Below are 144,179 nucleotides of genomic sequence, written 5' to 3'. Positions count from 1 at the left end.
AGTTGAATGTTACTCATGAGGATGAGATCTGGTTGCAATCTACCCTTCACCTTCCAGGACATGTAACCTGCTCGGTGTCACTACATCACATAACAGGTATGACTACATGTTATGACAAGATGAAACCTAGACATTCTGAAGCCAATCTGAATTCAACTTAGAAAAAATATAACCATTTAATCTGCTAAACCTACAAGCAACCTTAATCTGATAATCTACAAGCCGTCTTTATCTGATTTATGAATATGTTCTTGAGGCTAAATCTGTGTGGTTTGTAGTATTTTTAATTCTTGCACATCTTTAGGTTCATATAATGGAATGGAAAACAAATGAGAAATAATAAAATAAAAAACTCACCAGAGATCCATTCATTCTGTCTTGCTGCTGACAATGGACAGAAGACTCTGGAAGCATGGCTGGGATATAAGGCAAATGACGTATTCAGAAATGAATCTGTGAGATTTTGGGTCCAGAATTTTCTCTTGCAAACATAATACATGGGCTGCAAAACCATAAAGCTGTCTTAAATGAATCTTTAATATCTCAGACAAAGCATTAAAGTCTACAAGAAACACAAATCCAGTCCATTTCCTGGTAGATAGATATTATTAAACCAACTAATTTCTATGTTTATGTACACATTAAATTTGAAAAAATGAATGTTTCCACAAATATTATTGAATACTTGAAAGCAAAAACATACCACATTTCCATGAAAAGTATTTATTACTGAATATACTTCGGGTTGTAGGAACTGCTTTTTTTAATGCTAAGGTATCCTAGGAATCCAATGGAAATTGTGTTCTACATCAATCATTTACATATTTAAACACCAGGGAAAGCATGTATGATGTAACTCAGTAGTTTTCACCCAAAGTTAGAGAAAAAATGTATACAGAATATATTTCTTGTGTTATAATATTTCAACAACGGTTGTCAAATGGCACATTTCACTGTACCCATTGCACACCTATGCAATGACTTGCAATAACCATTTAACATGCTTTGGCCAAAGGGACATGAGTAAAGATGAGGTAAACTCAGGTTTGAAGAGTCCCTAATGTTCATTTCCCTAAACAGTCTTGGAAAGAACCCTGACCATCCTAAAGATACAACATAAAATACTTCATATAGGAGTGACACACCTGAAGATAAGCATCACCTACAAAGCATACAACCTTGAGTAAGACATATTACCTCAAGTTTTCTTCGGTGATTTTTCTTTTAAGGTCAAATGTCCCTGACCAATATTTTCTGTACTACCAGGCACAACCAACCAATAAGAGCTAGCATTAGCAAATCCTTAGATGGGACATTTAACATGAGTTTGCATGATGACATACTAAAAATCATAGTGGTAACAGGCTGAATAAACTATCAAGAAGAGGATTAGGGATTACTACATGAATAGATACTTTCAGTCATAACAATTACCCCACCATGACAAACCACAGCCTCAGGTGCCCTCTGATAACTATGCACTGGCTTATTCCTCAATCCAGTGCCTCACGATTCCTGGAAATTAGTTTAAATCTTGCAACAACACAAAGTGATTGAGAGTGGTGTAGGAAAGAGTACCAGGTGAATTTGGTGCTCAGGGAAGTAGCAACAATATTTGCATAAGGCAAAGGAAGCTAGCAACATCTTCCTCTTCCTGTGCTTTTCTGCTTCTTCCCTTTAGGGCTTCTCAGAATTGACAAGGTCTGTCCATTTAGGATGGAGATTCCTATTCATAGGGTGCTCTGCTTCAAACATTGCTAGGCTTCATTCCTAAAAATACAGGACCAGCACTCACTACTCCAATACCCCATGCACAACTGTCTCTAGAAACAGGGTCGTGTAAAAACGCTTGTGAACTCAAGCCAAGAGATTAAAAACTCAAGGCAAACAGATTAACTTATCCCTAGGAGAAACAACACAGAAGCCCCAAATACAAGTGCAATGTAAGAGGACTCAAGGCAGGCATATTTGTCACAATTTCAATAGAATTCTTCCTCTACTCCTCTTATACCTGGGGCAAAGCAAATAAAGTCACATGGGTTAATAGAAGAATCCCTTAGTCTTGGAGTACAAATGCATGGCTCTTGGGCTCTCCTGGTCTGGACAATCACCCAGCTTGCTCTCAGACATTTGGGACCAGGTTCTTGATCTGAAGGCCCAGAAGCTAATGACAGCAAAAACTCCTGAACCTCAAGCAAATTATCAAACCCCAGACTGGAGAAAAGGGTAGAGAGGTAAGTAGCAAAGAGTGTCATGGTAGCAATAATGAGGGCAAAAAATATTCTCCAAAATCTGCAGCAATGGCTAAGAGTCCTCTGAACCTCAATAGCAAACAGAGACCCAATCTTATTATACCATGGTTCTACCAACTGAACATGCAATGTAAGTTATGGGGATTGCATAGTAAGCTAGGATTACTCATGAAGTTAGTGAGAACACAATTGTTCCTGCAAGAGGCAGGAAACACCACCCCACCCTTGAAAACCATGCCCAACCCAACTACTAGCATGTATGGATATATAACCCAAGCTTGCACAGTAAATGAAACTAAACCATGTAACAGGACAGGTCTCTGAAACAGAGGTATGGGATGATGAGAGGCATTAGTTCAAATAGGCCTCATGGCAGCAGCCAGGCTCAAGATGTCAGGGTGAGCTTGTCCACACAAACTGACAAACATCAGAGCCAGCAAGCTACCACTGATCACATCACTCCTCTGAGACCAGTCCTGCCTTACATACTGGGAGACTCCTACCACCAGAATTGTGGATAAGGTGTGAAATACACAGGCCATCCAGGGCTATGAATTATCACAACCATGGGAATCACTGGGCATAGTGGAACCCAAGAGGGATGCACCACATCTCCTGCCAAAGGAATTCTACAAGTGTTATGCATAAGCTCCATCTTTTTCCATTGGTTCACCTTTTTTTCCAAAGGAAGTCACACCCATTATCTATCCCTGAATACCTTACCACACTTGTACCTCCTACCTCAGGATCTGCAATAGTCAATAACTGTGATCAATGAAATAAGAGGATATAATATTTGTATAATAAAGAGACTTACATCTGTGAGAAATGAACAATTCAAAAATAATGTAGGAAGTAAATTCTATTTAAACTAGTATAATAAACATAACACTTAGAAATAAATGTTTGAAAAATGTAACCAAGAACAATGACAACTATGGGACACAGCTAGTCCAGGAAGCACCAATTTTTACTTGATCCTTATGTCTTGCTTCTCAGTAACTTACTTTTAACTTTTACAGAAATAAAGAATTATTTTTCCTTCATATTTTATAGGTGCTCCAATGTTGCCGTCTATACATGCAAAAGTGCCTCACGATCTCCATTTTCATAAGGAAAAGCTCAGATCCACTAAAAGAGGGATGGAAAACCCTTACACTGGAGGAATGAATACCAAGCATGAAAATTTCCAACACAATCCTTCCAAATCATGATGTGGGGAAAGGATCATCAACAATCACAACAAACCCTTAAGAGACAAGCTTAGAATGTCTGATATGAGGAAGGAAGGCAAAAGATTTATTCCATAGTGTAATGGATACAGTCTGGGAAGACAAGTCTGAAGGCCCCTGGATATGTGGCCTAGAGTTGCTGACAGGAGCTTCTAGGTTTCGAGAAGAGGTAGAAAATCAAAACAAAATAGGATATGCAAAACAGAATAGTACAAACAGACTGGTTTGGAGCAAGTAATCAAACTTCACATGAACATGGACCTGCCTTGAACTCTACCTCCTCCCACATTCATCCTGATCTATCTAGACAACCATTTTTTTTTGAAGAGTCTTGGAGGAGGAGTACCATTTTCTAAGAAAGCCTTGGGAGGAAAGTTTTCACTAGTCCCTGAAGCAATTAATAAAAGAAAGGCAAGTACATCACAGCAAATGCTCACAGACAGTGCCTAAGCTCTGAGTTCAAGCCACAGGACCAACAACAAAAGGGGGGAAAAACTTTTTAAGGAAAGACAAATTTCAGACACAAATAACCAAAAACTCCTTAAAATTTCATAGATGTAATTTGGGAGTTTTGGGGAAAGTAATGAGTAGAATTTGACAAATCAATTTAATTCAAAGATTATAAAGTATATCTGTCTTTAAATTCTGTTATTTTATTCCAGTATATATATTAGAGCAGGGGAAGATGGTGCCAGAATCAATCAGTTTACTGTCTGCAAGTACCTTATTTTTTTTTTTTTTTGGTCTATCTTCTGGCTTGAACCCAGCCTGAGCGCTGTCCCTGCATTTTTAGCTCAAAGTGAGCTCTCTACCACTTGAGCCACAAGGCCACTTCCTTTTTTTTTTTTTTGGTAGTTAGTTGGAGATAGGGTTATGAACTTTCCATTCTGGCTTTGAACTGGGATCCTCATATCTCAGGTTCCTGAGACCTAAAATTACAGGCATGAGCCATTGGCACCCAGCTGCAAATACCTTTGTAAAATAAGAGGGGAGATATTCAAAACTTTAAGGAAAAACAGAGACATAATTTACATTCAGCAGAACGTACTTTTTGAACAAAAACAAAAATAAAAACTATGTAGTTTCATAACTTCAATTATATTAAAAGAACTAAGAATTACAAAGCCAAATTATGCAGTGCTCCTTATACATTTGTGTTTTTAATTGGTCTAACAATATTTATGTTGGTAAATTGAATTTTCAAGAAGAAACTCACCTAAGATTCCACAGCTGGGAGAGAAAGGTCCCCATGCATCCTTGCACACTTAGGACCAAGTGCCTTGTGCCAATCAAAACCCTGTAACAAGCCCACTTCCTCTAAGTGAATTGTGCATCGCATTATGGGAATTGTAGTTTCTATGTGGGGGGGGAAGTGTGGGGGGGATGGAGGATTGGGGGGTGGGGGGAGCAGAGGTGCCAATGCCTTCTTGTCCACTGTTTGTGTTTTTAGTTTACAAATTCGGGTTACTTTGCTTTTGTCTTGCTGCTGGAAGTGCTCTGAAGTACAGGTTTGCACACCATAGTCAGAGCCAAGAGGTAGAAGCCCAGATTCTAGAAGGAATCATGTTGAGTGAGGTAAGCCAAGAACGAAGAGACAAACGGTACATGGTCTCCCTGATAAGTGGATGCTAAATCCAAAATGTTAGGTGATACGACAAAACTAACAGGACTTAAGAAACAAAGAACTCCCGCTCATCTGGTTGAACCACTACTAAATATCCCCATGCTGCTGATCACAAATATGGTATATAACATGTGAACACTGTTATATATTACAGACTGTGATAGACAATTTGCTCCAGGAAAGTTAGAATGAACTTGTGACTTTGAAATTATGTAATCACTTAATCACAATCAAAAAAAAAAGAACCTCAGGGAAGGGAGGGAGGGAGGGGATGGTAGAGGGGAAAAAAAAGAAAAAAAAAAAAAAAACTACGTAGTTTCATAACCTCAATTATATTAAAAGAACTAAGAGTTAAAAAGCCAAATTATGCAGTGCTCCTTATACATTTGTGTTTTTAAATTGGTCTCACAATATTTATGTTGGTAAACTGAATTTTCAAGAAGAAACTCACCTAAGATTCCGCAGCTGGGAGAGAAAGGTCCCCATGCATCCTTGCACACTTAGGACCAAGTGCCTTGTGCCAATCAAAACCCTGTAACAACCCCACTTCCTCTAGGTGAATTGTGCATGCATTCTGGGAATTGTAGTTTCTATGGGGGTATAGAGCCTTTGAAAGTGTGTGTGGGAGGGAGGGGATGTCGGGGAGGGGGAAATCAGGGAGGCAGGGGTGGGGGGGAAGAGGCACCAGTCCCTCCTTGCCCACTGTTGGTGTTTTTAGTTTGCATATTTGGGTTACTTTGCTTTTCCCTTGCTGCAGGAAGTGCTCTGATGTAGAGCTTTGCACTCCATAGTCAGAGCCAAGAGGTAGAAGCCCAGCTTCTCTTTTTCAGGGGATCTTGGGAGCTGTAACATGAAGTGATCTGAGGCTCCTAGCCAGAGTCTGCCCTTCACATTTTTCTCCAGTCTGGGGTGGATGATATTTTAGGGCTCATAGGTTTGTGCTGCCATTAGCACTTGTTCCTCCAGGTGCCAGAAAGTGGCTCACAAACCTCTGATTTTCGAGACAAGGAGAGTCAGGAGTTGTGCGTTTATACTCCTGAACCTAGAGACTCTGGCATGCACACATGTGACTTAATGAACTTGCTTTTTTGAATTGAAGCCAATGAATGGTAAACATTCCTTGAAAATGTCTTATATAAACATATTGATCCTCTATTCATCCTATGCACTTTCTAGGGCTTTTGAAACTTTCAAAATGCTGCTGGCACCAATATACTCCAATTAATGTGTCTGTTCTTGACAAATTACAATTTCTCCACTAATTTAATTAGCCTGTATTACATCACTTAAAATGAGAGAGCCTGGCTGGGCAGGTGGTTCAGTGGTAGAGTGCTTGCCTTGCGTGAATGAAGTCCTGGGTTTGATTCCTCAGAACCACATAAGCAGAAAAAGCCAGCAGTGTACTGTGGCTCAAGTAGTAGAGTGCTAGCTTTGAGCTGAAGGTCAGAGGGACAGTGCCCAGGCTCAGAGTTCAGACCCTATACCGACAAAAAAAAAAAATAAGAGAGATTTCCTATACATGTACACCAAAAACAATTGTTAAAACATAATTTGAATACAATACAATGCCCTTGATATGTGTGTGCCTGTCCTGATTCTTGAACTCAGGGTCTGAAAATGACCTTGAAATTATTTGGTTCCATGATAATGTTCTACCACTTAAGCCACATTTGCACTTCCCACTACTTTGGTAGTTTATTGGAGATAAGTCTCTCAGACTTTCATATCCCCCTGGCTTCAATCTGTGATCCTTGTAGGGTTCCTTCATGTCCATCCCAGGGAACCACAAGCAGGCACAGGAGAAAAATTATTATAAGGTTTATTAGAAGGACCATATTTCCCAGGACAGGGAGCACAAGCATTTGTCCCTCTTCTGGTTGCAACAGGATCTGGGGGGCAGGAAGTGAGTTAAGTACATGCTCGCCGGGCGCTGGTGGCTCACGCCTGTAATCCTAGCTACTCAGGAGGCTGAGATCTGAGGATCGCGGTTCAAAGCCAGCCCGAGCAGGAGAGACCGTGAGACTCCTATCTCCAATAAACCACCAGAAAACCGGAAGTGGCGCTGTAGCTCAAGTGGTAGAGCGCTCGCCTTGAGCTGAAGAGCTGAGGGACAGCGCCCAGGCCCAGAGTTCAAGCCCCACGACCGACAAAAAAAAAAAAAAAGTACATGCTCAACTGAGTCTGAGATGAGAGAGGGAGTGGCCAGCTGTGTGGAGGGAACTCTGGGTCTGGGAGGAGCTCAGGTCTTGGTGGAGCTGAGGACTAAAGGTGAGGATAATACTAACTTTCCTCAGATCTCAGCCTTCTGAATAATTAAGATTATAGCTATTAGACATGATAGCCCAGTTACAGTGCTCTTTTTTAAATTCAGATTATATTCTAATGAAATAATATGAAATAGAAAACTTGACATTTTCAAGGCAGGATGATCAGTCACTAAGGTGTATGACGACAGTCCAAATCTCAAAACACACAGAAAATGCCCCCACCTTGAAATCTGTAACACTCCTGATCTTAAGAATTGTGAATGTGAACACTTAGTCTATAATAAATTCTTTTAAACCTTTCACAGTAAGAAAACATTCTTGTGACAGAAAAACCCAGTAGTAATGTGCAAATATTGCTTTTAAAGGATTCATAGTGTCTTTCTGAGCAAAAACAACCTCAATGATGTATACAGAATAGATTTTCACTTTTTGTATATGTCACTGTAAAGGTCATGTATTTTATATTAACAATTACCATTCTATGTAATTATAGAAACTACATCACTACTCGATAACAGAATATCCTGTGTAATCAACCAATAAGTACAAGCAAAAGCACATTGTGATATAATTTGTTGGTTTTAATTTTGATGGATGTACATTTTGGGGTGTATTTTCTGTTAAGATTGTTTAGTAACACATAAGACTTCAATCTACTGGTGCCTTGGCTGGGGATGGTTGACTGGGATTTTATCACTCCTCTGACCAGCATTTTATCTTGCATCTTTATTAGGCACTGTATCTCCAGCAGAATGGACATGATTCTTAATATGACTGCTTAGGAAAGTGAGGGACTTCTCAATCTCTGTTTATATCATCAGTACTGATATACCTTTGGCCAAAGCAGGTTCAAACTCAAATTGCAAGTCATTGTACCAAGGTATGCTAATTATTTGCATAAAGGGTAATGTGCCATATGACAACCATTACTGAAATATTATAAAACAAAAATATGGGTTGTATACATTTTATCTCTATAAATTTGTGTGAAAATACTGTTCATAATATACATGTATTTGAATATGTAAATGAGGTAGAGTACAAATAATCAATGGAGTCCTAAGATATCTTTACATTAATAGAAAAATAGTTTATATATCCCTAGGTGTATTTCAGTGATAATTACTTTTAGTGAACAAGTGACATGTTTTCCTTTTTTGGGTTCAATTTTTCAACAATCTTTTGTAGGAGCTTTAGTTTTTTTTTCTGTTCTTTTTTTGGGGGAGGGTCTGGTCTTGGGGCCTGAACTCTGGGCCTGGGCACTGTCCCTCAGCTCTTCAGCTCAAGGCTAGCGCTCTACTACTTAAGCCACAGCGCCACTTGCAGCTTTTTTCTTTTTTCTTATGTGGTGCTGAGGAATCAAACCCAGGGCCTCAGGCATGCAAGGCAAGTGCTCTACCACTGAGCCACCTTCCCAGCCCCCATGCATATGTCTTCAGTGGACACTTTAATGCTCTTCTTAAGACAGGAATGATTCTTCTCCCATAGGAAGGCTCTTCCAGCCCACATATCATGTTTTGAACAGGAACATCTAGGGGAAAATCACACAGGTTCTTTTCTGACTCCCTTATTTGCCTTCGTTCATAGACATGGTTCCAGAATCTTTATTCATTGTCAACAGCAAGAAAGCATGAAAGGATCTCTAGTGAGATTCTTTTATTTTTCACTTTGTTTGACATTCCATTATGAACCTAAGGGTGTCCAAGATGGATGAAGAGAAAAAAAAAAAAAGATTCAGCTTCAGGAACATGTTTCTAAAAATGCTAAAGATGTAGCCAGGCGTGGGTAGCTCACACCTGTAATCCAAGCTACGCAGGAGGTGAGAACTGAAGACCAGGGTTCGGAGCCAGCCCGAGCAGGAAAGTCTGTGAGACTCTTTTATCCAATAAACCACTAGAAAAAGGGAAGTGGCGCTGTGGCTCAAGCTGTAGAGCGCTCACCTTGAGCTGAAGAGCACAGGGACAGCACCCAAACCCAGAGTTCAAGCCCCACAATGGACAAAAAAAAAAAACAACAACTAAAGATGGCTTGGAGATTTAGCAGATTATAAAATCTGACATTCCAAGTTAAGTGCAGATATGCTTGTTTGTTTCTACATTTTCTAGTGTGAGAGAAAGTTGTCCCACTAGTTATGTGATTCAGTGACACCCAGGAGATGACTTCTCATAGAAGGTGAAGGATGGCTAGCAACTGCTCAGACATCACATCCTCATATGGAATAGTAAACTATCCTAATGAAATTTTACTGGATTTGCTGAAATAGTGTGGTCAAACATAACTTCAAATATTCTACAGGACTGAGTGAGCTTTAAGTACTTCAATTAATCTCTGTAAATACTGTTGGACTGCTTTGTGGTCTTTGTTTTACTTGAAACTTAGGCTGAGTTTGATGGTATTTATAGAAATCTCTGTTTTTCTCTATGGTGCTCTCATAGGAGTTCTCTTACCTATTTTCCCAATTCATTCTATTTTTCATGTTTAGCTTTCTTTCTTTTGCATTACATTTATTTATTGTGAAAATACCATACAGAGAGGTTACAATTACATGGTCAAGATAGTGAGTACATTTCTTATCACACATTGTTGCCTCCTCCTTTGTTTCCCTTTACCATCCCTTCTTTCTTTTTTTTTTTTTTCAGTCGTGGTTCTGGAACTCTGGGCCTAGGTGCTATACTTAAACTCTGCAGCTCAAGGCTGGTACTCTACCACTGGTGCCACATCACCACTTCCAATTTTCTAGTGGTTAATTGGAGATAAGAGTCTCACAGATGGTCCTGCCTGGGCTGGCTTTGAACTTCTATGCTCAGATCTCAGCCTCCTGACTAGCTAGGATTGTAGGCATGAGCCACCACCATGTGGCTTCACTAGTTTTATCTCTCTCTTTCTTCTCTCATTGTCTATTTCTCTCTGTGTCTCTTTTTCTCTTTCATTCTCTCTGCTTCTCTTTCCTCCATTTTTCTCTTAATTTTACTTTTCTTCAAATGGTTTATCTGGGAAGTAGATTTTCTTACTGATCAGTTTTCTTTTGGTGACATGGCTCTTAAAATTGACATTTTTCTCACTCATTATACAGGAAAATTGTTGCTAAACATAAAATAATTTGAGTTTCCCAGATTCTATTATCTTTCTCTGGTTTAACCTCATTTGATGTGGTTCCTGCAGTTTTCCTTTTTCTTCTTGTTCTGCTTGCATATTTGTGTTCACTGACATTATAAGATAGAAGCTGGTTGTGAAAATAAACAATACAGTGACTATGGTTTTCATATTTGAAATATCACTAATGGCAAAATCTGACATACATTTGCTAAGTAGTAAACTTTAATCTTTGGAACGTCAATGCTAAATAGCATGTGTGACGATGTATCCTTGGGAATCTAGTGGGAGAAATGGTTCAGGAATATGTGACACATTTGAGCAATAGTCAGTGAAATCATCTGCAAAACCTACACAGATTATAATAATTTGTATTTTTGTCCATGTGTGTTTGTTATTAGTGCTATTTGTAGTGTGTATTTCCAACTAAACACTGTTTTAGAATGTGCTCAAACACTTTCAGTTTGTTTGTTATTTTAGTAGGTAAAATAGATATGTCTGTCACCCATATGTCCTCACACAATCCAAAATTTGATTTTTCTATGTTCCTTTTGATGACAGGTCTTGCTATGTAGTGCAGCAAGCTCTTTTTTGTTAAATAAGTTTATTTATTGTGAAAATACCATACAGAGGGGTTACACTTACATGAGCAAGGTAATGAGTACATTTCTTACTAAACATTGTTGCCTCCTCCTTCTTTGATTTTCCCCTACCATCCCAGCCCTTGAGTTGTATACTTCACTTTCATCACCCTCTTTCCCTCACATTCTATGGCTCTGCCACACCTGCCAGAAGATATACATGTGAAAACACCATACATAATTGAAAGCAATTGTTTTTATTTCACAAGTGAAGAAAATGGCTCCCTTTAATATTGAATAAATCACAATGATAACATGCATTTTATACAGATCTATTTTAGTTTCCTTCTGTTTGTTTTACTGTTAGATTATTAGAAACATATTGTTGGATTTTATTGTATTTACAACATAGATTTATTTGTCATACTGATTTCTAGACAATTTGTCTTCATATCTATTCTCAGTGTGTCTGTCTTGGTTAATATGACAGCATAGTGCTTTATAAACAGCATTTAGTAAAGATAATGCCATCCATGTGTGTGTTTCTACTGACCGTTTGTCTAGTTATTCAGTCATTAAGAGGAGTATTAGTTCTCCAATCATAATGATAGATTAAAGAAATTATCATTCTTTGGCCTTTTAATCATGTCTTTGTAGACTTTACTTTTCAGCATAGAACTTTTGTTATACAGATTTATAATTTGCTTGCTATTGTCAATACTCTGTATCTGTGTTAACACAATTCGTGCTGATGTTCTTTTCCTTTCATATTATAACTATTTGTATTTTTCAGTATTCATTGTTGCTTATGATATATTTATATTGATTTATTTTTATTTCTTGATAATTAATGTATGTCTTTTTGGCTTATTTTCTTGAGTATGTTTTCTTCTGTTCAAATCAGACAGTACTATTTTTATATTACAATATTAATATGGATTCATTTTAGTGATTACTTTACTATTTATTATATTTGTCTCATCTGATGTGTATTTCTTAGTTTGCTTTCATGTGACCTGCACACATCTTTCTATACAGTGCAAATCACCTGTTATATAACCTCCAGGGAATCTTCTATACACTCTAAATCACCTCTGATACCTATTACAATTTAAATCCTACTAAATAGTTGTTACAATGCATTGTTCATAGGATAATGCCAGTTTTTTCAAAGACTGCATGTTTACTATGGGTGCCATACTTTTTCAAGTATTTTGGTTCTATGGTTTGTTGAACTTCTGCAACAAACAAATATGTAAGGCCTAATATATTCCTTTGAAAATGCTACTGAAGGGGCTGGAAAGGTGGCTCAGTGGTAGAGTGCTTGCCTTGCATGCATGAGGCTCTGGGTTAGGTTGCTCAGCACCAGATACACAGAAAAAGCTGGAAGTGGTGCTGTGACTCCAGTAGTAGAGCAGTAGCCTTGAGCTGAAGACAGAGCCCAGGCCCCGAAATCAAGCTGTGTGAATGATGAAAAGAAAAACACATACCACAAATAAAATAGTGCATATAATAATATTTAAAGGTGCTGGACACAAGTGTCTCATGGTGGTAAACCTGAGATCTGAGGATTGAGCTTTCATCCAGCCCTTTCAGAAAAGTCAATGAAACTCTTATCTACAATTAATCACCTAAAAATCCAGAAGTAGAAATTGATAGATGGCTCAAGTGATAGAGTCTTAAGATAAAATGGTCAGGGACAGCACCCAGACAATGAGATCAATACCTAATATTGGTATACTTTACTGTTATATATGGGGGAAAAGGCTACGTTTAATAAGTAGGTGGAATTGTGCAAAAATGCATACTGTTCAATAAGTAATGAAATCCATACCTGGCTTATGTAACTTTGACCTATATATATGTGTGTGTGTGTGTGTGTGTGTGTGTGTGTGTGTGTGTGACCTTCACAATAACTTTTTTAAGAATGCAAAAACAACAGAATTATAGACTAAGTCTCCGGTGGATGTAGGTAGCATTTACAGCAGGGAGGGTGAGCAGACATGGTAAAGGAGGTGAATACGGTTTAAAAAAGGGTGTGTGTGTGTGTGTGTGTGTGTGTGTGTGTGTGTGCGTGTGTGTGTGTGTGTGTGTGTGTGTGTATGTGTGTGTGTGTTTATCAATGAAACTTGCTGACACTGGTCTTTTTGTTTTCATTTGCTCATTTGTTGTTGTTGTTGTTGTTGTTGTTTGACATTCCTGGGGCTTGAACTCAGGGCATGAGAACTATTCCTGAATTTCATTATGCAGAAGGCTACCACTCTACCACTTGAGCTACAACACCAGTGCTTCTAGGGGTGTTTGGTAGTTTTTGTTGTTTGTTAGGTACTGAGAAATCAAACCCAGTGCTCTATGCATGCTAGGCAAACACTTTATCACTAGCCCACATTGCCAGCCCCAACCACACTGTTTTAAGAAAGGAGGCAGGCTGGAAGTGTGGCTCAGTGGTAGAGTGCTTGCCTTACTCATATGAGACACTGGATTCCATTCCTCAGCACCACATCAGCAGAAAATTCATTGTGACTTATCACCAATTAAACGCCAGAAAACTAGAAGTGACATTCTGGCTGAAAGTGGTAGCATGGTAGCCTTTAGTGAAAAGCTTAGGGAATATGCCAGGCCCTGCCTGAGTTTCAACCCCACAGCCAACAATTAAAAGAAAAAAGAAACAATCATGAACAAACAAAAACCTAAATGCTTGCTCATTGCCTTTGTTCTTCTATTTTTCTTTGTTCTTGTAACTGTATACTTCATATCATTCCATTTTCTACTTTCTTCCTTTCACCTTGGGGGATTGAACCTTGGGACTTGCACATGGAAGGTGGATACTACATACCAACCTATTCTTTCTTCTTTTAAAATAAAAAGTCTGCTTATAGGACAGGCAAGGTAGGGAAGTGGTACAGTGCTTGCATTGCATGAATGAGGAGCTGGGTTCTATTCCTCAGGTCCACATGCACAGACAAACCTGGTTTGCTGTGGCTCAAGTGGTAGAATGATACACTTCAGCAAAAGCAGCACAGGCACAGCACCTGGGCCCTGAGTTCATGCATGAGGACCAGGAAAACAAAATGTCTGCTCATTTAAATTAGTCAAGGCTACCCCTGCAATTTAAAAGATACATACTTTTGAGCAACTAAGAGTCCCAATGTGAAGCACCAGTGCCATTAAATCAGAAGATCTTTTTTTTCTTTTTTTTGGGAGGGTCTAGTCGTGGGGCCTGAATTCTGGGCCTAGGTGCTGTCCCTCAGCTCTTCAGCTCAAGGCTAGCGCTCTACCAATTGAGCCACAGTGCCACTTCTGGCTTTTTTCTTTTTGTTCATATGGTGCTGAGGAATGGAACCCAGGGCCTCAGGCATGCAAGGCACACGCTCTACCACTGAGGCACCCTCCCAGCCCCTAGATCATGAGATTTTAACTACTTGTTCTAACCAGGACTCATGGTTTCCACAGAATAGGATATAAAATTCACAACATCATATAGACATATGCAAAGGTGCTTTTGCAATCACTTGGTAAAGGACTGTTTACCTATCATTCTGTAAACCACATTCAAATTCTTCTGCTAAATATTTGGAAGAAAGTATGGTTGCACAGATAATATTAGTGGTCCACAGGTTGAATTCAGGGGCAAAAATTTGTGAGGCTTCCTTTCCCTTCTATACCAGATGCCCTTTTGTATCACTGATTTTGCACCTTAGGGTTTTGCTTCCTTGTCTGGGCCTTTCTACACACTAATTTTTATAATTACATATCACAAGTAGCAAACAAGATAGGCACATATGAGCAGATCCATCTTTTATTGGCTAAGATACCATTTTCATGAAGCTTTTGCTTGGGATGGCCTACAAATACTACCTTTCTAATTTCAGCTTCCTGAGTAGCTAAGATTCCACACATCAGGGAGTTTAATTGCTCATTTTTAATTGCTGTTTTTAAATTAAAAGGAGGAAAGGGTGCTTTACCAATTCAGTGAGCAGTAAGTCCCTTAAAGTTTGAGCTCAAGCAATAGTGTTGGCCAAATTATAATAACAAAAATAATAAAATCAATAATAAAATGGTATCATCAGGGATACTTCGAATGAATGTGGTATGTTGGTTCATGCCTTTTAATTACAGCTATATGACAGGCCTAGCTAGAAGGACTCCAGTCCATGAACCATCCTTTATCAGAAAGCATCCAATTTGGAAAAATAGAATGAGCTATATCCAAATGGCCAGGGTGTGTGTGTGTGTGTATGTGTGTGTGTGTGTGTGTGTGTGTGATAAGTAGGAAGGCCAAGGGCCTCCCAATCCCTCTATTTTTTTTTTACTAGGCCTCTGTAGATAAGGAGAAGGGTGAACAGTGTGAGGGAAGGGGTTAAGCTTGGAACCTAGCTAAATCTGGCAATGTGAAGTCCACTGTCCTTATCTCGTAAATGGAATCATAGGAAGGATCTAAGGATTCTCTTTGAACAATTAAAATAAATACTGAAATTGTTGAAGGGACAGGAAGCCGGAGGTGAAGCACTGAATGAAACCTCTTGTTCCCAGACAGAGATTTCTTCAGAACAGCCCACAGGGATCATGCTTTGATTCCTAGCTTTTATGGAGGCCAAGATGAGAGAATCCCCTTTGAAGCCAGTTCTGACTGGCTTCAACTCAGTTCCTGAGTTCAACACCTCATATTGGCACAAATACATTCCTTCATGAAAGTGTGAAAGTAGAGCTTTTCTTGTGGGTCCAGTTGTGGGGCCTGAACTCTGGGCCTGGGCACTGTCCCTCAGCTCTTCAGCTCAAGGCTAGTGCTCTACCACTTGAGCCACAGCGCCACTTCTGGCTTTTTTTTTCTTTGTTTATGTGGTGCTGAGGAATCGAACCCAGGGCCTCATGCATGCAAGGCAAGCGCTCTACCACTGAGCCACCTTCCCAGCCCCAGTAGAGCTTTTCTTGTAACCAAACAGCTCTGGACATATCTAGATAACTGGCTTATATAGGTTCTGGACTCTTGGTCTTGATTTACTTATTAAGCACTTTCTGATGCAACAGACATTTTTTCAAAATGCCGCCAGGATATCTTTTATTACATAACTATACAGGGGCATCTATCTTGGCTCTAGAAATTCTAATGTTAGGTCAACCTTTGTGTTGACAGTATATTTGTTGGAAGCCACATTTTGGAAGATGGAATACTGGAGTCTACGACACAGTTAGCAGTCTGCAAGCAGCCTGTTGTAACAAAGACTTGCAGTCCACAAATACACTTAGACAGCTTGGAAACAGGACAGAAAGGAAAAAAAGAATAAAAGCAACACCAAGAAACCAATGAGCATCAAGAGAGTGCTGAATTGGGACACTGATGACCAGAGACAAGCCAGGAGACAGGACACAGGACATGATCACAGAGACATGTGGCATGGCATCTGGTGCCACTGTTGCTGCAGCCTAAATAGGGTTTAAGCAGGAGGCAGGGCTACAGGAAATTCCCAGTTCCACAAACTGAACTAACAGATTGAGTAACATATCAGCCAAATGTCCATGCCTGCTTCCAGGGATCCAGCCACACCCATCATTTGGGAGGCAAGTAATGGATGGGGCATTTCCTTCCCCCTGAATGAAAACAGACCCCACCATCCACCATGTGGCCAAAAGGGCACCAGCCACACCTGACCTCCTTACTTAATATTACTGTATTATTAAATCAATTTATAAAATGTTACATCCTCTTTATCATTTTGTAAACAGTTCAAGAATTTGCTTTTTGTAAAAGCCATTTTTCTTGAGCCCCACCTCTGAAAGAATAATTCTCACATTCACCAAATACTAAACATTCTTCTTTTGAAGTTTGTTTCTTCCTTCTTCTTCCTTCCTCCCCTTCCTCTTTCCCTCTCTCACTTCCCTCCTTCTTTCCTTCCTTCCTTCCTCTCGGCCTAGAAGTGATGCTATAGCTCAAGTGGCAGATAGTTTTACTTTTTGTTAACTTAAATTTTTGTGAGTGATTGCAAAATGTCTTATTTTTCCGAATGTCTTATCTATCTTGGTCCTATATGAGATAGCAAATGAAAGCCTTCTTCTCATAACAAAGAAATATGTGTTCGGGGCTGGGTAGATGGCTCAGTGGTAGAGCACTTGCCTTGCATGCATGAGACCCTGGGTTCGATTCCTCAGCACCACATAAACAACAACAACAAAAAAAAGCCGGAAGTGGCACTGTTGCTCAAGTGGTAGAGGGCTAGCCTTGAGCTGAAGAGCTGAGGGACAGTGCCTAGGCCCAGAGTTCAGGCCCCACAACCAGACCAAAAAAAAAAAAAATGATACCCACTTCAGATGTATATGTGTTCTGGGTTTTGGATATATACTCATGGCATGGATATATACTCATTGCACGAACAAAATATGGAACATCATATTGTATTTCAAAGTAAGGCCAAGAAAATTTGTAATCAGCCTCTAGAACATTGAGAAAATGCAGGCTCATCACATCGTCCACACTGGTGTTTTATCATAGCTCACTCAGCAGAACAACTAAATGGACTAAGAGTGAATCAATCACAAGTTGTTCATCACCAGTAATTAATTAAAGAAAAAAGCAAGCACTGAAGACATTTTGGGGTTCTCCCCCACAAAATGCAGAGACTCTTGTCTTTATCAACCACATTTTTGAAAAAATATATTTTTATTATAAAGATACTGTATAGATTGATTATACAATTATGAGGAAGGTCATGAATACATTTCCAATCAAGCATTGTTACCCGCTCTGAGAAAGATTTTACTACTATGGATGTACTGCAATAAGGACTAATATCTTCCATCAGATCTTCCATTCAAAACTGAACTGGAATAAGTAAGTCATTTGTACTATAAGACATGGATCACACATTCAGAGGGAGACTTAAGGGAGCAATAGAAAACTGGTTGTTCTCATGTTCTTGCCTCCTATCATAACAGTCTTTACCCATCTATTGTTCCCCTAACCATGTTGAAAATGATCTGAATCCAGTCCCAAATGCCCAGAGCACATTTTTCTAAGAGTTTATCAAATTACCCTAACAAACTATTCCTTGTATAAAAGACACAAATTAATAACTTCAATCTCTGAATTACTTGTCAAGACTGATTGTTTCTACATGCTTTGAATAATATTGAAAGACATCATCCACACTCAACACAATGAAAGGATGAGAAATGTCGGCTTAGAAAGCTGAAGAGTGAAGAATGGTTTCCCATCACACCTAGCTTAACTCTGCCATGAAGGATTTCTCTGTATAATTTACAGAGGTTTTCTGACAAAGATTTTCCTAGGTTGGGCTTCTTTCTTGGGTGAATGTTCTAATACTTGCTGAAGGTTGGCTTCTGGTTGAAAGACTTCCTCTCATGTTTATATTTACAGAGATTCTGTCATGTGTCCAGGTCTCTGATACCTGTACAGATGTGACTTCTGGCAAAATGTTTTCGATACTCATAACTTCTGTCCTGTGTATGCTCTCACATATACTGAGGATTCAATTCTGATTGAAAATCATTTGTTCTGTGCACTACTTTCTTTTCTCCTATGTGAGTCAGTTCTCTGATGAACACTGAGCGATTCCTTTCAGATCAAAGGCTTTCCACATTTGTAATATTTTTAAGATTACTCCGCTGTGTGTGTCCTATGAACTTGGATCCATGACTACTTGGTAAAGGACTTTCCACAATTGTTACATTTTTATTTTCTCGCCTGTCTGTTCTCTGATGCAAACTGAGTTAGGACTTTTTCTTGAAAACCTTCCCATTTATTTTTCCTACATACGATTTCTCTCCTCTTTGTGTTTGTGTGTGTGTGTGTGTGTGTGTGTGTGTGTGTGTGTGTGTGTGTGTGTGTGTGTGATGAACCCTGAGCTGTGTCTTCTAGTTGGAGGACTCAACATCTGTTATACCATAAGGTTTCTATGCCGTGTGGGTTCTGTGTTGCAATTTCAATTTTATTACCGTGAAAGACTTTTCCCATTTGGAACAATCCTAAGTTATTTCATTTGTGTGAATCAACTTATGTGTGTTAAGCTGTGACCTCCAGGTCTTTCCACACTGGTTGCATTCATAAGGTTTCTCTCCTTGTGTTCTGTGATGGATGTGAAGTTGTGCCTTCCAGGTGAAAGAATTTCCATGCCTGCTACATACATAGCATTTCTCTCTGGTGGTTTTTTTCTGATGGACAGAAAGGTGTACGTTCTGGATGAAAGACGTTCCACATAGGTTACATTCACAAAATTTCTCTCCTGTGTGTGCTCTCTGGTGGATAGTAAGGTCTGGCTTCTGGCTGAAATACTTTCCACACATATGACATTCATAAGGTTTTTTTCCTGTGTGTTTTCTGATGGACAGTAAGGTATGACTTCCAGGTGAAACACTTTCCACACATGTTACATTCATAAGGTTTCTCTCTTGTGTGTGTTCTCTGATGGGCAGTGAGCGATGACTTCCAGGTAAAAGACTTTCCACACAAGTTACATTCATGAAGTTTCTCTCCTGTGTGTGTTCTTTGATGGGCAGTAAAGTATCGTTTCTGGGTGAAAGACTTTCCACACAAGTTACATTCATAAGGTTTCTCTCCTGTGTGTGTTCTCTGGTGGACAATAAGGTATGCCTTCTGGGTAAAAGACTTTCCACACGTGTTACATTGATAAGGTTTGTCTTCTGTGTGTGTTCTCTGGTGGACATTGAAGTTTGACTTCCAGGTGAAAGACTTTCCACACATGTTACACTCATAAGGTTTATGTCCTATGTGTGCTCTCTGGTGGCCAGTAAGGGCTGCCTTCCAAGAGTAAGACTTTCCACATATGTTACATTCATAAGGTTTCTCTCTTGTGTGTGTTCTCTGGTGGACAGTAAGGTGTATCTTCCAGGTGAAAGACTTTCCACACACGTTACATTCATAAGGTCTCTCTCCTGTGTGTGTTCTCTGGTGGCCAGTAAGGTGTAGCTTTTGGGTGAAAGACTTTCCACAAACGTTACATTCATAAGGTTTCTCTCCTGTGTGTGTCCTCTGGTGGATAGTAAGGTTTGACTTCGTGGTGAAAGACATTTCACACATGTTACATTTGAAAGGTTTATCTCCTGTGTGTCTTCTCTGGTGGATAGTAAGGTTTGACTTCGTGGTGAAAGACATTTCACACATGTTACATTCAAAAGGTTTATCTCCTGTGTGTCTTCTCTGGTGGACAGTAAGGTGTGAATTCTGAGTGAAAGACTTTCCACACACGTTACATTCATATGGCTTATCTCCTGTGTGGATTCTCTGGTGGACAGTAAGATATGCCTTACAGGTGAAAATCTTTTCACACATGTTACATTCATAAGGTTTCTCTCCTGTTTGTGTTCTCTGAGGGAGAATAAGGTGTGTCTTCTTGGTGAAAGACCTTTCACATTGTTTATATTCTTCAACTACAGAAGAAACATGAGGACTATATGCAGCACATATCTTACCAGGCTCACTGAAATCACCCATATTCTGACACCCATGGAGCTTTTCTGTCCTCATCCCTAAGGAGTTCCCATTATTCTTAATCAGTTCTGACTTCTGTTTTGAGCTCAAATTAAAACTTCTTATAAGTCTCACTTTTTCCTCCCCTGGGTTACTATTCATGATTGCTACTTCAGATCGATATTCATTGTGATTTTCCTGACAGGTGCTAATCACATCCTCCATTTCTGGGACATCTAAAATGAATAATAGAAAAATAGACAAAAACATAAATGAGATCCATAAATTCCTTACTGTAAAGGTATTTCCTCACATTCTGTTACTAGATTTTCAAATATCAAAGCATTGTTTTATGCAGAATATATACTTTTCTACACAATGTAGTAATTAAGAAAGTAGTACTGATATTTTACAATAGAAAACAATGTTTTTGGTTTTTCAGATTTTTCTATTTTTCTCCAGGAAATATGTACTTACATTATTCATCACATCCTCTTAATGCTTCAATTCTGAATCTCCCTCTATGCCCAGCACCACTGATAAGAAATTGTCCTGATCACAGGATAGCAGCCCTAGCATACTCCTCTTTTCCTCCTACCTGCATCATACAGGTTTAAAGGAAAATGAGATCACCTTTTCTACATTTCTCATTGTGTTTTTCTCTTTCAGAATGACTTCTCTACAGACAAAGAGAATTGCTAACATTAACTACACTGGTACACCAAATTCAGTTTGTCTCCACGTGAATTCTGGATTGACAATTCCTTGAGACAAAGGATCACCTAGTTCTCTGCCACACATGACTCAGGGGCACTAGGAATACTATTGCTCTGTACAGCTCAAGATAAACAGACCAACTGGGCTCTGGACCCATCATTACCATTCAAGATGCTTTAACCCACCTGTGAAATTCTCTTCTGAGCCTTCTCTTATCCATGGTTCTGCACCTTGCTCCAGCTTGACAATCAATTTAGGTTTAGGAACACAGAGCCCTGTGATTAAGAAATAGTGGAGAACTATTGCTCTTGCTGGGTCATCATTAATGTAAGGTCGCAGACATCCTGTTCCCAAGGTTGCTACTAAATCTTATTTCTCAATTGTTATTTCTTTTGGGGGGGGGGGGACGGTTGTACGGCCTGAACTCTGGGCCTGGGTACTGTCCCTCAGATCTTCAGCTCAAGGCTAGCACTCTACCACTTGAGCCACACCGTCACTTCCTGTTTTTTTTTTTCTGCTTATGTGCTGCTGAGAAATCGAACATAGGGCCTCAAGCATGCAAGGGAAGCACTCTACCACGGAGCCACCTTCCCAGCCCATGGTTTCTCAATTCTTAACAGCTCAATTGTGGAGTTTCCCCAGTTTTGGGTTTATTGTGCCAATTGTGTGGCTTGAACTCAGCTCTTTTTCTCAAAGCTAGCATTCTACTAGTTTGAATGTTAGCTACATTTCTAGTATTTGAATGGTTAATTGAAGATAAGAGTCTCATGGTCATTTTTCTATAGTTGCTGGCTTCAAACCACAATCTTCAGATTTCAGCCTCCAGAGTATCTAGAATTCGAAGCTTGAAGCACTAAACCCTATAACAGGTTTGGCTTACAAACTTTCAACAACTGATTTCCACATCATAATCAGTAGTAACGTATATCCTATCTAGACTGTAGATCCACCAAAATAATCATTCCAAGTCTGGGAAGTCAGTTTTGTATTAGTGGAACACAGTTGACTTTTGTCCAACTACTGATTTGCTTTCTTAAAGAGTGAGAATAAAATTAGCTCTTGAGTTACATATAATCAAGTTGAAGTTTCCCTTAGAAAGAAATGACACTTCCCATGGACTGGAATCTTATCCCTAAATAACATAAACAGTCTAATGTCTAGTAATAATAATGTCTAGTAAAATAAAAAGCACTTGATCTTCCAAGTAAAAATGACCTTTGCTCACCCAAGGACATGAGGTTGCTATAGGTCTCCAGCATTACATCTCTATGAAGGGTCCTCTGACCAGGATCCAGATCCTGCCACTCCTTCCAGGTGAAGTCCACAGCCACATCATCAAATGATATCAAATTCTGTAATGGCACATATCCATCAATAAATCAGACCTGGGTTATGAGAACTCCAATCTGGTATTTCATTATGCTGCAGGTATGCTTTTTTTTTGGGGGGGGGGTGTCCGGTCATGGGGCCTGAACTCTGGGCCTGGGCACTGTCCCTTAGCTCTTCAGCTCAAGGCTAGCACTCTACCACTTGAGCCACAGCACCACTTCAGGCTTTTTTCTTTTTGCTTATGTGGTGCTGAGGAATCGAACCCAGGGCCTCATGCATGCAAGGCTAGAGATCTACCACTAAGCCACCTTCCCAACCCCTACAGGTATGCTTTTGTCTTACATAAAATGTTCACAGCTTGCTGTGTTATCTATTCACTGAGAGAATTAAATAGCAAATTAGAAATATTTGACAATATATAAACCTGGTCATTAAAATACACAGATTTGTAGGGCACTGGTGGCTTATGTGTTCAATCCAACCTACTCAGGAGGCTGAGGTCTGAGGATCATGGTTCAAGGCCAGTCCAGGCAGGAAAGTCCATGAGACACTTATCTCCAATAAACTACCAGAAAACTGAAAGTTGCACTGTAACTCAAGTGGTAGAGCACTCACCTTGACCTGAAGAGCTGATTGACAACAGCCAGGCCCAGAATTGAAGCCCAAAGACCAATAAAAATTACAGTTTCCCAAATGCATGCAAACACATTTCTGCTGCTAGCAACAGAGACAAGGTAAAAATTCTACGGACGGCTGGTAAGGTGGCTCAGTGTTAGAGCACTTGCCTTGCATGCATGAGACCCTGGGTTCTACTCCTCAGTACCACATAAGCAAAAAGAAAAGAGCCAGAAGTGGCACTATGGCACAGGTGGTAGATCAATAGCCTTGAGCTGAAGAGCTGAGGGACAGCGCCCAGGCCCAGAGTTCAGCCCCAGGACCAGACCCCCCAAAAAAAAAATTCTAAGGAGACAATAATCTGGCATGACAACAATAAGTCTAAAGAGGTATGTTAAAAATTATATTATCATTTTTTGATAAAATTTTAGTACATATCAGGGTAACAATGAATTACACAAATATTTTTCCTGCATTTACATATACTGCATCATCATAAATCCTATTTAGATCTACTATTAACAAGTACTATAATAAGGAAGCAGCACACATTCAGGATATCACATGGAATACAGAACATAGAACATGACCAGATCTATGAAAAGCAGTGTCCACATGAATGTTAAAAAACAGTAGCAGTACTTCAGAAAGAAGCTAATGATTTTTTGGGCCCTTATAGGATTTGACTTAGTTCCCACATAAAACTATCCTAGGTTGGGCTGCATGCATGAGGCCCTGGGTTCGATTCCTCAGCACCACATAAGCAAAGAGAAAAAGCCGGAAGTGGCGCTGTGGCTCAAGTGGTAGAGTACTAGTCTTGAGCTGAAGAGCTGAGGGCCAGTGCCCAGGCCCAGAGTTCAGACCCCACGACTGGACCCCCCCCCCAAAAAAAAGAAAAAAAATATCCTAGGTTAACCATGTTTGGTTTAAATACTAAATATTGAAATGTGGTCATAGATACCCTGGTATTTCCTTCCTACATAAAAAAGAACTGCTACCATGAAGTTTTGTAAAGTTTCCCTACATTCTACAATACAAAATATAGGTAGGAGGGGAATAAAATGTTCCTTGACACGATTTTCATTTTAATAGGCCTTCATGGAAGGTGGAGGCAAATTTATGCAGGCTCAAGGAACACTCAAGATGACAAAAATGATAAATATGACCAAATGCTCAAATGTGGCACATATTCCTGAGTCATTTCAACAGTAGATCGCTAAGGATATATTTCCACTTGTGTTAGTTAATAGTGAAATTCCTCAGAGATCAAAATCAATTCCTGAGCAAACATCTGTGAGATTTTGCAACAAGTGATATTTCTAATAGAGAAAACCTCAGCACTGCATTGTTTTTTTTTATCAAAAGTAGTTCAAATCTTATACTGGCAGTGAATTAAAATATTCAAAAGTAGTGGGAAGGAAAAACAAAACTGAATACCACATCAAATGAAGTTACCAAAGATAACAGAAGCAGGAGAAATCAGGTTTTCTTGTAGTGTATCAATTGGGGGAAGGAAGTACTTTTCTGTATGGAACTCTGAAGTTGAGCTGCAGGGGGTAAAGGATTGAGAGGTTGGAATTCCAGCCTGACTGCACTGAGAGCACTGAGAGCTGGATGCAGAAGGCTTAAAAGAGAATTCTGGAGAGGGTTAAGAAACTGGAGTGCAGGCTTTTTCCTTAGTTTTAGAAAGATAGCAGCTGAAACTGAGGTGCTGTTTAACTTGAGGGCTAGGAAAGGTGAACTTAATGTTTGCATTTTCTCTGGGCGCCAGTCTTCTGTCTCAGGAGAATAAGGAAATATGTTTCCCCCACAACCTGTTGTGGCTCTGATTGTACTATTAATATAGATAGTTCATTTTTACATGTTATCAATAGTAATCTTCCCTGTGTGCACTCAAGGAACTATGCTAGCTTGCTGATACCCAGGAACCAAGTGCCAGAGAGCCTTCAAAACCCTAATTTCCCCTAAGTCTATCTGTTTATGTTTTTGTGTTTCTCTAATTGTCTTTGGTTCTGGAATCCTGTAGAACTCTCTAGGAAACAATTTTCCTATATAATGAGTAAGAAAAATGTTAATCATAAGAGCCACATCAGCAAAGTAAAACTGATCACTAAGAAAAACTAGCTCCCAGATAGACCATTTGAAGAAAAGAAACAACTGAGACACATATGGAGGAAAGATGGAATGAAAAAAGTAAAAAAAAAAAAAAAAAAAAAGATTAAAAGATAGATACAAAGAGTGAGGAACAGAAAAATAACCAACACTAGTGAGTAGAAAATCAAGATTTGAGAGAGAATATAGAGGAAAGGAATCTTGTGAGGATACTTTAGAAAACAAACAGGGTTTTGTAGAAAGACCATAAAGTTTAGCAACAAATATAGTTTCAAGTAAGACCAAGACCATGAAGTGGCCCAAGAAGTATATATGGAGATTAATTTAAGTACATGTAGGTTAATTATTTCTTAAGAACACATGAAGTTGAGCTGGGAAGGTGGCTCAGTGGTAGAGTGCTTGCCTTGCATGCCTGAGGCCCTGGGTTTGATTCCTCAGCACCACATAAGCAAAAAGAAAAAAGCCGGAAGTGGCGCTGTGGCTCAAGTGGTAGAGCGCTAGTCTTGAGCTGAAGAGCTGAGGGACAGCGCCCAGGCCCAGAGTTCAGGCCCCACGACCGGACCCAAAAAAAAAAAGAACACATGAAGTTGTGTGTGACCAGACTATTTCAGCAATTCCAGGAAAATGTCATTGAGATAGTTTAATGTTACTCATGAGGATGTGATCTGGTTGCAATCTATCCTTCACCTTTCATGAGATATAACCTCCTTGGTGTCATTACATCACATAATAAGTGTGAATCAATTTTATGACAACACAAAACATAGACGTTCTGAAGCAAATCTGCATTCAACTTAGAAAGAATATAACCATTTAATCTGCTAAATCTACAAGCAATCTTTATCTGCTAAATCTACAAGCCATCTTTATCTGATTTAAGAATATGTTCCTGAGGCTGAATCTGTGTGGCTGGTATTCTTTTTAATTCTTGTTTGTTTGTTTTGTTTTTTTTGGGGGGGGGGTCCAGTCGTGGGGCCTGAACTCTGGGCCTGGGCGCTGTCCCTCAGCTCTTCAGCTCAACGCCTGCGCTCCACCACTTTAGCCACAACTTCTGGCTTTTTTCTTTTTGCTTATGTGGTGCTGAGGAATCCAACCTAGGTTCTCAAGCATGCAAGGCAAGTGCTCTACCACTGAGCTACCTTCCCAGACCATTGTTTTTAATTCTTGAACATCTTAGGTTCATATAATGGTGGAAAACAAATGAGAAATAAAAATAACAAATAAAAAACTCACCAGAGATCCTTTCATTCTTTCTTGCTGCTGACAATGAACAGAAGATTCTGGAAGCATGGCTGAGATATAAGGCAAATGACATATTCAGAAAAGAATCTGTGAGTATTTTGCCCCAGAATTTCCTCTTGCAAACATGATACATGGTTTGGAAAAGCATAAAGCTTTCTTAAAGAGAAGAATCTTTAATGTCTCAAGAAGAGCATTAATGTCTCCTATAAACACAAATCCAGCCCATTTCCTGGTACATAGATATCATTAAAGCAACTAATTTCTATGTTTATGTACATACTAAATTTGTAAAAATGAAAGTTTCCGGGGCTGGGAAGGTGGCTCAGTGGTAGAGTGCTTGCCTTGCATGCATGAGGCCCTGGGTTCGATTCCTCAGCACCACATAAGCAAAAAGAAAAGAAGCCGGAAATGGCACTGTGACTCAAGTGATAGAGCGCTAGCCTTGAGCAGAAGAGCTGAGGGACAGCGCCCAGGCCCAGAGTTCAGGCCCCACGAATGGACCCCCAAAAAAATGAAAGTTTCTCCCCCAAAAAAATGAATAATTGAAAGCAAAAACATATCACATTTCCACTAAAAGTAGTTATTACTGAATGTACTTCAGGATGTATGAACTGCTTTCTTTTAATGCAAAGGTATCCTAGGTATCCATTGGAATTTATGTTCTACCTCATTGATGTACATATTTAAAGTCCATGGAATGCATGTCTGATGTAACTCAGTAGTTTTTATCAAATGTTATAGAGGAAAATATATACAGAATATATTTCTGGTGTGATATTATTTCAATAATGATTGTCAAACGGCAAATTTCACTGTACCCATTGCACACCTATGCAATGACTTGTAATTGGACATTTAGCATGCTTTGGCCACAGAACATGAGTAAAGATGATGTAAACCCTGGTTTGAGAAGTTCCTAATGGTCACTTTCCTAAACAGTCATGGGAAGAACCTTGGCCATCCTACTGGAGATACAGGGCTAAAAAAATGTACAACATAAAATACACAATATAGGAGTGACACACCTGATGATAGGCAACATCTACAAAGCATACAACCTTGAGAAGACATATTACCTCAAGGTTTCTTCTGTGATTTTTCTTGTAAGACCAAAGATCCCTGACCAACACTTTCTGAACTACCAGGCACAACCAACTGATTAGAGCTAGCATTAGCAAATCCACAGATGGCACCTTTAAGATAAGTTTCAATGATTACATACTAAAAGTCTTAGTGGAAACAGGCTGCATACATTAGCGAGAAGATTAGGGATTAGTACATAAATAAATACTTTCAGTCAAAATAATTGCCCAACCATCACAAATCACTGCCTCAGGTACCCTGTGATAACTACGCTCTGGTTTATTCCTTAATTCAGCACATCACAACTCCCAGAAATTAGTTTAAACGTTGCAACAGCAAAAAGTGATTGAGAGTGGTGTAGGAAAGAGTACCACGTGAATCTGGTGCTCAGAGAAGTGGCAACAATTTTTGCATAAGGCAAAGGAAGCTAGCAACATCTTCCCCTTCCTGTGCTTTTCTGCTTCTGCTCTATAGGGCTTCCCAGAATTGACCAGGTCTGTTCATTTAGGATGGAGATTCCTATTCATAGGGTGCTCTGCTTCAAACATTGCTAGGCTTCATTCCTAAAAATAGAGGCCCAGTACTCACTACTCCAATATCCCATGTACAACTGTCTCTAGAAACAGGATCGTGGGGGCTGGGAAGATGGCTCAGTGGTAGAGCACTTGCCTTGCATGCTCGAGGCCCTGGATTCGATTCCTCAGCACCACATAAGAAAAAAGGCGGAAGTGGCACTGTGGCTCAAGTGGTAGAGTGCTAGCCTTGAGCTGAAGAGCTGAGGGACAGCGCCCAGGCCCAGAGTTCAGGCCCCACGACCGGACCCAAAAAAAAGAAACAGGATCGTGTACAAACACTTGGGAACTCAAGCCAGGAAAATAAAAACTCAGGCCAAATAGATTAAAACATCTCTAAGAGAAACAACACAGAAGCCCCAAATACAACTGCAGTGTAAGAGGACTCAGGCAGGCACACACCTCACAATTTCACTAGAATTCTTCCTGTACTCCTCTTACATCTGGGCAAAGCAAATAAAGTCATGTGGGTTAATAGAAGAATCCCTTGGTCTTGGAATACAAATGCACAGCTCTTGGGTTCTCCTCGTCTGGAGATTAATCCAGCTTGCTCTCAGACATTTGGGAATCAGGTTCTTGCATCTGAAGGGCCAGAGGCTAATGGCAGCACAAACTCCTGAACCTCAAGCAAATTACCAACCCCAGACTGGAGAAAAGCATGGAGAGGGAAGTAGGAGCTTTGGCTCAAGTATAAAGCTCTCCCTCTGAGCTGAGGAGCTCAGGAATGCTGCTTGCAGGCCCAAAGTTTAAGCCCCACCAACGACCAAAAAAACAGGAACAGAAAAAGAAAAAGAAACCCTTGGAGGGAACACTCCAGCAGCAATCGCACAGTTCCTACCTGACATCAGTTCCAAAGCCTGAGATTCCTTCAAGTTACAGCTCCCAAGCTCCACTGCACAGAGCTGGGCGCCGGCCTCCTGGCTCCCACCTATGGAAGTCCACACTGTACTTCAGGGCACTTCCAGCAGCAAAGCAAAGGAAAGAATCCGGAAGAGGCAGACTTAAAATGCCCATGGTGGGCAGGGAGACTCATGGGTAAAACGATCTTCTGCCCCGCACCCACACTCCAAAAAACAAAAACAGCCCATGACTTTCAAAGAAAATGTCCTCCATGGAGACTACAATTCCCACAATGCTCGGTGCCACCCTGCTACATACCTGGGAACAAGTTTGCTTGTGTGCATTAGTACTTTTCTCTCTCTGCTATGGGAACTAAGCTAAGTTTCTTCTTGAAAACCACTGTTTTTCTCCCGAAATACTTTAAGACCAATCAGAACATGGAAATATATGTGGAGAATTGGATACATTGGCTTTTTGGGTCTTAGTTCTAATAATGAAATTGAGGTTATGAGACTGCATTGCTTATACCTTTCTTTTTGCTCAATGCCTGCCTTCTGCTGAATGTAAATTATATCTCAGTTTGGCCTTAATTTGTTTAATACATCCCCTCTCACTTTACAAAGGTACTCACAGACACTAAACTTATACCTGTGTCATTTCCCATTGCTGCAATATATACACTGGCATAAAATAGGAAGATTGTTAGGTATATATGCAGCAAAATCCTTGTGTTGATTTGGATTTCGCAAAATCTAACAATTTTCCAAGAACTCCCTAATTCTATCTATTCAATCAAAAGGAGTTTTTGGTTGTTTCTGAATTTTGCTTTTCATTGAAGAGTTTTTTTGTTTTTTTTTCCCTTTTGCTGTTGGTCCTGTGGCTTGAACTCACAGCTTGGGTACTGTCTGTGAGCTTTTGCTATGCTCTACTTGCATTTCCTTTAATAATTTCTTTTTTTTGTAGGTCGTGGGGCTTGAACTCTGGGCCTGGGCACTATCCTCAGCTCTTCAGCTCAAGGCGAGCGCTCTACCACTTGAGCTACAGTGCCACTTCCGGTTTTCTGGTGGTTTATTGGAGATAGGAGTCTCAAGGTCTCTCCTGCCCGGGCTGGCATTGAACCGCGATCCTCAGATCTCAGCCTCCTGAGTAGCTAGGATTACAGGCATGAGCCTCCAGCGCCCCCTCCTTTAATAATTTCTTAAGGTAACAAGTGAAATGATTCCTCATAGGATTCTTAAGAACATAGCAAATCACCTCCATTTCTCTACAAAGAGAGTAGTTTGGGGGTTGGGTGGGTCAGGATGAATGCAGGTGGGATAAAAGAGTGAAGTTTAGGATAGATCAATGTTGATGTGAAGCTTAATCACTTGCAAACCAGTCTGCTTTTGTCTTTCATTTTGCATGTGAAAAACTCTTTAGAATTCTTACCTCTTCACGGATCCTAAAAGTTCCTTTCAGTAGCTTTAGGCTACATATCTAGGGAACCTCTAAACTGTGGAATAAATCTTTTGTCTCCTGCCACAATCCCAGCAAAGCACAAGCAAGGCTCTGAGAGCCAATGGGATGATAATTAAGGAGACAGAGAGATGGCTGATGGCACAATTCTGATATATTTCTCAAATGCTTGTGTAATATTGGTCTAGACCCACTGTGCCCAAAAGTGCAAACAGCACACATCTTTCCTCATTCTATTTCAATCCATCTTTTCCACCAAAGCCTCCCTTCACTTAAGCCCCAGGCCAAAAAGCTAGAACACACACTTCCTCAAACCATAAAAAAGGTCAAGGACTTGCAGTCCTGAGGCTGGGAGTCAATGGCCCTGAAGCCTTTGCTCACATTTTGCCTACTCCTGGCAGGCACCCCAGGGTCTGCAACAGTCTCCCTCTCTCTTATTCAAGATACTATACTAGTCTTAAAGGCTTATGGTGATATTTGGTGATCCTTTAATTACAACATAATTGGGAAGGATTCGATTGGAAACTTTCATGCCTAATTTTTGTTCTCCAGTGTATGGGCTTTCTATGTCTCTATAATGGAACTGAAAATGGGAAACAAAGGGCATATTTGGATGTATATACATCAACTTAAAGCACTTCTAACAATATAAAGAAAAACTAATTTAGTTCTGTAAAAGTAAATTCCTGAGAGGCAAGGAGAAAAGGATCAGGAAAAACTGGGGTGATTCCAAGACTACTTGTGAAGTGTAGTTTTCATTGTTGAGGCCTACATTTATGATGCAAGTATTTATTCTTTTATCCTTTTTTTTTGGGGGGGGGGGTTGGTTGCGGCACTTGTACTCTGAGCCTGGGAACCATCTCTGAGCTCTTCAGCTCAAGGCAAGTAAGTACTCTACCAGGTGAGCCACAGCACCACTTCTGGATTTCTGGTGGTCACTGGGGTGTCACACATGTTGCTGCCCAGGCTAACTCTGAACCGGGATCCTCAGGTTTCAGCCTTTTGAATAGCTAGGATTACAGACATGAGGCACCAGCTCCCAGCTTGCATTTCTTTTGTTTTATGTCCCAACTCTAAGGCTTGAACTCAGTGCCTGGACACTGTCCCTGAACTTATTTTGCTCAAGACTAGCCCCCTACTACTTGAGCCACAATTCCACATTCTGCATTTTCTGTGTATGTGGTACTGAGGACTTCAACCCAGGGCTTCATGCATGTTAGGTAACCACTGTACCACTGCTGGGGCTACCCAAAATACCAGCAGTGCCCCGGAAGGGCAAGGGGGTTATACTTGAAGAGACAGAGAAGGCCAATGGTAAATCTCTCTTTATTCCAGCAACAACCTTAGCTATAGACACTTTCTATATCCGTCCAATGGTTGCATCACATTGTTCTAGGACTCAACGTGGGAGCATGTGCAGACCCTATGCATCCTTCCGCATTCTAGTTCAATCTTTGTCCACCAAACAACTATAGGTAAGCCCCAGGCCCAGAAGCTAAAAGGAACACTCCCTCCTAGGAAAAGGGCAAGTACTTATAGCCCTGAAGGTTGGAGTCAGTGGTTGTGGGGCTTTTGCTCACACCTTGCCAGTTCCTGGTACCTCTGGGTCTGCAGCATCTCCCCCTTTTTTATTTTGTAAATTGAGCAAGTGTCTATCAGCCTGAACCTGGAAAAAGCAGCAGATCTTACATCTCAGGAAGAAAGGAAGAAAAAGGAATACCAAAACAAGAAACAGGAAAATGCCTAAGAAATGGTAAAAGGGGTGCTATTTCCCAGGTTGAATCCCTGCAGGTAATGGAGAACTGATGCAGTTAAGTCTGCATGATGGAGTGACCAATATCAGATATCTGACCCTGAAGCTACATAATGTCTAAGCTTAAATGATCAGAGGACTAGATTCTTCAAATATGTTACTGGATATTGGCCCAAATCATATTTCCATCATATTTAAGAGGAATAACACAGGTGTACTGACCATTAGCATGACACCTCATTTTTAACTGGATCTTTAGCAGTTCTACCTGATTATCAACATATATCATTGCTGTTTCCAAATCATAAAACATATCACAATCGTCTTATCTTTGCCCACCTGCATCCCAGTGCACCAGAAATATATCAAGCTAAAGTATTAACATGTTGTACTGTATATATGGTTTGGGTAAGGGTCACAGAAGGTCACAGAAGAAGCACTAGCAAGAAGAGTTAGTGTAGCAGTAATGCTAGCAACCAAATTCCCCAAAAATCTGCAGCAATGGCTAAGAGCCCTCTGAACCTCAATAGGAAACATACCCAAACTTACAATACCATCATGGTTCTATCACCTGAACAGGCAACATAAGTTAAGGTGATTGCATAGTAGTCTCGAAGGATTTATGCAGTTAATAAGAACACAATTGTTCCTGCAAGTGGCATGAAACACCACCCCACTCTTGAAAGCCATACCCAGCTCAACTACCACCATGTATGGATATATAACATAAGCTTGCACAGTAAATGATACAAAACCATTAAACAGAACAGGTCTCTGAAACAGAGGTATGGGATGTAGAGAGGCATTCATCCAAATAGGCCTCAAGGCAGCAGCCAGTACCAGATGTCAGGGTGAGTTTGTCCACACAGGCTGACAAACATGGGGGCCAGCAAGGTACTACTGATCGCGTCACTCCTCTGAGACCAGTCCTGCAGTGCACACTGGGAGACTCCCACCACCAGAACAGTGGACAAATCCACAGGCTCTCCATAATCCACAAGCCCCCCCATAGTGGTGGATCATCACGACCACAGGAATCTATAGGCATAATGGAACCCAAGGGGGATGCACCACCACATCTCCTGCCAAAGGAATTCTAATATTGTTATGCATAAGCTCCATCTTTTTCCATTGTTCACCTTTTCCTCCAGAGGAAGTCAGAGCCTCTATCCCTGAATACTTTACCATACTTGTACCTTCTACATCAGGATCTGCAACAGTTAATAATTGAGATCAATGAAGGAAGAGGATATAATATTTGTCTCCCAAATAATGAGACTTACGTCTGTGAGCAATGAACAATTGAAAAATAATGTAGGAAGTAAATTCTATTTATACTAGTACAATAAACATAATACTTAGAAATGAATGTTTGAAAAATGTAACCTTGAACAATGACAACTATGGGACACAGCTAGTCTAGGAAGCACCCATTTATACCTGATCCTTATGTCCTTGCCTCTCAGGAACTTACTTTTAACTTTTACAGAAAGAAAGAATTATTTTTCCTTCATATTTTATAGGTGCTCCAAAGTTGACATCTATACATCCAAAAGTGCCTCACGATCTCCATTTTCATTAGGAATGGGTCATGTCCACGAAAAGAGGCATGGAGAACCCATGCACCAGAGGACTGAATATCAGGCATGAATATTTCCTACACAATCCTTCCCAATCATGATGTAGGAAAGGATCATCAACAATCACAATGAACCCTTAGGAAACAAGCTTAGGATCTCTGATAGGAGGGAGGGAGGCAAAAGATTTATTCCACAATGTAATGGACACAGTCTGGGAAGGCAAGTCTGATGTCCCCTAGATATGTAGCCTAGAGTTGCTGGCAGAAACTTCTAGTATCAGAGAAGAAGTAGAAAATCAAAACAAAATAGGATATGCAAAACAGAAAAGTAAAAACAAACTGGTTTGGAGGAAGTGATCAAGCTTCACATGAGTATAGACCTACCCCAAACCCTATCCCTACCCACATTCACCCTGATCTCCCTAGACAACCATTTTTTGAACAGTCTTGGAGGAGGAGTACCATTTTCTAAGAAACCCCTGAGAGGAAACTTTTCACTAGTTCCCTGAAGCAATTAATAAAAGAAAGGCAAGTAGAGCACAGCAACTGCTCACAGACAGTGCCCAAGCTCTGAGTTCAAACCACAGGAAAACAAAAGGAGTGAAAAAAACTTTTAAAGGAAAGTCAAATTTCAGACACAAATAACCAAAAACCCCTTAAAATTTCATAGATGGAATTTGGGAGTTTCTGGGAAAGTAATGAGTAGATTTTGTCAAATCCATTTAATTCAAAGATTATAAAGTATATATATATACATCTTAAAATTTTGCTATTTTATCCAAATATATATATATATATCCCTGAGCTCTGCAGCTCAAGGTGAGCCCTTCCATAAGGCAACTTCCATTTTTCTGATGGTTAATTGGAGATAAAACTCATGAACTTTCCTGCCCAAGCTGGCTTTGTACCACCATCCTCAGATCTCAGCCTCCTGAGTACCTAGGATTACAGGCATGAGCCACTGGCACACAGCTGCAAATACCTTTTTAAAGTGAGAGGGGAGATATTCAAAATTTTAAGGCAAAACAGAGACATAATTTACATTCAGCAAAACGTACTTTTTGAACAAAAACAAAAACAATGTATTCTCATAACCTCAATTACATTAATAGAACTAAGAATTAAAAAGCCAAATTATGTAATGAGCCCAATATATTTCTGTTTTTTGGTTTGTTTCACAATGTTTCAGGAGGTAAACTGATTTTTCAAGAAGAAACTCACCTTAGTTCCCGCAGCTGAGAGAGAAAGGTCCCCATGCATCCATGCACACTTAGGACCAAGGGTCTGGTGCCAGTCAAAAACCTGTAACAGGCCCACTTCCTCTAGGTGAGTTGTGCATCGCATTATGGGAATTGTAGTTTCTATCGCGGCATAGATCCTTTGAAAGTGTGTGGGGGCAGGGGAGGGGAAGAGGGGCCAGAGCCTCCTTGGCCACTGTTGGTGATTTTAGTGGCAAATTCGGTTTCTTTCCTTTTGCCTTGTTGCTGGAAGTGCTCTGAAGTGCAGCTTTGTACTCCATAGTCAGAGCCAAGAGGTAGAAGCCCAGATTCTCTTTTTCAGGGGAACTTGGGAGCTGTAACTGGAAGCGATCTGAGGCTCCTAGCCAGAGTCTGCCCTGCCCATCTTTCCTGTCTGGGGTGGATGATATTTTACGGGCTCATGGGTTTGTGCTACCATTAGCACTTGTTCCTTCAAGTGCCAGAAAGTGGCTCACAAACCTCTGATTTTCGAGACAAGGAGAGTCAGGAGTTATGCGTTTATTCTCCTGAACCTAGAGATTCTGGTACTCACCCATGTGACTTTATAAACTTGCTTTTTGTGAATTGAAGCCAATGAATGGTAAACATTCCTTGAAAATATCTCATATAAACATAGTGATCTTCTTTTCATCCTCTGCACTTCCTATGGCTTTTGAAACTTTAAAAATATTGCTGGCAGCTGGGCACTCATGGCTCAAGGCTGTAATCCTAGCTACTCAGGATGCTGAGATTTGAGGATGGCTGTTCAAAGCCAGCCTGTGCAGGAAAGTCGGTGAAACTCTTATCTCCAATAAACCACCAGAAAACCGGAAGTGGTGCTGTAGCTCAAGTGGCAGAGCGCTATATCCATCTTTGAGCTGAAGAGCTGAGGGACAGCACTCAGGCACAGAGTTCAAGCTCCATTAAAAAGCTCCGATTAAAAAGAAAAATGTTGCTGGCACAGATATAGTCCACTTTATGTGTTTGTTCTTCACAAATTACAATTTCTCCACTAATATAAGTAGCCTATTTTACATCACTTAAAATGAGAGAGACTGGCTAGGCAGGTGGTTCAGTGGTAGAGTGCTTGTCTTTCATGAATAAGGTCCTGGGTTTGATTCCTCAGAACCACAAAAGCAGAAAAAAGCCAGCAGTGCACTGTGGCTCAATTGGCAGAGTGTTAGCTTTGAGCTTAGGAGCTGAAAGAGTGCCCAGGCTCAGAGTTCAGGCTCCCCGACTGACAAAAATAAAATTGAGAGAGACTTCCTATACAAGTATTCCAAAAACAATTGTTAAAACCTAATTTGAATACAATACAATGCCCTTTTTCTATGTATGCTTGTCCTGATTCTTGAACTCAATGTCTGGAAACTGACCATGAAATTATTTGGTTCAAAGATAATGTTCTACCACTGAAGCCACATCTCCACTTCCAATGACTATGGGTACTTTATTGGAGATAAGACTCAGACTTTCATATCTTCCTGGCTTCAGTCTGTGATCCTTGTAGGGTTCCTTCATGTCCATCCCAGGGGACCACAAGCAGGCACAGGAGAAAGATTATTATAAGGTTTATTAGAGGGACCATATTTCCCAGTCTTGGAGGGAGCACATGAATCTGTCCCTATTCAGGAAGCAATAGGATCTGGGGGGCAGGAAGTGACTTAGTTGCATGCTTAGGTGGGTCTGAGTGGAGACAGGGAGCGGCCAGCTGTATGGGGGGGAAAACTAGGGCTGGGAGGAGCTCAGGTCTGGGTGGAGCTGAGGAGTAAAGGTGGGGATAATACTAACATTCCTCAGATCTCAGCCTCCTGATTGCAGGCATGAGCCACCACCATGTAGCTTCACTAGCTTTATTTCTCTCTTTCTCTCTCATTGTCTATTTTTCTCTGTCTCTTTTTCTCCTTCATTCTCTCAGTTTCACTTTCCTCCATTTGTCTCTTAATTTTTATTTTCTTCAAATGGTTTATCTGGGAAGTAGTTTTTCTTACTGATCAGTTTTCTTTTGGTGACATGGCTCTTAGAATTGATATTTTTCTTACTCAATATACAGGAAAATTGTTGCTAAACATAAAATAATTTGAGTTTCCCAGATTCTATTATCTTTCTCTGATTTAACCTCATTTGATGTGGTTCCTGCAGTTTTACTTTTTCTTCTGGCTCTGTTTGAATATTTTCATTCACTGACAGTATAAGATAGAAGCTGGTTGTGAAAATAAACAATATAGTGACTATGGTTTTCATATCTAAAATATCATTAATAGCAAAATCTGATATACATTTTCTATTGAAAGACTCCAGACTCACTGGTGAAAGACCCCCGGCGGCGTGGGGTGTCCTTCAATCTGAAGAGACCCTTCCCCAAGGAACAACGAGACCACTTGTGCGGATGCAAACAGCAAGAGGTTTATTCGGGCAAGCCCTCGGCTCCCAGGTGCACTCAACCTCGAGATCCACAAGGTTCGGGTTGAGTGTCTGAGAACCGGTTACACGGGTACCCGGGGCGACAAAGTCTATCGGGAGACTTGCGCGCCGAGTGCTTGAAAGCACCCTCTTTTTATGGGCAGCAGAAGCGAAGTTACAGAAGCGAGATGCGTGGTTACAGGGGGATGATTGGTTAATTTTAAATTACGCTCAGAGTGAGGATTGGTCAAGTTAAACTGGCCAGATGGGGTAGGTGGGGTTGGGGGGAAAGCTGACGTGTCGGTACTTGCCCTGGCATGCCTGTGCTGGTTGTTATGCACCGAAACTGTTTGTTCCCTGGTTTTGACAAGTGATTTATCACATCCTGCCTCACCCTAGCATTAGGGCTAAGTTTTACAGGAAGGAATGCTTTGGTCTGCTATGTTACCGGAATGCCTGGTTTTAGGGCATGTTCTGGGGTCATGCTAGGGTCTGCAGGCAGTGACTCAGAGACCCGTGGTTTCGTTTCCTGGTTAGCGGCCTGCACGTATCCTGCCCCACTCTCTCAGGTATGTAGGGAGAGGGGCAGCAGTCTTTCTTGGGGTACCTAATGGGCAAGCATGAGCTGGGGTCTTTCATTCCCCCATTTTCTTTCTGCCTGAATGGAATCCTTCATTCAGCTGGAGATTTCTCCGCCAATTTAAGTTGATGATATTGTTGGGTTAATACCAGAGCTTGCACGACCGATAGGCGGTCTTTTACAAATTGTATTAGGCGATTTATGATGCAGGGGCCCACAGTAAGGATTAACATGAGGAGTATTAATGGTCCCATTAATGAGGATATTAGGGTAGTAAACCACGGAGACATGTTCCACAACCCTTCATACCAAGTTTGTTGAGACTCAAATTCTCGCTGTCTATTGTTTAGTCTTTCCTTAAGTTTATCTAGGGACTTGATTATTATTCCTGTCTTATTGACATAAAAACAACATTCTTCCCTTAAGGCTACGCATAAGCCCCCTTCCTTTAAAAACAGTAAATCCAGCCCCCTTCGATTTTGAAGGACTACTTCGGCTAAGGAGTTTACAGAGTCCGTTAGTGTTTGTACGGAGTTTGCCAGGGTCTTTAAGTCATTATTCATGGCTTGTTGGAGAGACGAATAGTGATCCACTCTTGTTAGGGCGGTGGCTCCTGTAGCAATCCCAGCCGATATTCCTCCTATACCTAGGAGGACAGCCAATGTAATAGACACGAGTTCCCTTTTGCCTTTATGAGTTGGCCGGTCAAAGTATTGGAGGACAAAGCTGTCAGGATGGTACGTAATGCGAGGCCAGATCTGCACTAATACACAATAATCCTTACTCTGATTAAAAATAGCTGCCGATACACAGGGGGTTAGGCCCGTATTGCAAGCCCAATAGAGCCCAGTCTGGGGGACCAAATAATGGGATCCAGCGGGTACGGCTTGAATGTTATTGCACAGGACTTGGTGGGAGGTGGGAACTTTACCCAAACACGTTCCGCTTTCGGACACTTCTGGGAGAGTCAGCTGGTGAGTAGGCAGGGAGCTGCAGATGGAAGGGGGATTGGAGTGAATGGAAAAATTAGCTTTTACAGCAATGCCCTCATAGTAGGGAGGGTTGGAGGCCAGGCAAAGCCAACAGCTCTCGGTGCGACTGGGATCAGAATAGTTTAAAGCAGTATATGCTCCCTTTACAAGGTCAATAAGCCTTTCCTCTGTCCCTGATAAGGTCGAGACCGTCGTTGAGGCGGGTTGGTAGGGGGAATTGGTCAAAAAAGGAGGAGACACTGGGCCACCGCGCAAAGGGGTTTGTGGAAGATCTTTAGCAGCAGGGACCCTGGGTTTTGTTAAAACTGGATTGGGCCCAATTGGCAAGATAGGGGTTATCGGTTGTCTGCGTAGTCTGATTTGGAATATTGTCCCATACGGTCCAGATCCAAATGTATGCCATCTAATTCCCCACTGTCTGCCTGCCATCCATAGGGCAGGAAGTAAAGCTCTTCCTCTGTCTGTAAAAGAAATTTTTAAAGGCAGACACGTACTTTTAAAGTAGCATGAAGTGCCCCAGGGCCGTCCCTTTTTTACATTAATCAGGTCCCAAGTGGAACTTGGGTTCCAATATGCGTCTCCCGTAGTCTCACAACCCCAAGAGGCACAAAAGTAGTCACTCTCCTGTCCACACTGGTTAGATGCTGCTCGGGTTCTACCTTCTCGAGGGCAAACATAAAAATCAACCTTGGCTAAACTCGTCCTTTTGTCGGGGGAACAGCATCCTCCATTAAAGCCCCCCATACTGGGTGTGCCCGAGCAGTCTTTTACCGGGAGTTTATCAAAGGTGAAACCGGGCAGGTCCCAGGGGCGGGGCAATCCGGCTACTAATTGGCAAACATCTGGGGTTAGATCTGGCCACCAAGCTCCCCACGGATGGCGGTCGGAGCTGATCTGCCAAACTACATCCGCTGTGCCGGACAGAATCTGCCAGGTCTGTCGCACGGGCTGGTGGGGATTGGGAGAAGCAAAACTCAATAGGGATAGGAATAGCAAGTAAGCAAAGGAAATCATATTCGCGTAAGTCTTATCTTTAAAGGATTTTGAGTACGCTGCACTTTCCAGTCCGGGTTTGTTGAGGTCCCTTCCGGGGTCCGGGCGGCCTTGACGTGGGACGCGTGGATCCAGGCGGCGATTCCGTCCACTTTCACGGCTGTAGGAGTGGTGAGGAGAACGATGTATGGTCCTTTCCACCGTGGTTCCAAGTTTTTGGTCTGATGGCAGCGGACCCACACAGAATCTCCTATCTGGAAACGATGAGGCACGACAGGGTCGCTCTGTTGGTCCCGGTAGACTGCCGCAAGAGGCTTCCAGACTTCACGCTGGACAATCTGAAGTGCCTGCAAGTGAGCTTGTAAAGAAGGGCTATTAGCATAGTCAGATATATGAGGGTCAAGAAAATTGACAGCCGGCGGGGGAGCTCCATACAAGATTTCAAAAGGGGTGAGGCCATGGGGGCCAGGGGTATTGCGAGCGCGGTAGAGGGCAAGGGGCAGGAGGAACACCCAGTCCTTTGAGCCAGTTGCAAGTGTTAATTTGGTTAAAGTCTCCTTAATCGTTCTATTCATTCTTTCTACCTGCCCTGAGCTCTGGGGTCTGTAAGCACAGTGCAATTTCCAATCAATCCCCAACAGTTTGGCCACCAACTGACTTACCTGGGAGACGAACGCAGGCCCATTATCAGTCCCTAATACCTGTGGCATACCATATCGGGGAAAAATCTCCTCCATCAGCTTCTTTGTTACCACCCTGGAGGTTTCTTGTTTGGTGGGGAAAGCTTCTACCCAGCCTGAGAAGGTGTCCACGAACACTAGGAGATATCTATAACCATACTGCCCAGGCTTAATTTCCGTGAAGTCAATCTCCCAGTGAATCCCAGGTCGTTGTCCTCGTACCCGCACTCCCGGCCCTATTTTGGTCTTTCCAGCGTTGACACGGGCACATATTGTGCATTGATCTGTCACTGCTTGTAGGCTGTCCTCTTTTCCCAGGAGATACATTAGCTCTTCCTCACGCTCAAGGAGGGTCTTCATTTTCCGGTTGCTAAGATGGGTTAGTTTGTGGAGGCGGTCTATCATTTGACGAGTCCACCTCCTTGGCCAAACAGTTTTCCCATTGTTAGTCCAAGCCCCTCTCTCAGGGTCAAAGGTGGCCCCCATTTTCTTTAGATCGTCCATGTCCTCTGGACTGTAGGGGAGCGGACTGAGTCTTTTTGTCTGAGGCTTAGTTGTCATGGGGAGGAGGACCGGGGTGGTTGGAGTCCCGGCTAGCGCTGCCTCCCGGGCCGCCCTATCAGCCAGTCGATTGCCTCTTGCTTCCGGGGTCTGTCCTTTTTGATGACCCGGACAGTGTATAATGCTCAGTTTTTGGGGCAAGAACAAGGCCTCGAGCAGGGCCAGGATTTCAGGTTTGTTCTTGATTTCTTTGCCCTCTGAAGTCAGCAAGCCCCGTCGGCAGTAGATTTCGCCATGCACATGAGCTGTAGCAAAGGCATAGCGACTATCCGTGTAGACGTTAAGTTTCTTGCCTTTTGCCATTTTGAGGGCATGAGTCAGGGCAACCAGCTCAGCACGCTGTGCCGATGTCCCAGGCGGAAGTCCCTTAGCCCATATTACCTCAGTCTCGGTGGTGACGGCGGCTCCGGCCTTCCGCTCCCCATTGTCTAAGAAGCTGCTCCCTTCCGTATACCAAGTGAAGTCTGCGTCTCGGAGGGGCTGGTCAGTCAAGTCAGGTCGGGTTCCGTGCACTTCGGCCAGGATCTGCAGGCAGTCATGGGGCTCCGCCTCCCCCGGTTGTGGGAGTAGAGTGGCTGGATTTAAGGTTACAACGGGCCCGAACTGTATTCTGTCTTTATCTAGGAGCATGGCTTGGTAGTGTATCATGCGGGCGTTAGAGAGCCATCGGTCTGGTGGTTGTTTGACCAAGGCCTCCACGGCATGTGGGGCCAGGATGACAAGTGGCTGGCCTAGGGTCAGCTTACCCAAGTCTTTTACTAGGACTGCAATCGCCGCGACCATCCGCAGGCACGGGGGCCATCCAGAAGCAACCGGATCCAGCTTCTTGGAGAGATAGGCCACAGGACGTCTCCAAGGCCCCAGCTTCTGGGTCAGGACTCCTTTTGCATATCCTTGTTTTTCATCTACAAATAGCTCAAAGGGTTTGGTTAGATCTGGCAACCCCAAAGCCGGGGAGTGTAAGAGAGCCTCCTTAATGTTTTGGAAGGCTTTTTGTTGGATCTCTTCCCAGACAAACAGCGTCCCTGGTTTTGTCAACGGGTACAGAGGGGCGGCTATCTCCGCGAAGCCGGGAATCCACAGTCGGCAGAATCCAGCTGTTCCCAGAAACTCCCGCAACTGTCTTGGACTCTGGGGTGGGGCAATATCCATAATTGTCCGTTTGCGAGACTCTGTCAGCCACCTCTGCCCGTCCTTGATCTGATATCCTAGATATGTGACCTGCTTCTGGCAAATTTGTGCCTTTTTGGCGGAGGCCCTGTATCCTATGGCACCCAGGGCCTGCAAGAGATCTTCAGTGCCTGATTTGCAGTCCTCCTGTGTCTGGGCTGCCAATAAGAGATCATCTACGTACTGGAGCAATATTAACGTGGGGTGTTGGATTCTAAAGTCGGCTAGGTCCCGATGTAACGCCTCATCAAACAGTGTGGGGCTGTTCTTAAACCCCTGGGGCAGTCTAGTCCAAGTCAATTGTCCCGACACTCCCAGCTCAGGATCCTTCCATTCGAAGGCAAAAATAGGCTGGCTACTGGGTTGGATTCGTAAGCAGAAAAATGCGTCCTTTAAGTCCAGAACAGTATACCAGACGTGGGTGGGGGGCAGACTGCTCAGTAGGTTGTATGGATTAGGGACCGTTGGGTGAATGTCCTCAACCCGTTTATTAACTTCTCTTAAGTCCTGTACCGGCCTATAGTCCTGAGTTCCTGGCTTTTTGACTGGGAGGAGCGGAGTATTCCAGGGAGATTGACAGGGGGCTAGTATTCCTTGATCCAACAGTCTCTTTATATGAGGGCGAATTCCCCGACGGGCCTCCTGGGACAGCGGGTATTGTTTTATAGACACAGGAGAGGCAGCGGCCTTTAGTTGGATAACTAAAGGAGCCTGGTGGACGGCTAAGCCTATGCCTCCCGTCTCAGCCCACGCTTGCGGGAACTTTTGCACCCAACGCCGTATATGGGGGTCCTCTTTGTTCTGTTCTTGTTCATACAACCTGTACTCATCCTCTATTCCGAGGGTCAGTACATGTAATGGCTGTCCCTTGGGCCCAGTAATGCGTGCCCCTGTCTCCTCAAAATGAATTTGTGCCTTTAATTTGGTTAACAAGTCTCTTCCCAGTAGAGGGTAAGGGCAGTCGGGAACATGCAAGAAGGAATGCGTTACCTTACCGGTGGCCAGTTGCACTCTTCGATCGGTGGTCCACCGATACCGCTTCCCTCCAGTGGCTCCTTGCACCCAGGCTGATCGGTCACTCAGGGGTCCGGGGGCTGTGGTTAATACCGAGTGTTGGGCCCCCGTATCCACCAGGAAGGTGACGGGTTGCCCCCCAACTTCCAGAGTTATCCTAGGCTCGGGGGGGGCTCCTGGCCTGGACCCCCCTAGTCGTCTAAGGTTAGCAAGGATGTCTGGGGCCTAGGTCTCCGAGGTCCCCTGAGTCTTTTTGGACAGTCTCTCACCCAGTGTCCCTTTTCTTTACAGTATGCACACTGGTCCTTTTCCAATTGGGTGCCTGGTTTGTCTCCCTTCTGTCTTCCCTGCTCCTGCTGCTGTCCTGATACTATGGTGGCCAACAACTTACTCATTTCCTTTGTTCTTTTACGATCACGTGCACTTTCTCTCTCTTCAGCTTCTTTCCTCAGCCTTTCCTCCCTTTCTTCTGGAGTCTCTCTTTTATTATAAATGCGTTCGGCTTCCTTGAGCAAGTCCTGGAGGGATAATGTCTGAAGATCCTCCTGCCTCTCTAGCTTCTTTCTGATATCAGGAGCCGATTGCCAAATAAAAGACATAGCAACATTCGTAGCCTGCCCTGGATCCTCCGGGTCATAAGGAGTGTAAATACGATATGCCTCCTTAAGACGTTCAAGGAAAGCTGAAGGCGACTCCTCTACCTTCTGAACTACTTGCTTTACCTGCGCCAAATTGGTGGGCCGCCGGGCGGCCCCTTGGAGACCCACTATTAGCAACTGGCGGTAAAGGCGTAGGTGGTTCCTACCTGCATCCGTGTTGAAGTCCCAATTGGGCCGTTCCAAGGGAAAAGCAGCGTCTATCTCATTGGGCAGTTGAGTGGGACGCCCGTGGTCCCCAGGGACGTTCTTCCTAGCTTCGAGGAAAACATGCTGTTTTTCCTCGGTAGTCAACAGCACCTGCAATAGTTGCTGGCAATCGTCCCAAGTTGGTTGATGAGTCACTAAGATAGATTCAATTAAAGAAGTTAGCTTTGTGGGGTCCTTACTAAAGGGGGGGTTGTTAGTTTTCCAATTATACAAGTCAGAGGCTGAAAAAGGCCAATATTGTAGTTGGCCGCCCGTTCCTGTACACAAGGGGAGCGCCTGAGAGGTGGTGGTGGTAGAGTCCGGGGCCTGCTCCCGGCGTCCGCGGAGTCGACCGGCCACCGGGGAAGGCGCGGGGTCGGCAGGCGGTGGAGGAGCGGCAGCAACTGCTTCCTGAGGCTGCTGAGCGTGCCCCTGGTAGGGAGGCGGCTCTTCAGTCAGTAAATCCAAGAGAGTATCCTCCCCTGGTGGCAGAACCTTTGGGGTGGTGGACCTGCCTTTCTCTGGAGGCACCTGTTTTTCACTTTCTAGGGGAACAAGGGCTGGGTAAAGTGAGGAATGTGAGGGAGGTTGAGGAGCTGGAGAGGGGAGGAGAGGAGGAGGGAGTTGGGGTTGGGGAGTCAAGGAAGGAAGGAGTGGGGACGGGAGTTGAGGTGCAGATGGAAGGGTTAAGGGGGTAGGGAGTTTGGGCGTCGGGGCGGGTAGGAAGGGTCTTATCCACGGGGGAGGATCAGAAATAAGAGCCTCCCAAGTGACAATATAGGGGACCTGGTCTGGGTGTCCGTGTGGTCCCGGATCCATGACTTTGGCCTTCACCTGTAAGGCAATGGTTAGGTTAAAGGTTCCTTCTCGTGGCCAACCACAGTTGAAAGTGGGCCATTTGGATGAACAAAAAGTTATCCATTTTCTTTTTTTGACTTTTACTGAAAGATTGTGGGCTGATGTCTGCACATCTTTCCAGTTCTGTAAAGTAAGGTTAAGAGGGGTCGCGACAGTTTGTCCCATTTTAAAACTTTTAACGAACACAGACACAAGACAAACAACACTTAGCTTCGCTGCGCATTTTTGCTCACAAACTGGAAGCAAAACCTGATGGAGACTTTATGGAGAGTCCGGATCTCTCGTCTCCCCTGATGAACCACGCGTCCAAAAGGACCGGGTTCCAGATGGGCCACTTTTTCAGGCCCTCGGATGAGTCACTGTTTCAGGCTCCGGATGAGCCACTGTTTCAGGCTCCGGATGAGCCACTTTTTCAGGCTCCGGACACCCCCAAGACGTCTCCTGGGGGTTGCGGTCGGGAGTACGAGCTCGTCAGCTCCTCCACGGGCCCGCCAGATACGGACGAGTACGGCCGAACTCACCAGATTCGCAAGCACACACACAGATTGACTTAAACAGTACACAAACAATACCTGGACAACACATAGACGCTGGCCAGCTTACCTCCCGAAAATGGGTCGGTGGTCCCTGGGTGGGGGGGTCTCTATCCCGGACGAGCCCCCAGATGAAAGACCCCCGGCAGCGTGGGGTGTCCTTCAATCTGAAGAGACCCTTCCCCAAGGAACAACGAGACCACTTGTGCGGATGCAAACAGCAAGAGGTTTATTCGGGCAAGCCCTCGGCTCCCAGGTGCACTCAACTTCGAGATCCACAAGGTTCGGGTTGAGTGTCTGAGAACCGGTTACACGGGTACCCGGGGCGACAAAGTCTATCGGGAGACTTGCGCGCCGAGTGCTTGAAAGCACCCTCTTTTTATGGGCAGCAGAAGCGAAGTTACAGAAGCGAGATGCGTGGTTACAGGGGGATGATTGGTTAATTTTAAATTATGCTCAGAGTGAGGATTGGTCAAGTTAAGCTGGCCAGATGGGGTAGGTGGGGTTGGGGGGAAAGCTGACGTGTCGGTACTTGCCCTGGCATGCCTGTGCTGGTTGTTATGCACCGAAACTGTTTGTTCCCTGGTTTTGACAAGTGATTTATCACATCCTGCTTCACCTTAGCATTAGGGCTAAGTTTTACAGGAAGGAATGCTTTGGTCTGCTATGTTACCGGAATGCCTGGTTTTAGGGCATGTTCTGGGGTCATGCTAGGGTCTGCAGGGAGTGACTCAGAGACCCGTGGTTTCGTTTCCTGGTTAGCGGCCTGCACGTATCCTGCCCCACTCTCTCAGGTATGTAGGGAGAGGGGCAGCAGTCTTTCTTGGGGTACCTAATGGGCAAGCATGAGCTGGGGTCTTTCACTGGGATACTTTCTTCAACGGGAGGGCACCCCAGGAACCAAGACTCCAAACCAGCAGATGCAATAAGCAAGAGGAGTTTATTTGACGTTTGCACAAACGGACTCTCTGTCCCAAGCAGACAGGGAGTCCCGAGCAGAGGTTACAGACATTTTTAAAGGCAAAAATCATAGAATCAGCATAAAATACTCTTTGTGATATAATTGGCTTATGGTTGGTCTATAATTGGTTGACATTTGACCCGGTTTATGGTCTGGCCAGGTGGTCATTGTCAAGGTTTGTCCCAGGGATGGCTTAATTAATTTGGAACTGAAGAACATGCACTTATCTATAACCGCTATTCTTGTTCTGGGTGGGCTGATATCTGGGCCAGCCAATACTTGAGTTATTGCCAATTATCTCCCAGGCCAAAGGGGGTCTAAATGCAAGCATATTTACAGAGGCAAAGTCAGCAATTAGCAAGTTAATAATGGTTGTGGTGAAGTGAGGTTCCTAATTTTTAACTCTTCACTATGTAGTAAACTTTAATCTCAGGTACTTTTCTACTAAATAACATGTGTGGCAATGTATCATTAGGAATCTAGTGGGAGAAATGATTCAGAAATATGTGACACATTTGAGCAATAGTCAGTGAAAACATCTGCAAAACCTACAAGCAAGATGCACAGATTATAATAATTTGTATCTTTTGTCTATTTGTGTTTGTTATTAATGCTATTTTTAGTGTGGTTCCAGCTAAACAGTTTGAGCATATTTGAAGCACTTTCACTTTGTTATTTCAGTAGGTAAAATAGATACATATGTCACTCATATCTCTTCGTAGAATCCCAAATTTGATTTTTCCATATTCTTTTCAATGACAGGTCTTGTTTTGGAGTCCAGCAAGCTCTTGAACTTGTTTTGTAGCATAGGCTGGCACCTAATCCTTCCTGAGTTTCCTATGTTCAGGGAGTATATGTTTGTTCAAGGCTGTGTGTGGCTCCATTAGCTATTCTTATGCGTACAGTTCACTGATAAAACACATGGCCATATTGCTGTGTGGCCATTTCTTCCATCCATCTACACCAGTTTTCATCTTCCATCTGTGAAGCTGTATGATCATTAAATAGGCAGCTCCTGTTCCTCTCTATCTCAGCCTCTGGAATCATCCTACATTTGGCCTCTACAAGTTTGTTGATCCTTGGAAGCTCAGTAAGGGAAAACATACCGTGGCTGTTCCTTTATGTCTGGTGTTTTATTTTGTTTTTGTTTTTTGCCAGTGATGAGGCCTGAACTCTGGGTCTGGGTGCTGTCCCTCAGCTCTTCTGCTCAAGGCTAGCTCTTGACCACTGGAGCCACAGGGCCACTTCCGGCTTTTTCTGTTTATGTGGTGCTGAGGAATCGAACCCAGGGCCTCATGCTTGCAAGGCATGCACTCTACCGCTGAGCTACCTTCCCAGCCCCATGTCTGGTGTGTTTTATTTAGCTTATTTTATTTAACGTTCATCCCTGCCATAAAATGTAGTAAAATTTTCCTCCTTTTCCACACATTTATTGTTTCACATGCTTCGATGTTTTGCTTATTATGAGTAGATTTTGTGAAGAGATTCTCCAAGTATCTGTTCTACTCCCTGCTTTATCTTCTGTTGCACACAAGTATAGAAGTGCTTAACCATGTTCCTATGTAGTTCTATATTTAGTTCTTTTCAGGACTCTTGGTATCATCTTTGATAGTTTTACATACATGAGAGAAATGCACCAAGACTCACATTGTTTTCACATCTTTCCTAGCTTTTGTAAGACTTCGGATGGATTTTTGTTGTTTTTATTTAAAACTATGTCCTTATTAGCATGTGTAAAAGTTATTTTATTGTAATCCATTTAGAGATATATGCAAATATTTTCTCTCATACCATTCTTTTGCTTCTTTGTTGATAGTGCTGTTCAGTATACAAGGTTTTCATTGTAGGCACTTAATCTTGTGTGGTTTTGTATTTATTTTTTAAATTTTTATTTATTTATTTACTTACTGTCAGTCATTGGTCTTGAACTCTGGGCCTGAGCGCTGTCCCTGAGCTCTTCAGTTCAAGGCTAGCACTCTACCACAGCATCACTTCCAGTTTTCTAGTGGTTTATTGGAGTTTCACAGGTTTTCCTGCGCGGGCTGGCTTTGACCCATAATCTTCAGATCTCATCTTGCATCACAGGAGAGAAACCCGATGATGTGATAAATGTGGAAAGTCTTTCAGACATAAGTCATCTCTCATTTTGAATCAGAGAACACAAACAGGAGAGAAACCTTATGAATGTAACAAATAGGGAAAGTCTTTCAGACAGAAATCAGACCTCACTTTGCATGTAAGAATACACACAGAGAGAAGCATTCTGAATGTAATGAATGTGGAAAGGCTTTCAGACAGCAGTCAGACCTCACTTTGCATCAGAGAACACATATAGGAGAGAAGCCTTATGAATGTAACAAATGTGGAAAATCTTTCAAGTGGAAGTCCCACCTCAACAAATATATGAGAATTCACAGGAGAGAAATCCTATGAATGTAACAGGCATAAGTAAATTCACACATGTCAGAAACCTTAGGAATGTAATAAAGCGTGGAAAGCACTCTCCTGGAAGAAAGCTCGGTTTGCATCAGAGCACACACATCAAAGAGAAGCCTTCTGAATGTAGCAAATGTTCAATCTTTCCTCCAGAAGGCACAGCTCAGGATTTATCTTTGAACAGACACAGGAGAAAAATCTTATGAATGAAACAAATGTGGAAAGTTTTTCAATAAAAAGTCATACCTCAGTTTGCATCAGCAAACAAACACAGGAGAGAAGTGTTACGAATGTAAGAAATGTGAAAAATCCTTCACCAAGAAGGCACAGCTCAGTGCTTATAGCACATACACGAGAGAAACCTTATAAATATTACAAATGTGAAAATTCTTTGACCTGGAAGGCATACCTCAGTGTTCATCGGAGAACTGTCTCAAGTAAGAGGAAAGAAAATTAACAAATACAACAGATGCGCAATGACTTTTAATCAGAAGTCAGTCCTCAGTGCACCTGAGATCTGACACAGTAGGAATTAATGTATAATAAATGCATAAAAACAAATCCAGAAGTCACATCTCTACAGGTAAAAGAGAGCTGAACACATGACAGAATCTCTTTATATGTAAACATTAGAGGAAGGATTTCAAACAGAACTCTATCTTCAGCAAGCATGAAAGCACTCACTCATACAGAAACCCAATGTAGGAAGCTGTCAGAAACTTCTGAGAGAAATCCTTCATGGCAGAGGTAAGCTAGGTGTAATGGGAACCATTCATTGCTCTTGGCACTCACTGACTCATTTATAAGGAATGGTTTGTCAAGGTAATTTTATAATCTCTTCTCAGAAATAAGAACTTTGGCCCTTTGAGACTGAAGTCAGATCATCTGCAAGGTGGTTTGTGTAGTGACAGATGGGAAAAGACTGCCATGATATGAGCCAAGGATATGAAAGCATCGATTTCTCCACCACTCCACCGAAGTCTGCCACTGTATGTGTGGTCTATGCACTATAACACAAATGACTTACTACTTCCAGTACAGTTTTTGAATGGAAAATCTGATGGAAGATACCATTCCTTGTTTATTACAAAATGTGCACATTTCTCATCACCTTTTTTTCCCAAATTAGTTCATAAAACATTCAGTTAACATGGAAGGACACATTTGGGGGTATACACATTTGTGTGTGTGGAGGGGGGGGTACAAGCTCTGAAACTTGAACTCAGAGCCTAAGCACTGTCTTCAAGCATTTTTGCTGAAGGCTAATCTACCATTTGAGCCACAACTGCACTTCTGGTTTCTTTGGTGGGCAAATAAAGACAAGAGTCTTAAGCATTTGGTTTTCAATGAGTAATCCCCAAATGACTTCAGTACTTACTTTAGATTTAATTAACATCTGGTGATGACTCACTTCTGATTGATTGACAGTAAGCCCATTCTAACTGTGGATAATGTGAAGAGCCTGTGTTTTCTCATTATTCTGGAGGCTGAATGTAAAGTTAGAAGGATGAATATCTCTCTACCCCCACTACTATCCCTTTCTCCAACTCCCTTCAGATAATTTTACCAACCCATTATTAAGACATTGTTAGGGGCTGGGAAGGTGGCTCAGTGGTAGAGTGCTTGCCTTGCATGCATGAGGCCTTGGGTTCGATTCCTCAGCACCACATAAGCAGAAAAGGCCAGAAGTGGTGCAGTGGCTCAAGTGATAGAGCGCTAGCCTTGAGCTGAAGAGCTGAGGGACAGTGCCCAGGCCCTGAGTTCAGGCATCACAACTGACAAAAAAAAAAAAAAAAGACATTGTTAAACTTAATTCTGGGAGTAATGTAAAAATTATAAACATGGAAAAATGAACAGAAGATGGTTTTTAGGGAGATGAGAGAGAGAAGTAGATAGAGGAAGGACTGTGTTAGGCATTTTGTAGGGTAAAATTCAGGTGAATATTGATCCTTGTCACTTTCTATAGGTACATACAGAAATTTGAAGTACAATATTATGTTACAAGTTTTCATTGTGTAGTGATTGCATATCTGATACCCAGAATACATATTGTTCTTTTTGACAAGGGGCATGTACAATGTCATGGAGGGATATGGAGGATATTATATTAAGTTAAATAACTAGATAACTAGATATTAAGTTAAATAACTAGTTCAATAACTAGAAAGATATTTAGTAATCTCACACAAAAGTGGAAGCTAAGAAAAGTACAAGCAACAACTCACAGAGATTGAGAACAGAATGCTGACCATGAGACATTAATAATAATTTCACAATCATTTCATTTGATTACAAATTATATTGCACTCATTTTGAAGTACAATGTAATATTCAATGATTTCATTGTGCAGTGATTGCATATCCAATAGCCAGAACACATATTTCTTTGTGATGAGAAGAAATTGTCACTTGCAATCTCATGAAGGACCATGGAAGATAGTACATTAAGTGAAATAACCTGACACAGAAAGACACTGAGCAATCACACACAAAAATGGGAGCTTACAAAAACCAATTTCTCAAGAATTTGTATAATAGCTGTTACCAGAGATATGGAGAAATTGGTCACTGTCTTCAGGATTTTCTGTTCAAGATTTTGGTCTTCTTAGGAGTCCAATTAAACTATTACCAATCAACTAAAGGATTTAAGAGTGAACACTGAAAACCAAATTAAGGAGGTAAAGAACTCCATACAAGATCTAAAAGTTCCACCAACGAATTTGAAGGCCTCATATCTAACCAATTGGAAGGAAAGGAAATAAAAAAACCAAGTAGAAAGACTTGAGAGGTTAGTCCATGCAGAAGAGCGAATCTCTGGGACTGAAGACAGCCTAGAGATTATAGAGAACCAACAGATAAGTATTCAAGACAAATCCAAGAAATATGATTCATCTGTTCAACATTTAGAAGACACAATCAGAAGGCCTAATATAAGCATAATGGATGTAAAGGAGGGCCTAGAGAAAGAAGTCAAAGACCTCCAAAGTAGAACTCACACTGATACTCCTCCAATTCTTCAATGAAATTGAAAGGAAAAGTTCACTACCAAGCTTTTTCTATGAAGCCATCATAACCCTCATTCCAAAACTAGGCAGGGACTCATTAAAGAAAGAGAATTATAGACCTCTTTCTTTGATGAACATTGATGCAAAACTTCTCAATAAAATTTTGGCCAATTGACTTCAATAATTCTTCCAAAAAATTATAAACCATGATCAAAAAGGATTCATTTCAGGGATGCATAGCTGGTTCATATACACGAATCAATATAATCCATCACACCAACAAGAGCAAGAATAAGAACCACATTATTATCTCAATAGATGCAGAAAAAGCATTTGATAAGATCCAACACCACTTTATGATGAAAGCTCTGGAAAAAGTAGGAATCCATGGAACATTCCTCTATATAATAAAGGCTGTATATGGCAGAACAACAGCCAGCATTATACTTAGTGATGAAAAGCCTAATTTTCTCTAAATTCAGGTATGAAACAAAGTTGTCTACTCTCTCCACTTCTCTTCAATTTAGTATTAGAATGCCTAGCTTCAGCAATAAGACAAGATGCAAACATAAAGGAGATCCAAATAGGGAAAGAGTAAGTAAAGTTCTCCCTCTCTGCAGATGACATGATCTTGTATTTAAAGAACCCCATGGATTCCCTTGAGCTGATCCAAAATTTTGGCGAAGTAGCAGGGTATAAAATTAATCCTCCAGTAGATGAGTGGATCAAGAAAATGTGGTATATATACACAATGGAATTCTATGTCTCCATCAGAAAGAATGACATTGCCCCATTTGTTAGGAAATGGAAAGACTTGGAAAAAATTATATTAAGTGAAGTAAGCCAGGCCCAAAGAAACATAGGTCCCATGGTTTCCCTTGTTTGCAATAACTAGTATATGTCTGAGTCAAACAGAAAAGGTCAGATAAGTTGATGTTAGGGAAATGAACCCTAAGATATGTATTCAAATGTTTTTTTTTTTCTTTCATGGGATTGTTTCTAACACATTTATAAGATTATTTCTTTGTTGCTTTGTATGTCCCTCCCCCACAGTATAACCCCTGTTTTCACTGTATTTGATGTTGTTATAATTTGTGGAGGGGAAGGGAAAAAACAAATCGTTTAAATAGGGATACAGGTGGACCCATTGCAACAATGAGATGTACAAGTTGTTATGTCAAAAACGAACTTTATAACTTTGGTGGGGGGGAGGAGGGTTAGGTGGGAGGTAGGGGGAGGATGGGATGGGAAGGGGAAACAAAGGAGGAGGCTACAATGCTTGATAAGAAATATACTTATTGGGCTGGGAAGTTGGCTCAGTGGTAGAGCACTTGCCTTGCATGCCTGAGGCCCTGGGTTCGATTCCTCAGCACCGCATAAGCAAAAAGAAAAAAGCCGGAAGTGGCGCTATGGCTCAAGTGGTAGAGCGCTAGCCTTGAGCTGAAGAGCTGAGGGACAGCGCCCAGGCCCAGAGTTCAGGCCCCATGACTGGACCCAAAAAAAAAAAAAAAAAATCTCAAGAAATATACTTATTATCTTGCCCATGTAATTGTAACCCCTCTGTAAAGTATTTTCACAATAAAAAAATTAAAAAAAAATTGATCCTCAAAAATCAATGGCTTTTCTGGATGCCAATAATGAGAAGAGCATGGCTGAAATCAGGAAAGCAACTCCTTTTGTAATAGCCCCACACAAAAAATAAAATACCTAGGAGTAAACTAAAGAAGTAAAGGGCCTCTATAATGAAAACTGTAAAACCTCAAAAAAGAAAATTAAAGCAGAACTAAGGAAGTAGAAAAACCTCCTATGCTCCTGGATTGGGAGGATTAACATCATGAAAATGGCAATACTGCCAAAGACTATCTACAAATTCAATGTGATGCCTATCAATATCCCAACCTCATTCTTCAATGAAATAGAAGCAACTGAAAAATTTATATAGAATAAAAGACTCCAAATAGCAAAACAATCCTTAGCAGAAAGAAAAGTGCTGGAGGAATATCAATACTCCAGTGGTAGAGCGCTAGCCTTGAGCTGAAGAGCTGAGGGACAGCGCCCAGGGCCAGAATTCAAGCCCCATGAACGCCAAAAAAAAAAAAGACTCCACAGAGCTCCCCTATGACCCAGCAATCCCACTTTTGGGATCACAAACAACACCATCCTAAAGCTACCAGCACAACAATGTTTGTTGCAGCATTATTTACCATAGCTAAGATATGGAATCAACCCAGAGGCCCTGCCACGCCTACTCCAGTGGAGTCTGCTTAGCATGGGAAACCAGCTTTCAGACCTGAGAACAGGAAAGATCTTATGGGACAGTTAAGGCCTCTATAAAAATAGGTAATGGTTAATTGGTGACAAACATCGAAACCCATTGTATTTCTTAGAGATAAGCCGGAAACAAGTGCCTATCAGGCGACCAGCTGGTGACCACCCATGAAGCCCTGCAGCAAGACTGTGTAACCTTTTGCCCTTTCTCATGGAGACTTTTGCTATAAAAATTTGTTATCCTCTGCATTAAATCGCACTCAGCATCCACTCCTCTTGTGTGTGAGTTGTCTGTTTGCCATCTCCCCACCTATTCCAGTTCCTCCACTAGGTGTCCTCCGTCGTCCTGACAGAGCCGGTCCGCGGCAAGGCCCCTCAGTAGATGAATGGATCAAGAAAATATGGGACATATACACAATGGAATTCTATGCCTCCATCAGAAAGAATGACATTGCCCCATTTGTTAGGGGCAGACTTGGAAAAATGTGTATTAAGTGAAGTAAGCCAGGCCCAAAGAAACATAGGTCCCATGGTTTTCCTTATTGGCAATATCTAGTATATGTCTAGAACAAGCAGAAAAGGTCAAAAGGTAAGTATATAGGAGCATATGAGATGTTAAGCAAAATGAACCCCAAGATAGTGACACAAGATGTTTTATCTTTGTTGCTGTTGTTCTTAATGCATTTACAATGTACTAAGTGATTTTTTTTTTGGTATGTTCTTCCCCCATGGTATTACCCATTTTTTTCAATGTATTTGATTCTGGTGCCCTGCATCTTATATATACATTTTTCTAATTTGGGAAGGGAAATAACAAAATGCTGAAAGAATACAAGTTGACCCATTGTACCAATGAGATATACAAGACACTATGTTGAAAATGAGCTTTACAATTTTGGGCCAGGGGAGAGGAGAGTTGGGGCCAGAAGAGTGGGCAGGGAAAAACAAAGCAGGGGGTAACAATACTTGATACAAAATGTACTCATTACCTTACTCATGTAACTGTAACCCCTCTGTACAGTATCTTTACAATAAAAAATATATTATATATATATATATATATACATAGATATATATAAGATTTTTCTTTTTGGAGCTAAGAAGGTGGCTCAGTGGTAGAGCTCTTGCCTTGCATGCCTGAGGCCCTGGGTTCGATTCCTCAGCACCACATAAGCAAAAAGAAAAAAGCTGGAAGTGGCACTGTGGCTCAAGTGGTAGAGTGCTAGCCTTGAGCTGAAGAGCTGAGGGACAGCGCCCAGGCCCAGAGTTCAGGACCCACAACCAGACCCCCTCCCAAAACAAAAGATTTTTCTTTTTAATCCTTTGGCCAAATTGGTGTGAATGAGAATATGCTTTTGTATTTTTACCAGTGTGGCATGGGCTTGACCATCACAGAATGGTTATGGGCCAAAGTCTTCACTGTGGGGAATTCACACGAAACAGATCAGACATAGGCAGTGGTGACAGAAATCACAGGGTTGCAGCCTGATGCCCTGGATTTAAAAGAACAGTGGAATCTATACCATGTATAGATGATTCTGTGTCAAGGTTCCATGTTTGATGTTGTGGAAATGTTACCTGTGCCTGTTAATCAAATTGACTAACCTTGGGGAAAAAAAGGTAAGCCTTCACTTGCTTCCTTTATGTGGTTAAATAATTTGCAGCTCATATGAATATCTGTTTCCTGTGATCTCAACCATGCTCTCAGGGAAGGGCAGAGCAAGAATTGAGAGATTTTTGAACACTTCCTCAGATTCCCAACACTCCTGAGTGATGGTAATGAGAAAAAAGTCTCATTAGGTGCTGAAGTTAGAGTTCCCTCAATGCTTGATTCCTTGCATGGTGTCATGGAATCTAGAGCCAAAAGCAAGTCTTAATCCCTTTCTTAAACCCTTCTGCAACAAAGGGATCCTGGAAAGACTGATGCTCTAGATTGCTTGAACCATGGGAAGGTTCAAATCATTTCCATTCCTGAACAAAATTAGATCAGCTTCTGCATGATGAAGAGACTACTTGTGAAAATCCTCTCTAAACATATACTTGTTGTCAAAGGCTTCTAGGGGCCTTCATTATCAGTAAGTAGGTGACCCCATCTATGACCAGTGTTCTACTTGGCCCCCAAGACTGCCCAGAGCTCAGAACATCCTGAACCAATTGCCACTTGATGTTTGTGCCAATAATTTTTCTTTGACCAGCCCCAATGAGCACTTAAGCTAATTAATGGAGGCCTTGTGCCCTAGTAAACTGATGTTTAGAGAATGATGACTTTCTGTTGATTACTGAGTTGAGTTAAAGAACAAGCCAGGGGGCCAGGACACCTGAGAACAGGTATCTTCCTTCTCAAGTCCTCCTCACCAATGAAGGACTCAGTCAGTCTTATCATCTTTAGGACAGGGGAACAGCAATTGATCTCCCGTATAAAGTTAGTGCCACAGTCCCTAACAGCACCAATCACTCAGAGGAACACCCAAGTTGTTTTCCCTCCACCACCCAGTGTCTACTACTGTCCTGATGGCGCTACTCCCTCTGATCACTCCCCCAGTAGGGCCCGATTAACAGGGACTAAGATAGCAGTACAATCTCAGTACTATGCTCTGAAAACACACCTAAGTATCTGGATTTCCATGTCTAACATTCTCTATTTGGTTATCTACAGGAAGAAGATGATGTATAATTACTGTCTGATGAAATTCTATTACTATATCCATTTTTCTTTTGTTTGCTTTTACTGGTTATTAGCCTTAAATTCATGGCACTCTAGTCTTCTTTGGCTTCTATGGTAAAGCTTGGCACTCTATTCCACGTGCCACACCTCAAATTCTGACATTGTTCTATTTAGTATCACAAGTTCATTCATCTAATAAAGGCAGTGTATGTGTGATCCCTGTTATCTGTTCTCTTACAAGATGTTTACCAGGGCTGGGAAGTTGGCTCAGCGGTAGAGCACTTGCCTTGCATGCCTGAGGCCTTGGGTTCAATTCCTCAGCACCACATAAGCAAAAAGAAAAAAGCCAGAAGTGGTGCTGTGGCTCAAGTGGTAGAGCGCTAGCCTTGATCTGAAGAGCTGAGGGACAGCACTCAGGCCCAGAGTTCAGGCCCCACGACCGGACCCAAAAAACATTAAAAAAAAAAAAAAAAAGATGTTTACCAAAACTAAATTAGAAAAACTACAATACTTGAAATTGGGAAAAATATTTTCATAGCATGATCTAAAATAAAAATTGAGTAATTTAATGGAATTTTGTAACAAATTTAAAAAGTAAAAAATTGCAGAGGAATATAGATTAACATTGAACAGTCATGTGTAAAAACAGCATTCAGATGCTCTGTATGAACATACTTTCCACAGCAATTCAGATTTCCCATTTCTCATGACTAGACACGGGAACATGAGAATGTTCCAACCATTTAAATGTGAACCTCTTGACTGAGTAGAAGGCAAGACTGTATCATCTCATAATCATGACGAGAGGTCATCATGGAATGTTCACAATGAGCACCTGCCACTAGAGTTTGCCATGAACAGTTTTGTTTCAAAAAAATAAATCCTTCAACCACACATTATAATGTGTAACCAATGTAGAGTGCCATCATGACAAACAATGAGCAGCATTTAAAATGTATTTTCATTGTGAAAATTTGTTTGAATTAAGAATAAATGTGACATGTAAAATAAAAAGCTTTCTTGGCTGGGCGCTGATGGCTCACGCCTGTAATCCTAGCTACTCAGGAGGCTGAGATCTGAAGATCACGGTTCAAAGCCAGCCCAGGCAGGAAAGTCCGTGAGACTCTTATCTCCAATAAACCACTAGAAACCCAGAAGTGGCACTGTGGCTCAAGCGGTAGAGCGCTCACCTTGAGCTGAAGAGCCCAAGGACAGTGCCCAAGCCCAGAGTTCAAGCCCCAAGACTGACCAAAAAAATTTTTTTCTTGATTTGAAATATCAATCTCACTAATTGGTAATTTATTTGATATACTCTTTCAAATACAGGCAAATAGATCAATAGATAGCGATATATATTTATGTCGCTTTGGAGTAAGCAGTAAGATTACGGTTCATTCATTGAATGCGGTGCTTTGTATAAGTGAGCACAAACTCACCCAGTCATTTGAAACCACGTAGACTCCTCTGTAACACCTGTCAATTTATCAGACCTTTGGCACAATCATTGGCTCCTTACATTCCTAAGATTTCTAACTAGTGTGAATTCTCTTATGCTTGATGAGGTGTGAATTCTGGGTAAAGGGCTTTCCACACCTGTTACATTCATAAGGTTTCTCTCCTGTGTGTATTCTCTGATGGATGTTAAGCTCTGTCTTCCGGGTGAAAGACTTTCCACACCTGTTACATTCATAAAGTTTTTCCCCAGTGTGTTTTTGCTGATGGACATTAAGATCTGCCCTCCTCATGAAACACTTTCCACACTTGACACATTCATAAGGCTTCTCTCCTGTGTGTGTTCTCTGATGGACAGTAAGGTTTGCCTTCTTGATGAAAGACTTTCCACACATGTTACATTCATAAGGTTTTTCTCCTGTGTGTGTTCTCTGATGATCAGTAAGGTGTGTCTTCCGGGTGAAAGACTTTCCACACACATTACATTCATAAGGTTTCTCTCCTGTGTGTGTTCTCTGATGATCATTAAGGTGTGTCTTCCGGGTGAAATGCTTTCCACACCTTTTACATTCGTAAGGTTTCTCTCCTGTGTGTGTTCTCTGATGGGCAGTAAGTTGTGTCTTCCGGGTGAAATGCTTTCCACACCTGTTACATTCATAAGGTTTCTCTCCTGTGTGTGTCTTCCGATGGATAGTAAGTTGTGACGTCCAGGTGAAAGACATTCCACACCTGTTACATTCATAAGGTTTCTCTCCTGTGTGTCTTCTCTGATGTGAAGTGAGGTATGACTTCAGTCTGAAAAACATTCCACATTTGTCGCATTCATAAGTTCTCTCTTCTGTGTGACTTCTCTGATACTGATTGAGAGCTGACTTCTGGGTAGAATTTGTCCTACATCCTTCATATTGATAGGGTTTCTCTTCTGTGGGTGTTTGAGGTGGGAAAGTCAGATCTGACTTCAGAGACATAGATTTTTCACACTGGATATAATCATTGGACTTCTCTGCATATTTGCTATGGGGTTTTGCAAGGACAATTTCCCTACTGAAAGGTTTTTTACATACATTATATGTACAAGGATTCTCTCTTGTGCACATTTTCTGATGTGTAGTGACTGTATGTCTTAAATAGAAGGTTTTTCCACATCCAGTGCATTCAGGTGTTTTCCTCTGGCCCTGAAGTATTTCTTCGGCAAGGAGAGTAGACTTACATTGCTGCTCATCACTCAAATCAAAAGTTCTCATACTTTCTTCTACTGTGTTACTATTTTTGACAGCTACTTCACACAGACATTCACGTGGACTTTCCTGGAAGTTCTTAATCACATCCTCCATTTCTTGGACATCTAAAATGAGTCAGAGAAAAAAAAGACAAAAACATAAGACCAAAAATTCCTTAATGAGGGGGCTGGGAAGGTGGGCTCAGTGGTAGAGTGCTTGCCTTGCATGCATGAGGCCCTGGGTTCGATTCCTCAGCACCACACAAGCAAAAAGAAAAAAGCCGAAAGTGGCGCTGTGGCTCAAGTGGTAGAGCACTAGCCTTGAGCTGAAAAGCTGAGGGACAATGCCCAGGCCCAGAGTTCAGGCCCCACGACCGGACCCAAAAAAAAAAAAAATTCCTTAATGTAAAGGTAAAGACATTTTCTCCCATCCTATCTGTTAGAGACTTAAAATACCAAAGTATGGGGCTGGGAATATGTCTTAGTGTTAGAGTGCTTGCCTAGCATTCAAGAAGCCCTGGGTTTGATTCCTCAGTACCACATAAACAGAAAAAACCAGAAGTGGCATTGTGACTCAAGCAATAGAGTGCTAGTATTGAGCAAAAGAAGCTCAGACACTGCCCAGGCCTTGAGTTCAAGCCTCAGGACTGACAAAAAATGTATCAAAGTAGGAATAGCTTTATGAAAAATATACTCTTCTGCCTAATACATTAATTAAGAAAGTAATAATGATATTTTACAATGGAAAATGTTTTTCTGTATTTCAGTTTTTTCTTCTTTTTATATCAGGAAAAATATTTACTCAACTACATACTGCTAGAGTTTTAAGCTGAGTATTTGCCATCTGCCTTTAGTATTTTTGTGGTTGTGTTTTTCAAATATTGTTTTGTTTGACCATAGGGGAATGCTGCTTTGTTTCCTTTTCTTTTCTTGAAAAATGTATTTTTCTACTTTGCTTTTCATCTATTAGGTGAGACATACGAATAATTACTAGACTCAGAGACCATTAAGAGTATTTTATACATCCCCTTGCCTTTCATCTAAGCAGGAATGGTTTGTTTTAATTGTGAAGATGATGTACAGAGGGGTTACAGTTACATACTGTAGATAGTGAGTACATTTTTATGTCGGTTGTGGGGCCTGAACTTTGGGCCTGAGTGCTGTCTCTCAGCTCTTCAGCTCAAGGCTAGCATTCTACTACTTGAGCCACAGCGCCACTTCCAGCTTTTTCTGCTAATGTGGTGCTGAGGAATCGAATCCAGAGCCTCATGCATGCAAGGCAAGCGCTCTACCACTGAGCCACCTTCCCAGCCCCCTTAATGAGCCTTTTTAGACTAAATGCTTTGCTTCTGAATCCCAGTATCTGCCCACCACTGATAAGCTATTTTCCTTATTAAAGGACAGCAACCCTGGCATACTACTTATTTCCTCATACCAGCACACTCCGAATTTCAAAGAAAATGAAATCTCATATTCTAAATTTCTCATTTTAGTTTTTTGTTTCAGAGTAATTTCTACAAGGAGAAAGAGAATTGCTAACTTTAATTCTACTGCCACACAGAGTTCAGTGTTTCCGTATGAATTCTGGATTCACAAGTCTTTGAGACAAAGGATCACCTAGTTCTCTACCACACTCAGGACTCAGGGGAAGTAGGAACATTATTGCTCAGTACAATGCAAGATGAACTTACCAACCAAGCTCTCAATCCAACATCACTATGCAAGGTGTATTAACTCACTTGTGTAATTCTTGTCTGAGGCTTCTCCTATCCATGGTTCTGCACCTTCCTCCAGCTTGACAATCAAGTTAGGTTTAGGAACACAGGGCCCTGCTAATAAGAACCAGTGAAGAACTGTTGCTCATGCTGGGTCATCACTGCTATAAAAGTTCAGACATCCTATTCACAAGGTTGCTACTAAATCTTGTTTCTCATTCCTCACTGGATCCATAGTTAACTTGCCCCTAGCTTTGGATTTATTTTGCCAGTTATGTAGCTTGAACTCAGCTCTTTTGCTGAAGGCTAGCATTCTACCAATTTGAGTCCCAGCTCCACTTCCAGTTTTTAAGTGGTTAATTGGAGATAAGTCTTGTGGTGTCTTTGCTGCCATTACTGGCTTCAAACTGAAATCCTGGATTTTAGCCACCAGATTAGCTAGGATTAAAGGGATGAACCACCGCACCCAATACCACACTTGAATAATAAATACCCACTTTCATCTAGTGATTCCCAGATCATGCTTCCAATAGTCATATACATTCTACTCTACATTGTATATCCACCTACAACAAATCGTCTCAAGTGGGAAGACTGTCTCGTGTTAGTGGAACACAGTTTAGAACTTTTGTCTCACTTCTTACTTGGCAACTTGAAAAAAGAATACAAATGCCTCACGAGTTATATAATCAAGTTGAAGTTTTCCTGAAAAAGGAATGATACTTCGCATGGACTGGAATCTTCTACTCAAATACCAATGCAAGTTTGATAAATGTTCACATATCTACTAAAAACACTTGACCTAACAAATGAATGTGACTTTTGCTCACCCAAGGACACCAGGTTGCCGTAGGTCTCCAGCATTACATCTCTATACAGGGTCCTCTGAACAAGATCCAAGTCCTGCCACTCCTCCCAGCTGAAGTCCACAGCCACATCATCAAATGACACCAGTTTCTGTAATGGCACATTTCCATCAAGTAAAAATATGTGTATGTGTGTATGTATGTGTGTATATACGTGTGTGTGCGCGCGTGCGCCTTTAGTCATGAGAATATCAAGTCTGGAATTTCATTCTTTTACATGCATGTTTTTGTCTTAAATAGAGTATTTGGGGCTTGATGTATTATCTATACAATGCGAGAAAGAAAAATGAAAGTAGAAATGTTTGCTTAAAGAAATTAGCTAATTATTCATTTGGCCTTTATAAGATTTGACACTGTGGCTCAAGTGGTAGAACCCTAGCCTTGAGCTGAAGAGCTGGGGACAGTGCGCAGGCCCAGAGTTCAAGCCCCACGACCATCCAAAAAAAAAAAAAGTTAAGTAAAGGAGGCATGTGATCTAAAAAATATACAAGAAATTTTTTAAAGTTCAAATGAAATATAGTACTAATTTGTTCTGTAGAGACTAAAAGGAGAGATTTTTTTACTCCCATATCAAACCCATTACAAATGAAGACTGTACAGCAATTTTTCCAATCTAGCCATTCTTGAAAATACTAGAGGTGTAGAGGCTGACTAACACCAAAAATGGAAATATATCTGTAAGAAAGAAAATATCCTTCAATTCACAATTGGGCTGAGGCACTCTCCTAAAATGTAGATTGAAGACATTTTCAGGAAATGATACTTCATTAAAAAAACATTGTATTTAAGAGTATTACAAGAAATTATTCTCCCCCAAGAGAACACCAAAAGGAGTCAACTTAGATATAAAACAGTAAATGTGCCATGTGCTGGTGGCTCACACCTGTAATCCTAGCGATTGAGGAGGCTGAGATCTGAAGATTGCAGTTCAAAACCAGCCCAGGCAGGCTCTTAACTCCAATAAACTACAAGAAAACCAAAAGTGGTGCTGTGGCTCAAGTGGTAGAGCGCTGGCCTTGAGCTGAAGAGCTCAGGGACAGTGCCCAGGCCTAGAGTTCAAGCTGCATTATCAACAAACAACAACAACAACAAAACCCAACAGTAAATGTTTAGGTAAGGATAAAGGAATGTATGAATGTATAGAACATACATTTTATGTAATTTTTCTAAAATGACGAAATGATGAAAATGATTTGTGCAAGGAAAACATAGCACCATATCATTATTCATAGAGCATGAAAATTCAATATACAAACACATAAGGGTATTAAAAATAAAGTACATGGGTTACGTAAATGGATCAGCTGATATTGTACTTCCTGGGCAAATATGAGGGCCTGAGTTCAAAGAATTAATTCCACCAAAAAAGAAACTAAAAGGCCAATAGTGTTAGGTTATTAATGGAATTATCTCACTGAAAAGTAACTATATTATATGATGTCATATGCTGGTACTGTGAGAATATTGTAAACTCTTAGAGTACTTGGTAATAATAGAGTGAACTACACTGAGCATGTTAGTGTCCTTTGTCTACCATACAAATTAATCAGACTGGACAAGAAATTTATTTTCTTGCAGTTCCTGTATACAATTTTTGTGCATGGTTTACTTCTGCCAAAGCTCTATGCTTCAGTCCTAGGATGGCCTTTGTTCTGTACAAAAAAAATCTCTAATTACTTCTTTATGAAGAACACAGTGTAACTATCAGACAAGATTACAGGTACTACATAACAGCCCTTTAAAAGGGATATACGGGCCTTGCATATTTATAAGTTGCACAGATGCAGTAAACCATAGAGCCAAAATATTTGAAAAAGTATGGCAACTGTATTAAACATTCAGTCTTTGGTGTTCGCTTCGGCAGCACATATACTAAAATTGGAACGATACAGAGAAGATTAGCATGGCCCCTGCATAAGGATGACACGCAAATTCGTGAAGCGTTCCATATTTTTAAACAAAGGAGGAGGCTACAATGCTTGATAAGAAATGTACTCATTATCTTGCCCATGTAATTGTAGTCCTTCTGTACAGTATTTTCACAATAAAAAAAAATTCAGTCTTTGAACAAACCATCATTATCCTATGAACAATTCAGTATAATAGCTATTTACATAGGATTTAAATTGTAATGGGTATGACAGGTGATTTACAGAGTAGAGAGGAATGCCTACAGGTTATACTAGAGGTGCTTTACAGTATATGGAAGGACGTATGCAGGTTATATGGAAACAAAATAGGAAATGAGTATCATATGAGACAAACAAATAACAAATAGCAAAGTGGCCATCAAAATTAAACTGCATTAACACTGTAATATATAGTTAATATAGAAGGCACTGTCTGGCTTGAACAGAAAGAAAAAACTCATATACTTTGAAAAAGACATATACGAAATATATAGAAAGAAAGAAATGAATACAAAGATATCAGAAGTAAAAATCAATAATGGAAAACACAAATACTAATATGAAATGAAGCAAATATCAGCCCAAATTGTATGACCACCTATATAAACTATTCATAATAATATATAGAGCTGACATCTAGATAATAAAAGCTGTATGTTGAAACTCAAAGTCTCCAAAGCCATGTTTAAAAGGCCATAGAATTACAATTTCTTAAATCTACCATTCTGTGTAGCTACATTAACCATTCTTTGAACCACAATCTATGATTCTGCTTTCTGAGTAGCTATAATTACAAGTGTGAGCCACTCGTGCCCAGCTCAATGGTCTATTTTTTACAAGTATCCATGGTAACTTTCCCTTTGTAAATTCAAGCAAATATGCTTGCCTGTGGAGACTCAGGGCCCAAGTGCTAGTGAGCCTTGGGATGCCCCGTTTCACCCTCTCTCTCTCAGTTTATGTCTGTGTTTGTGTGATTTTCTTTGGCTCCAGAATCCTGTAGAACTACCTCAGGTAGCAACAATTTCCCTCTATAATAGGTAAGAGAAATGTCAATTATAAGAGCCACATCAGCAAAGATAAATTGATCAGTAAGAAAACTAGTTCCCAGATAAAGCATGTGAAGAAAAAAAATGAGAAATATATGGAGGTACAAGAACTGAGAAAGAGGCTGGGAAGGTGGCTCAGTGGTAGAGTGCTTGCCTTGCATGCATGAGGCCCTGGGTTCAATTCCTCAGCACCACATAAGCAGAAAAAGCCAGATGTGGCTCTGTGGCTCAGGTGATAGAGCGCTAGCCTTGAGCTGAAGAGCTGAAGGACAGTGCCCAGGCCGAGTTCAGGCCCCACAACCGACAAAAAAAAAAAAGAAAAAAAAGAACTGAGAAAGAGACAGAGAAAAACAAATACAAAGAAAGAATGAAATAAAGAAACCTAGTAAGCAAGAAACAGAATGAATAGAGAAAATTTTAGAAAGAGTCTTGTGAAGACACCTTAGAATAAAACAGAGGGATTTCTAGAAGGCCATAGACTATATCATCAAATATAGCCTAAGTATCAAGTAAGATAAAGACCATGAAACAGTCCAAGAACTATGTATGGAGAGTAATTTATGTACATATAGCTACTCAGTCCCACAGAATATCAAAAGTTGTGTGGGACCACACTGTTTAAGCAACTGTAGTAAAACTTTATTAAGAGCTTAATGTTACTCATGAGGATGGGATCTCTGACAAGTTGCTAGTGAACCTTCACCTTCCATGCGAAGTCACCTACTTTCAATCTCATAACAAATGTGACTCCTTTTTCTCACATCAGAAAAAACTAAACAAACTGAAGCCAATCTGCACTCAACTTAGAATGTAAGATTTCATAATCTGCAAAGTCTACAAGCCATTTTTAACTGATTTAGAAACATTTTTCTGAAGCTGAATCTGTTTTTCTGTTTTTCCATCTTGGACACTCTTACGTTCATAAAATGGAATGTAAAACAAAGTGAGAAATGAAAAGCAACTCACCACAGATCCTTTCATTCTTTCTTGCTGTTGATAATGAACAGGAGATTCTGAAACCATGGCTGGAAGAGAAGGCAAGTGAGGTAGTCAGGAAAGAACCTGTGTGATTGTGCTCCAGATTTTCCTTCTCAAAACATTATACATGGGGCTGGGAAGGTGGCTCAGTGGTAGAGGGCTTGCATGCATGAGGCCCTGGGTTCGATTCCTCAGCACCACATAAGCAAAAAGAAAAAAGCCGGAAGTGGCGCTGTGGCTCAAGTGGTAGAGCGCTAGCCTTGAGCTGAAGAGCTGAGGGACAGCGCCCAGGCCCAGAGTTCAGGCCCCACGACTGGACCCCCCCCCCAAAAAAAAAAACATTATACATGAACTGGATAAGCATAAAGCCTTCTTGGGAAAGAATCTTGACTGTGTCAAGTAGACCATTAAACTCTTTACTAAAGAGGAATCCACAGTCCATTAGTATACTATACTAGATAGTATAAACTCATTTCATTTCTTAGTTAATATACATATAGAACTGGTAAAAAGTAATGTTCTCACAAAAATAATTGAATAATTGAAACCAAAAGAACACATCACATCTTCACTAAAACTAGTTATTAGTGAAATACACTTAAGAGACATATAAAATATTTTTTTAATTACTGAAAAGCTATCCTAGGACTCCATTGAGCATTTATGCTCTACCTCATTCATTTACAAGTTTAAGCACCATGGACAGCGTGTGTTATAATTTAGTATTTTTTACCCAAAAAATGTATACAGACCTGTTTCTTATGTTATAATGTTTCACTAATTTTTATCAAATGGCATATTTCCCTGTACCCAAATACTCAGTGCACCCTGGTGCAATGACTTACAATTTGCCATTTAATCTGCTTTGGCCAAAGGGATATCAGTAAAAACCATATAGACACCAGTTTGACAAGTCGTTCACTGTCCTAAACATTCATATGAAGAGCCTTGGCCATCCTACTAGATATATAAGATGTAATAAAGACACAACATGAAATACTGGTCATAGGAGTAACAGAATCCCAACCAGCAACCCTCAACCAAGGAACCAGAAGATTGAAGTCTTATATGTTATTTAAACAGTATTAATACAAAATAACAAGCTGAGAATACCCCAAAATGTAGACCATAAAACTTAAAACAAATAATTTAAGTACTTCTTGGTTCACTTATTACACAGGAAAAGCTATTATCCACAATTCTGGTTTTTTTATTTTTGGGGTTTTTTTGGTCAGTCCTGGGGTCTGAACTCTGGGCCCTGGGCACTGTCCCTCAGCTCTTCAGACCAAGGCTAGTGCTCTACCACTTGAGCAACAGTGCCACTTCGGATTTTTCTGCATATATGGTGCTAAGGAATCGAACCCAAGGCCTCATGAATGCAAGGCAAGCACTCTACCACTAAGCCACCTTCCCAGCCCATTCTGTTTTGCTTTATTTTTTTAATACAATAAACTAGACTGGAAACTCTTAATATAAGATAAACTTCATGTGTGTGCAGGTGCATGCTCATGCACACACTAGTGTTAGTGTTTGTACTCAGGTCATGGGCACTATCCCAGCACTGGTAAAAAAAAAAAGATAACGTTTCTTAAAAGGAATTGGCTTTATCCAATGATTTAATGAACTTCAGAGAGAAGACTGAGGTTACTCAAATTCTGCCACTGTGCTGCAATATAGAAATTCTACTTGTCTCCATCTATAGGCTCCATGATGCAACATGAGCTCTTGCTTGAGCTGTCAGGCCTGACATCTCTCAATCTACATAAACGTGTGTGTGTGTGTGTGTATATATATATATATATATATATATATATATATATACACACACACACACACTGAATGTGTACACACACAGACACAGGTATGTTTCAGTTCCATGTTTTTGCTGGTGTGTGGGAGATAAGGCTTTCTATTGCCTTTGAACCTTGATCCTTAGATCTCAGCCTCCTGAATAGCTAGGACTGTAGGCATGAGCCACTGTCATATGACACATACATGTCATCTTGGTTCTGTACATCTGGCTGTACTTCCATCATGTGGAACTTAAACCCAGTTCTTCCAGGAGCTAGAGTTACCCAGCAGCAAATCCCAGGAAACTCCATGGATTTGGGTCAAGCCTAGGGTCTCACACAAGATGCCAGGATCATACACTGGCTGCTGGCAATGGAGATTGTCTCGGGTGATAGTTAGCAGTCTGCCATTTTTTCTTTGTTGCCAGTACCAGAACTTGAACTCAAGATCTGATCACAGTCCCTTAGCTCTTTTACTCAAGACTAAGAATGTCTACCACTTGAGCTACAGCTCCATTTCAGGCATTTTAGTGGTTAAGTGGAGATAAGAGTCTCACACTTTCTTCACACCACCACCCTCAGATCTCAACCTCCCAAGTAGCTAAGATTACAAGCTTGAGCTACCAGCACCTGGCTCAAATAGTATTACCGGTCATACTACTTTCAATTTTGAGCTGTGTGGTTCTAGTCAAGTGGCTTAATCTCTTTAGTCCCATTTCCTGACGTGTGAAGTGAGGATTTTAAAAAAGCATAGTAATAATAATACTCTATGGGGGGCTGGGAAGGTGGCTCAGTGGTAGAGCGCTTGCCTTGCATGCTCCAGGCCCTGGGTTCGGTTCCTCAGCACCACATAAGCAAAAAGAAAAAATGCCGGAAGTGGCGCTGTGGCTCAAGTGGTAGAGCGCTAGCCTTGAGCTGAAGAGCTGAGGGACAGCGCCCAGGCCCAGAGTTCAGGCCCCATGACCGGACCCCCCCCCCAAAAAAATAATACACTCTATGGGGGTGGCTATGCACATCTGATGGGGTAAAAATAAGATAAATGAAACATTCATCTCAATACAGCAGTTATTAGTAATCAATATTTATTATTTGTCACTGCTATTATTTGGGCTGGCCTTGATCTGAGACGCCTTCTAAGGTGCAGGGTAGATGAGAAAGGTCCCGCTGCAGCCTCTTCTCTGCCCCCCACCTCACTGGCTCCCTTTGAAGTCACCAGAGGCCCTGGGGTAATAAATGTCCCAACCCTGTTGGTTATGACTTGCTGCCAGATTTGACTTGAACCACTGCTGCTCTGGCTGTGTATTTGAGGAAAGGGGCTAAATGCAGCTGGGGGCCAATGGGGAGATAGCAGCCCATTCTAGCTCTGGTCTTTGAAGGTTCCCCCAGCCACTAGGGAGAAAGAGAGAGAGAAGAGAGGGAGAAATAGAGAGAGGAGGTTGCTCCACAAAGCTGTGTAGCTTACTAATCACGGTGCTGACAAGAGTCTGTGCTGGCTCAGGGCTGCCAACTGGGCTGGAGGGACCCACTCTGCAGCCATTGAGCAGGCTCGCTTTCTTTTCCTGGGGTGCTGGTGTTGTGGGTCTTTCTCACATCTTTCCAGGCTACCAGAAGATGAGGTAGGAGAAAGATCACATTGGAAGATTTTAGGAATGTCATGGAAAGGCTGAGATTCCAGGGAGTGGACATCCATCTCTGCTTCTTCTGGTCAGAAGAGGTCCTTGATGGCCTCAGTTTCCTAGTTTTTTCAAGAGAAGCAAAGGCTAGCACTTCTTTTCCAGGGCTCAGGAATGCACAGCAGGGGCTCTGTAGGGGGGAATCTGACCTTCAGCACCAGCCAAGGACACATGGTTATAAAACTCAAGTTTGTTTCCTGGCTCTCTAGAGGTTCCCAGATACACAGCACTTTCTATTTCACTCAACTCTTGAAAAGAACTACTTCTTTCCTTCCCTTCCCTCTCTTTCCTTCTCTGGCATCCTTCCTCTCATTCTTTGCACTTGAACTTAGGGCCTGTCCCTGAGCTTTTTCTCTCAAGGCTAGCTCTCTACCATTTTCAGACACAGTTCCATTTCTGGCTTTCTGGCTAGGATTACAGGTCTGAGCCACTAATGCCATCTTTGTTCCTGCCCTCACTCATTCCTTCCTTCTCCTCTTTCCTGCTATCCCTCTTTCTTTTTTCTTTCTTTTTCTTTCATTTTGTGCTGGTCCTACAGCCTGAACTCAGGGTCTGGGCACTGTTCCTTAGCTTTTTAGTTCAAGGCTAGAATTCTACCACTTGAGCCACAGCTCCACTTCCAGATTTTGGTAGCTAATTGGAGATAGGAGTCTCACAGTCTTTCCTGCCCAGGCTGGCTTTGAACCACAATCCTCAGATCTTAGTCTCCTGACTAGCTAGGATTACAGGTGAACCACCAACACCTGGCCAATTAATTGTTGTTTCAAGGATTTTAATGGCAGACAGAGTAGTTAGTGCTGTACTGAAACACAAGCCAGGCACTGTGAAAAGGGCATACATGTCTCAACTGGCTAGGATCAAACATTATTAAAACCAATTCACACTGGGGAAACTTAAAGCTCACTTTAACATATTTACCTAGACGATTCAGGAATCTATGTCTGATGCCAATGGTTCAAATCTATAATCCTAGCTACAGAGGAAGCTGAGATCTGAAGACTGTGGTTCAAAGCCAGCCTGCACAGAAAGGTCTGTGATACTCTTATCACAAATGAAGAAATAAAGAGCAAGAAGTGGAGCTGTGGCACAAGTGGTATAGTTTGCCAACCTTGAGAATAAAAGCTCAGGCTCAGCTCCCAGACTCAAAGTTCAAGCCTTAGGTGTGGTATATGTGCACATACATGGACTCACATAAACACACACACACACAAATGACTCTAGCCCGTTTGTCTCTTGGGTCACATACGTTGCTCCAAAGAAAGGTTCTGGGGCAATGGCAGATACTTGTCTAAGGCATTGATTCACCAGAAATTTTCCTCCCCTGTCATATGGAAATGAGGATACCTGACTTGTTGGAAGCATTAGATGAGCTAACAACAATGGGTGTACGTGTGAGTATGTGTGTGTGCCAGTCCTAAAGCTATCCCTGAGCTTTTTTGCTCAAGGCTGGCACTCTACCACTTGTGCCACTGGCCCACTTCCAGCATTTTTTGATGTTTAATTGGAGATAAAAGTGTCATGGACTTCCCTACCCAGGGCTGGCACTGAACCACCATCATCAGATTGCTAGCCTCCTGAGTAGCTAGGATTATAGATGTGAGCCAGCTTCTGGCTGTAATAATGTTTTAATGAAGGGGAGCTGGTGAGATTCCTCAGTACCTATTCCATACTGACCTCCTCTGAGATTCCCTAAAGTGCAATCATAGCAGGGCTCTGTCTTCAAGGAGCCAGCATGAGTCAAAACCAGCCAAGTAATACTGTGATGACAAACATCCTGACCTTATTTCTACTCACAATATGAGTTCAAGGTGAGTCAGTAGGAGCTTCTGTTCTTCCTGTAGAGGACAAAGGTCACCAAGCAGTCTCTGCTCTGACACACTTCCAAGATCACTGGCAAAGAGAAATGAACTCAGACTTCATACTGACACATAGATTCTACAGCTAATATGTGGCAATCACATGATTGTGCCTAACCTTGAAAAGAACAGAAAATATAAATCTACCATGTTCCAAGAAACAACAGCTGTGTGTCCCATGGTCTGGGAAAGCAGGCATGTATGTCAACTACTTATAAGTGTTGTGGGCCCATGGATGAGAAGTTGCTTTGTCATTTTTTAAAATTTCTGAGCTGGTGGTAGAGAGTACAACTTGAACTGAGGGCCTAGGCACTGTCCCTTAGTTATGCTTTACCACTTGAGCCACAGCTCCACTTCTGGCATTTTTGATGGTTAATTGGACGTAACAGTCTCACAGACCTACCTGCTCAGACAATCTTAGAACCATACTCTTCAGCTCTTAGCCTCCCGAGTAGCTAGGAATACAGGAATGAGCCAGCAGGGCCCAGCTGTCACCTTATCATTTTTAAAAAGTCTCTTGTCTACATATCTCTAGGAGCTCCTTTCACTATGTATATTTCATATAAATATAAAGAGGCACATAGGCACCTTATCGTATATGCAGATAAGAATCGCATGACATCTAGTCTCGTGTTCAGTGCAATGTTCAATACTCACATTACTTCAACAGACACATTTGGCATTTGTCCAAAATGACAAATCCCAGACAGGTGCTGGTGACTCACAGCTGGAATCCAATCATGAGGTTGAGATGAGAGGATTGCAGTTCAAAGCCAGCCTGTATAGGCAAGTCTGATGCTCTTATCTCAATTAACAAGGAAAAAAAAATCAAGGGGGCTGGGAAGGTGGCTCAGTGGTAGAGCGCTTGCCTTGCAAGCCTGAGGCCCTGGGTTCGATTCCTCAGCACCATATAAGCAAAAAGAAAAAAAAAAGCCGGAAGTGGCACTGTGGCTCAAGTGGTAGAGCGCTAGCCTTGAACTGAAGAGCTGAGGGACAGCGCCCAGACCCAGAGTTCAGGCCCCACAACCAGACCCCCCCCCCAAAAAAAATCAAAAACCAAAAGCCAGAAGTAGAAATGTGGATCACAATGTAGAGAATCAACTGTGAGCAAAAAAAAGCCAATCAAAAATATGGGCTGGGGTTGGAGATTTAGCTCAGGGAAGAGCACTTGCCTGTCAAGTACAAGGCCCTGAGTTCCATCCTCAAATGTGAAAATATAAACAAAAACAAAAAACAACTACTACATTGAAACCTATTCATGCCTAGAGGCAAACTTTAAAGGAAATCACTACCCCCTCTTTAAAAAACTATCTGGGCTGGGCCCAGTGGCTTATGCCTATAATCCTAACTACTCACGAGGCTGAGATCTGAGGATCATGGTTCAAAGACAGCCAGGGCAGGAAAGTACAGGAGACTCTTATCTCCAATAAACCACTAGAAAACCAGAAGTGACACTGTGGCTCAAGGAGTAGAGCATTTGTCTTGAGCTGAAGAGCATAGGGATAGCTCCCAATCCCAGAGTTCAAGCCCCAGGACCAACAAAACAAAATAAAATATATGATCTGGGTGCTGGTGGCTCACATCTGTAATCCTTGCTACTACTCAGGATGCTGAGATCTGAGGTTCACAGTTCAAAGCCAGCTTGGACAGCATACCATGGGACTCTTATCTTTAATAAATTAGTCAGAAAAAGCCAAAAATGGTGCTCTGGCTCAAGTGGTAGCCTTGAGAAAAAGAATCTCAGGGACAGTACCCAGGCCCTGAGTTCAAGCCCCAGGACCAAAACAAAAAAAGAATATGAGGTCCTGAGATCAACACGCCTGCATGCCTGTGTACATGCATGCACACGTGTACATGTGCATGTACATGCACACACATAAACAAACATAAACACACACACACATACACAACATATTCCCAGCCCAGCCTTAACAACTGAATCCAAGTCTCTGGGGCTGGCTCTTAGCAGTCTGCATTTGAGTCTAGCTAAGGTACATTTGTCATCCTAGCTAGAGGCTGAGATATGAGAACCAGGGTTCAAACCAGCCTAGGCAGCAAAGTTCATGAGACTCTTATTTCCAATGAACCACCCAAAAAGCTGCAATTGGAGCTGTAGCTCAAGTGGTAGAGCCTTGAGCAAAAAAGCTCAGGAATAGTACCCAGGCCATGATTTCAAGCCCTAGGGCTGCCACGAAAAAGTATAGAAAGACTTACCAGCTAGTAAGCAAGACAGCACACACTGTATTCACTCCTGCACCAGGCTCTGCTGGGCTCAAATAGGTGGGTAAGAAAATATGTTGGTTTGTGCCAGTGCTAGAGCTTGAATTCTGGGTCTGTGCGCTGTCTCTTGTCCTTTTCTCTCTAGGCTGGTGCTCTACCACTTGAGCCACAGCTCCACTTCCAAAGAAAAGAAAGTTACATGAAAGGAAACAAAAAAGAACAGGCCAAAAGGCTGTACATACCCCATTATGAGACAGCTTTGGGCACAATTCCAGGGTGGCCAGCAGTCATGTAGCTGGTGATGGGTTTCTCAAAGAAGTTCAAGTGCCAGAACCTTAGTTTCCTTATGGGTTCTTGGTGATCAGTGTCCTACCTAAGCCTAGAACTGCCAGCCTAGCAATAATTTTTTTTTTCCGGTCATGGGGCTTGAACTCTAGGTCTGGGCACTGTCTCTGAGCTCTTCAGCTCAAGGCTTAATGCTCTACCACTTGAGCCACAGCTCCCACTTCCGGATTTTTCTGTTTATGTGGTGCTGAGGAATCGAACCCAGGGCATCATGAATGCAAGACAAACCCTCTACCACTGAGCCATCTTCCCAGCCCAAACTGCCAGCCTAGAACAGCCAGCCACACTATAGTTCTCTCAAAGTTCCCAAGAGACTAACTGTTTTATTTTTTATGCTGGTCCTAGGGCTGGAACTCAGGGCCTTGATGCTGTCCCTATGGTTTTGTGCTCAAGAAGAGGAGAAGAGAAGAATTTCACAGATTTTCCTACCCAGGCTGGCTTTCAATCATGAGCTCAGCTCTTAGCCTCCTGAGTAGCTAGGATTACAGGCATGAGCCACTGATGCCAGCTAAATAATTCTATTCCTTTATTAACTAGCACTCTAGTAATCCACAAGCCCATGACTGAAACAGTAACTGGGGCCAGGGCCCACTGAGGGACCCAGGAAACTAGGCTCTCACCCAGAATTCATCACCCTGGAGTGGGGGTGAGCTTCCTGAGGGGCTCCTGGACCTCTCCTGCTGACAGTTCCACTCCTCCAGGATATGGCCAGACCTGCTAGTCAGCCCTAGCTGAGGAGAGCTTAACCCTGCCTGCAGACCCTAGGCTAGGGTTCGCAAACTTGGCTACCAACTCCAATGCTCCAGTTCTTACTTGAAGTCAGGAAAGAAGAGAAGTCTCAAAGAAGGATCTAGGCCAGGTATGGGAGGCTCACCTCATTTTCCCCATTCCATTGCACATGCTACAGAAGCTCCCTCCATTCTCCATTACATTGTGTTGGTTGGAGAAGCAAAAGTCTCAAGCTTTTCTCTTTCTGACTCTGACAGATGTGTAAGATGCAGAAGGTCAGGCATATGCAAAATACAGAAGACACACAACTTGCCCACACAACTCAAACACTGTTAGGGGCAATTAGCTGCTACAGGACACACTGTCAACTGCCAAGTTCACCTCAAGATACTAACTAGAGCATTTGCTAACCTCCAATTGATTAGTACTGTGACAAAGAGCCCTCAGTGCTCAAGATACCAAAAGGGCCAGAGAGCAGCCTGACAGTGAGGAAAAAGGAAAACCATCAACCTCAAAAAGTCAGCCTTTTCCCTTCAGGCCAGCTAACAATCAGTCAAGACTAACCCTGATACACAAATTACCCACTTCCTACAGTATTTTCACAATTAAAAAAAATGTGAGAAAAAAAGAAAAAAAATTACCCACTTCCTATAGTACCAGGAAAATCATATAGGTAAATCTGAAATGTCTCACTCTATGAAGCAATTCAAGCATGCATAGACTTACCAGGAGATGAGAGAGTTGGAGTGATGTGACTGAGTAAGAAAATGCTAGTCAAAACCAGATACCAAGCCAGCTCCCGCCTGTAATCCTAGCTACTTAGGAGGCTGAGATCTGAGGATCGTGGTTCAAAGCCAGCCTGGGGCAGGAAAGACCGTGAGACTCCTATCTCCAGAAAACCAGAAGTGGCACTGTAGCTCAAGTGGTAGAGTGCTCGCTCGCCTTGAGCTGAAGAGCTGGGGGACAGTGCCCAGGCCCAGAGTTCAAGCCCCATGACTGACAAAAAAGAAAAAAAACCAGACACCAGTGGATCACACAACTAATCCTAGCTACTCAGGAGGCTAAAATCTGAGAATCCTGGTTTTAAGCCAGCCCAGGCAGGAAAGTCTGTAAGACTCTTATCTCCAATGAACCACCAAAACGCCGGAAGTGGAGCTGTGGATCAGGTGGTAGAGCACTGGCCATGAGTGAAAAAAAAAAATAAAGAACAGCACCCAGGCCCTGAATTCAAGATCCAGGATCTGAACACACACACACACACACACACACACACACACACACACACACACACACACGCTAATTTAGTCCAGATGCATATCCACATTGGGAGGTGCACAAGTAAGTTTCAAAGAGGCAGAAATAAACATGATCACAGTTTGGGCTGTAAAAAAAAAAAAAAAAAGGAAGGCATGTGACATTCTCCCCTCTGGAAACTGCACTCTGGGAATTGTGGGATCCCTCTACCAGGACATCTCTATACTCAAACGTGGCAAGTTCCTCAAGAACCAGAAACTCACCTTTCACCCCATCCAAGGGACCTGAAACTCCAAGATCTTTTGCACTCACTCCCCAAGGAATCCACAGGACCTGAGAAAGAAATAAGGTGGGGAAAGCGGAATAGGGAAAGGGGAGTGGGGAGGCAAATGGTAAGATGGCTGACCAGAGCAGAAGCACCAGGATCAGCAGGGGGGGTGAGGGAGGGGAGCAGAGAGGATGAGAGGATGCCTTCCTACAGAAAGCATCACACCCTGGGATACAGGCATATACAGACAGGGTACTCCCCAGAAAGAGAACGCTGGCCGAGATCAGGAGACAGGAGAGGGCAACCGAAAGGAGGACTGGAAGTAAGAGTCCCAGACGGGGGCACCAAGGACCCTGGGTTCTAATTCTGAATCTCCTCTGGACAAATCCCTATCCTCGGAGCCTCAATTTACCCCACGGGGCGCTGGGGGAGGGGGGGGATGGGGAAAAGCACAGACTTTTCCCGACAAAAGGAAGTGGGGAAAAAGAGCCGCACGCCAGCGTTTGGGGGAGAAGGGGAACAGCAATTCCTGGCCCCACCGCACCGATCGGCTGAGACCAGCACCCCGCGGATGCCATCGGGCTGCGGGAAGACCAGGGCCACTAAGTCCCATACCTACCGCCTGCAGAGGCCCCTGTCTCCCGCCTCTTCTCCGCTGGCCGCGAGCCCTGCACCGCACCTGGGCCTCGTCCACGTGGCGGCAGCGACCACAACCCGATAAACACGAGCAGCCACGGCGCCCTCCGCGCTCCAACTCCGCAGCACTCCCGCCACTGGCTGGCTGGCGACCCGGACCATACCACTAGGTCACCGCTGCAGGGTAAGTCGCCCGTGTGGGGCACTGTGGAGCCACCAGATCCACGATTCCCTAGTCTACACTTGCTAGTAAATGCCTGTAGCTGTCGGGCCGCGACTTCTTGTGCAGTATTGCAGTCTATCCGGGGGCGACCTGGGGCGGGGAGGGTCCAACATCGACATCTGATATCCCCCCCCTCCGGAGCTGCCATGGTGCGTCCCGCTCCTTGGTGGCTCCCCCACCCCTACCCCCAGGACTGTGAGGTAGAGGCCGAGTTGGCTTGTTGGGAGCTAATTGGTGCCCGCGGGAGGCTAGTGATCGTGGTGCATTTGGGCGCAGTTTCAGTGCGCTCCAGGATCCAATCCCGGCCTCCCCTGCTGCTGCTGTGGTCGGGGGAGTAGAGCCATTGCCCAGTCCCTCGGGGCCTGGGACTCCCCACTGGTCTTGGCCCGGCCTGAGGACACCAAGACCTGCTTTGTCTCCGGGATCTCAGTGTCTATTCAGGCCCTCAGCCACACCCACTACCTTTCCTGGGGCAGTCTGTAGCTCCAACCTGATCTGAGCTTTCTTCTGCCCTAGAGTTCCCTCCAGGATAGCTGGCCACTCCCAATCTCTGCCCAGATCTCCCTGTGCATGCAGAGTACCCCCTCTACCTCTAGCCCCAGAGTTAGAAGCTGGATAGGGGTAAACACCAAGTTGCTCTCTCTCCCAAGAACAAGATGACCCCACTAATAAATCTCTTTACAACAATCCTTCTCCTTTATGTCTCCCCCATGATGTCCTAGGATGGCCCCGATGGATTCTTTCGGTGTCCTTGGCCCTGAAATGGGATTCACGCTGTGATCTCTGTGTATTTCTGCCCATGGGCCCTGGGGTTTCTTCCTGAATAAGACACCAGATGTTTGGTACATGCCCATACATAAGCAAGAGTGTAGTCAGTGCCACTGCCATGCCTACCAAAGTGGTGGCGAGGTGACCCAAGCCTGTCTGTAGGCCCCTTACTCATGCAGGTCCAGTACCACGTATATCCTCTGGACACTTAACACATGCTAAGCCCTGCCCCAAACCTCCAATTTGGGGCTTGTCTCCATTCAGCACTATTTGGCAACCGATCAGCCAGCACCCACGTGTGCCAGAACCTGTGCCAGGCTCCAGGAGTGGAGGGAGTTGAAACCATTGGGGGCTGAAACATTAAACAAATATGCAGTCACCCAAGATGAGGAAATGTGTGCATCACTGTGATGAGGGATCTGTAGAAAGACTGTCTGCACCACAGAGAATCTGGCCCCTTGCTCCAGTCATCCCTTAACTGCTTCCTCCCCAATGTCCTCATCTCTGCCACACTCCACACATTCCCTCTTGATTCTCTGCTTCTCCAGCTCAACCACTGATCCTGGTAACTTATCTCCACCAGGCCTACACCTGTATTCTGATGACTCTTGCCTCCCAAGCCTCCCATTTTTTCTAGCTCCAGGCTGAGCAGTAAGGGGTCTGTTCTTCTGACCAACCACAGCTTGAGTCTTAACATCTGTAACAAAACTTTGAAGGCTTCGGTTATCTTGCCTCCAGTTCACATTCCTGTCTGGGGATGACACACAAGAGTTCATCAAACTGGGCAGTAGTGGCTTATGCCTGTAATCCTAGCTACTCAGATGGCTGAGATCTGAGGGTCAATCTCTGTTGGAAGCCAGCCTGGCTGTCAAGTCCATGAGACTCAGAAAAAGCCAGAAGCAGTGCTGTGGCTCAAGTGGTGGAGCACTAACCTTAAGCACAAAGAGACTCACGAACAGCATCCAGACCCTGAGTTCAAGTCCCAGGACTGCCAAAAAAAAAAAGAGTAATCATGGGCTGAGAAGGTGGCTCAGTGGTAGAGCGCTTGCCTTGCATGCTTGAGGCCCTGGGTTCAATTCCTCAGCACCACATAAGCAGGAAAAAAAAAGCTGGAAGTGGTGCTGTGGCTCAAGTGGTAGAATGCTAGCCTTGAGCTGAAGAGCTGAGGGACGGCGCCCAGGCCCACGACCCGACCCCCCCAAAAAAAGTAATCAAACCTTTTCTGTCTTTGCAGCCCTTCCTTCCTAGCCTAGGGCTGGCTTTGTGTGCTCTGTTCTGCCGTAGTACTGTTGACCAGGCAGATCTTTGCACCCAGAAAACTTGCTCTTACTCTCCTGCACTGACTACCTCATTCATTCTCCATTCAAAGTTGAACTTCTGTGCTCAAGGGTGATGTTCAACTGTTGAGTTTACCTCTCTACTTCTGGCTTTTTGGTAGATACCTGGAGATAAGTGTCTCAGAGACTTCTGCCTAGTCTAGCTTCAAGCTTCCATCCTCAGTTATCAGCCCTCTGAGTAGCTAGTATTATAACTGTGAGCCACAGGTACCCGGCAAATTTATTTTTTGATAACTTATGTATGTGGAAACATAAATTATAGTTTTTCATATCTGGTTTATTTCATTTACAGTATTTGAAAGATTCATTCATGTTGTAGCATGGGTTAGAATGTCATTCCTTTTTCAGATTAAATAATATTCCTTTGGATGGAGATACCATATTTTGTTTATCCATCAAGTGACACTTGGGTTGTTTCTACCTTTCCACTACTGTGAATAATGCTATAACATTATCTGTCTTTCACATTGAGCACAGAGCAGCCAGAGGCATCCTTTTATAAGAACTGTGGAGACTCACATGTGGCTTTCCTTCACATTAACTATCCATCAGAATCCTTTCAGCCTGTGAAGCCCATATGATATGACCAATTTACACCTTTGGCTTTTCTCCTAGTGATGCTGATCTTGTGGTTTTCCTAAATAAATACCTAACAACTTGACAAATCAGGCAGGGCCTTTGACAATTTTCTCTACTCTTCTCTGGAAACTTCTTGCACAAAACCTTTGTGTGGTCCTGGATGCTTCATGGCTTCTGCCTGAAACCCTAGTTACTCAGGAAGCTGAGATCTGAGGATCCCTGTTCAAAGCCAGCCTGGGCAGACAAAGCTGACAGACTCCTATCCACAACAAACTAGCAAACACTGGAAGAGGAGATTTGGTTCAAGTGGTAGAGGATCTGCCTTTCAGGAAAAAAAAATCAAGCAAAGTTAGAAGACCCCGAGTTCAAGCCCCATTACTGGTACACACAAGCAAAAGTAAAAATAAACCTTTGTGTGGTCTCTCCATCCTTACAAGAACTAGAAGTTCTGCCTCAGCAAGCCTTTCCCTGGCCAGCTACCTAAAATATTCACTTCCTCTCCAATTCCTGGATTTCTCCTCAGAGCAGGTCTGTTTGGACCTCCCTCTGGGTGGTATGAGCTCCAAGCTCACACTCGATTCTATAGCATCCTTATTTCTAGCAGAACTACCTTACCTTTATTGAGAATCAGAAAACTAGAGCTCCTTCTGGGCAGAGGAGTTTGCAGCCCAAGTAGAGCTTAGACCTGGAAATTTTAGCTCATATACTTCCCAACCATGGGAAGGTAAACTGAGGATCTTTCCAGGCTAGGCACATTGTAATTATTCAGTAATTACTGCTTAAGCAAAGGAAAGCAATCAAGGACAAGGAAGGAAACTATTGGGAGTTTCCTCTTCTAGCTCCCTGGAGGATTCTGAAGGAAATTGGATTTGAAGTATGCTTCGTTTTGTTTTTCTCTTCCCAGAGTCAATCGTTGATCAAAACTGTATACCAGCCGAGTCTGTCCACAATAGGGAATCTGCCCTACTGACACAGCTTTAATCTCAGCCCTCTTTCATCACTTTTGCAATCTAGGATGCACCAAGCAAGGGTAGGGGTTTCTAGGACTTTATCCTCTTCCCAGAAACAAGACTACTTTCAGGGTGAAATTGAGCTGACCACTGACTGAAACTGAAACTGAACCAGAACTGATCCTTTCAGACTGAGCCTTCCTATCAGGGATAATATATAAGAAAGAGTTGCCTGGCTGTGGTGGCTCACACATATAATCCTAGCTGAAGTCTGAGGACTGGGGCTTTAAGTCAGTGCCTGGGCCCTGTCCTTGAGCTCAAGGCTAGTACTCTACCACTTGGGCCACAGCATCATTTCCAGCTTTTTCTGTTTAGTAGTTTAGTAGTTTATTAGAGATAAGAGTCTCATGGACTTTTCTGCCTGGCTGGCTGTGAACCACAATCCTCAGATCTCAGCCTTCTGAGTAGCTAGGATTATAGGCATGTGCCACCAGTGATAGACTGGGCCTCATCTTTCTAATGTCACCTACCCTCATTCTCTTTCTTACTCAGAACCACCCATACACCCCCTTCCTCCTAGTCCTGAGTTCAAGCTCTGAGACTTTCACCCTAGCTATTGCCTCTGCCTGATAATTTTACCATATTTCCCCCAAGGCTGGTTCCCTCATATCCTACAGGTCTTGGCTCTTCGACACCTCTTTACAGAGACCCTTTGTATAGGTGGCGTTTGAAAAGGTTTGTGAATTGTTGCTTAGCTTTTTAAAAATCTCAATGCTGGTATTCTATCACTTGAGCCACAATTCCTACTTATGACTTCTTGCTAATAAATGGGCAATAAGAATTTCACAGATACTTTTGCACAGGCTGACTTTGAACTATGATCCTCAGATCTTAGCATTCTGAGTAGTTAGGATTCCAGGTGTCAGCCCCCAGCAATTGACTCACAAGGACCATTTTAAGCCCTCTCACCTGTACTGTTTATCTTGATATGGTTGTTTCATATATTTGTTTATTTACTTGTCACGAGGCTTCCCCAAATAGATGATCAGTTGTGCCTTGGGTAGGTGCCTTGTTTGCTCCTAGCCTACATTGTGGACAATTCAAGCCTTGCATTGTATCTGATGAATGATGAATCATTCCTCCTAATATCCCCATGCTACTTCCTTTATTTATTATTATTTTTCAAGGTCGTTGGCCTTGAACTCACCATCCCTGAAGTTTTTCCTCAAGGCTAGCACTCAACAACTTGAGCCACAGCTCCACTTCCAGCTTTCTTGGTGGTTAACTGGAGATAAGAGTCTCATAGACACCCAGCACTGGTGGCTCACACTTGCAACCCTAGTTACTCAGGAGGCTAAGATCTGAGGATCGTGGTTCCAAGGCAGCCCAGGCAGGAAAATTCATGAGACTCTTATCTCTGATTATTCACAAAAGATCCAGAAGTGGCTCTGTAGTTCCAGTGGTAGCATGCTATCCTAAAGCTTGGGACAGTGCCTATGTCCGAAATTTAAGGCCAAGGCTGACAAAAAAAAGGAGGAGGAGGAGGATGAGGAGGAGGAGGAGGAGGAGGAGGAGGAGGATGAGGAGGAGGAGGAGGAGGAGGAAGAGGAGGAGGTGGCAGCTGCTCACAGCATTCCTGTCCACACTAGCTTCCTATTGTGATCCTCAGATCTCAGTCTCCTGAGTAGCTAGGATAATAAACATGAGCCACCAATGTCCAGGTCCCATTTTATGTTTTTATTTTAATAAACTGCTTATTTACAGACTATGTCTTTAGTTTTCCATCTTATTTTCAGTAACTGGAAAGGTCAACTAGAGGCCTGTAACAGGTACAGCCCTTCAAACTTCCTGGTAGGGATATGAGAACCTTTCCTACAAGGTGTCCTTACCTTGGCTTTTTTAGGGACTTTCAATGCTATGCCATTCATCATGGAACCCAAGCTGAGGAAGCCGAAGTCTTGAGCCAAGGTTGTAAAAGAAGAATAGATCCACAGTCTAGAGATGCTGGTTTATTGATTGATTGATAATTGATTGATTGTGTGTGTGTGTGTGTGTGTGTGTGTTGGTACTGGGGCTTGCTCTCTTGCATCGCTTTTCTGATCAAATATGGTATTCAACGACTTTAGCCACAGTTCCATGTCTGGCTTTTTTGCTAAGTGGTTGATTGGATATGAGTCTCATAGGCTATTTTGTTCAGACTGACTTCAAACCACAATCCTCAATCTCAGTCTCTTGAGTTGCTTGAAAAGTAGGCAGGAACTACCAGTGCCTGGCTTGTTTTTTAATATTCTTAATAACCTCCTGATTCACGGACTGGGTCTCTAGTTTCCCATCTCATCATCAGAAATCTTTAGCCATAGTTTCCCATCTCATCATCAGAAATCTTTAGCCATCATTTCTTTATCTGCCATATAATGATGATTATAATGGTGTGATTTCCAGGATGGCAACAGAGAGATCTGCTTAGCCAAAACCAAAGCCTGAAAATCATAAGTATGATCTTCTGGCAAAGATCCAGGTGGAAGGAGGAGGAATTGGAATGCAAGGGTTTAAGAACAATGTCTGTGAACTCTGGAGGAAATGAAGGCTCAGAAGAGGGATGTGACTTCTCACAGTCCCTCTGGTGGCAAGAGGAGCCTACGTGCCCTGCACCCCAGGACATAGCATGCCTGTTAGGTATTCATCTAACTCCTTGGAGGCCTCCAACAGGGAAGTGGCATTTATCAGAAGCTGTAAGATTACTTGCACTCTGGCAGATGTCAGAGGTAGCAGGCTCAGATACCATATTGTCTATCCCAGGCTTATTGCCTTATGTTTGGCCTAGTTGTCATAATAGCATTGCAATAGATTCCTGGGATCAGAGACTGAATTACTCAGTCAAAATTGGAGGGGGTGACAGTCAACACCAATGATAGCAAGGGAGTGAAGAGCCAGGGCAGGAAGCTAGGGAGGATGGTGGACCTGTAAAAAGGACAAGAAGAGAGATGGAGTCAGGTGCTTGTGGCTCATGCCTGTAATTCTAGCTACTAAGGAGGCTGAGATCAGAGGATCATGGTTTGAAGTCAGCCTAGGAAGAAAAATCCAAGACGTTCTTACATCCAGTTACCCATCAAAAAGATGGAAATGGAGCTGTGGCTCAAGTGGCAAAGTGCTAGCCTTGAGTGAAAAATTCAAGTGAGGTAGATGCTGGTGGCTCACTCCTGTAATCCTAGCTTCTCAGGAGGCTGAAATCTGAAGATCATGGTTCAAATCCAACCCAAGGAGGAAAGTTTGTGGGACTAATTTTTTGTGGTGTTAGGTGAGGAGAGGTGGGTGTTGGTGGAGAGTCAGTCTTGAGGCTTGAACTCAGTGCCTGGGAGCTTTTCTTGAGCTCTTTTGCTCAAGGTTAGCATTCCACCACTTTGAGCCACAGCAACACTTCTGGTTTTCTGGTGGTTAATTGTAGATAAGAGTCTCATGGAATTTCCTGTCTAGACAAGCTTTGAACCATGAACTTAATATCTCAGGCCCCTGAGTAGCTAGGATTTATAGGCATGAGCTATGAGACTCTTATTTCAACTACCAAAAAGCTGGAAGTACAGATATGACTCAAATGGTAGAGTGCTAGCCTTAAGCATAAAATGCTCAAGGCCAGTGCCCATGTTCTGAGTTCAAGCCCCAGGACAAAAGTACACACACACACACACACACACACACACACACAGAGATAGATCCACTAATCACTAGAGCAATGAAGTCCATTAAGAGAACATTCATTCTCCTGTTTAGCACCCTAGGACCTTGCAGAACCATCTAGAACTGAGTACAGAGTTCCTTCTGCCTCCTCCCCTTCTGCCTTTCTCCCTTGGATTTGGTTGCTGGCTCTTACAGTTTCTGAAGCTCCATTCCCAGGCCTTTAGGAGACCCTTCTGTCAGTTCTGTCAGAAAGGGTTCCCAGGTAGCCACCTCCTCTACACCCCCCATTTGAGTGTGTGTACTCATGCTGGGACTGGAATTCTGGACCTACACACTGTCCCTGAGCTTTTGTACTCAAGGTTAGCACTCTATTACTTGAGTCACAGCTCTGCTTTGACCTTTTTGATAATTGGAGATAAGAGTCTCTAGGACTTTCTTTCCCTGGCTGGCTGCGTACTATGACCATTGGGTCACTCTCAGTCTCCTTTTTTTTTTTTTTTTTTTTGGTCCGGTCGTGGGGCCTGCACTCTGGGCCTGGGCGCTGTCCCTCAGCTCTTCAGCTCAAGGCTAGCGCTCTACCACTTGAGCCACAGCGCCACTTCCGGCTTTTTTCTTTTTGCTTATGTGGTGCTGAGGAATTGAACCCATGGCCTCAGGCATGCAAGGCAAGCGCTCTACCACTGAGCTACCTTCCCAGCCCCGTCTCTCAGTCTCCTGAGTAGTTAAATATACAGGTAATACTTGCACCCAGCATAAATACCTTTCTATCTATCTATCTATCTATCTATCTATCTATCTATCTATCTATCTATCTATCTATCTATCTAATCTACCTACCTACCTATCTATTGCTGGTACTAAGGCCTGAACTCAGAAGGGGGGGGAGGGGGAACTATTCCTTAGCTTTTTTGATAAAGGCTGGCACTCTAACTCTTGAGCCACACCTCTACTTTCAGCTTATTGGTGATTACTTGGAGATGAGTTTCACACTATCCAGGTGTCAGTTAATCCTAGATACTCAGGAGGCTGAGATCTGAGATCTGAGATTCTCAGTTCAAAGCCAGTCTGGGCAGAAAAGTCTTTGAGTTTTCTTTTCTTTTTCTTTTTCTTTTTTTTTTTGCCTGTCACAGGGCCTGAACTCTGGGTCTGGGTGTTGTCCCTCTTCAGCTCAAGGCTAGCGCTCTACCACTGGAGCCACAGCACCACTTCCAGCTTTTTGTTTATGTGGTGCTGAGGAATCGAACCCAGGGCCTCATGCTTGCGAGGCATGCACTCTACCACTGAGCCACCTTCCCAGCCCCAAGTCTTTGAGTTTTCTATCTCCAATTAATCCCGAAAAACCTAGAAGTGGTGCTGTGTCTCAGAGAGCTAGCCTTGAGCAAAAGAGATCATGACTAGCACCCAGACCCTGAGTTCAACCCACAAGACTACCAAAAACAGAGTTTACAGATATTTTGCTCAGGCTTACTTTGAAGCCTGATCCTCATATCTCAGCCTCCTGAGCAGCTATGATTATACATAGGGCCCCTCTTATAGAGATTCTACCTCATATCACCTTGTCCTTGAGCAATCCTGTATGCAGGCCCCTACACTTCATCTCATAATGGCTTTCAGCAGTTAAGTATGTGAGCCCCTGGGCATCACACTGTGGCCCATCACCCCTGGAAGACTTGTACATGAACACTGGACTGATTGGACCCCAGAGGTGTTTGTCAGAATGGACATCCAGTCAGAAGTGTTAAATGTTTCATGGAGAGCTGGTATAGGCTGCATGGAATCTCTGATTGGGTGGAGACTGATATGGCGCACAGGTTTTCCAATGATCTTAAGAGTCACCACAATGCTGCACAATGCACTCCAGGTGGTGTCTTCCCTTGCAACCGCTTTGGTCTAGTGGGAGATCTCCTCATCTAGTTCTTCAATAAATACTGGCCATTTTACTTTCCCTCTGTGTCCATGGATTTTTTTTTTCTTTAAAACCATAGAAAAAAAGGAACCTGACTCAAATATTGCAGTTTTTCACTTTCTTTTCCATAAAATTCCTGTTTGTTTCAAGTACCACTGGAGAAAGCAAACAAGTCATTCCCTGTCATCATCAAAATGCCATTCTAAGCCTGATGTTCCTGGCTCATACCTATAATCCTGACTACTCAGAAGGCTGAGATCTGAGGATTGTGGTTCAAAACTAGCCAGGGCAAGAAAATCTATGAGACTCTTATCTCCAATTAACCAGGAGAAAAGACAAAGTGGAGCTGTGGCTCAAGTAGTGGAGCACTAGCCTTGAGCACAAAAGCTAAGGAACAGCATCCAAACCCTGAGTTCAAGCCCCAAGACTGGCATGCACGTGCGTGCACGCATGTGTACACACTCACACACACACAGAGGAAAGAGGAGAAGTAAAGCACAGAACATCCAGGCATGGGCTGGGAAGGTGGCTCAGTGGTAGAGCGCTTGATCCTCAGCACCATATAAGCAAAAAGAAAAAAGCCGGAAGTGGTGCTGTGGCTCAAGTGATAGAGCACTAGCCTTGAGCTGAAGAGCTGAGGGACAGTGCCCAGGCCCAGAGTTCAAGCCCCACACCATACCCCTACCCCAAAAGAACATCCAAGCACATGTCAGGGCCCAATCAAGCCAGGCACATCACCTGTCTCCTCTGGAATGCTTGGGAAATTCATTTCTAGCCTCCAACTCAGAGTGACTCTTCTACTGCAATCCAGATGCTGGACAGTGTCTGCCTGAGTCAGGATGAGCTCTTTCTTTCCTCTTCCAAAGATGCTGATGTTCATTAAAGCTGGTGGGCACTTGTTGAAATGCCTTAGCTTGGGGTGATTTCTATTCCAAAAGTTCACTGGGTTTGGGTTGCCGCTGATGTCCAGGAACTGCCACTCGTGATTTTGAGCAGGTGACTTTGAGAGACAGCTGGGCCTGCTTTGTCACTGAGTTGTAGCCTGCTGTTTGCTTCTCATGACTATAGGTCAGCCCATGGGGAGGAAGAGCAGCTGTAGGCCTACTGGCCATTCCATAATCCAAGATACTACCTGGACCTCTGAGGCTGGCCATCCACAGAGCTACAGGCACTCTTGTCTGGTCGTGGTAGGTATGTTTCTTCTTCCTTTTCTTTTCTCTTTCCTTCCTTCCTTCCTTCCTTCTTTCTTTCCTTCCTTCCCTCCTTCCATTTCTTTTCCTTCCTCTTCCTTTCTTTCTTTCTTTTTTTTTGTTTCTTTCTCTCTTTCTTTCTTTCCTTCTTTCCTTTCTTCTTTCCTTCATTCCTTCCTCTTTCCTTCTTTCTTTTTTTCCAGTCCTGGAGCTTGAAAGCTTGAACTCAGAGTCTGGGCTATCCTTGAATGTTTCTTCCTAGTGCTCCACCACTTGAGCCATAATTCTACTTCCTTCTTTGTTTTTTTGTCAGTCATGGGGCTTGAACTCTGGGCCTGGGCACTATCAGCTCTTCAGCTCAAGACTAGTGCTCTACTACTTGAGCCACAGCACCACTTCTGGCTTCTTCTGCTTATGTGGTGCTGAGGAATGGAACCCAGGGCCTCATGCATATGAGGCAAGCATGGATGATCCACCTTCCCAGCCCTACTTCCCACTTTTTAGTGGATCATTTGAGATAAAAATCTCATGGACTTTGCCACAAAAGCTGGCATCAAATGTTAATCCTTAGATCTCAGCCTCCTGAGTAAGCTAGGATTACAGACATGAGCCACCATCACTGGAATTCAACTAATCCTGGTCTTTCTCTTTACTGGAAGAAGGACTTAGAAAAAATTATTTAATTCCCTTGTCACTAGTAAGAATATTGAAAAGGGATTGTTTTTGTAATGTTGATCTTAGGGCTTGATTCTGTCCTTGACTCTTTATTTTATTTTTATTTTTGTCAACCATAGGGCTTGAACTCAGGATCTGGTCACTGTCTCTGAGCTAGTACTCTACCATTTTCAGCCAGCTCCACTTCAGGGTTTCTGGTAGTTAACTGGAAATAAGACTCTCACTATCCTTCTCTGGTTGGCTTTGAACTACGATCCTCAGATCTCAGAATTCTTAGGTGCTAGGATTACAGGCACGAACTACCAGTGTTTAGCTCCTAGGGGTTTTTTAATTAAAGGTTGGTGCTCCACCATTGAGCTCCACTTCCAAGTCTTTGGTAAGTCCTACAACTGACTAAAAAAAAAGTTCCATGGGCTTTCCTGCTTGGATTAGCTTCAAACCACAATCCTTAACCTCAACCTCCTGAGTGGCTAGGATTACAGGCATGAGACACTGGTACCCAGCTTTTATGTTTCTTAAGTCAAATCATGTCACTTTCTGAACCCCAGTCTTCAAGAGCTCTGTTTCAAAGCTGGGTGCCGGTGGCTCAGGCCTGTAATCCTAGCTACTCAGGAGGCTGAGATCTGAGGATCACGGTTCAAAGCCAGCCTGGGCTGGAAAGTCTGTGAGACTCTTATCTCCATAAACCACTAGAAAACCAGAAGTGGCACTGTGGCTCAAGTGGTAGTGCACTCTCCTTGGGTGAAGAGAGCAGGGACAGCCCCCAAGCCCAGAGTTCAAGTTCCGGGACCGACCAAAACAAAACAAAAAAATCTCTTACGTTCAATTCTTGCTCTGTCCTTCCCTTAGGACAGGGTGGAGATTACAGGAAACAGTAAAAATCTAGGAGTTTCAGAATAAAAGCCAAAGTCCCTACCAAAGCTTACGGGCCTCACCTTGGCTAGAGAGCTTGTTTGAAGCAGGAACCACTGGGCCCTAGCCCCTGACTCAGCAGGCCTGGGCTGGACCCACTACTGTGTATATTTTTTTTCTTTCTCAAGTGTTTGAAGATTATTTATTTTTTGCTGGTCGTGGCGCCTGAACTCTGGGTCTGGGCGCTGTCCCTGAGCTCTTCAGCTCAAGGCAAGTGCTCTAACACTTGAGCCACAGCACAACTTCTCACTTTTCTTTTCTGCTTATGTGGTGCTGAGGAATCAAACCCAGGGCCTGATGTATGCAAGGCAAGCGCTCTACCACTGAGCCACCTTCCCAGCTCTACTAATGTGCATTTCTAGCAAGTTCCTGGATGACCTCACTGCTGCTGGGTGAAGACCACATTTTGTAGCTCACTGCTCTGCACAGGCTGGCCACTGGCTTGTCCTACAGTAAGCATCTCCTCTAGTCCCTTCCACTGGCTATGCTACATCCACACTGGTCTACTGACTCTAAGACACGCTAGAAACCCTCACACTTTGAGGTCATGACCCTGGCTGATTCTTGGGCCTGGATGCCTTGCTTTGATTTCTTCTAAGTCACCTTACCAAATGAGGTTTTTGTAAATTCCTACTTTCTTGCAAATTTCCAACCCTCTTCCCTGGTAATCCCTCATTTCTACTTTTTTTCCATTATTTATTTATATAAATATGTATGTGTGTATCTTCTCTAGATGCCCCCCACATACACACACTGAAGTATAAACATTCCAAAACAAAGTTTTGGCTGGGAACGTGGCTTAGTGGTAGAGTGCTTGCCTAACATGCATGAAGCCCTGGGCTCAATTCCTCAGTTCCCTATAAACAGAAAAAGCCAGAGGTGGTACTGTGGCTCATGTGGTAGAGTGCTAGACTTGAGCAAAAGAAGTTCAGGGACAGTGCCCAGGCCCTGAGTTCAAGCCCCAGGACAGGCAAAAAAAGCTTTTCTTTTTCTCATTGCTATGTCTACAGTGTCTAATAAACACAACAGAAATAACAGAATGAGCCAGGCACTAATATATTCATTATTAAAGTCCCTGAAGGCATCATGCCCAAAAACTTCTCCATTTTTATTTAAAGCATGCACCTACATATACAAGAATTTCACAGCTCAATACTTCAAGTATGATAAACTCAGAAACCCACACTAACACACATTGTAATTGTTAAAAAAAGAGAACCTCCAAAGACACACAAGAGATCCTCAATGAGATTATGACGAATTTTTCATCAGAAAATAAGGAAGCCAACAGACAGCAAGGGCAACAGATTTACAGTGCTAGGCCTGGGATGTAGCTCAGTGGCAAAGCACTTATCTAGCAAGTGCAACGTCCTGGGTTCGATCCCCAGTACCAAAAAAGAAAGGTGGAAGAAAATACAGTTAAAAAAAGAAAGTTGATTTTGGGCTGGGAAGGTGGCTCAGTGGTAGAGTGCTGGCCTTGCATGCATGAGGCCCTGGGTTCAATTCCTCAGCACCACATAAGCAGAAAAAGCCAGAAGTGTCGCTGTGGCTCAAGTGGTAGAGTGCTAGCTTTGAGCTGAAGAGCTGAGGGACAGCGCCCAGGCCCAGAGCTCAGGCCCCATGACTGGCAAAAAAAAAAAAAAAGATTTACAGTGCTAAAAGTAAAAGATTATCAACCAACATTTCTAAAAGCAGAAAAGCTGGGTACCAGTGGCTCATGGCTATAAGCCTAACAATTCAAGAGGCTAAGATCTGAGGATTACAGTTTGAAGCCAGCCTGGGCAGAAAAGTCCCCATGAGACTCTTTTCTCCAAATAACCACTCAAAAACGGGAAGTGGCTTCAGTGGTAGAGCATTAGGCTTGAGTACTCAGAGGGTCAAGGACAGTGTCCAGGCCAACAGTTCAAGCCCCACAACTGACAATAAATAAAAATAAAATAAATAAAAGGAGAAAGTCTTCCCTTCAAAAGTGAGATATGAGCTGAGTACCAGTGGCTGGGGCCTGTCATCCTAGCTACTCATGATGCTGATTAGTCAGAAAATCCATGAGATCTCCAATAACCAGCAAAATGCCAAATGGGAGGTGTGGCTCAACTGATAGAGCAATAGGGAAAAAAATCCAAACAAAGCTGGAAACTGGTGCTAGCTACTCAGAAGGCTGAGATAATAGGATCATGGTTCAGAAAACCAGTCTGGACAGGAAAGTCCACAAGACTTTTGTTAGGTAATTGAGTAGATAAGTTTAATTAGGTAGCTGATAAAAAGAACATCACGTGCTCTTCAGGAAGAGAAGTTTATTTTACTGAACTACCTCCCTCCTCTGGCAAGCTAGAGACCACGTGGCCAAAAGGGGCGGGCTGAAGTCTGACCTGGGTTTAACTTGGTAGGGAACCAGGAGCAGGTGCAGCCAGATGAGGGAAGGTGTGGCCTCACTGGATTCGGGTGTGACTTCAGGGCCTGAGACCCTCCCCTGGTTCCATGGGAAGCATGGGAGGGGCGCCAGGATAGTAGACCTCCAGGTGTGCCAGTTGCCTAGGTAGCACAGGTACTGGGCAGAAACGTAGCCAAGAGGAGGGTAGAGACTGTCTCCCCTTCCCAAGGCAAACCTTACAACTTTTATCCCACTTAACCACCAAAAAAAAGTCAGAATGGAGCTGTGGCTTGAATGGTAGAGCTCTGGCCTTGAGCAAAAAAAAAAAAAACTCAGGGATGACCCATAGGCCCTGAGATCAAGTACCTTGACTAACCCTCAATCCTCCCAAAAAGGAAAAGAGCATAAAGTAAAAAAATTCACTCCTCATCATCCTCCCATACAAAGATTGAAATAAAAGCAATGAAGAGGGTATGCTGGTAAATCTAAATAAGCCTGTGTGGGGGCTGGGAAGGTGGCTCAGTGGTAGAGCGCTTGCCTTGCATGCATGAGGACCTGGGTTCGATTCCTCAGCACCACATTAAGCAAAAAGAAAAGAGCTGGCAGTGGCGCTGTGGCTCAAGTGGTAGAGCGCTAGCCTTGAGCTGAAGAGCTGAGGGACAGCGCCCAGGCCCAGAGTTCAGGCCCCACGACCAGACCCCCCCCCCCAAATAAATAAATAAATAAATAAGCCTTTGTGGTTAAAACCCACAAATTTAAATGATAACTAGTTAAAGATTTTTAAGAGAAGTTCTAGATTTCAAACAGAGTCTCTAGTTTCAAACTAGATACCTCTTGCTAGGCAGGCGATCTAGCACTTGGAGCGCCTACTCTAACCCTTGCCTTTCATCAATTTGTACATAATCAACCTACTGCCTCTGAATTACACAGCAATTGATAAGGATCTGATGGGAAATGATGATGTTTTCTTTTACCCTCATAAATGGTAAGAACTGCTGGTAGCTGCTAGTGGAAGTACATATTGACCAGAACTTTCTCCCACCAAGTGAAGTGGGAAAGAATGGAGATAGGCCCTGTAACCGAGTGAATCCAGTGTAGGGAATCCTGAATAAAAGGAAAAGTACATGTGGATTATGGAAATCCATAGAAGGCAGAGAAAAGCAGCCCATACTTGGCTTTACCTCCTGACTCCCACTCCCCGCCACCTCTGGAATTGAATACTTCTTAGGCATATTTGTCACAATATATCCTTTCTTTGAAGGCCTTCCGTGGCTCAGCTACAGCTTTGAAGTTTCTCTTATTCTCAGGGTTTGTTCTTTTGCTCATTTATTTTGTGATTTGATCTTTCGTTCTCATACTTTTAATTTTAAATCCATTTCCTCCATACCAAAGGTATGGGGTTGGTTTTTTTTGTTTCGTTTTTAAAATAAAATAATTTAGTACCAAACATGAAAAATCGGGGTGTTTTTAAAGCTAGATGCCACTTTGGTAGTCTCTTTGCCCACCCCAGGCATGCCTAGGACTTCATTGTGATCCACCATGGTTTCACAGATTGTTGGAGCAAGTCCCAAGACCTATGCACAAGAAGCCCGAGGTCCTTATGCCTGGAGCACAGGGACAATGTCTCTGAGGAAACAGGTCCTAGGATCCAATGTCCCTGGAGGAGGGAGGCTCTTGGCCTCACAGTTCTTGAAACACTGCCATTATAGTGAATATAGCAGTCCAACTCCAACCCACTTGGAGTCCTTGACAACAGTCCTAGAGGCCTGGGAGCTAGACCTCCAAGGGATCCATGCCTGGCCGTGATTGGTCCATTCTTCCCTGATGTCACTAGGCTCAGCTGTGATTGGTCCATTTCCTCACTGACCTCACATGCCATTGTGACTTCTATAACCCCTGCAGGGGCTTATAAAGTCAGTTAGTTGCTCTACCTTTGCCAGGTACAGTGCTGAGAGCTCTCCTTTGGATGACCTGCTGGAATCAGAGCTAAGTTGATGCTTTCTTTTGCGGGTGGGAGGTGGGTGGGAAAGGAAGGCTTTGTGTTGTGTGGGTTTGGGGATTGCCATTATTCAGTGGTTTAGACTGAGCTAATTTTAGTTAAGATTTGCTACCCACTAAATTGATGCGTTTATTTCAGTTAAGACTTGCTACCTGCCTTATTTTTTGAGATAAGTTTAGTTAAGATTTACTACCCACCATATTTATTTATTGACTCCCTGCCATCTTTTTAAGAAGGAGCCAAGCACATTTGTTATACTGTTAGAATAACCCACAAGCAAGAAAATCCATGGAGGCACAATTGAAGGTAATAAAGGAGTTTTATTAGTCGGTCTGCAATTGCTCTGTCCTGGTCTACCTCAGAACTAGGAACAGCTGAAACCTCCAAAGGGGCAAGTCTATTTTTTTCATTTTTCCTCCTTCCTATAAGCCTCACCTCTCCACTCTCCAATGGCCTCTCCATAGGCTTATCTCTTGGAGGGCCTCTGTGATTTTCATGGGCCTCTCTGCTTTCTGTGGGTGTCTCTATAACTATCTGCAGGCCTCCCAACCTCTCCACAGGCCGCTTCGATCTCTGCAGGCCTCTTGGCTCTTCACAGGCCATTCCACAGGCCTCTTGGCTCTGCACTGGCCTCTCAGCCTTGAGCGGGCCTCTGCACTAGCCCAGGCCTCCTCGGGCCCTGCGTGGGCCTCTTCGGGCCCTGCGTGGGCCTCTTCACTGCTGTGGGCTTCCCTGGCCTCTCCACTGGCCTGGGTCTTCTGGGGCCTCTCTTCTGGCCCAGGTCTCCCCTCATGCTGGTAGGGGCCTCTCTAGGCCTCTCTGCCAGCCTGGGCTGCTGCTCAGGCCTGCTCAGGTTCTCCTTAAGCCTGAGGAGGGCCCAGCTACCCCTCTACTCTGGGAGGCATATCTCTTGCCTTTTGTCTCTTGTGATACCTCTTCCCACTCCCTTCCCCAGAACCACCTCTTCTCTATCCAGTGGCTTGCCCCCAAGCTACCCATTGACACCCCACCCCCAGTAGCCTGGCATGTGTGGAGGTCATATCAGTGTGGGGTGGGACTTGCCATGGGACTTCCCACTCTACATGTTCTCACATTCTCCACTGGTTTTTATGTCCAATCAAACCATTGATTTTTAGGTCCTTTTGGGTCAAAGCTTAAACTGGCCCTGGGGGAGGAGGCAGCTAATAACAGGCCAGCAGATAATAACTTGCCATCCTTGAACTTTTTCCAAATGAAATCTCTAGGTTGGAAGAGATGGGGTGGATCTAGGCTGGGATGTGTTAGTGTCTCCCAGCAGCTTCGATGGATTTTACATCTCCTGCTGTATTTCCTGCAGATTTCTACATAGACTGGCTAAGGATACATTACATAGGCTTGGCAGGCTAACACCCTACTGGTTTTCAAGACAGTTTTAGGCCAAAGCCTAGGGCAATTTACCAGGGTGACAAATAACCAGATATAGACAGACACAGAAGGCTTGAACCAGTCACCATTTTCCACAAATGCAGTCTCTACACCTTCACACTTGTTGCCACTGTTTTCACTGCCTCTTTAATTTTATCCTGCCTCACTCTTCAAAAAATGAGTCTGGTCCCTTGACCAGAGTTGATGGGCAAAGATCGTCCATCTTCTGTAACTTCTTCAAGCTGACTCAGGGGTTCTGGCCCTACTTATCCAGGAACCTATAACCTTAGCCTATTTTACCAGAATTAGATGTCATTAAAAACATATGTTACTCCAAATTGGAAATTATATACAACATTTAACTGCACAGACTGTTTGAATACCTTCAGTTGGAGGAAGGCTGAGTGGGAGTCACTTGAAACTAAACTGGCCTGGCTCTTGTCTAATTTTAGACAAGCACTTTATGACTTTTTACATTGCCAGGACCAGCCAAATATCTGAACCAGACCCACAGACATCTTTTTAGCCAGATTGCTATAGGACCAAACCAGTCCTTCAGCCACCTGTGCCGCACCTCTTGACTGCCACCACACAGGAAGGTGGACATTACAGGCCTGTAATTGGGCCCAGTGAGAGGCTGGAACTTTTATTTCCCTGGAGATGTCCAAATGAGCAACAAAAACATGATCCGCACTTAAAAACTGGTACTAATTCCAAAAACAAGACAAGGCAAAAACCAAAGGCTGAGTTGGTCCCAGTGGACCCCAGTTCATCCCTACTAAGTCTGCTGAGTGGGTCTGTCACTCCCAATCAGCAAGCCACACTGCCTACTGTATAGTATGAGAGCACTACCAGATACTAGGTGGGGTATGTAGAGATCCCCCCAACCATGGCTAGACCAGATGCCAGGTAGAATCCAACCAAAGCCAGACTAGATGCCATGATGAATGGTTTCCCTCAACCACAGCCATACAGAACAGAACCTCATGGTGCTGTTGCTCCCTTGATAGTGGATAGGTTACTGAGTGTGTCCATTCCCCATTATCTCCACTGTTCCACTCAAGGGAGGATCTCTCCCCTGAGGGCTGAGACACCTACAAGGGTATTTCCTGGGGGCCAAGGTCTGGAGCTATCCATATGGATTATCTCACTGAAGCCTCCGTATGTAATGACCCATCCGTGAAAAAATCCAAAGAGCCATGGTTAAAGGTGACAAAGGAGTTTTATTAGTTGGTCTGCAACCTTTTTGTATATTTCTTCAGAACCAGAAGCAACTGCAACCTCCGAGGAGGCAAGCAATTTTTCCTTTTTCCTCCTTCCTATAAGTCTTGCCTCTCTGTCTACACAAGTTTTTCTACTCTCCATTGACTTCTCCACTCTTTAATGGCCTCTTCAATCTCTGCAGGCCTCTCCACCTCTCTGTGGACCTCTCCATATTTCCATGGGCTTTACCTCTCTGCGGGCCTCTGTGCTCTTCATGGGCCTTTCTGCTTTCTGTGGGCCCCTCCATCTATCTGCAGGTCTCTGCACCTCTCTAGAGGCCTCTTCGAACTCCGCAGGCCTCTTGGCTCTTTACAGGCCTTTCCACAGGCCTCTTAGTTCTGTACAGGCTTCTCAGCTTTGAGCAGGCCTCTCCACTAGCCATGGACTCATTGGGCCTCTCTGCTCTGCACAGGCCTCATGGCCTTGCGTGGGCACCTCTGCTGCCCTGGGCTTCCCTGGGCCTCTCCACCAGCCTGGGTCTCCTCTTAGGCTGTACAGGGTTCCCCCAGACCTCTCCACCAGCCCAGGTCTCCTTGGTCATCTCCATTCAGGCCTGCCTGGGCTTTCCTGGGCCTCTCTGCTAGCTCAGGCTTCCTCTCAGGCTAGCCCTCAAGCCAGAGGAGAGCCTGGGCACTGCTCCACTCTGGGAGGCATGCTCCCTGTCTCATCTCTTCTCTCTTCTCTATCTCTCCTGAACTTCCTTCCTTCCTATATCCAATGGCCTGCCCACCAAGCCATCCTTTGATGCCCCACACCCCAGCAGCCTCCTTGCATGGCAGTGACATCAGCGTGGGGCAGAACCCCACAGGTTTTCATACTGTATTGTGTTGGAGAAGATATTTTTTAACCAATATGATGCTGATGAGATCATTGAAGGTGGAACTATGGGGTGGCAGTGAAGGCCTATCACTGTCTCACAGTGAGATAGCAGTGAAAATGCTCAAGAAAGAAGGGCATCTCAGAATGGTGGAAAATGAGGTGGACATCATTAAAAATCTCCATCATGTCCATGAAATTAGAATGTACCAAGTGATCTAGGGAGAGAAATATGTACTGCTGGTGCTGGAAATGATCACCAAGGGAAACATTCTGGCATGGCTCATAGACTTATGCTGCCACCTTTTTGAGGGAAGCTAGGAGGTTTCTGAAGCAGATAGTCAGTGGTGTAGTTTACATACACCAGAACACAATCACACACTAAGACCTAAAGCCTGACAACATCTTACTGCATGAAAATGGCAATGCCAAGGTCAGTGATTTGAGGATGAATATCAGGATCGCCCTGGGGCAATTGCTCTCAGAAAAGTGTGGTATCTTCATAGTCCGTACCCTTGAAATGTACCTTCAACAAGAACATGATGGCTTCCTATGGATCTCTGGCCCTTGGGTACCACTTTTTTTTCATGGTTATAGGAAAATACCCATTTAAAATGACAAAGTTACGTAAACAAATTGTACAGGGCAGGTGGGATGTCCCATTTCACCTGACTGCAAAAGAGATCAATGTCTGCTGAAGCTCTTAACTATAGACCTGCAGCAGAGGCTGGATATACAACAAATCATGGTACAAACATGGTTTGAGCTAGTTGAGAAGGCTCCCTGTATTGAGAAGAGCCACTGCGCAACCAGTTGGACCCAACAGTTGTCACTGCAATGTGTGCCATGGCATACACTGAACTTCAGATCTGCAAACCAGTACTGCAGAGGGCTTTTGATGAAGTCATGGCCATCTCATTTCTGATAAAAGATGGCTTCAAGCCAGAGAGTGTCTGCCCTCTGAAAGTGATATCAGTGCAGCTGGGTGTTTGACCATACCCAACTCCCAGAAACCTTTCCATCTTCCCTCTACAGAGGACAGCAAGTTTACCAGCCCTGCTTCATTCTTTGTCATTACCATCTGAGTATATGCTGACCTGTGATGAGAAGCAGAAAAGAACCGGAAGTGCCTCCCTGCCTGCCATTCCCCTCTGCTTCCTGTAGAGGACTCCCAGTCTCATCTCACAGCATGATCCAGTGGCTGCTGCCTCCAGAAGAGCCATAAGGAGAGAGAGAGAGAGAGACAGACAGACAGACAGACAGAGACAGAGAACTGTAAAGCAAAAGCTCTTCCCTCTGCTCAGCCCCAGGATAAGACCAGTCTGCAGAATTAGCAAGAGTCATGGCTGCAAGGAGCCTGGAGTGGGGCCTAGGAGATATGCCTGGTATGAAAGTAAAGAGCTTCCAGAGGAGGATGCACAGAAAGTTCATATTGCTATGTTTCCAGCACATTCAGCTAAGACCCCTGGCTGCTCATGCAGAGGAAAATGTCCTTCCCTCTGGGTAGCCTAATGATTGCAGAGACTGTAGCTCCAGAAGAAAAAGGGGTAAGAGTGGGTGGGGTGTTAGGCAGATAGTTGCTGCTCTTCACAGATTGTGCTGCTGTCTGCAGACCTGGGAACAGAGCAGTTCCAGAGAAGGCAGTGAAGAGCCCTGAAAGACACCAAAGCCATTGAGAGCCAGAAGCCCTGTCACTGACCCATGGAAGATTCTCAACCACCCATGTGAGGTACAATGGAACAACCCCCGCCAAGGGGGTTGAAACAACAGAAGCACGCAAGAGAAAATGAACTTCAGTCTCTGGACACCGCTAACCCCATTAGAAGACTGCTCTAGTCACAAATTATATGGCCTGAAAACACTTAAAACTTATTTTCTTAGGGAAAAAAAGTGAAAGCCCTTCAAAGACAAAACAGGAACAATCATCATCATAAGGAAACCATTAAGGTCAAACTGTCTATGATGGCTTGGAAATGCTGTCCTCTCTGTATTTGCCATCCTTAGTGCACTTAGGATGAAAGAGCATAGTTTAGAGGTGTTTGTGTTCCCACTTTAAAACTAGCTAAACCTCATCTTTTAAACTTGAATTAATTTTTAATTCTAATTTTCCTTAGTGTGTAGACAAATCCTATTTCTCTTCATTTAGAGATACATGTGTGGCTCACACCTATAATCCTAGCTACTCAGGAGATTGAGATATGAGGATCATGGTTCAAAGCCAGCCCAGGCAGGAAAGTCCAGAGACTCTTATCTCCAATAAACCACTAGCAAACCAGAAGTAGTGGTGTGGCTCAAATGGTAGAGTGCTTGCCTTGAGCTGAAGAGCTGAGGGATAGCGCCCAAGCCCAGAGTTCAAGCCCCATGACCAAAATAAATAAATAAATAATATAATATACATGGTATAAATCTATGAATTTATGAATAATATAATCTATAAGAACCTGTGAATTCATTACCTTACTTATGTAACTGTAACCCCTCTGTACATCACCTTGACAATAAAATTAAAATTTAAAAACATGTGCTGGGTGCCAGTGGTACACGCCTGTAATCCTAGCTACTGAGGAGGCTGAGATCTGAGGATAGTGGTTCAAAGCCAGCCCGGGCAAGTAAAGTCCTTAAGACACTTATCTCCAGTTAACCACCAGAAAATCTGAAGTGGTGCTGTGGCTCAAGTGGTACAGCAGTCACTTTGAGCTGAAGACCTCAGGGACAGCACCCAGGCCCATAGTTCAAGCTCCAAGACCAACAACAATAACAAAAAGAACCTATGAATTCTATAAGTAATTTTATAAGTATGATGTAACTGTTCTTAAAATCTAAAAGAATGCAAAAAAAACTTTATTTGTAAGGGAGAGGGAAGAACAAGGAGAGGGAGAGAGCTAGGAATGTGGCTTATTGGTAGAGTGCTTGTCTAGCATGTATGAAGCACTGGGTTCCAGTCCTTAGTATCACATAAACAGAAAAAGCTGGAAGTGGCGCTGTGTCTCAAGTGGTAGAGTGCTAGCCTTGAGCAAAAAGAAGCTCAGGGACAGTGCCCAGTCCCTGAGTTCAAGATCCAGGACTGGTGAGAGAGAGACAGAGACAGAGAGACATAGAAAGAAAGAGAGAGAGAGAGAGAACAAGCGCATGACAGCGAGAGACAGCAGCATAAATCACTGCTGGTGAAGATGTTGAATGGTGTGAATTCACTTCTGTGAGCAAAAAACTCAAGAATGATTATTACTCGCTGTGGTCACCCCCTCCCTAGGCACATAAGACAAGGGAAATAAGGAAAGTCAAATAGTACACAGGCCATCAGTTCCCCCAAAGCTACACAGCTCAAGGGATCAGAGAATGAACATCTCAAGATAGGTTGCAAAATTTTAATTCTAAACAACTGACCTCCCTGACAGGAAGGAAAACTAAAGGTTTTATTTTTGTTGTTTTTGTTGGAGTAAAGTTTTGGTCATGTCAGCCTGGTTTTTCTATAACCATCTTTACTTTGTTCTTTTCTTCTTTAAAAGAAATTCTTAGTTTTTCCTTGTATCTTATGAAATAATTCTTTCAGTTTTTTTCCCCTGTTTTCCCACTTACATTTTTCATTTTAAAATATTTTTTCCTCTCTCCCACCTCCTCCCTGCCATTCCTTTCCCCTGGTCATAGAGCTTGAAATCAGGTTGTGGGTACTGTCCCTGATCTCAAGTTAAGACTAGTGCTCTACCACTTGAGTCACATCTCTACTTTTACTTCTGAATTTTTTGGTGATTAATTGGAGAGAAGTCTCATGGACTTTTGTTCTCAGGCTGGCTTTAAAGCTCAAACCTCAGATCTCAGGTTTACAGGCATGATCCACCTGCACCCAGCAATTTAGATACTTTTATTTACAAATATCTGGTTATTTATGGTACTTAGATTTTGTTTTTTTGTACAGTACTGAGGCTTGAACTAAAGGCATAGGTGCTGTCCCTGAGCTTTTTTGCTCAAGACTAACACTCTAGAACTTGAGCCACATCTCCACTTCATGCTTGCTGCTGCTGAGTTGGAGATAATAAGCTCAATGTCTTCTCAACCTTGGCTGACTGTGAAACATGAGCCTCAGAAATCAGCCTTCTGAGTAGAGAAATACAGGTGTGAGCCACAGGTGCCTGGCCCATTAATAAGTACTAAGATGACCTTGAATACTTGATAATGACCAACAGTTTTCTACTGGGTGGATTTCAGAAACATTAAGGTTGTAAGGGAGGAACAAGCTGTGTTGGAGAACCCGGAATACTTGCTCAGAGTGCTAATGTGTCAGAGAAACTATTCACTGTGAGGTGAACTGTGTTTTTATTCTTTGAATCAACAAAATTCCTTTCTTCTTAGTTCTCTTCTTTGTAGAGATCTTCACTTCTTTGGTTTTCAGTCCCAAATAATATAAATAAACAAATTTGTCCATTCTTTGAGAATTGATCACACAATAAATGAGTTTCCTCTTAGATGTGCCTGTTTTCAAGGCCCTGATATGGGTCATGTGTCCTGTTCCATCATTGCTCTTCTTCAGATGAGCTTTCTCAGGAGAGTCAATGATTGTGCAAAAGTACTGATAAGTTCACAGGGGTTATGGTAGAGCCTGGGTGGACTCAAGTAACTGGATGAGATTGTACTCATTTATACATTCCACTAATTTAATATTTCAAATGAATGAAATGTAATCTGATTTCTCCAGTGTGATGTATCCATATATATGTATGTATATGTATCTATATATGTATATGTATATATACATATATGTATATATGTCTGTCTTTGAAAGAACTGCAATCTTTTTGTTTTAGAACTATATCAAACTCAAGAAAAGTAGAACTTGGTAAATTACCAACCAATATTTCAAATTAAGAAAGTAGGTTTGTTTTTTACATATCCCTGTTATGCTTAATTCACACTGAAAATTTCACAATCAGAGAAAGTACATTTCAAAAGCTGCTCATTTTTGGTCATTTCAAAATGTTTTCGTATGCAGGTATTAATATAACGTGTTCCTGGGATTTATTGTTTTTCCATATATATCCATGGTGAACTGGCCACAGGCAGGAATTCCATGAACATTCCATGATGTGAACATTCCATAGTGACCTGTTGTGATGTGATGAAATGAGGCATGTCTTGCCTTCTATTCCAACTCTCAGTCAGAGCCAAGACTCACATTTGTGAATAGTTGGGACATTCTGTTTCCTGTCAAAGTCCTGAGAGATGGAAAAATCTGAGATGCTGCTGTGTAGGTATGTACATAGTTTCTGAATGCTGCTTTTACCCATGAGACTGCTCAATGTTAATCCATATTCCTCATTTTTTTACATTATATAACTTATTTTTTAAATTCAATAGTCAAGATGATGTAGTTATTTCAGTTACATTCGTAATAACTACATTTGTAAATGTTACAAAATTCATTAAAGCATTCAATCTTTATTATAGATTCTACTATGAAACTAATTTTTAAAATTCTAAATAATGTAGTTTTTCTGATGTAGATTTCATAAGCATCTTGGAAGAAAAAAGGTAACAGGGAGCACGTGTACACTGCCTTCCAGAGGTGAAGGGACTTGTGATACTAAATAGAACAATGTCAGAATTTGCCATGTGGCACAAGGAGTCGAGTGCCAAGACTGATCATAAAAGCCAAAGAACACTAAAGAATCGCAAGTTGAAAGCTAAGTATCAGCCCAAACAGAAGAAAAAGGTCAATATGGTAAGAAAATTTCATCAAACACAGATTATACATCACTTTTTTTCCCATGTAGATGTCCAAATAGAGAACATTAGATGTGGAAATCCAGAAATTTGGAGTGGGTTTTCAGGGTACAGTGACTGAGAGAGTACTAATAACTTAGTCCCTGTTAGGTGGCTAGTGGTGTAGTGATGACAAGGAGTAGTTGCCATCAGGACACTGCAGTGCACACTGGGTGATGGAGGGAAAATAGCTTGTATGGTCCTCAGTGAGTGGTTTGTGTCACTTAGGGACTGTGGCAGTGACTGGGTTATCTACAAGGGAGATCCATTTCTGCTCCATTGTCTTGAAGCACCTAGTGAAGGCAAGACTTACTGGCTGGTGAGCAGGACCTGAGAAAAAAGATAACTGACCTTGTCAGCTGACCTAGTCCCCTTGTTCTTTGACTCAGATCAGTAATCAGCATTAAGTTGTCACCATCCTTCAAGCATCAGTTCAGTAATACTTGAGGACTACATCATTAATTAGATTTAACTGCTCATCAGGGCTTATCAGCTGGAGATCAGTGAATTCTTGACACACACTTCAAATGGCAAGTGGTTCAGGATGTTCTAAGCTCTTAAGCCTTCTTGTGTGCCAAGTATAACACTATTCACAGTTGGGATAATGAAGGCTCCCTAGAGGCCTTTGACACAGAGATGTTGGGAGAAGATTGTTACTAGTTAGCTCTCCCTCATCTCTTTCAAAGAAACTCTGTTTAGAAGAAGCTAACCTATTTGGTCAGGAATGGAAATGTAGAGGCAGTAGGCATAGATAGTTCATGAGTTGAATCTTTCTGTGGCTCAGGCCATCTCCCAGAGCATTAGTCTTCCCAGAAACACTTTGTTGCAGTTGGATTTAAGAAAGGGATTAAGACTTGCTCTTGGCTCTGAATTCCATGACATCATAAAGAGGAATCAAGATCTGAAGGAACTGTTTCTATGACCCAATTAGATTCTTTTCTCATTACAATCACTCAGGAGTGTTGGGAATCTGAGCAAGTGTTCAAAAATCTCTTACTTTAGCAGGGAGCCGGTAGCTCACGCCTGTAATCCTAGCTACTCAGAAGGCTGAGATATGAAGATCGGAGTTCAAAGCCAGGCCAGGCAGGAAAGTCTGTGAGACTCTTATCTCCAATAAACCACTCTAATACCAGAAGTGGCGCTGTGGCTCAAGAGGTAAGGAATTCACCTTGAGCTGAAGAGTGCAGGGACAGAGCCCAAGCCCAGAGTTCAAGCCCCATGACCGACCAAAACAAAACAAAAAAATCTCTTACTTTCAATTCTTGCTCTTTCCTTCCCTTAGGGCAGGGTGCAGATTACAGGAAACAATAAAAATTTAGGAGTTGCAAATTATTTAACTAGATAAAAGTAGAGTTAGGGACCACCTGCCTTTTCTCTTGGTTTACCAAGTTGAGTAACTTGGGCAGGGATAACATTTCCACAATTCCAAATGTGGATCTTTGGCAGAGAGTAATCTGTACATTGTATTATTTCTTTTTTTTCTTTTTTTTGGGTCTGGTCGTGGGTCTGAACTCTGGGTCTGGGCGCTGTCCCTCAGCTCTTCAGCTCAAGGCTAGCGCTCTACCACTTGAGGCACAACGCCACTTCCGGCTTTTTCTTTTTGCTTATGTGGTGCTGAGGAATCGAACCCAGGGCCTCATGCATGCAAGGCAAGCGCTCTACCACTGAGCCACCTTCCCAGCCCCTACATTGTATTATTTCCATGTTAGATTTAACACCAGGATATCAGTCCCCAACCGAGATTTCTGTCACCATTCTCTCTGATCTGTTCTTCCTACGTGACCTCCTTCTCTATGAAGGCGTTTGTCCACCTAACCACTCTGTAATGTTTAAGCACAATCTTCAAGAGCACATTCCCTCTCGGGTCAATTTGACCAAAGGATGAAGTCAACCAAAATCCTAAAGAGAATTCTGAAGGCATAGACCAATCTCTCCATGTCTCTTGTAACAACTATTCTACTCTCAACTTCTGTCACAAATTGGTTCTATTTCTGTTAGCTTCCATTTTTGTGTGAGATCGTTCAATGTCTTTCTCTGTCTGGCCTTTCAAGAGATTGCAACTGACAGCCTTCTTCTCATCACAAAGAAATATATGTGTTCCAGGTGTTGGATATGAAGTCACTGCACAATGAAAACATGGAACATAATGTTGTAGATAAAAATACTATATGTATACCTACCTATGCGGTAGAAAGTGACAAGGATCCCTTTTTATCTGAATTTTACACTAAATTTCTATCATAGTTCTACCTCTATCTACTTGTCTCTCTCATCCCTTGGATTTCTGTAACCATCTTCTAACTAGCTTTAGTCCTCATTTTTTCCACATTTCTAAATTTTTATATTAACCACACATTATGTTTAACAAAACCATGTCTTATGTTTTGGGGCAACTATCCTCAGGAAGCTGAAGAAAGACAGGCTCTTCACTTAATCCACACTGGTGTTTTATTATAACTCACTCAGCAGAACAACAGAATGGGATAAGAATGAATCACCAGAGGTTAATTCAATATAAAGTAAGCACTGCAGTCATTTTGGGGTTACTCATCCTAAACCAAATGCTTAAGACTCTTGTATTTATTTGCCCACCAAAGAAACCAGAAGTGGAGCTGTAGCACTAGCATTGAGCAAAAATGCTTCAGGAAAGAGAAATGCGATGCCAAATATAAACCATTGGTTCAATACTAAAAAAAAGAAATGCTTCAGGACAATGCCGAGGCTTTGAGTTCAAAATGGAGGACTTGAATGTTTCTGAATGTTTCATGAACTTGGGGACAAAAGGTGATGAGACAGATTTTAGTCCTGTGCACATTTTTTTTTTGGGGGGGGGGAGTTCAGTCATGGGGCTTGAACTCTGGGCCTGAGTGCTGTCCCTCAGCTCTTCAGCTCAAGATTTGTGCTCTACCACTTGAGCTACAGCACCACTTCCGGTTTTCTGGTGGTTAATTGGAGATAAGAGTCTCAGGCACTTTCCTGCCCCAGCTGGCTTTGAACAGCGATGCTCAGATCTCAGCTTCCTGAGTAGCTAGGATTACAGGGTGAGCCACCGGCGCCCGGCTCCTGTGCGCATTTTGTAACAAAGATCTTCCAATCAAAAGCTGAACTGGGAATAATTTATCATTTCTGTTATTTCATATGGATCACATATACAGTGGGAAACTTTAGGGGAGCAATGGAGAAATTGATGCTCTCATGGTCTTGGCTTAAATCACAACAGTCTTTCCCCAGATACTGTTCCCCAAACCACCTTGAGATAATCTGACTCCAGTCTCAAAGGGCTGGACCTCTTATTTCTGAGAAGAATTTATAAAATATGTTGTAAAACCATTCCTAATTATAAAAGACAGAAGTCAACAACTTTACTATGTTAATTACTTGACAAGTTGTAAGTAATTAATGCGCATTATTTGTGTCCAAATCTTTTGGATAAACTTCAGTTACATCATCCCTATTCAACACAAGGAAAGGATGAGAAATGTTGGTTTAATGAGTGTAAAAAATGGTTTCCCATTAGAACTCACTTACCTTTGCCATTAAGGATTTTTCTGTATAATTCACAGGTTTCCTACAAAGATTTTTCTGCATTGTGTTTCTTTCCCATGTGAGTCTTCTAAGGCTTGCTGAAGGTTACTTCAGGTTGAGACTTTCTCTAATGTTTTCATTTACAGAAATTTTGTCATTTCTCCAGGTCTCTGATACCAGTTGGAATATGACTTCTGGCTAAATGTCTTTCTACATTTATTATACTCAGTTTCTATTGTGTCTGTTGTCAGATTCACTGAAGACTTTCATTGCAGCCCTTCCTACTTGGTCTAGTGAATTTAAACTGCTCAGAAGTGTATGTTAGAACAAAAGAAGATGACCACCAGGGGAAATTGTGATTGGCTCACTGATAATATCAGGACTAGAGACTACTATTCAAACTTGTTTCCTAAGACGGCTATGAAGATGTTTCACATAAAGGCTTGGGCTGAGTATGTTGTGGAATGGGCTGCAAAGGACCCTTATGGTTTTCTTACAACAGTTATTTTGGCTCTCACCACACTATTCCTAGCAGGTGCCATCCCATCCTGGAAATTGGCCAAGATGATTGAAGCCAGAGAGGAGGAGCAAAATAAGAAACAAAAACAAGATGGGCTGGGAAGGTGGCTCAGTGGTAGAGTGCTTGCCTTGCATGCCTGAGGCCCTGGGTTCCATTCCTCAGCACCACATAAGCAAAAAAAAAAAAAGCTGGAAGTGGCACTGTGGCTCAAGTGGTAGAGCGCTAGCCTTGAACTGAAGAGCTGAGGGACAGTGCCCAGGCCCAGAGTTCAGGCCCCACAACTGGAACCTCCCCCAACAAAAAACCAAGAAAATATTGCAAAAGCTAAACAACTAAAAAAGGAATGGAGTGAACAAGCTCTGCACCTAGAGGAGAATCTTTTGGAAAATTATGCAGCTTTGGGCTCATTGTTTTGATTTCATCATAGGATTATTTAGTAAATTAAATCTGATTATATAGAAGATTCATGTTCTGATCTCAATATTCATGTTTAGTTTTGTGTGTGAAAGTTTGTTGGCATCTATTGACATTATAAGTACATTGTATTAATCTGAAAATACAAAATCATAAATATTCCAAAATCTGAAACTTTTGTGTAGACATGATTTACAAATGAAAATTCTGCACTTGACCTGACCTTGTAATGGGTTTTATTCAAAACACAGACACCCTAAAAATATTGTATGGAATTGCCTTTAGGCTATGTGAAATGGCAATGAATATGATGTTGAACTAAAACACTTCTGGTCCCAAGCATTTCAGAAAAGGAATACTTGCAGTACAGATTCTTTATCAATGACTTAATGATTTGCCATTTTGCAGGTGATATAATGAAGTCAAACATCCTGTGGAGAATGATGAATTTACATATGCACTCCATTTAAATAATGGCTTAAAATTGGGCCTTCTTCTAGACCAAGGATACTAGGAATGTACAAGTCAAAATTGCTCTTTGAGGTAAAGTTTGTTTTGGCTTCAAGACATACAGTGTATTAATCATATTTTTTAAATCATTTTTGCTAACGAATTGAATAATTTCTGATTTTTCAGAGCAAAATGATATGAATGGGAACATCTATTTTTCTGCATTTTTCTGTTAGTCTTTGAGACAACTGGTAGTTATGAAGATATTATGCATTTTTTCCAAAAGATTTATTATTTTGACTGTAAAATATCTACTGGATGTAACAGTTTTTGTATTTTTGAACACCACCATTTTCTTAGATGAGGTGTTGAGTAATACTTTTTTTTTTTTTTTTTTTTTGGGTCCGGTAGTGTGGCCTGAACTCTGGGCCTGGGCGCTGTCCCTCAGCTCTTCAGCTCAAGGCTAGGGCTCTACCACTTGAGCCACAGCACCACTTGCGGCTTTTTTTTTCTTTTTGCTTATGTGTTGCTGAGGAATCGAACCCAGGGCCTCATGCATGCAAGGCAAGCGCTCTACCACTGAGCCACCTTCCCAGCCCCGAGTAACACTTTTTTAAAGCTTGTACCAAAAATGCCAAATACTACAATTTTAGTGTTCGTTTTGTGTTTTTTTTAAATGCTAACTAGAGCTGTGGTAAAGCTAAAATGTCATAAGATAATCTGCTAACTTATGTATAGCACTCGGTTTTATTAAGTTTTTGACTCATGTACTGATATCACAAGTTTCAACACGTTTGTGGTAAACAAGTTGGTGCAAACTAAAAATTCTGGTTATTTTGAAGAGTTCCCAAGGAGTTAAGTCATACTTATTAAGCAATAATACTAGAATTTTTGTCTATTAAACATGGCTTTTCTAAATGCATACCCAAGTAATTTTAGTCACTGCAGTATTTGATAGCTTATATTGTGTTCTGACCTCTGATAAAAAGTAATTATCCAAAGCTCTTACTGAAAAAATGAAACTAGTTATTGAAATAAAATTTAATATGTTTAATAAAGAAAAAAATAGGAAGTGGTGCTGTGGTTCAAGTGGTACAGTGCTAGCCTTGAGCAGAAGAGCTAAGGGACAGCTCCTAGCTAGGCCCAGAGGTCAAGCCCCACAACTGACAAAAATAAATAAGGCATCTTAGGGGCTGGAGATGTGGCCTAGTGGTAGAGTGCCTACCTAGCATGCACGAAGCCCTGGGTTTGATTTCCTCAGTACCACATAAACAGAAAAAGCCAGCAGTGGTGCTGTGGCTCAAGTGGTAGAGTGCTAGCCTTGAGCAAATTAAGCCCAGGGACAGTGCCCAGGCCCTGAGTTCCAGCCATAGGACTGGCAAAAAAAAAAAGAAGTCATTGCACATTTGTCATATTTGTTGATTTTCTTACTCCTATGTGAGCCAGTTCTTTGATGAAAATTGAAGTATGACTTCCAGGTAAAATAATTTCCACATTTGTTACATTTATATGGCTTCTCTCCTGTGTGTTTTCTGATGCAAACTGAGATGTGACTTCTTGAAAATCTTTCCACATTTTTTTCATTCATGAAATTTCTGTCCTGTGAGTATTCAATGATGTTCCTCAAGCTATGCCTTCTGGGTGAAAAACTGCACATATGCAACATTCATAAGTCTTTTAATCTGTGTGGAGTTTTCTTCCAGATGAAAGACTTCCCAAATTCATTACACTCCTAAAGTTTCTCATGAGTATGGATTCTCTTATGTGTGCTGAGGTGTGAACTCTGGTTGAAGCACTTTCCACATTTTTTCCATTCATAAGGTTTCTCACCTGTGTGAATTGTTATGCTTGCCGAGTTGTGACCTACAAATAAGTCTTTCCACATTTGTTGCATTCATAAGGTTTCTCTCCTGTGTGTGTTCTCTGATGAAAAGTGAGGTATGACTTCTGTGTGAAAGACTTTCCACATTTGTTACATTCATAAGGTTTCTCACCTGTGTGAAATCTTATATGTGTATTGAGATGTGACTTCCAGGTGAAAGACTTTTTACATTTCTTACATTCATGAAGTTTCTTTCCTGTGTGTGTTTTCTGATGAACAGTAAGTTCTGCCTTTTTGGTGAAAGACATTCCACATTCGTTACAATCATAAGGTTTCTCTCCTGTGTGTTTTCTCTGATGAACAGTAAAGTGCGTCTTTTTGTTGAAAGACTTTCACACATTTGTTACATTTGTAAAGTTTTTCACCTGTGTGAATTCTGTTATGCCTGCCAAGGTATGACCACCACTTGAAGGTCTTTCCACATTTGTTGCAAGAATAAGGATTTTCTTCTATGTGTGTTATCTGATGCACAGTGAGGTATGACTCACGTCTGAAAGACTTTCCACATTTGTTACATTTATAAGGTTTCTCACCTGTTTGAATTCTTCTATGTGTATTGCGATGTGACTTCTGGGTGAAGGATTTTTCACATTTCTTATATTCATAAGGTTTCTCTCCTGTGTGTGTTCTCTGGTGGACATTAAGGTTTGTCTTCTGGGTGAAAGACTTTCCACATTCATTACATTCATAAGGTTTCTCACTTGTGTGAAGTCTGTTATGCCTATGGAGGTGTGATGCCCACTTGAAGGTCTTTCCACATCTGTTACATTCATAAGGTTTCACTTCTGTGTGAGTTCTCTTTTGCCTGCTGAGAGCCGACCTCTGGGTGGAAAAGGTGCTACATTCCTCATATTCATAGGATTTCTCTTCTGGAGGTGTTTTCAGTTTGCAACTCAGGTCTGACTTCTCAGAGATAGATTTTACATAATGGATATTCTTATTGGACTTAGCCTCTGGCTATTTGCTCTCAGGGTTTGTGAGGTGTATTTTTTTATTCAAAGATTTCTTATATTTACTACTTGTACAAGGATTCTCTGCCTTGTATATTTTCTGCCTTATATATAGCAACTGTAGGTCTTAAGTAGAATGCTTTTCCACATGCAGTCCATTCAGGTGTTTTCCTTCCACCATGAAGTATTTCTGGAGAAAGGAAAGCAGTTATATCTCAGTCTTCTCTATATTCAAATGGTTATAGGAGGGCTGTCCCACAAAAACCCAATTGTGTATGAAAAATATGGTCTCCAAGTTTAACCCCTTCCTTCTCTACCATTTTCCAAATATTGCAGCTTATGTGGACTCTCAACATTTTGACTAAAATGCTCAGAAAAGGGGCTGGGATGTAGCTCAGTGGTAAAGCACTAGCCTAGCAAGTGTAACGTCCTGGGTTCGAGCACCAGTACCAAGAAAGGAAAGACACACACACACACACACACACACACACACAAATACAGTTAAATGCTCAGAAAATCTGAAGGATTCTTCAATTACAGGAGACACACCAAGCCTATATGCAGCATGCATCTTATCAGGCTCACTACAGAGAAGCATGTTCTGGCACACAATAAACTCCTGAATCCTCATCTCTAAGGAGTTCCCATTAATTCTAATCAGCTCTGGCTTATGTTTTGAGCTCATAATAGCAGTTGTTACTAATCTCACATTTTCCTCCACTGTTACTATTTGTGACTGCTACTTCACACAGACATTCATCTGGACTTACCTGGCAGGTCTTAATCATATCCTCCATTTCTTGGACACTTAAAGTGAATCAGAGAAAAAGACAAAAATATAAATGAAATCCAAAGACTTCCTTTTTTTTGGGGGGGGGCAGTCATGGGGCCTGAACTCTGGGCCTGGGCGCTGTCCCTCAGCTCTTCAGCTCAAGGCTAGCGCTCTACCACTTGAGCTACAGTGCCACTTCCGGCTTTTTGCTTATGTGGTGCTGAGGAATCGAACCCAGGGCCTCATGCATGCAAGGCAAGTGCTCTACCACTGAGCCACCTTCCCAGCCCCCCAAAGACTTCTTAATGTAAACGTAAAGACATTTTCTCCAATTCTAAATGTTAAGAGATTAGAGACACATGCTTTTTTCCCAATATATTAAGACAGCAATACTAATATTTTACAATAGAAAATGTTTTTCTGTTTTAGACTTTTCTTTTTTTATGTGAGAAGAAATACTCAAACTCTCAATTGTGAGAGTTTTATACTGAGAACTAATTATCTGCCTTTAGTAGACTTTAAGTTGTTTTTCTCAAATATTATTTTGTTTGGTCATAATACCTGCTTGGTTTTCTTTTATTTTCTAGAAATAATTTATATATTGTGCTGTTTTGCTTCTCAACAATTAGGTGAAGTACAGAAATATTTTCTATTTTTGGAGACCATAAAAGTGTTTTTTGTTGTTGTTGTTTTGTTTTTGAGTCCAGTCGTGGGGCCTGAACTCTGGGCCTGGGCTCTGTCCCTCAGCTCTTCAGCTCAAGGCTAGTGTGCTACCACTTGAGCCATAGCACCACTTCTGGCTTTTTTTTTTCTGCTTATGTGGTGCTGAGGAATTGAACCCAGGGCCTCATGCATGCAAGGCAAGTGCTCTACCACTGAGCCACCTCCCAGCCCAATAAGAGTGTTTTATACATCCCTTTGCCTTTTATCTAAGCAGGAATGGTTCTTGAGAGTACGGTTTTATAGCTACATCTGTGCAGTTCTAACTTTTCACTAAGAATTACTTAAGGTATTTGAGGGAATTTTTAAAATTTGTTTCTCTCCCTCTTACAAAAAGTCTCATCCAAATTTCTTTTCTGACACTCCTACTGCTCAGAACCATGGAAGACCAATGATACTCCAGTTTAACACCCAGATAATCATCCTATCTAGACAAGAAGCTTTGGTTCTGAATCTGAGTCTTTGCCCACCACCACTGATAAGCCATTTTTCTTATTGGAGGATAGCAGCCCTAGCATACGTGCATCATACGTGCATAGTCCTAGTTTCAAAGAAAATGAAATGTCATTTCCTATGTTTCTAAATTTCTTTTTCCCTTTCAATTCCAAACCTTAATCTACTACCACACTGAATTCATTTTATCCCCACATGAATTCTTGATTCACAAGTCTTTGAGACAAAGGATCACCTAGTTCTCTGCCACACTGGACTCAGTGGAACTAGGAACATTATTGCTCTGTACAGTGAAAGATGAATTTACAAACTGGCTCCAATATCACTATGAAAGATACTTTAACTCACCTGTGAAATTCTTGTCTGAAGCTTCTCCTATCCATGATTCTGCACCTTGCTTCAGGCTGATGATCAATTTAGGTTGAGGAACATAGTGCCCTGTAAATAAGAAATATGGAAAATTTTGCTTGTGCTGGGTCATCATTCTTAAAAAGTCTCAGACATCCTATTCACAAGGTTGCTACTAAATCTTGTTTCTCATTTTTCATTGGCTCCATGGTTGCCTTTCCCCCAAGTTTGGAATTATTTTGCCAGTTGTGTGGCTTGAACTCAACTCTTGCTCAAAGCTATCATTCTAACAGTTTTGAGTCCCAGCTCCATGTCCAGTTTCTGAGTGGTAAGTGGAAATAAAATCCTCATGGGCACTTTTTTTTGCCTTTGCTATCCTTAATCCAAAATCTTCAGATTTCACTCTCTTGAGTAGCTAGGATTACAGGCATAAACCATTGCACCCAGTGCCAGGCTTGGTTTATAATGCACATTTTAAATTAGTGGATTCCACATCATACTTCCAATAGTGATAAGATTTCTATTCTAGATTGTATATCCACCTGCAACAATCACCTCAAGTTTGGGAAGACAGTCTCCTGTTACTGGAACATAGTTTAGAACTTTTCTCAAACTGCTGTTTTGGCCTCTTGAAGAATAAGAATAAAACTGCCTCAGGAGTTACATAATTAAATCAAAGTTTTTCTTAGAAAGAAGTGATACTTCACATGGACTGGAATCTTACAACTTAATAACATACTCATATATTTACAAAAAACAAGCACTTGACCTTGGTAGCTAATTTAAGTGTTGCTCACTCAAGGACACCAGATTGCTGTAGGTCTCTAGCATTACATCTCTATATAGGATCCTCTGAGAAATATCCAGTTCCTGCCACTCCTTCCAGCTGATGTCCACAGCCACATCATCAAATGACACCAGCTTCTGTAATGGTACTTTTCCATCAAGTAATTAAGTAATTAGTCAGAAGTTATAAGGGCACCAATTCTGGAATTTCATTCTTTTACATGGATGCTCTTCTCTTACATAAAATATTTGGAGCTTGCAATGTTGTCTACTCAGTGAAAGAAAGAAAAATCAAAGTAGAAATAATTGCCACTATACTAACTTGGTAATTACTAATACAAAGTTTCCCTAATACATCAGTATATATTTCTGGTGCTAGCAATAGAGATAATATAACAATTCTAAAGCACTTGCAATCTGGCATGACATCAGTAAGACTAAGTAGGTGTCTGAAAGAGTATGTTTAGCTTATTTTGATAAAATTTACTATATATCAGGGTAACAATGAATAATTTTTCCTGCATTTTCATCTTGAGCTTCACTGAAAATCCTATTTAGATCTTCTATTAAAAAGTGCTTTCACGGGGCTGGGAAGGTGGCTCAGTGGTAGAGCACTTGCCTTGTGTGCATGAGGCCCTGGGTTCAATTCCTCAGCACCACATAAGCAGAAAAAAAAAGCCAGAAGTGGCGCTGTGGCTCAAGTAGTAGAGTGCTAGCCTTGAGCTGAAGAGCTGAAGGACAGCGCCCAGGCCCAGAGTTCAAGCCCCACGACTGGATTCTCCCCCCCCCCCCGCAAAAAAAAAGTGCTCTCACAGCGATTAGAACATATTCAGGACATCATATGAAATACATACCACATTAGTAGATCTACAAAAAGCACAGTGACCAGGTGAATATTAAAGTAAGTAACAGTACTCAAGAAAGGAGTACTGGCTCTTATATGATTTGACTTATTTTCCACATAAAAATATCCTTGTTAACCATTTTTGTTATTAAATTTCTGGAGATTGTGGTCATAGAAACACTGATACTCTCTTCCTATGTAAAAAGGAACTGCTAGCATAAACTTTTGTGAACACTGCTTACATCCTACTATACACAATATGGGTGGGTAGAGGAATAAAATATTTCTTGACCGGATTTTAATAGGCCTTCATGGAAGGATGGAGGCAAATGGATAAAGGCTTAAGTAACATTTATGATAACAAAACATGTGAAATATGACTACCTCAAGCAGGATAGAGAAAAAAAACTATAAAGGGGGATGTGATCTAAAAATATAGAAGGAAATTTTATGTTAGACTGAAATATAGTACTAATTTGTTGTGCAGAGGCTAAAAAGGGACATTTTTACTCCCATTTTGAACCCCATTACAGATGAAGAATGGCCAACAATACTATCCAATCCAGCCATGTTTGACAATACCAGAAGTGAATGCTGAGTAAAACACCAAAAGGAAATATATCTGTAAAGTTTTGAAAGAAAATAACTTTCAATTCACAACCCATTAGGCAAAGCAACTCTTCTAAAAATGTAGATTGAATATATTTTCAGAGAAAGATAAATCATTAATAACACATTTGCATTTTAAGAGTGTTCAAGAAATTATACTTCAAGAAAATAACAAAAAGATGCCAATTATTGCAACTCACCTTCTGCTCCTTAGTCAACTGGGACCAGGAGCAACACAATAATGGAGACCAGACCCTGAGGTTTGGGGTACCAAGGAACCTGTAGCCTTCTGCAGCCTTCTACAACAGATCCCAAGGTTCCATTAACCAAAATTTTTATTGGGCTTGTGCAAGGAAGTAAGGTATAAATTTCAACATGTGACATTCTTATTCTGAGAAAGAGGGCTAAACAGTAAATAGCCTACAATTTGCATAAACCTAAGTCTACCCATAGCCTCCCATACAGTTTAGTGTGGAATCTGTGTTCTCTTAAGCCAGGACTGATTGATCTTTCTAGGAAACTCACAGTGTTGCAAGAGTGTACTGGGAGAAAGCATTCCAAACTCCCAATCTTTTCAGGGTCCCACAGCTTGAATTTTTGGGCTCTCCCACTAAGATAGATATACACACAGGACAAGGTTATTAAAATGGTAAATATGTAGGTAAGTAAAAAATGTATAGAACATATACTTTGTATACTCTCTAAAATGATTTACGAAAGAAAAACTTATAGCACCATATTTATGAGTCATAATGCATAAAATATCATATATAAACACAATTGTATTAAAAATATATGGACCGAGCATATGGATCAATTAATATTTTACTTGCTTGGCAAATATGAAGGCCTGAGTTGAATTAATTCTACCAAAAAAATTTAAAAGGGCAATAGATATAGGGCTTGGAATGTGGCTTATGAGTAGAGTTGCTTGCTTGGCATGCATGAAGCCCTGGTTTTGATTCTTCAGTACCACCTAAACAAAAAACAAACAAACCTGGAAATAGCACTGTGGCTCAAGTGTTAGAGTGCTATACTTGAGCAAAAGAAGCTCAGGGACAGTGTAGAGGCCCTGAGTTCAAGCCCAAAGACTCCCTCCCCCTCCCAAAAAAACTATAGAATTATAATTATGTTAAACTATCATTTCTCTTGAGAAAGTAATACTACTCCTGCTAACTGACAGGAAAAAAACAGACAAAAAGTCTGCAGGAACACACACATCGATGGCATTATTTGAACCTAAATGCTATTTTGTGGTGTTGCATTTACCAGGATTGAAACACTGAGAGCAAATCTCAAGAAACATTTTCTGGAAATCAATATATAAAACTATAAGTCATAAACACATTACACTTAAATAATATATGTCTAATAATCAGTGAAATATACACAGGGAAATTAGAACAGCTCTGGAAGAAATGTATGCTAACACTGCAACTTATGAAATATTAAAGGCAGTCACTTTCTTACTTCACCTTTTAACTAAAAACAAATGCTTTTACATATGTGTGGTGCACTCATATGTATATCTTGTGGAGGGTTGGGAAAGCTATTGAACTCCAGGGAAACAAAATGAAAAAGTGCAGCAACAGAGGTCATTAGACAGTGATGTAAACTACAGTGAAGCTAACTAAACCTGTATATTGGCTCACAGTTGTCTGCTTACAAAGTAAACTTTACATCCAGGGAACCGAGAGCACCCACCAGCAGATGACTTTGCAGAACTATCATTTCATGTATTGTTAAGTGTTTTTTCAATGTATGTTTTAAATGTAGAAAGATGTAAAAGAAATAAACTAGGAGAGAAAAAAAAAACCCACCACACTTCTAATGGAACTGTCAGCAATGGATGGTGATAATAAAGCAAATGCTGAGACATTATGTCCTTCAATTATAAGTAGCTGTGCTTAAAATAGGCCAGATCAAACATGAATAAGGGATGTCAAATGAGCTAAAACAGAAACCCAAGTGCTCTATACCAGCTCAAGTCTCTGAGTTAGGATGAGAGAAGATACCTGAACAGTCAGTGCAGAGAACAGCAGGTAAAAATGGGCATCTGAGACTCTTGTCTATAAAGATCTTCTATTAAAGATCTTCTCCCAAGCTGGGTTCCAGTAGCTCACGCCTGTAATCCTAGCTACTCAGGAGGCTGAGACCTGAGGATTGAGGCTCAAAGCCAGCCCAGGAAGGCAAGTCCCTGAGACTCTCATCTCCAATAAACCACCAGAAAAAAGAAAACCTGGATGTGGCACTGTGGCTCAAGCAGTAAAGCACTTTCCTTGAGCTGAAGAGCTGAGGGACAATGCCCAGACCTGGATTTCAGGCCCCACAACCCACACAATAATAATAATAATAATAATATCTTCTTCCAGTGCATGGGCTATCTAGTTATTTTGCTATTTATGTCATTTTCCATGCAGAAACTCTGCGTTTAATGCAATCCCAATTATTCAATCTTTAATTTGTTTTATTTCTGGATCTTAAGAAGTTTCAACCTGTGCCAAGGAGATGTATACTTCCCCCAACCCTTCCTGTGAGATTTTTAGGGTATCTGATCTTACTAGCTATACAACAGACAAGGACCTCATATCTAAAATAATAACAGATGCTAGCTGGCATGTGGACAAAAGGGAACACTACTACATTGTTGGTGGGAATGTAAACTTGTTCAACTACTCTAGAAAGCAGGATGGAGTTTCCTCAAGAGAATAAACATTGAGCTCCACTATGACCCAGCAGCAATCCCACTCTTGGGTATTTACCAAATATCCACAAACAAGACCCCACGAAAGTTACTAGCACAACCACATTCATTGCAGAGTTATTGATCACAGCTAAGATATGGAATCAACCTAGATGCTGCTCAGTAGATGAACGGACTAAGAAAATGTGATTAACACACTGGAATTCTAGGCTTGCATCAGAAAATATGACACTGCCCCAATCATAAGGAAATGGAAAAAATTAAAAAAAATTATACTAAGGGAAGCCAGACCCAAATAAAGGGTTCATGGTTTCCCTCACTTGTAAAATGTCAAAGATATTCTTGGCAGAGGATCACAATAGCTATGTGCATATAGCCATCTAAAATGATGCTTATCAAAATGAACTCCAAAAAATGGAAATAGGGCTTTTTCAAAATCACACTGTTTGCAATTATTTCTTATATCTTCTTTTTTCCCCTTTGGTATATTCCCTCATTACTGCTTTTTGATTTCTGTACTCTTTGTCTTTTGAAGATAAGGAAAGTCACATATATGTTGGGACAATGGGTGAACCAATGCAAGTTATACTCACTAGATACCATGTTGAAAATGAAGTGTACACACGGGGAGAGGATTGGGGGAGAAGTGAAAGAATATGAGGGAGCGAGTTACACTGTTTATAAAGAAATGTAACTTATTACCTTATTTATATAATTATATCCCCTCTATATATATTCTTTACAATAAATGCAAATCATAACAACATTGAGATACCACCTCTCTCCAGTTAGAATGGCTAAAATCAATAATCTAATAACAACAGATGCTGGAGGGGATGTGGACAGAAGGGAACCCTACTACATTGTTGGTGGGAGTGGAAACTTGTTCAACCACTTTGGAAACCAGTATGCAGGTTCCTCAAAAGACTCCACATAGAGCTCCCCTATGACCCAGCAATCCCACTTTTGGGCATTTACCCAAATGTTCACAAACAAGACCACACTAAAGCTACCAGCACGACTATGTTTATTGCAGCATTATTTACTATAGCTAAGATATGGAACCACCCAGATGCCCTTCAGTAGATGAATGGATCAAGAAAATGTGGTATATATACACAATGGAATTCTATGCCTCCATCAGAAGAATGACATTGTCCCATTTGTTAGGAAATGGAAAGGCTTGGAAAAAATTATATTAAGTGAAGTAAGCCAGGCCCAGAGAAACATAGGTCCCATGGTTCCCCTTATTTGCAATATCTACTATATGTCTGAGTCAAGCAGAAAAGGTCAGATAAGTTGATGTTAGGGAAATGAACCCTAAGATATGAATTCAAATGTTTTTTTTTTCTTTCATTCGATTGTTTCTAACGCATTTATAAGATTATTTCTTTGTTGCTTTGTATGTCCCTCCCTCACAGTATAACCCCTGCTTTCAATGTATTTCATGTCGGTATAATTTGTGGAGGGGAAGGGGAAAAACAAATCATTTAAATAGGGATACAGGTGGACCCATTGCAACAATGAGATGTACAAATCCTTATGTCAAAAACGAACTTTACAACTTTGGTGTGTGTGTGTGGTGGGGGGTGGATCGGATGGGAAGGGGAAACAAAGGAGGAGGCTACAATGCTTGATAAGAAATGTATTCATTATCTTGCCCAAGTAATTGTAATCCCTCTGTACAGTATTTTCACAATAAAAAAAATCCAAAAAAAAAAAATTGGGGCTGGGAAGGTGGCTCAGTGGTAGAGCGTTTGCCTTGCATGCCTGAGGCCCTGGGTTCGATTCCTGAGCACCACATAAGCAAAAAGAAAAAAGCTGGAAGTGGTGCTGTGGCTCAAGTGGTAGAGCACTAGCCTTGAGCTGAAGAGCTGAGGGACAGTGCCCAGGCCCAGAGTTCAGGCCCCACGATCAGACCTCCCCTCCCAAAAAAAAAAACAAAAAACACAAAACTTTGTAAGAACTTCTAAGTTTCTCAAGAGCTTTTTTGGTGTTTAAAGAATATAATTTAAGGTCTGGGAAGGTGGCTCAGTGGTAGAGCGCTTGCCTTGCATGCCTGAGGCCCTGGGTTCAATTCCTCAGCACCACATAAGCAAAAAGAAAAAAGCCGAAGTGATGCTGTGGCTCAAGTGGTAGAGCGCTAGCCTTGAGCTGAAGAGCTGAGGGACAGTGCCCAGGCCCAGAGTTCAAGCCCCATGACCGGACCCCCCCCCAAAAAAAAGAATATAATTTAAAACAAAAAAGAATATCATTTTTGCCACATAACTAGCCACTTATATACTCGCGCTCCAAGATACAGAAACTTCACAGAGCAGGGAGAAAGGCACAGAGGCATGTCCTCCCCCATGGCTATAAGAGTAGGGATGTCTGCATGCCAGGAATGGCAACAGGTATCTCTCATCATCCTAATCCCCATTTTCCTTTCACTAGCAAAACAACCATCAGTATTAGTGGAACTTCTCAGTGTGGTAAGGGCAATAGAAGTAGCAGCTTGCTAGGCAAACCCTGAAGAGCCTGTGTGCATGCTCCACCCTTGGAATAGCATTGTGGAAAAGCAGAATTCTCCCAAATAGTCTTTCAGTAAGCAGAGAAATAAACAAGTCCTGTGCACAGTTGCTACACTATGTCATTTTAAATGTGCAATTTTTAAAAAAAATTATTAGATATGCAGAGACAGTAATTATTAGAGATGCAGAGACGACCAGGGGGAAAGGTAGCTGTTGTGTGAGAAGCCAGATATCAGATTTAACAAAGGTTTCAAAGCACTAAAAATAATAATGACATACAGGAAATACAGTCTCTGTTGGAAGATGAGCCCAGTGGCAGAGGTAGGGAAAATGGTGAGAGTGGCTGAATGTAAAATGTGCATATAAAAACTGTATACATACCCATACGTCTGTAATTCTAGCTCCTCAAGAAGTTGAGATCTGAGGATCAGGATTATAGCCACTCTGGAAAATCCATGGCATTCGAATCTCCTATAAACGAATCAAAATGGTATTATTCCAGTGGTGGAGAGCAAGCCTTGAAGGCGAAGAAAAAACCACAAGGGCAATGCCAAGAGAAACAATAGAAAGTATATACATTAGTTACATACTTAGGATTTCATTGTGACATTTGCATTCATGTGTAAAATGTATGATATTCAGTATCACCCCTAAGTCACCTTCCCTTCATCATGTTGTAAAATAGTTTCGATACATTTCATTGTTTTGTTCTCATATGTTCAAACAATATTGGGCTGGGAAGGTGGCTCAGTGGTAGAGCACTTGCCTTGCATGCATGAGGCCCTGGGTTCGATTCCTCAGCACCACATAAGCAAAAAGAAAAGAGCCGGAAGTGGCGCTGTGGCTCAAGTGGTAGAGCGCTAGTCTTGAGCTGAAGAGCTGAGGGACTGCCCAGGCCCAGAGTTCAGGCCCCACAACTGGACCCCCCCAAAAAAACAAAAAAACAATTAATATTGGCTATGTTTATTTCCTTCTGTCAAAGTACTACATAAGCATTTATAAACATAGACCAGTGGAATCTGTTGAAATCATTTTAGGAAGGAGAGGGGATGAGGAAGAATGATTGAGTTTGATGAAGTAAACTGTATTCTTTATTTTTTTTTTGGGGGGGGGGGGTCCAGTCGTGGGGCCTGAACTCGGAGCCTGGGCACTGTCCCTCAGCTCTTCAGCTCAAGGCTAGCGCTCTAACACTTGAGCCACAGTGCTACTTCCGGCTTTTTTTCTTTTTGCTTATGTGGTGCTGAGGAATGGAACCCAAGGCCTCATGCATGCAAGGCAAGCGCTCTACCACTGAGCCACCTTCCCAGCCCGTAAATTGTATTCTTGTATTAAAATGTCACCATGAAAATTCCCTGTAAAACTAAAATTTATTAATAAAAATACTTGTTTTTAAAAAAGAAAAGTTGATAGCCAATATACTACTTAATAGGGAAACCACATCAGCTACAAGGTAAATATAATGACTCACCACTTTTAAGTTGAACTACATTGGAGTTGCTAGCAAGGTCAATTTGACAATAGAGCTGTAAGTTATCTGTGTAGATAGGGAGAAGTGTAATTATCTTTTGTGCAGATTACATTAACTTTAGGTTTGTGCCATCCTGGGGCTTGAAATCAGGGAGTGTGTGCTGTCCCAGAGCTGTTCACTCAAGGCTAGAGCTCTACCACTTGAGCTGCAGCTACACTACTTGTTTTTAATGGATAATTGGAGATAAGAATCTCATATACTTCCAGACTGGCTTCTAACTCAAACCTCAGAAGTCAGACTGCTGAGTAGCTAGGATTCCAGGCAACAGCCATTTTTCCCCCAAAGCTAATGTTATCATTTATTTAGAAAATCACGAATGGGCTGGGAATGTGGCTTAGTGGTAGAATGCTTGTCTGGCATTCATGAAGCCCTGGGTTCCATTCCTCAGTACCACATACACAGAAAAAGCTGGAAGTGGTGCTGTTGCTCAAGCGGTAGAGTGCTAACCTTGAGCAAAAGAAGCTCAGAGACAGTGCCCAGCCCCTGAGTTCAAGCCCCAGAACTGGCAAAAAAGAAAGAAAATCACAAGAGTTCACTAAAAATTATTATAGTCAATAACTGAGTTCAATGTAACAGGATATAATATTTGTATAAAAATAGATTCATATATATGTGAACAATGAACATTTTTTTAAATAATGGGGTCAATTTATTTATACTACTATGAAAAATAATACACTTAAAAATAAACTGATGGGCTGGAAATATGGCTTAGTTGTAGAGTGCTTGCCTAGCATGCATAAAGCCCTGGTTCAATTCCTCAAGTACCACATAAACAGAAAACACGTAAAGAAGGACTATGGTCCACGAAGTAGGGTGCTAGCCTTGAGCAAAAGAAGTTTGTGGACCGTACCTAGGCCCTGAGTTCAAGCCCCAGGATTGGCAAGTTAAAAATAGAAAAAGAAAAAGAGAAGAAAAATAAGAAATGTATCATAAATGTAACCCGGAACAATGAAAACTACACTACACTGCTAGTCTTGGAAGCACCCCAGCTTTGATCCTTAATCTCCTTGCCTGTGAAGAATTTACTTTTACAGAAAGAAATTCTTATTCTTTTCCTTTATATTATCATAGGTGCTCTCAAGTTGAAGTCTATGCATCCAAATATGACGTACAGGGGCTGGGAAGGTGGCTCAGTGGTAGAGCGCTTGCCTTGCATGCATGAGGCCCTGGGTTCCATTCCTCAGCACTACATAAGCAAAAAGAAAAAAAGCTGGAAGTGGCGCTGTGGCTCAAGTGGTAGAGTGCTAGCCTTGAGCTGAAGAGCTGAGGGACAGCACCCAGGCTCAGAGTTCAGGCCCCATGACCGGACCGCCCAAAAAAAAATATGACGTACAATCTCAAAAAGGCATGTAGAATCCATACACTGGAGGATTGCATATCAGGCATGAAAGTTTCCTTCCCAAACATCTAAAGGATCATCAAATATCACAATAAACCTTTAAGAGAGACACATAAGATCTTAGATATGAGGGAGTGGGACAAAAGATTTATTCCACAGTCTAATGGATAAGAACTGGGAAGACAAGTTTGAGGTCCCAGGGTGTGTAACCTAGAGTTACTGAGAGGAACTTTAAGGATCAGAGAAGAGGAAGGAATTTAAAAAAATAGAGCATGGAAAACAGAAAGACAAATACAGACTGGTTTGGGGCAAGTGATCAAGCTTCACATTAGCATAGACTTACCCTTAACTTCACTCCTGATACCCCCACACCACCATTTCTTTGAAGAGCAATGGAGGTTGATGCACCATGTCTGAGAAACCCCTGTGAGGAAACTTTTCACCAATTCACTGAAGAAATATTAAGCAAAAGGCAGGGGGGGCACAGCAAACACTCAAAACAGTGCCCAAGCTTTGAGTTCAAGCCACTGGCCCAACAGCAAAAAGAAAAAAAGAAAAAAACACAAGAGAAAGCAAAATTCAGAAACAAGCAAAATTGCCTTAAGGTTTCATAGATGGAATTTGGGAGTTTCTGGGAAAGTAGTTGTTAGATTTTGAGAAATCTAAATTGACACAGGTTTATGCAGTATATCTACCTAAGAATCTATTTTATTCCAGTGCATACATTAGAGCAGTGGGAAATGATCCAGGAATCAGTGGCTCTGAATACCTTTTTAAAGTGAGAGGGGAGATACTCAAATCTTGAAGGCAAAACAGATAAAATTTACCTTCAGCAGAACGTAGGTTTTGAACAAAAATAAAAACAAAAACATTGTCTCATAACCTCAGCTACATTATTAGAATTAAGAAAGAAAAAGTCAACTTGTCTAGTGTTCTCAATACATTTCCATTTCCCACTTGGTCTTACACTGTTTCAGGAAGCAAACAGTGATCTTCAAGAAGAATCACCTTAGATCCCGCTGGGAGAGGAAGGTCCCCACGCATCCATATACTCCTGGGATAGAGGGTTTGGCACTGGTGGAAATCCTGTAAAAAACCACTTCCCCCAGGATGATGCAGTGCATTGTGGGAGTTGTAGTTTGCGTTGGAGCACAGAACCTTCAAAAGTATGGGGGGAGAAGGCAGGAAAGATCCCTTTGCACTTGCATCTATCTACCCATGGTTGGTGTTTTCAGTCTGCAAATTCCAGTTTTCCCTTTGTCTTGCTGCTGGAGGTGCTCGGAAGTACAATTTTACATTCCATAGGTTTGGGCTCTGAGACCATACCCAGCCTCTCTTCAGTGGACCTTAACAGCTCTAACTTGAACGAATCTCAGGTTTTGAACTGATTTCAGGTACAAATGGCTAGCTGGGTGAAGGACCAACGTCTATTTCACCACATGTCCCTCCACTCTTGGGTTGATGATTGGTTTGGGGTTCATATGTTTGTACTGTCATTAGCTGGTATTCCTCCAGATGCCAGAATATTTCTTCTTGGATCTCCAAGAGCAAGTTGGGTGTTTCTCTAGACTAGGAGAGCCAGGAGCTGTGCTTTTATGCTCCATGATTTAGAGATTCTGCTTATTAACAACCATGCGACTTTATTCATGCTGCCCTTATGTAACAAGAGTGCAGAAATTCTAGTGAAATATGTGTCTGCCTTCAGTCCTCTATATTGCAATTTTATTTTGGGGTTCTGTTTGTTTCTCCCACAGGTGTCTCTGCTCTACTCCTGTGCCCTGTTGGCCTAATTAGAACTACTGGCTTGAGTTCACACATGTTTGTACATGACCTTGTTTCTAGAGACAGTTCTACATGAGTTATTGAAGTAGTGTTTGCTGGTTGTGTAGTTTTAGGAATGAAGCCTAGCAATGTTTGAAGGAGAGCACCGTATTAATAGGAATCTCACTCCTAAAAAGACAGACCTTATCAACTATGACAAGCCCTGAAGAGCAGTGGCAAAAAAGCACAGGAAAGGGAAGATGATTTTAGCTTTCCTTGCCTTAAGCAATAATTGGCTCTACTTCCCAGAGCACAAGATTCATGTGGTACTCTTTCCTCCAACTTTCTCAATCACTTGGTGCTGTTGTAAAATTTAGACCAACTTTCAGAAGGGAAAGGGAGGCAGTCTCTGGAACAAGCTACAGCTTACTTATCAAAGGGCACATGAGGCTGTGGTTTGGGGTGGAGAGATAACTGTCACAACTCAAAGTATCTGTCTACGTACTAATCACTAATCCTATTCTCACTCAGTTATTTAGCCTCTTCCCAGTATCTTTTCTAGTAGTACATGATCTCTCAAATTTATCCTAAATGTCCTATCTATGGATTTGCTGAAACTAGCACTAACATGTTGGTTCTTCCTGGAATTCAGGAAGTGTTGGTTAGGGATCTTTGGCCTTTTAAGAAAAATTACAGATGAAACGAGGAATGTATCTTTCTCAATGTTGTATGATTGGCAGATGTTACATACACTGAAGTTTTAACTAGTGTTATCCATTTTGTCACAATCTGCTTATTTCACTTAGGTAATTCATTTTGAGAATTGAAGTCAATAAAGCATAAACACTCCTTTAAAATTATCTTATAGTGCCAGGCGCTGGTGGCTCAAACATGTAATCCTAGCCATTCAGGAGGCTAAAATCTGAAGATCACAGTTCAAAGCCAGCCTGGTTAGGAAAGTCTGTGAGATCTTATCTCCAATTAACCTCAGAAAACTGCGAGTGGCGCTGTGGCTCAAGTGGTAGAGTTTGCCTTGAGCTGAAGAGCTCAGGGACAGCACCCAGGCCCAGGATTCAAGCCCCACAATCAACAAAAGAAAAAAAAAATTTCTCTCATGTGGGTATTCAAAGATGAACTCTGAGCTGTTCCTTCTGAGTAAGAGACCGCAAATTTTTTGTCTTTCTGTTTTCCATGATCTATTTTTTTGAATTCCTTCTTCTTCTCTGATCCTTAAAGTTCCTCTCAGTAACTCTAGGTTACACACCCTGGGGACCTCAAACTTGTCTTCCCAGGTCTTATCCATTAGACTGTGGAATAAATCTTTTGTCCCCCTCCCTCATATCTAAGATCTTATGTCTCTCTCTTAAAGGTTTATTGTGATATTTGATGATCCTTTAGATGATTGGGAAGGAAACTTTCATGCCTGATATGCAATCCTCCAGTGTATGGGTTCTACATGTCTTTTTTTTTTGTTTGTTTGTTTTTTATTTTTATTTTTTGTGAACATACTGTACAGAGGGGTTACAATTACATGGGCAAGATAATGAGTACATTTCTTATCAAGCATTGCTGCCTCCTCCTTTGTTTATCCCTCACATCCCTTCCCAGCCGCCAATCGTGTTTTATCTATATTTCTTCCACTTTCACTTCTTATTTTTTTTGAGTCAACATACATTTGTAGCATGAGATTTTATGGTGATATTTCCCTATGTGCACACAGTATACTTTGAACAACTTCATCTCCTCTATCATATTCCCTTACCTTTCTCCTCTCCTAACACTTGGGAGGCCAAGCATGATTAAATAATTGCTCTCGAGTTATCTTTGTTTGTACCATTAGCGTTTTAGAAAAGATGTTATTTTCTTTTTAGCTGTTCTTTTTCTGTCTTTCAGCTCTTCTCTGTCTTTGTTTGTGCTGGTTATTTTTATTTTTATTTATATATTTTTTTTATTGTAAAGCTACTATACAGAGGGTTACAGTTACATGAGTGAGGTTATGAGTACACTTCCTCTTGAACATTGTTACCCCCTCCATTGTTTTCCCCCTACCATCCCCTCCCTCCCTCCCTTCCCCGAGGTTCTTTTTTTTTTTTTTTTTGATTGTGATTAAATGATTACATAATTTCAAAGTCACAAGTTCATTCTAACTTCCCTGGAGCAAATTGTCTACCACAGTCTGTAATATATAACAGTGTTCACATGTTATATACCATATTTGTGATCAGCAGCATGGGGATATTTAGTAGTGGTTCAACCAGATGAGCGGGAGTTCTTTGTTTCTTAAGTCCTGTTAGTTTTATCGTATCACCTAACCTTTTGGATTTAGCATCCACTTATCAGGGAGACCATGTACCGTTTGTCTCTTCGTTCTTGTCTTACCTCGCTCAACATGATTCCTTCTAGCTCCATCCATTTCCCTGCAAATGCCATTATTTTGTCATTTCTAATGGCTGCATAATATTCCATTGTGTATAGATACCACAATTTTTGGATCCATTCATCTGTGGTGGGGCATCTAGGTTGTTTCCATATCCTGGCTATTGCGAACAGTGCTGCAATAAACATGGAGGTGCACGTGTCCTTGTATATTGGTTCCTGTTGTTCAGGGTAGATGCCTAGAAGTGGTATGACTGGGTCGTAAGGGAGGTCAATCTTTAGCTTTCTAAGGACCCTCCAGACTGCTTTCCAAAGTGGTTGTATAAGTGTACATTCCCACCAGCAGTGTAACAGGGTTCCTCTTTCTCCACATCCCCTCCAGCATTTGTCGTTGGCTGATTTGTGGATGTGGGACATTCTGACTGGGGTAAGGTGGTATCTCAGGGTTGTCTTTATTTGCATTTCCTTCACCACCAGGGATGATGAACATTTCCTCATGTGTTTCTTTGCCATTTTTATTTCTTCATTTGAGAAGTCCCTCTTTAGTTCCCTTGCCCATTTAGTAATTGGTTTGTTAGGTTTGGGAGGGATTAGTTTCTTGAGTTCCCTGTATATACAGGATGTTAACCCCTTGTCTGATATATTGCTGGTAAATATTTTTTCCCAATTAGTTGGTTGTCTTTCTAGCTTAGTTGCGATAGATTTAGCTGTGCAGAAGCTTTTTATTTTAAGGTAGTCCCATTTGTCGAGTCTCTCTCCAACTTGTTGTGACCCTGGGACTCTGTTCAGGAAGTTCCTTCCTGTGCCTATTAGTTCAAGTGTCTCTCCTACTCTGTCCTGCAGTAGTTTCAGAGATTCAGGTTTAATGTTAAGGTCTTTAATCCATTTTGAGTTGATGTTGGTGCATGGTGATAGGCTGGGGTCCACTTTTAGTTTTCTGCATGTGGCTGCCCAGTTTTCCCAGCACCAGCGGTTGAAGAGGCTGTGTTTCTTCCATTGTATGTCTTTGGCTCCTTTGTCGAATATCAGCTGGCTGTAGGCCTGTGGATTTATATCTGGATCTTCTATTCTGTTCCATTGGTCTTCGGGTCTGTTTTTGTGCCAGTACCATGCTGTCTTTGTGATTATAGCTCTGTAGTAGAGTTTGAAGTTCGGCATGGATAGCCCTCCCATATTGTCTTTATCCCCTAGAATTGTTTTGGCTATTCTAGGTCTTTTGTTGTTCCATATAAATTTTTGGACTGTTTTCTGTATTTCAGTGATGTACGTCATTGGGATTTTAATAGGAATTGCATTGAATTTGTATATTAGTTTTGGAAGTATCACCATCTTTACTATATTAAGTCGGCCTATCCAGGAGCATGGGAGGTCTTTCCATTTCCTAGTGTCTTCTGCAATTTCTTTCTTTAACTTTTTATAGTTCTCATTAAATAGTTCTTTTACATCTTTGGTTAGGTTAATTCCTAAATATTTTATTTTTTGGGAGGTTATTGTGAATGGGGTTGCTCCCTTTATTTCCCTCTCTTCCTGTGCGTTATCAGTGTATAGGAAGGCAACTGATTTTTGTGGGTTTATTTTGTATCCTGCTATTTTGCCGAAGTGACTTATGATTTCTAAAAGTTTGGGGATGGAGTTTTTGGGATCGTGGAGGTATAGTATCATGTCGTCTGCAAAAAGGGATAGTGTCACTTCTTCTTTCCCTATGCGGATCCCTTTAATGTCTTTTTCTTGCCTTATTGCCCTGGCTAAGGGTTCTAGGACTATGTTGAAGAGGAGTGGAGACAGTGGACATCCTTGCCTTGTTCCTGTTTTTAGGAGGATTGGTTGTAGCTTTTCCCCATTAAGTATAATATTGGCTATTGGTCTGTCATAAATGGCTTTTATTGTTTTTAGAAATGTTCCTTCTATTCCTATTTTCTCCAGAGCTTTTAGCATGAATGAATGTTGAATTTTATCAAAGGCCTTTTCTGCATCTGTGGCGATAATCATGTGATTCTTGACCTTGGCTCTGTTGATATGCTGGATTACATTTATTGACTTACGTATGTTAAACCATCCCTGTGTCTCTGGGATGAAGCCTACCTGATCATAGTGTATTATTTTTTTTATGTGTTTCTGGATTCTGTTAGCTAGAATCTTGTTAAGGATCTTTGCATCTGTGTTCATCAAGGAGATTGGCCTGTAATTCTCCTTTTTGGTTGGGTCTTTGCCTGGTTTGGGGATGAGTGTGATATTGGCTTCGTAGAATGAGTTTGGGATAGCTCCCTCCTTCTCTGTTTCTCTGAAGAGCTTGAGGAGTATGGGTATTAGTTCTTCTTTAAAGGTCTTATAGAATTCTGCTGTGAATCCATCTGGTCCTGGGCTTTTTTTTGTTGGAAGACTTTTGATAGCTTCCTGTATCTCATTATAGGATATTGGCTTATTTAATTGGTTAACTTCTTCTTTGCTCAGTGTGGGTAACTTGTATTTCTCTAAAAATGCATCCATTTCCGCCAGATTTTCTTCCTTTAGAGAGTATAGCTTTTGAAAGTAGTCTGTTAGAATTGTTTGGATATCTTGGGTACGTGTTGTGATGTTTCCCGTGGCATCCCTAATCCTATTAATATGGGTTTCCTCTCTTCTTTTTATAATTAATCTTGCCAACGGGCCATCAATTTTGTTTATTTTTTCAAAGAACCAGCTTTTTGTTTGGTTTATTTTGGTTATGGTTTTCTGATTTTCTAATTGGTTAATCTCTGCTCTCAATTTGGTTATCTGGCTTCGTCTAGTAGCTTTAGGTCCCATTTTTTCTTGTTTTTCTAGCTGTTTTAGTTGCAACATGAGATTATTTACTTGGTCTGTCTCCATTCTCTTGATGTGAGCACTGAGGGCAATAAATTTGCCCCTCAGGACTGCTTTTGCTGTGTCCCACAAGTTTCTTTGTGAGGTGTTTTCATTTTCATTGAGTTGTAGGAAATGCTTTATTTCTTCTCTGATCTCTTCTGTTACCCAGGCCTTGTTAAGGAGTGTGCTGTTCAATTTCCATGTATTAGAGAAATTTCTGCGGTATGCTTTGTTATTGAGAGCTAGCTTGATTCCACTGTGGTCAGATAGGATACAGGGGATTATGTCGATCCCTTTGTATTTGCTTAAGTTCCTTGCATGAACTATGATATGGTCTATTTTGGAGAAAGTTCCATGAGCTGCTGAGAAGAATGTGTACTGTGTTGTTTTAGGGTGAAATACTCGGTAGATGTCAGTTAATTCCGCTTGAAGTATGGCCTCACTTAATTCGGTAGCTTCTTTGCCAATCCTCTGGTTGGTAGACCTGTCCTTTGGTGAGAGTGGCGTGTTAAAGTCTCCTAGTATTATCGTATTGGGATCTATTTTATTCTGTAAGTTTGAGAGCATTTGTTTAACATATCTGGGTGCACCGATATTTGGGGCATATAAGTTGATGATGGTTATATCCTCCTCTTGGATTGTTCCCTTTATTAATATGTAGTGTCCGTCCTTGTCTTTCTGTACTGATTTTAATGAAAAGTTTATTTTGTCAGATATCAGGATAGCTACACCTGCTTTTTTATTGGGGGCATTTGATTGGTAGATCCTTTTCCACCCCTTCACTCTGAGTTTGTTTGTATGTTTGGCTGAGAGGTGGGTCTCCTGAAGGCAACAGATGGATGGGTCTTGTTTTCTGATCCAGTCCTCAGTTCGTTTTCTTTTAATTGGCGAATTCAGCCCATTTATATTAAGAGAAAGTATAGAGAGATGCATTGTTGTCCCTGCCATTCCGTTTTCCTAAGTTTTTCTTTTTTCCTTTCCTCCTGTGCTTGCTCAGTTAGACTTTGAGTAATGCCTGTTTGGGGCAGGTCCCAGTTCCTGGTTGCTTTCTTCAGGTTGTGTCCCCCCTCTTAGAATTCTTTGTAATGCTGGCTTAATGTTTATGTATTCATTTAGTTTTTCTTTGCTATTAAAAGTTTTCAGTTCTCCATCGAATGTGAATGCTAGCTTTGCCGGGTATATCAGTCTGGGTTGGCAGTTATTGGCTCTCAGGGCTCGTATGGTGCTTTCCCAGGCTTTTCTTGCATTCATTGTTTGTGTGGAGAGATCTGCAGTGATTCTAATTTTTTTCCCATTGTAGTATAGCTCCTTCTTCATTTTTGCTGCATGCAGGATTGTTTCCTTATTATTCAGATCCATCATTGTTACTATAATGTGCCTAGAAGTGTTTCTCCTGGGATCTTGCTTGTTGGGTGTTCGATAAGCTTTTGTGATGTAGTTAAGATGGTCGTTTTTGAGGTGGGGAAAATTTTCATTGACTATCTTGTTAAATAGGTGTTGCATTCCCTTGCTCTGGAATTCCTCACCTTCGTCCACTCCGATTATGCGAAGGTTAAATTTTTTAGCATTATCTGCTTGCTCTTGAATTTCCCTTTGGTTTAATTTGAGTGATTTTTCCATATCTGTCACTTTTTGGTCCAGTTGGTGTATTCTGTCTTCTGTATCTGACACTCTACCTTCCATTTCATTCACTCTGTTGACCGTGGCTTCTATTGTGGTTTGCATGGTGGAAATGGATCCCTTTATGGATTCAATGTTGGTTCTCAGAGTACTGATCTCACCTCTCAATGAGGTGAGATCAGTATGCATTACCTCTAATTTGGCGTTTATCTCACTTCTTACTGAGGTTTGTGCAGCTTCTATTTTTGCATCCAACTTTTGTTTGATGTCCTGTATATCTTTTGATAGTTCATCCTTGTGCTCTTTCAATTTCTGATCCATTTCTCGCTTTATTTCTTGAGTCATTGCCTCCAGCAACCCTTGGATGTAGTTTTTGTCTTCCATTCCTGCTTTGCTCCCACTGGGGCTCTCCCCTGCGTGGCTGCTGGCTTTTGAGGTGAGCTTGCTGTCCTGGGTAGTGGTAAACCTTGTGATTTTTCTCTGTGATTTTCGCATGGGGGTTCAGGAGACTGCTCTTCAATCTTGTTTTGGTATGTCTGTCTTTGCTTGGTTGCTGATTCTGTATTGGTCGAGAGAGTCTGTGCCTGATCTGGATTCTGTTGGGAGCCTATTTCCAGCTGCTATTCTGACTTACTTAGGATTCTCAGCTCTCTGCTGTAGCAATTCCCGCCTTTGGAAGGGTTGAGCAGCCTAGACTGCTTGTGTTTGCTCCTGCGGGTGCTCTTGAGAAGATCAGATGCTCTGGATGCACTCTCCCAAATACTGGAGTCTGCTATGGGCTCCTGATGTGTTTTTGTTTGTTTGTTTTGGGCTGGTTGTGGGCTTGAACTCTAGGTTTGGGTGCTGTCCCTCAGCCCTTCAGCTCAAGGCTGGCACCCTACCATTTGAGTCACAGCCCCACTTCTGACCCTTTTTGCTTTGTTCAGGCGCCGGTCCCCAGGCCTGGTTCCGGCCCCGGCCTGGAGCGCGCTCGTTAGGCCTGTGCTAATGTATATACCACCTAGGTTATGCAGCCTGGAGGACACAGTTCAAATTTCTTCTACTGTTGGTAGTCTTGACCCAGGGGCGCTGTTCCTGGCTTGGGCACTTAAGCTCCCTTCCAGGGGCGCTCTTGCTCTGGCCTGGCCAGCAGAGTGTGCTCCACCGGCTGGTGGAGCTCTCGAACAGTTCCCAGTTTTAGTGGGTCCTGTGGTCCGGGTGTTGGGGTAGGGAGTCTAGGTCAGGGTCTGGGGATTCCCTCCAGCTCTGGTCTCCCTTGAGGGATTCACTGTCCCCTGTTGGGTACTCACCCTGTAGGTCGTCAGTTGTTGTTGCAATCCGAGTTCAGTTGGGGTGGTTGCGGGCTGGGTTGGGCGGCCCCCCGCCGGGTTGCTGCGATTGCGATTGGGCGGGTGTTCTGCCGACAGGTCCCTTTGTCGCGCTGCTGGTGCCGGGTGGCTTTGACGGGATGGAGCCTCTCCGCTCCGGTGGAGAGTGATGGGTGGGGGTGGGATCCTCGTGGAGACTCGCCGCTGGTAGGTTTCTCTCTTCCTGGCGATCCGCTGTTCTGCAATCCGGTACCTGGTGATCTGCAAGCAGCCCCCTGTGTCTCTGTGGCTCCGGCAGCCCCGGCCGGGCCGGCTGGCCGGCGGCTTGGCGCACTGCCGCGCGGCCAGTAAAGGTTGGGGGAGGGGTCTTCGCTCTTGTCTGTTCTGAAATTCTTCTTTTCCTCTCTTTCTTTTTTTGTAGAGCTAGTGCTCTACCACTTGAGCCACAGCGCCACTTCCGGCAGGTTCATGGATAGGAGAAGCCTCAAACAAGAATTTCACAGATGAGTTAATGCACCTTGCATAATGATATTGGATCTAGAGTCTAGTTTGTAGGTTCATCTTGTGCTGTATTGAGCAATAATGTTCCTAATGCCCATGAGTATTGTGTGTGGCAGGAAACTAGGTGATCCTTTGTCTCAAAGACTAGTAAATCAAGAATTCATATGGAGACATACTGAATTCTGTGTGGCAGTTAAGTTCAAGTTAGGAATTTGCTTATTCTTTGTAGGAAGTATTCTGAAACCAAAAAGAAAAAATAGAAATGTAGAATATGAGATTATATTTTCTTTGAAACTAGGACTATGCAGGTATATGGGAAAAAAAGAGTATGCCAGTGCTGGTATCCTCTGATAAGGAAAATCACTTAAGTGGTTGGCAGAGACTGAGATTCAGAATGAAAGCTTTTAGTCTAGAGAGGGTGATTAACTTGGGTGTGAGGTCAAGTATCTTTAGTCTTCCATGGTTCTGAGGGTAGAAGTGTCAGAAAAGGAATTTTGATGAGACTTTGTCTAAGATGGAGAGAAATTTCAAGAGGCAGTGATTTTCAAGAAGAAACACCTTATCTCCTGCAGCTGGGATAGAAAAGTCCCCATGCATCCAGGCACTCCTGGAACCCCTGGAAGAAGCCCACTTCCTCCAAGTTGGCGCAGCGCATTGTGGGAATAGTAGTCTCCATTTGAGCAAAAATCCTTTGAAAGTGCATTTTTTCTGGTGGCAGGGAGAAGATCCTTCTGCGCATGTGCCTCTCCAACCACTGTTGGTTTTTGCAATCTCCAAATTCCGGTTTCTTTTCCCCTACCCTTGCTGGCTGAAGGTGCTCCAAAGTTCAGTTTTGCATTCCTTATTTGGGGCTCAGAGGCAGACGGCCAGCCTCTCTTCAGTGGAACTTGGGAGCTCAGGAATCTTTGGCCTTATAAGAAAAATTACTGAAGAAAACGAGGTAATGTGTCTTGCTCAAGGTTGTATGATTATTTGTACATGTTACCTATCTTGAAGTTTTAGTTATGTTATCCATTTGTCTCAATCTGCTCAAAGAAGTATTATTTCACTTAGAAAATTCTTTTTGGGAATTGAAGTCAATGAAGTCAATTCCTTTAAGCCATCTTATAGAAACATGTTGATTTGATTTTTATCCTCTGCACTTTCTATGGCTTTTGTAACTTTAAAGTGCTATTAACATGGATATTCTCCACTTTATTTGTCCATTCTTGACAAATTACAATTCCTCCACTAGAATAGGGAAGCTATTTTATGTCACTTAAAATGAGAGAGACTGCCTAAATATGTATTCTAAAACAATTGATAAAATATAATTTAAATAAAAGTACAATTGTCCTTTTTTTTGTATGCTTGTCCTGATTCTTTAGTTTAAGGTCTGGGCACTGACCGTGAACTTCTTTTGCTTCTTTTGCTTATAATCTACCATGTAACCCACATCTCTACTTGCAGCTACTTTTGGTAATTTATTAGAGATCAGAGTCTTCCAGACTTTCTTGCCCAGTTGGCTTCAATCTGTGATCCTCAGATCCCAGACTTCTGAGTAGCTAGTATTATAGCCATGAGCCACCAGAGTCCAGTTAAAATACCCTCTTTTAAATACAGATTATATTTCTAATAAAATAATCTGTAATAGAAAACTTCACATTTTTAAGGATGATTGTTCAGTTACTAGTGTGTATTTACTAGTGTGTATGAGGATAGTCCACATATCAAAACAAAAAGAAAATATCCCAACCTGAAATCCTTAACACCCCTGATCCCAAGTATTGTGAATGTGAACATTTAGTCTATAAAAATTCTTATTAAGTATTTTATTTGTTTTTTGGGGGGGAGGTGGAGTCCGGTCGTGGGCCAAAACTCTGGGCCTGGGTGCTGCCCCTCAGCTCTTCAGCTCAAGGTTAGCGCTCTACCACTTGAGCCACAGCGCCACTTCTGGCTTTTTTTTTTGCTTATGGATGCTGAGGAATCGAACCCAGGGCCTCATGCATGCAAGGCAACCGCTTTACCACTGAGCCACTTCCCAGCCTAAGTATTTTAAAGTAAGAAAACGTTCTTGTAATATAGAAAAACCCAGTACTAATATGCAAACATTGATTTTAAAAAATTCATATTGTCTTTCTAGCAAAAACACCCTCAGTGAGGTATACAGGACAGATTTTAATTTTTTGTAAATATCACTGTAAAGTTGATATTATTTTATATTAAGTTTTCATTCTATATAATTGTGAAAAACAACAGAAGTTTGGGTAATAGAATTTCCTTGTAATAAACCAACCAACAAGTACAAGCAAAAGCACATAGCTATTTAATATTTGTTTTAAGTTTTATGGATCCACATTTTGGAGTATCTTCAGTTGGTATTTTGTGATAATATTGTTTAGATAACATATAAAACTTTTAATCTTCTACTTTAATGGCTGAAGATGGTTGATTGGGATTTTGTCACTCCTATAACACAGTATTTTATTAGGCCCTGTATATCCAGCAGAATGGTCAAGGTTCTTCATATGACTATTTAGGAAAGTGAGTATTAGGGACTTCTCAAAACTGTGTTTACATCATCTTTACTCATGTCCCTTTGGCCAAAACAGGTTAAATGGCAAATTGCAAGTCATTGTACAAGGTGCTCTGAGTATTTGGATACAGATTAAATGTGCCATTTGACAACCATTATTGAAATATTATAACACAAGAAACATGTATTGCATATATTTTTCCTGTAAAACTTTGAGTAAAAAATACTGAATTAGGGCTGGGATGCTGGCTCAGTGGTAGAGCACTTGCCTTGCATGCATGAGGCCCTGGGTTCGATTCCTCAACACCGCATAAGCAAAAAGAAAAAAGCCAGAAGTGGCGCTGTGGCTCAAGTGGTAGAGCGCTAGCCTTGAGCTGAAGAGCTGAGGGACAGCACCCAGGCCCAGAGTTCAGGCCCCACGACAGGACCCAAAACAAAACAAAACAAAATGAAAAAATACTGAATTATACATGCTCTCCATGGTTTTTATTTTTTATTTATTTTTTTTTGGGGGGGTCTAGTCATGGGGCTGAACTCTGGGCCTGGGTGCTGTCCCACAGCTCTTCAGCTCAGGGCTAGCACTCTACCACTTGAGCCACAGCGCCACTTCTGGCTTTTTTTCTTTTTGCTTATGTGATGCTGAGGAATCGAACCCCGGGCCTCATGCGTGCAAGGTAAGTGCTCTACCACTGAGCCACCTTCCCAGCCCTCTCCATGGTTTTTAAATATGAAAATAAATGCAGTAAAGCACAAATACTCAATGAAGTCCTCAGGTATCTTTGCATTAATAGAAAAATAGCTCATGCATTCCTCACTGTATTTCAGTAATTACTAGTTTTAATGAAGATGTGATATGTTTATATGGTTTCAATTATTCAATTATGGTGTGTGTGAACATTAGTTCTTAAGAATTCTATATTATATTAACCTAGAAATGAGTTGCTTTCACAATATCTTTCTAACAATGGACTGTGGATTGGAAATTAAGGGGAGAGTTTAATGCTATCATTCTTAGGCTGCTCAGAGATAAGGGCATTTTCCTCTGATGTTTTCTGTATGTTCCCAAAACAAGAGTAGCCAGGGGTCGTTGCTGAGCATGCTGGAAACAGCAATGTGAACTTTCTGCACAGCCTCCTCTGGCAGCTCTTTTCTTCCCTACCAAGCATATCACCCAGGCCCCATTCCAGGCTCCTTGCAGCCCTGACTCTTGCTAACCCAACAGGCTCTGCTCTCATCCTGGCCCTGAGCACAGAGAAGGGCTTTTGCTTTTGCTTTACAGCTCTCTCTCTCTCCTTATGGCTCCTCTGGAGGCAGCAGCAGTGGAGGGCAGCTATTGAATCATGCTGTAAGATGATGCTGGGACTGGAGCTCCTCTGCTGGAAGCAGAGGAGAATGGCAGGCAGGGAGGCACTTCTGCCTCTCTTCTTCACATCCCAGGTCAACACAAGCTCAGATGGTAATGAGGCAGAGCAGGTAAACTTGCTGTCCTCTATAGAGGAAAGGTGGAAAGGTCTGTGTGATCCAACACCCAGGTGGCCTGGTTTCACTTTCAAAGCCTGACACACTCTAGCTTGAAGCCATCTTTTATCAGAAAGGTGATGGCCATGACTTCATCAAAAGTCCTCTGCAGAATAAAGACAACCCTGAGATAACACCTTACCCCAGTCAGAATGTCCCACATCCACAAATCAGTCAACGACAAATGCTGGAGGGGATGTGGAGAAAGAGGACCCCTATTACACTGCTGGTGGGAATGTACACTTATACAACCACTTTGGAAAGCAGTCTGGAGGGTCCTTAGAAAGCTAAAGATTGACCTCCCTTACGACCCAGTCATACCACTTCTAGGCATCTACCCTGAACAACAGGAACCAATATACAAGGACAGGTGCACCTCCATGTTTACTGCAGCACTGTTCGCAATAGCTAGGATATGGAAACAACCCAGATGCCACACCACAGATGAATGAATCCAAAAATTGTGGTATCTATACACAATGGAATATTATGCAGCCATTAGAAATGACAAAATAATGGCATTTGGGGCTGGGAAGTTGGCTCAGTGGTAGAGCGCTTGCCTTGCATGCTCGAGGCCCTGGGTTCGATTCCTCAGCACCACATAAGCAAAAAGAAAAAAGCCAGAAGTGGCGCTGTGGCTCAAGTGGTAGAGTGCTAGCCTTGAGCTGAAGAGCTGAGGGACAGTGCCCAGGCCCAGAGTTCAGGCCCCACGACCGGACCCAAAAAAAAAAAAAATAATAGTGGCATTTGCAGGGAAATGGATGGAGCTAGAAGGAATCATGTTGAGCGAGGTAAGCCAAGAGCAAAGAGACAAACGGTACATGGTCTCCCTGATAAGTGGATGCTAAATCCAAAATGTTAGGTGATACGACAAAACTAACAGGACTTAAGAAACAAAGAACTCCCACTCATCTGGTCAAACCACTACTAAATATCCCCATGCTGCTGATCATGTGTATAACATGTGAACACCGTTATATGTTATAGGCTGTGATAGACAATTTGCTCCAGGAAAGTTAGAATGAACTTGTGACTTTAAATGAGCATCATTATTCCACAATACTGTGAAATTTGGGAAATTATGTAATCACTTAATCACAATCAAAAAAAAAAAAAAAAAGAACCTCAGGGAAGGGAGGGAGGGAGGGGATGGTAGGGGGAAACAATGGAGGGGGTAACAATGCTCAACAGGAAGTGTACTCATTACCTTACTCATGTAACTGTAACCCTCTGTATAGTATCTTTACAATAAAAAAAAACAACAACAAAAATCCTCTGCAGTACTGGTTTGCAGATATGAGGTTTGGTATATACTATGGCACACATTGCAGTGACAATTGTGGGGTCCAGCTGGCTGGGCACTGGCTCTTCTGGATACAGGGAGCCTTCCTCACATTGATCAAACTATGGGTGCACCATGAATTGTATATCTGGCCTCTGCTACTGGTCTACAGTTAAAAGCTTCAAAAGGATGCTAAGTCCCTTTGTAGTCAGGTGAAATGATAACATTGTACCTGCCCTGTGCAATTTGCGTACATAGATGTTTGAAAGTGGTCATTTTTTTTTTTTGTAGGTCGTGGGGCTTGAACTCTGGGCCTGGGCGCTGTCCCTCAGCTCTTCAGCTCAAGGTGAGCGCTCTACCACTTGAGCTACAGTGCCACTTCCGGTTTTCTGGTGGTTTATTGGAGATAGGAGTCTCACGGTCTCTCCTGCCCGGGCTGGCTTTGAACCGCGATCCTCAGATCTCAGCCTCCTGAGTAGCTAGGATTACAGGCGTGAGCAACCAGCACCCGGCTTGAAAGTGGTCATTTTAAATGGGTATTTTTCCATAACCACAAAAAAATATGATAGTGCCCATGAGCCAGAGATCCACCTAAAAGCCATCATGTACTTGTTGCAGGTACATTGCAGGGGCACAGAATATGAAGGTACCCAACTTTTCTGTGAGAACCTGCCCCAGAGTGATCCTGAATCACCAACCTTGGCATTGCCATTTTCATCCAGTAGAATTTTATCAGGCTTTAGGTCTCAGTGTGTGATTCTGTTCTGGTGTAAGTAAACTACATCACTGACTATCTGCTTCAGAAACCTCCTGGCTAAATGCTCAAAAATGCAGCAGTGTAAGTCTATGAGCCATTCCAGGAGGTTTCTTTTGGTGGCCATTTCCAGCACTAGGTATACATATTTCTCTCTCTGGATCACTTGATACATTCTGATCACTTGGGGATGATGGAGATTTTTAACTATATTGACCTCATTTTCCACCATGCTGAGGTGCCCTTTTTTCTTGAGCATTCTCACTGCCACCTTGCTGTCTGTGAGACAGTGATAGGTCTTCACCACCACATCATAGCTACCACCTCCAATAATCTCATCAGCTAATTGGTTGAAAAGATCTCCAACATAACAGAGTATGACATGTATTCAAATGTGCTTGGCTCCATCTTAAAAAGGATGGCAGGGAGTCAACCTTAACTAACGTAGCTAAATAAATATGGTGCATAGTAAATCTTAACTTATTTCAATAAATAAGGCAGATAACAAATCTTAACTGAAATTAACTGAATGAATTTGGTGGGTAGAAAATCTTAACTAAAATTAGCTCAATCTAAACCACAGAATAATGGAAATCCCCAAACCCACACAACACAAACAAAGCCTCCCTTTCTCTCCCACCTTGTACCCCCAAAAGAATGCATCAACTTAGCTATGATTTAGTCTAGCAGGTCATCCAAAGGAGAGCTCTCAGCACTGTTACTGACAAAGGTAGAGCAACTAACTGCCTTCTATAACCCTGTAGGGACCTCACAATGGTATGTGGGGGGGTCAGTGAGGAAATGGACCAATCACAGCTGAGCCTAGTGACATCAGGGAATAATGGACCAATCAAAGCCAGGCATGGATACCTTGGAGGTCTAGCTTCAGGTGGGCTCCAGGTGGACTGCTATGTTCACTATCATGGCAGTGTTTCAAGAACCTTGGGGACAGTGGCCAAGTACTTCCCTCCTTCTCCAGGGCCATCGGATCCTAGGACCTGTTTCTGTGAAGCATTTTCTCATGTTCCAGGTGCAAGTACCTCAGGATTCTTGTGCACTTGGGCACTGTCTATGAGCATTTGCTGTGCTCTATTTGAATTTCCTTTAAGAATTTGTTCAAGTAAGTAGTGAAAAGTTTCCTCACAGGGATTCTTATGAACATGGAACATCACCTCCATTTCCCTTCAAAGAGATAGTGGTTTAGGGTGTCAGGAATGAATGCAGGAGGGATAGAAGAGTGAAATTTAGGCTAGGCTATGTTGATGTGAAGCTTAATCACTTGCAAACCAGTCTGCTTTTGTCTTTTCCTTTTGCATGTGAAAATATCTTTAGACTTCTTAAATCTTCTCTGATCCTAACAGTTCCTCTCAGTAGCTTTAGGCTACATATCAAAGGGACCTCAGACTAGTCTTCTCAGACCTTATCCATTAAAATGTGCAATAAATCTTTTGTCTCCTGCTGCAATCCCATCAGAGCACAAGCAAGGCTCTGAGAGCCAATGGGATGATAATTAAGGAGACAGAGAGATGGCTGATGACACAGTTCAGCTATATTTCTCAAATGCTTGAGTAATATTGGTCTAGACCCACAGTGCCCAAAAGTGCAAACAGCACACATCTTTCCTCATTCTATTTCAATACATCTTTTCCACCCAAGCCTCCAGACAGTTAAAGCCCCAGGCCAAAAAGCTAGAACACACACTTCCTCAAACCAACAAAGGGCAAGGACTTGCAATGCTGATGGTTGGAGTCAATGGCCCTGAAGCCTTTGTTCACATTTTGTCTGCTCCTGGCAGGCACCCCAGGGTCTACAACAGTCTCCCTCTCTCTTATCAGAGAACCTACACTTGTCCCTTAGGTGTTTATTGTGATTTTTTTACTCCCTTCCATCAAAAATAATTGGGAAAGATTGGATTGGAAGCTTTCACGAATGATTTTAGTTCTCCAGTGTATGGGTTCAACATGTCCCTATTGTAGACCAGAACTATTCCTCATGAAAATGGGAATCAAAGAGCATATTTGAATGTATAGACTTCAACTTAAAAGCACCTCTAACAATATAAAGAAAAAATAATTTCATTCTTTAAAACTAAATTCCTGGGAAGTGGCACTGTGGCTCAAGAGGTAGAGCGCTCGCCTTGAGCTGAAGAGCTGAGGGACAAGTGCTCAGGCCCAGAGTGCAAGCCCCACAACCAAAAAAAAAAATCCTCCCTAAAACTAAATTCCTGAGAGACAAAGAGATAAAACTGGAGTGCTTCCAAGGGGACCTGTGAAATATAGTTTTCTTTTCTTTTCTTTTCTTTTTCTGTTAGTCATGGGGCCTGAAGTCTGGGCCTAGGTACTGTTCCTCGGCTCTTCAGCTCAAGGCTAGTGCTCTACCACTTAAGCCACAGTGCCACTTCTGGCTTATTCTGCTTATGTGTTGCTGAAGAATCGAACCCAGGGCCTCATGCATGCAAGGCAAGCACTCTACCACTGAACCATCTTCCCATCCCTGAAATATAGTTTTCATGGCTCAAGCCTACATTTGTGATGAATTTCTTTATTCCTTTATCCTTTTGTTTTGTTTGGTTTGGTTTTTGGTTATGCCACTTGAACTGTGAGCCTAGGAACCATCCCTTAGCCCTTCAGCTCAAGCCAAGTGCTCTACATTGTGAGCTAAAGCACCAATTCTGGTTTTCTGGTTTTTATTGGAGATAAGTGTCTCACAGACATTGCTGCCCAGGCTGACTTTGGACTGCGATCCTCAGGTTTCAGCCTTTTGAATAGATAGGATTAAAGACATGAGGTACCAGCACCCAGCTTGCATTTATTTTCTTTTATGTTCCAGCCTTGGGGCTTGAAGTCAGTGCATGGACACTGTCCCTAAATTTTTGCTCCAAACTAGCACCCTAGTACTGGAGCCACAATTCCACATTCGGCTTTTTCTATGTATGTGGAACTGAGGACTTGAACCAGAGCTTCATACATGTTAGGTAAGTACTCTACCACTGTTGTGGGACAGCCACAACACCAACAGTGCTCTGGAAGGACAATGGGATGATAATGGAACAGACTGAGAGAAGGCCAATGATGAATCTCTCTTTATTCCAGCAATAACCTTAGCTATAGACACTTTCCAGATTGGTCCAGTGCTTGGAACACATTTTTCTAGTACTCACTGAGTCAACAAGTGCATACCATATGCATCTTTCCTCATTCTAGTTCAACCTTTGTCCAACAAACTCCTAGAGGTAAGCCTCTAGGCCCAGAAGCTAAAAGGAACACTCCCTCCTACAAAAAGGGCAAGTACTTATAGCCCTGAGGGTTGGAGTCTGTGGTTGTGGAGCTTTTGCTCACACCTTGCCTGCTCCTGGCACCTCAGGGTCTGCACCACTTCCCCCTTTTTCATTTTGTAAATTGAGCAAGTGTCTATCAGCCTGAACCTGGAAAATCGGCAGATCATCCATCTCAGGAAGAATGGAAGAAAAAAAAATACCAAAACAATAAACAGGAAAATGCCTAAGAAATAGCAAAAAGAGTGCTATTTCCCCAGGCGAATCCCTGCAGGTAATGGAGAACTGATACAGCTAAGCCGGCATGGTGGAGTGACCAATACCAGATATCTGACCCTGAAGCTGCATAATGCCTAAGTTTAAATGATCACAGGGCAACATTCCTCAAATATGTCACTGGATATTGGTACAAGTCATATTTCCATCATATTTAAGAGGAGTAACACAGATGTACTGACAATTAGCATGACACATCATTTTTAACTGGCTCTTTAGCAGGTCTATGTGATCATCAACATACATCATTGCTGTTTCCAAATCATAAAACATATCACAATCATTTTATCTACTCCCACCTGAATATCAAGGGTACCATAAACATTTCAAACTAAAGTATTAACATGCTTTTCTGTATATATGGTTTCTACAAGGATCACAGGAGAAGCAGTAGCACTAGCAATAAGAGTCTGGGTAGCAATCATGTGGGCAACCAATATTCCCCAAAATCGGCAGCAATGGCTGAGTCCCCTGAACCTCAATAGCAAACTGAGACCCAAACTTATTATACCATGGTTCTATCAACTGAACATGCAATGTAAGTTAAGGGGATTGCATAGTAAGCTAGGATTACTCATGCAGTTAGTGAGAACATAATTGTTCCTGCAAGAGGCATGAAACAACACCCCACCCTTGAAAACCATACCCAGCCCAAGTACTAGCATGTATGGATACATAACACAAGCTTGCACAGTAAATGATACAAAACCATGAAACAGGACAGGTCTCTGAAACAGAGGTATGGGATGGTGAGAGGCATTAGTTCAAATAGGCCTCATGGCAGCAGTCAGGCTCAAGTTGTCAGGGTGAGCTTGTCCACACAAACTGACAAACATGGGAGCCAGCAAGGTACCACTGATCACATCACTCCTCTGAGACCAGTCCTACCTTACATACTGGGAGACTCCTACCAGCAGACCAGTGGACAAGATGTGAAATCCACAGGCCCTCCAGGGTGATGGATCATCACAACCATGGGAATCGCTGAGCATAGTGGAACCCAAGAGGGATGCACCACATCTCCTGCCAAAGGAACTCTACAAGTG

At 42.2% G+C, this 144,179-nt stretch overlaps 3 protein-coding genes, 1 long non-coding RNA gene and 1 other non-coding gene across 5 annotated transcripts; 2 read left to right on the top strand and 3 right to left on the bottom strand.

Annotated features, from left to right (window-relative positions):
* Positions 1-38,101: 38,101 nt before the first annotated feature.
* Positions 38,102-45,287, bottom strand: LOC122123313. The gene is given in 4 exon segments (XM_042697666.1): positions 38,102-38,531; positions 40,016-43,589; positions 43,592-44,711; positions 44,826-45,287. Coding segments are annotated over 4 exon segments (5,586 nt in total).
* Positions 45,288-58,519: 13,232 nt separating this feature from the next.
* On the bottom strand, positions 58,520-112,838 carry LOC122123312 (zinc finger protein OZF-like). The gene is made up of 5 exons (XM_042697665.1): positions 112,804-112,838; positions 111,281-111,317; positions 109,926-110,463; positions 109,546-109,840; positions 58,520-59,237 (listed from the first exon to the last, which is right to left on the bottom strand). The coding sequence occupies exons 1-5, from the start codon at positions 112,836-112,838 to the stop codon at positions 58,520-58,522; spliced, it is 1,623 nt and encodes a 540-aa protein (XP_042553599.1).
* Positions 59,755-62,327, bottom strand: LOC122123262. The gene is made up of 3 exons (XR_006150367.1): positions 62,207-62,327; positions 61,401-61,490; positions 59,755-59,787 (listed from the first exon to the last, which is right to left on the bottom strand). It is a non-coding gene; the product is annotated as an uncharacterized LOC122123262 (long non-coding RNA).
* On the top strand, positions 64,091-64,197 carry LOC122123367. The gene has a single exon (XR_006150384.1). It is a non-coding gene; the product is annotated as a U6 spliceosomal RNA (small nuclear RNA).
* Positions 106,650-107,230, top strand: LOC122123277 (small integral membrane protein 15-like). The gene is made up of 2 exons (XM_042697641.1): positions 106,650-106,903; positions 107,120-107,230. The coding sequence occupies exons 1-2, from the start codon at positions 106,715-106,717 to the stop codon at positions 107,228-107,230; spliced, it is 300 nt and encodes a 99-aa protein (XP_042553575.1). The 5' UTR covers positions 106,650-106,714.
* Positions 112,839-144,179: the final 31,341 nt, after the last annotated feature.

Source organism: Dipodomys spectabilis, unplaced genomic scaffold (genome assembly GCF_019054845.1).
Source record: "Dipodomys spectabilis isolate Male_0828 unplaced genomic scaffold, ASM1905484v1 ptg000227l, whole genome shotgun sequence".
Taxonomy (NCBI): Eukaryota; Metazoa; Chordata; class Mammalia; order Rodentia; family Heteromyidae; genus Dipodomys; species Dipodomys spectabilis.
This window is presented reverse-complemented; position numbering and strand designations above follow the sequence as displayed.

Coding starts and splice junctions, on each gene's coding strand:
- LOC122123277 (XM_042697641.1), top strand. CDS start 106,715: ATGAAGATGTTTCACATAAAGGCTTGGGCTGAGTATGTTGTGGAATGG. Junction 106,904..107,119: donor AAAATAAGAAACAAAAACAA/GATGGGCTGGGA, acceptor CCAACAAAAAAC/CAAGAAAATATTGCAAAAGC.
- LOC122123312 (XM_042697665.1), bottom strand. CDS start 112,838: ATGGATAGGAGAAGCTTCAGACAAGAATTTCACAG. Junction 110,464..111,280: donor ATATGATTAAGACCTGCCAG/GTAAGTCCAGAT, acceptor ATCTCTGAGAAG/TCAGACCTGAGTTGCAAACT. Junction 109,841..109,925: donor GCATAACAGAATTCACACAG/GTGAAAAACTTT, acceptor GAAAACACACAG/GAGAGAAACCTTATGATTGT.